This window comes from Desarmillaria tabescens, assembly GCF_030435595.1.
Source record: "Desarmillaria tabescens strain CCBAS 213 chromosome Unknown EV420scaffold_50, whole genome shotgun sequence".
Classification (NCBI taxonomy): Eukaryota; Fungi; Basidiomycota; class Agaricomycetes; order Agaricales; family Physalacriaceae; genus Desarmillaria; species Desarmillaria tabescens.
The window spans coordinates 159,647-288,719 of NW_026848349.1; the positions used below are offsets into that span (position 1 = coordinate 159,647).

Below are 129,073 nucleotides of genomic sequence, written 5' to 3' on the forward strand. Positions count from 1 at the left end.
CCATCAAATGACTACAACGGGAACTCTTGCGGCTAATCGAACCCTTAATGAAGGTAAACCTGGTGCCAGCGGGGAACGGAGATTGGTCAGGGCATCCTGCTTGGGAAGATAGGCGAGCAGGCTCCGGTAGGTCGTGTAGATGGAAGTAGTGAAGAGGAAGCTCATGTACTTTCTTGGCTGACGTAGCGTAGTTGTCGACCTCTGCAGCATTGATTCCAACTGGAGGCTGATGTCACGGCCTGTAAGTAGCGAGTGTTGAGCCGGGCTGGCGGTGCGTGTGGGATAAGTGACAAAATGCACGTGATAAAAACGCGACCAGAAATTTGAAATCAATAAATTCCTTCTCGATTCTTCTTGGACACAGTACTTGTCCTACTCGAGAATGATAAAAGCGAGCCAAACGATCGGTCCGTCGCTTCTAAAAAATGAAGATTCAATACTGAACCAGGTACAACAGCTCAGGTGAGAATTCCGCTTGTCTATCATTCCAACTTTAGACGCGTCGTTCGCGGAATCTTCCGGCTGTGGCGTCAGTAATTACACTGGCGGAACTGGATCTCTGAACCATCCACGTCACTAAGGAAAGCACGCCCGTTTCCTTTCCCAGCCACACGACCCGGTCCACCTTGGAGCCAGCCGAACAAAACGACATCGCAAATCTCCGTTCTATGCTTGATACTCAGTGATCAAAGATGGCTCACGCACGGTATCGAGTGGTGATGGAGGTGCGTGCATTATTCTTTCGACGCGGGGGTGACTAATGATTTCTCTCTAGTTTCGACCCTTACCCCCTTCTGTGACCAGTAAACCCACCATATCTTTGCGTCGAGTAGGGAATATCTGTATAACACTTCACGAGTTCCATCAGAAGGTACAGGTCTCATTTCTTTTGCCTTGACGTCGTGCCGATTTCGCATCCATAGGTCTTCCGTTGTTATCCTCATGTATAGGCTGGTCCCATTGTTTCGCGTCACTCGGAGTGCATTCGCGTCGTAAAGATGAATCGCTAAGGTGGGTCTATAGTGCTGAATCATGGGAACGTCATTGTAGCATTATTGTGCAAGGAGAGGCTCAGGACGCTTTCTGGTTCGATCCCTAGACTGAAAATTTTGCTCTTCCATCATGTCCCCTTTTTTCAGTGATCTCCTCGCCAGCTGATCCTAGAAATGCACAGGTGTTTGATCCCGTTCGATTCGGGTTACTGCTCGGTGCCGGCACCCGATTCTTGTCTTCTGCTCCTTGTTACAGCGATACTCCATGATGCTCAAGGGATACCTGTCTTTCAGCGAGGGTAATCTTGCGACACGGATTACGGATTCCTGTACTATACGCCAAAACTCGGACAATACTAGCCCATCTGGTAAGCAAATTTTTTTCTGGAGAATCACAAAGCGTTTCAACCCACCGATATCGTGACCTCCCGCGATGAAAACGGGGAATTATCAGCTCAACCACTCCACAGCGAGATGCCTAACCGATATATAAGCCCCCCCGCCTTCTCACCACCTCCACATCGTCCCTTCTGTACATGATGAACAATAAATTTGACTAACGCTTTCACCAAATTGTCCGTAATCGCTAACTTTGCCACCACCGTCAATGGCGATATCACCTGCGGTACCGCGGAGGATGCGACGTGCGTACCCTCTGTCTCCCGTCCGAGTTCCGAGTTACTGCTAGTAACGAACCCGCACCCGCCACAGTCTTTCATCCTGCCACGACCTCCATGCCAACGATTGGTCCGGCCTCAACTATAGCCGCACTTGCCATTATGGTCCTCGCTTCCTCGTGTACAACCCCATTTGCTCAGCCAACAACTGTGCGCTGCTCGCTCCTGACACTCTTGACTGTTACTTTAGCCGTTCCCTTGCTTGTAGGCTGCATCTACGTGACCTCTCAGATGACGAAGTCCACGATAAGGTTCTATAATAAAACAAGTGTAGCAGTTTCTTTCAAGGTAGGTCCCCGATTAGAACGAGGAGACGATCCAGATGAGAGCTTTACCGCTCCTTGACCAGTAGACTGAGCATTATAGGCTTGAACTAATAGGAGACAAGACGTGCAGCTTGAGAAATGGTGACTGAAAAAGTGAAAATAAAAGCATGGTAGTTTGCCCTTCCTGGCCTTTGCTACCCTGCAGAGAAGTAATATGGCATAGCGTCGCATTTACGTGAAAGAGGGCGTACTCCCGAGGTGTTGAACGGCTGGAATGACATTCGTGCTACCTGTGAGATCTCAACTGTCAAGATAGTTAATGAAGGAAACCACCCGTAATTCTATACAGAATGCAGATCTATCGATAGAGGGAGGCGAGGATAGAATGTGCGATGACAGACCATTCATAGCAGATTCATGATGGTTTGAAGGCAAACCGGGACCTCGATGCGTTTGTGACAATCTGTGACAGTAACACTCTCCTTTCGACACCGATCAGCTTTGTCGGATAACCAAAGGATCAATGGTGCGTGATATCTTCTTCCTTATTATTGTGACCCTAACAATATGATAGCCATGGTCCACAAACCAGCAGTACGTCCGCTTGAGGACTAGACACCTAGCCTGCGTTCCGAAATCCTTACAATTCAAACAGACCAAGGACTAGCTGTAAGAACCGTTTGTACGAGTGTTACACAGTGCAATCATAGCGGATGCGTAGCTATCTGAAGTGTTTTATGCATTTTTAATATGGAAACTAGGTGGAACTGCGGAAAATCTCGTTAATAACCACAAGACCACACGATCCCGAGAAATCAGCACGGATGTGGACACGTCGTGGTCGCAGATATTTTAGGATCATAAGGACGCCGTCTCGCAAAGAAGAAGACACAGCTAGGGCTCCTCGGAAAGGAGCAGCACACGACAGAGCTAGTACAAGATAAAGCAACAAGTCGATTCGAAGGAAAAGCGGCTGAGAAGATAGCATGAGGGCTATCGAGGAGGAGCTGCAGACGCACCGAAGAAAAGTGACGCTGAACTTTTGGCATGAAGACGGGCTTGCGTGAGCTGAGAAACTTGCTGAGACGAGTGTTCAAGCGGGGATCTAGTAGGTATGGGGCACGGTGAATTCTGCGTTCGCGTTCGCGTGCGTGCGTTTGCGTTTAAACGCATGCGTTTGTCACGCTTGCGTTTGCGTGTGCGAACTCGACAAAGATGCGTTCGTGCGTAATAATGCTTTTATGTACTTTAGCTATCAAATAGGCGGAATGTAACAGTATAACGTACTCGTAAAAGATCTCAGCACCGTAATTTGATGGGAACAAGGTCTCAGCCCGTAGAAGGACACTCTCCCCGGCTAAGTGTGAACCCACCTGATCACTCATGTGGATATTTCCCTCCAGAAGACACGCCTCGAGGGTTTCCATGGATATTGGACTATGTTAGAGGTATGAAATTAGTATGAGCAATATAAACAGATCGGAGGAAAGAGAACCAGTTCAAGGGGTCTCAGCTAAATCTTGGTAGGTTTCCGCAAATTATATTGAGATATATACAGCAGGAATCCATTGGAGAATCTCTCTTAAGCTTGGAGAATGTAGCCGAGCACATATGAAGTGCAACGGGAGAAGCCACCACAGTTCAACTCGAGTTCAACACAGCCTAACGCAAACGTGACACGCCGTCACAACCATCGTCACATTTGCGTTCTCGTTTGCCTTTTGTCTCGAACGCATGCGTTAGTTTGGGCAACGCGTGCGTTTATTACAATGACGCTCGCGTTCGATTTATTAACGCATGCGTGACTTATTGTTGAGTTGCGTAAGTGAGTTGCGTCGATTCGAGAGGTGCACACAAGTTTTTTGGTTTACCAAAAGTCCAAAAAATGCAAGGGTTCACAACTATTTCAACACGAAATGATACTGAAGTAGGAGGATTATGTTCTAAGACATATTACAACAAAATCAACGCCTTTATGACTTTCCAAGATAGTCTCACACTGTTTCTAAGTCATAGAAAGCTGCCAATACATGTCCAGGAAATACATCAAAAGTAGGTAAGTGCGCCATGTAAATACACATGATAGTATTATTCTTGAAGGTAGAGTAACTATTATGGGGTCACGCATGTGAACGCATCGAAGGAACGCAAACGCATCCGAGTTGAACGCATTCAAACGCAGTTGAACGCACGCACGCAAGGGTCGAACGCAGAATTCTCCTCGCCCGTAGGTATGTGCTTCGGTTTGTTGCGATGAGCCATGCTTAAGGTTACCAGCTCGCAGACCGTGCTGGGATAATATCAACACGGCACCTTCGAGGACCTGCTTAAAGCTTAAAGAGTCAGCAAAACGTTACTGCCGAAATCAAGCTCTTATCGTCGCCTACAACCAAACTACCTTCGTTTGCGTTTGATGCACACGTCTGCCTTTTTTGCCCGCATTTCGGAAGCGCTATCCAAGGATACAAATGGAAAACAGGAGGAGCAGAGTCAGGCTACCAATGCCGGAGAACGGCCACTAAATTGGGCGCTATGAGGTTACTTGTGACGATCCGTAGCGAACTCGAAGTACGGGATGATAATGGTCTTCTCGGCATGCCGAGCTTCCAGGAACGATGCTGAAGGGTCGTACCAGCTCTCAGTGACATGGTTCCTATCGTAGGCCATCTTGCGATGAACTCATCATCGCCACGGGAATAGGCGCCCTCACCGAGTTCATGATGATGTCGCTCCAAAATGTTCCTCTTGTTATCCATCACCCCAACCGGCTGATTAAAGTGAGCTTCCTTGGTCCGACTCTTATCTCTCATTCGTCGATTCATTTTTGTTCAACGTAGGATGATGCCATTGACAAATTGAACACTGGCTACGACTTTCGAGAATAAAGATGACTTTTGCGACCTAGGTCTCTGGAGTGGTGATCATATGTCGTGTCTGCTTACCATGTTCTGTCCAAGTCGCCTAACACGACCTCTAGCAGCTCTTCAATGTTTTCTTGAAAGCTTCGAGCAGTGATCGAAATGCAAACCCCCAGTATGCAGCCCCCTCGATTACGCCCATCTTCATATCGCAGGAGAGGAGAAACACCGAAAGGACCTGCGTTACCTCCTCAAGATTCAGCAGCCTTCGGTCGCACAGTTTCTACTGCAGAACACCGTATCCATAAGCGACCTGGTCTCGTCAATGTGTGTAACCATAACTTACGGCGTATGAAATAGCGAACCTTCCCAAAAGAGATGATCGCAAGTCGGTTTATTCTACAGGGACTCGTACCGAAATTGGAATCACTGAACGATCCATGTACCAGGGCAGTCCGGTGAGTCACTAGTCTTTCATTTCATTCCCTCTGCTCATCTTTACTCCTGGATATCAAGAACAATGTCCCAGGCGCCGCGCAACCTCAAAATATTGTCCATCGAAGGACGTTTCGGGCCAACCAAGGGTTACGCATTATGTTTGCGATGAGGAAGAGTCAACAGTAAATTTGGCAGGAAAATGGTGCAGAATATTCGGCTACCTCCTGAACTCAAACCAGCGTTAACATCAGGGTGTGTTCACATTGCGGGCACTAGAATTTTCGGTAAGACTCAGTTCTACAAAAATCGCTCATGGCCTACATGCTGACTAGAATCTCCCTCAAGATTTCGTTGTTTTCTGCAGCGAAAGGGGAAAAGATTGGGAGAGTCGGGAACATTAGTGTTAGTCTACCGTCACGCACATGAACTGGACTCGTGAAGATGAAAATAACAACCCATGATGCATAAAGATTTGCTTGCTTATTAATATGTATGCGTTATCTTTCGGCGTCTATCTTTCAGCAGTGCAGGTGACTCGTTTCAGTGATCTGAGCGCTAGTCTGTACTCTTTGCTTCTTACCATACAGCACGACGAAAACTGCTCGGTGTGACAATGGCTTGGCAGCAATTCATATCGTCTATGGACCTGGGTATGTGCACTTGTCTTGATTTGATGCTACACATCCTCATTCTTCTATCACTAGTGGGAAAATTTGATGATATTCCGGAGTATCAGTGGGAGAAATACGAAGAAGAGATAATGGATGAGGTAAGAACAGTGTCCTAGAGGGGCAAGGAATAATTCATTGCATGCAGATGCGCAAGTATGACCCTCCTGAGGTCACTCTCTCCGCCCTCGCTGAGGCTAGTCAAGACGAATCGACGATTCCTGTGTTGAAGCAGCAGTCATACACTGGTAAAAAGGTCATACCGTCTGCTCTGGCCGACACTCCCTGTGCCGATCTTGGTGTTAATGGAGTTTTCGAGAAGCTAAACACGATACTCGGCACTTCATACATTCTATCCCCCATGATGTCCTCAGTTCTCGATTCGTACATCAGAGAAAAATGGGATTTTGGCAGGGTCTACGCTTATTTGCGCTTCTACTGGTTTGGCTTTGCCAGCATTGAAAAGTCGTTGCGCAGGGATGAAGAGGGTGACAGGAGAATGCGGAGAAGGATGATCACCGATGACAGGATTACCAGGCGGGAAGTATCTCCTCGGCGCCTCTGGGATCTGCATGCTAATCGGGTGGTGCCATACTGGATTGCGCTCGCGGTTGACTGGGTGGGGATATCACACGCGTGGGTCTCTGATGAGGAGCGCATGAATGTGATGACACCCATCAACGGATACGAGTGGCCCGTGCCCATGCCGAAGGATGCCAACCTTAATCTCATTCGTGTCGAGATGTTGAATTTTGGAGCAGAGTATGCATGGTTGGATGTCCTGTGTTTACGGCAGGAGTATGCGATTAGGGAGGATCACCGTGAGGAGGATCAGCGCAAGGAGGATCAGCGCAAGGAGGAATGGAAATTGGACGTCCCCACGATCGGATATGTGTATCGTGGTCGCACCTTCCGATATGAGAACCTCGAGATTGGTGACAGCGAGCATAAAGTGATATGCTACTTAAGTGGACTGGGTCGGCCGCTGAATCTCAAACTGGGTTATTTCGAGAGTGACCGATGTTGGTTCAATCGAGCATGGACGCTACAGGAGGTCCCATTTGCCCAGGAACCGCTCATTGCTGGGGATACTGGTGATGACAGATTCGTGGAAGAGGAAATACAAACGAGGGTCCATCAGCAACTGAATACTTTGGCCATGATGCAATCATGGAACATATCCTACAGCATCCTGTCGCAGATGCGGAATCGGGTGTCAACAAAACCTTTGGATAAGGTTGCAGGCTTGGTATACCTTTTCAGGACAAATTTTATCCCAACATATGATGCGGCGCAATCAGAAGAGGACGTCTGGGCAGCCCTTGTGAATGCCATGCAATCTACGGTTCGGGCAGGATTGTTCTTTCACTACCCTGAGCCTGGGAACAGAAGCAAATCTTGGCGGCCATCATGGGAGCAGGTGATGGCGCCCACACTTCCGCAGACTCTCGGGTGGTTCGATATCGGGGATGTTCATTCAACAGAGATGATAGATTGGTATGCGGGACCACGCATTGACTCGGTCTATGTGTGTGGATTGGCCGACCCATCAAACAATCCTCGACAAGGGAAGTTGTCCATCAAGGATAACGCGGGGGAATCCTGTGCATGCAAAATCGTCGCTAAACACACATACCCGATACCCGATGGCGGGTATATAATCATAGGCACCAAACGGCCCTGGGTTGCATCAGGTAATATCTGGGTAGTCGGGCGGCTAAGACAGGATGGGAAGTTTGAGAAAGTGTCAGTGATCCATTTGGCAGACAGTGAAGTGGAGAAGCTTCAGGAACTCAGAGTTGAAAAAAAAGTTACGACCATTCTTTGTTGATTTAATCAGGATTACAATGTGTTTCGCATAAATCTAATTGCGGCGAGATAGGATGGTGAACAGCGGTAGGACGTTATTTGGACTACCTACAAGACCCAATAGCCCGGAGTTTCTTTTCGATCTCTCTTCCAATGTGGCATCGAGGGCCCTACGAACCAAGCCACTTTGTTGAAGGTCTCGAAAACTAAGTACAGAAAGCAACGAACCTCTTGGAAGTTGGAAGTTTCCTCTAGCCGACTTGAGTGACCAATCGAAGCTTTCAATACTAGTGACGCCATTGGAGCCAAAGGGATCGAAGCAATAGGTTCTGGCATAACAGCAGAAAAAAACAAAAAAACCAAAGATGTTCTCATCGCACAAGTTAGAATAGAACGAGCTCTTTGCGCGATCATGCTATGGAGTGATATGCATAACGGAAGGAAACAGCCGATCAGCCTGAGGGTGCTATAGCAAGGAAGGACGGAACAACAGCTGTTTTGATAGAGACGAAGAGGGCATAATATGAGCGTTCATCAAGGGGTCGATGCACACATATGGGCGTAATAGTATGGGCGTAATACTGTCCGGAAAATCGAGTACATCCTTCTCTATTTCGAACACATGTTTGCAGAATGAATAGTCTACACAAGTTACCCATGTACTGCCAATTCATGCAAGTTTGAGATGGGGAATGAATGCACACAAGTCATGATCCTCGGAAGTAGCACAAGTGCAGGTGAAATAATTTATCCCATCACACAAGTAAAAACAGCTGTGTAGGGCACGCACAAGTAAGGCAAGGGGTAGCCGATGTCGCACAAGTTGGGTGCTAATTCTCGGCCATATTCTCGGCAAATCGGCAACACCCGGCAGATCACTCGTGGTCGCGTTCACTTCAGCGTTCACCAACACCTAAACGGATCGAAGGAGGATGAATACAGGTATTTATAAATGATATTCTATGTATCCTTTTAGATATAAGCATCCCAGCTTGGAGCCTTCTCAATGAATAAAGACTTATATTATCCATACAAGACATAGCTTAAAAACAGGTTTATCATTGCATATTTTGAGCCAGTCTAAATCATTCGGAGCCTGAGTGATCTGAACAATCATTTGCTGATGCCAGGATGGCTGTAAGAATAGATACCACCTCACAGTACACCTCTATTCCCCAATTCAAATCATCTCTTTCGAAATCAAAATCTCCCATCAACTTCCTTGCCATATCAATGTCTTCGTCATGATTAACTTCTGTGTCAGCTGGATCCTGCTCCTGAACGGCTTCGGGCGGTGCATATGGGTAGTCATTTTCAATATCACCATCGACTCCATAGTGGGGATCACCACGGACTTGGTCTGCATGATCACCGGGATCACCAGTCCAGTATCCTCGTCGAATAGCCTTCTCTCGGCTTAGTTCATATATCGCAATAGGTGTCTTGTAATGCTCGGTGCGCAGCTGGTGATGGTTCCAAGCATCTCGAGTACGATTGAGTGATGCCTGAATACGCGGATGGAAGACTAAAAACAGGCATATACGATGCACCGAGTTTTCCATGTCCAGTAGGTTTTGCTCCTCTAGATAGGTGAATATTTTGCGAAAGGTTTCCAGGCTGTCCTTGCGAACATCTACCCATAACCGTTCAATTCGAACATTGTGCGTTGAGCTACAATTTTCACACAATCAGATACAAAGAAAAAACAGGTAATTGAAGTACTTACCGCCCACGCAAATAGGCTCTATGTTCCTCGCCCCAATGCAGGATTAACTCTCGTTCAATTCCATTATTCTCCTTGCCATAATCACCTCGTCCACGACTGGGCCATCCAAAAATTCGGACTGCACGCAGGAACAATGTGCGAACTGTATCAGAGCGTTTGTTTGAACAGCATTCCAAGTATATAATCAGTCGGGAGTGGCCATCTACACAACCATGGACCCAGAAACCCCAAGGGCGAAGCTTCTCATTGCCATCGTTATGCCAAAGTGCATTTGCCCCACGGACTTTATACACACGACGCTTGATTATTCCAGACCAGCTAAGGAAATGGTTTCAGCTGAAGAATTAGATGACTGAATCAAAAACCATACCGCACAAGTACACCTATGGTATCAACTCGACGCAGGCTATCCTGCACTCGTTTTCGAGGAAGATGAATGCCCCTTGACTCTAGAAGACCCATGAGAGGTGACGATCCACTGAAGGGATGAGCGATGGATATCTCAGCGACGATCTCATCTAGCTCTTCATCTGATATAGATGTATGCTCTCGTCTCGCAGTGGACAATCCTGCACGGTTCATATGCTCATATAAAACACTGCGGGCAACACTTGCGCATCAGCAATGGCCTCCCAGCTATTTCCGAGATCATGTAAGAGGACACATCGATCAAGATCCAGAATATATCGAGGACGTCCTCTCTTTCCGGTATAAAGTCGTGGAATGCTACTGGATGGCGGTGGCAGTGGATTATCAAGAAAATCCTGCAAAGGTGTAAGGACCTGATAGATATAATCCACAGATGTATTAATATCTTCAGATTGAAGATGAGGATCATCGAGGGAAAGGAATACAGTGCGGACAGCATAGAGCTGATGAACTGCACGTTCCACTGCAGCCAGCTCTACATTCGGCAGTGAGTTAATAATGAAGAGAGCCTCTGTGCATATTGAATAGCTTTCGGTGAGGAAATGGTGGACAGGATCACGGTTAAGGCCATGCGACGCCATAATGGTGGTGGTAACAAGGCGAAAACGCTCAATTTAAGCTGTGGCCAATCACGTATATTTGATTACATCTATTCGAATGCTACAGCCTTGCCGACTCAATAGCTACATTTATCGCTGTCACAAGAGCAGCTGAAATCTTTTTCCATTCCTCAGTCTCATTCACATTCTTATCCGAGTGATACACCTAGGATGGAATCAAACCCAGTTATTATAAGCCATATTCTCTCTGTAGAGTAGTACGAGATGATACTTACAAGCTGCAACCTCTGTGCCTTTTTCTTAAGAGAGAGCACACTCCAATTATCCATTTTCGGACGCTTTTCAGGCTTCGGGTGGGGCCAATCACAAAGTAGCCGATTCATCAGAGCCTCGAGCGGAAGGTTTTCATCAACAAGCTTTCGTGCTGCGCGGACTCGGGCACTTTCCACTGGAATTGGACGGGGCCGTGGTTTAGGCTTGGGCTTTGACGAAGGCGGTGGATCTGGATGGCGCTTGGAAGATTCAGAAGAGGAGGCTTTTGTGTTAGTACGACTGGAATCTGATGTTGATTAAGTATCTGCAGTTAAACTTGTAGAATAATACCATACCGGTTTTATCTGGCTCTGAGTCTGAATCATGTACGGATACTGGATGTCTACGTGAGCGACGGGTCTTAATATCATCAGTAGTCTCTTTGACATCATCATACCAGTCTGATGCTAGAGAGTCTGAGTTCGTCATGTCTATATATTTATAGATCAGTCTTTCGCATAGAAATGAAAAGTCAGATTACCATCAGCGGTATCAGTATCAGCTCTTGCGTCTTTTGGGACTCTCCATTCTCCGGTTCTATAGGCGAAGCAAAAGATTATATTATTATTTGAAAGCTGCATACAAGGATCACGCAGTATACTTTGGATTGTGAGCTTGGCCTGGAGCTGGGGTGCCTGACGATCGTGTTTTGCGTGGTTCCTGATCCGGAGTGATGTTGGCGAACACAAAGCGAACGCAGAAAAGACAAAGTGACCTACCTGATTACCTTAATTACCATCTTCATTTCGCCGACTGCTTGGCTGCACAATTTCATCAGCCATTGAGACGTAACAGAGATTGAAGGAGTACAAACCTTCTTGAGATAGTTTGCTACCTTTCGACCTAACGCTTTGCTGGTCGCCAGGAGAAGGTCATGCATGCTATTGAAGCGAGGATCCGAGGTTGGCATCACATCCAGTACATACTGGACATAGCTAGAATAAAACCCATCAAGCCCAAATGGCCCGCCACGCACGACGTCTTCAAACATGTCCGTCGGGTCGGTAGCAGAGTGAAAAGCATCACGTAGGTGGAACTTAACGTGGTCGACAGTCATCGTACTCATATTTATCTTTTGAAGCTCTCGATACATCCTGTCATTCGGGTCACCGACCTATTGAATCAGCTACTATAAGAACAGCGTATGATGCATCAAAAGACAAAAGAAACATACCGGCAACTGATGTGAATTTTTGTGCAGCAGCACAGCCAGCTCACGGAAGCCACTGGCAGGGTCCCATAAAGAACGATGATATTTGCTTCTGACTTTTCGCACAAGAGTCAGAAGGACGGTTGCACTTTCGTAATACTTCTTTCGGACTGCGATCACAGATGGCTCTTGACAATCGCTGGCCAGGAAAGATATACATGAGTATTAAATAGATGTAAATGTGTGGAATGACATACAGAAGCTCCTTACAAAAGATATCATATACACTTGCCAGAAACTCGGTGAGAATTAGAAGACCGCCTGGGCCAAGTGCGAAGATGGCATCAAATTCTTCTTCATCCACCACAGTCCACATCGTTAGATTGGCAAGACGAGGGAAAACAGCGCTCAATGCACTCTTTTCCCATGCCTGGTCAAGAAATGTCGCAACGCTAGATGGAGGGAAGACATGCGGACCAGCCGCTCGGATTGCCCTGAGGAATGCGGTGAGGCCAGTGGCTTCAGGGGTGAAGTTCTGAAACGTCGGATGAACCTTCTTCGCTGACGGTGCCCACTACAAGGTCGGAGTGAGCTATTATCCACTCACAAGGCCAAATCACTCACCCAGTTTTGGTCAGGCGTTGGTCGTGCCATAAACGTGACAAGACGAGTCACAACCAAGTAATCACCCGGTGGAAGACAACTAAAGAGTTCCTCTGACGGTGAGAATGGAGGCTCATCGTCCGAGGTCTCCTTTCCTGGGGGGGGGGGGAATCTTGAAAATACATGAGTTTAAATGTCAGAGAATATGGCGTTGGACAAACATTTGTGAACGTGTTAAAGATATACTCATCAGTAGATTGTTCTTCATGCATGGTATGGTCCTGGGTGGTACCTGACCCGTCATTGCTCATACGGCTGGAAGACGGCTGTCATCATGACGCAAAAATTTAGATAAATAGCATTATCAGGTTCTAAAAGACATACCTGAGAAGGATCAGGCTCACAGACGTTGCCACTGTCATCGGTATATCTCTGGAAGGTGTCGCTGTTCTATCATGAATGTTCGCTAGGTCAGAAAAGCATCGCTAGGACACTACCAGTAGCACCTACCTGAGCTGCACCATTGTTCACGTTCTCAGAAGCCACTGACTGACTTTGGATCAGCCACAAATGCTACACCGATACAAAAGAACTTACTGGGCTATCGTCCCCATGGACGGTTTGACCTTCATCCTCGCCTTCGTAATCTTCTTGAGAATCCATATCGACATCGCTGCTCTGTTTTCTCTTCCTGCTCATAACCTTTAAACGCAGGTTTGGTGCTCCGCATGGCAATGCGATATAGAAGAGCTTCTTCAGCGTGTCCGATAACATATTACGTGGTTTTGCATTGTTCTTAGCCCTAAAACAATGTCAGCAATAATACATAGGTGAAAAAGCGGCATATTTACATATCCAAGTCGCCTATAGTGAGCATATTCTCGTGTAGCAGCCTCAGTGGAACGAGGTAGCTCTTACTTCCTTGTCCGGCACCTATGGCGATGAGAACAGTGAACTCCCCATAGGAATCGAGTGATTGAGGTTGCAGATCAGCAAACACAGCGTTGATTGATTGCCGAATATCGAAGTCGCTCGCAGATCTGGACAGCATCACATTGCGTATGTATCGCTGTTGGTATAAGGCCATAACTCTATCCATATCTATGTAAAAAGCTCACGACGAATATGATGGAAATTACGCACTTGTCCCGGTCAGGCTTAGGATACTTTTCCTGGTAGACCGCATCTGTATCCTCAACAAGTCCAACATTCCACTCCTCCTTTACATCGGCCGGTTTCGAACTTGCAGTCGCAGATGTAGCCGACGCGCCAGAGTCTGTCTTCGTGCCTATCTTCTTCTTCTTTGTCGGATGTCCAAGCGTCTCGGCAAACTTCTTTTTCGATGCCTAAGAGTAGAGAATGATATCAACAATGATTGGCATGGACAAGGAGCCCCACCTACCTCCATCGCGGGATCAAAACCTGCTGATATATTTTGCTCGCGCCGTGCATTCCTCCTATCTGCCATATCACGGAAGGGCGGCTTTCCGATGTTACCCGACGGTGCTCTAGTCGTTGGCGGTGGTCGCGAAGCATTCATCGTTGACTCAGTGGCAGACCGTGGGCGCTTACTGGATGCTGAACTGCCGAATGGGCCACCAGTGCTTTGAGGACCCGATGGCTAGGGAGGTGCCGTTCATAAGCAGGAGCAATCAAGAGCGATGAAAAAACACATCTGGGGCCGCTCTGTGCTCTTTGTATCCTTCTCAAAAGTCGTCGACGTAGGCTGATCCCATACTTGAGCACAATATACGGAAAGTCGCGAGGTCACAGTACCTTGTCTTCTCCTGGCGGTGCCGTCTCCCTGTTGGTTTGATTCGATGCATCGGAGGCGCCATGTGTCTAGTAGATGAGAATGAAGATCAATATTTTATGAGAGAAGATGGGAGATACCATATGTGTCCCCGCTTTGCAACCACAAATGGCGCACTGAATATTCGGTGCAACGGAATCGCCAGTGACCTGGGCAGTCTCCTCTTGAGGAAAGAACTGTCCACACAGTACACCGCATTTATTGCAGCCACCCAGACGCTCGGCAGGTATCTTGAACATCGTAGAGACACAAAGAAAATGAGATCAGGGAGGAAGGCGGGAAGAAAGAGGAAGTTCCGAAACGGGCTCTCGTTTACCCATTCCCCTGAACCAAATAATGAGAAATAGGGTTTTTCAAAGGCAACAGGACGTACTCAACTTGTTTGCATCACGACGAGAGGATAAAAGTTGCGCGAGATCGACCAGACCGTAACTTGTGATGAAATTCAGCGGGAGATCAATCTTGTGTCGATCATAATCAAAATCATGACTTGAGAGAGGTAAGTTTGAAGTTGGAGCAACTTGAGTTCGTCGGAGGACAGAGAGTTAACTTGTGCATGAGAAGTAGCAACTTGTGAGCATGGTACGTGTCAAGATGCGCGTTATTGACACTTGTGTATTTCAGAGGATCATGACGTACTTGAACTTGTGCGCGAATCCTTCCTATGATGGACTTGTGTGTGCACTTACTCCCTCTCGATTTTCCGGACACTATTATGCCCATATAATAGCGTGCAAAAATTCACATTGGCGCAAGTCGCGTTTTTCCGCTCGCAAGTTGGTTATAAACCCCCAGGTTCGCTTATATCCTTCCACAAGTTAGTAATTTCGCAAGTTTGCTATTGGATATAGCTTCAGAATAAGCAAGGCCTAGGCTGTAATATACAAATCTCCATCCAGCCGTCCGGATACCCGACAATTGGTCACGAAAGATATGAACACTAACATTCTGGGAAGGAATACGGTACCTATGCTGTTCAGCAGGCCATGTCGTGAACCCTTGAACCCTCTGAAATGACGTTCTCAGTGCGCCCCACTGAGTTCGATCTATCGCTGTCTTGCCGAATTCCGAGCATTCAAATCTATAAGGGAGTACTGTCTAGACTGAGTCTGAGCGGCTTTGAATCCAAAGATCAAACACCCAAAGGAAATGTATCTGAATTCATCACTGAATAAGTAATGGAGAAGTAGGTAAAGATGAATAGAACGCTGGAGGAATTCGGGCCATTATGGCAATGGCGGAATGACGGGTGTCAAGCACCAAAATAGAATAATGTCGGCCGGTTCAGTGGCCACCTCGTCCCGATCCGATCACGCGCCCCCAGATCTTATTCAGAGATCTATGGTAACAAATAATGCCGGTGTGTACATCACTATAGGAAAACACTTACTTGCGGGAGGGACGCGAACTTGTGCACTTAAAAGTAACTTGCGACTGGAAAAAATTTAACTTGCATTCGTCGGATTTTTTGCACGCTATTACGCCCATACACACAGTAAAGACACGAAATCAACAGGCAAGCTGGCATGGAAGGCGAAGTAAACGACATGCGGGCGAGACTGTCCCAAACATGGTCGCCACGAAGGGAATCCATATTTGGTCCTAGAAGCGTGCTTAACGAAAGACGGGCAAATAGGAGAACTCTCAAGTAGCCGAGATCGACACTGAGGTCGACTCTCACTAGCAGGCCCAAGAGTGAATAACTATCTCATTAAGAGGCCAAAATATATGAACGTCACACATTAACGTCAACAGTTGTACAAGACAAGAAGGAACCTACCCACTGTAGACTACAAAATTAAAACGGGAATAGAAGGCCCTCGCAGCCCTTTTCTTGTGTATCGATGTAGACAAGACACAAGGTCGATCCGGAAAGCCAAAGAGGTCGCGGACAAATACGCGTACCAGACAGTAAGTAGACAGTGGTATCTCCTACAGCAGCACTGAGCCGAGTGGTCCATGGCTGCTCTCTCAGAACATCCCTCGTGAAAGAGAATGGGTGGGAATCGCAGCTACGGCTGGCAGGTACAGTGGGATGTGAGCCTGCGTAAATGCCAGTGCTTTGGTCTTCCAGTTGTCCGATATGAAGCAGGTGAGCTGCAAAGTCCAAGTAAGAAAAAGATAACATAAAGAACATGTACGTACGCACCTGTCTGCAACCCCGTCTACACCTAATATTTACGTTCCTCTATGGCTTAGAAATTAGAATCGTAGGCCGTGACGTGCAGAAGCCATCGTGTCGTGTCTGTTATGGATATGCCATACCTACGAGTCTTACTAAGTCTTCGGACGCCTAAACAAGGACTAATTGTTTCTCTTAACTTCTCGCACATTCCGTACATACCTTTCCTATCCTGAAAGTACCAGAAAACCGCAGAACATTCTCAATAAAGCTGTACTACTAGAATATTCTTCGCAGTTTCCTCAGTATATAAGTATTCTTCTAGCTACGAAATAAGAACTACTCTCTGATTTATCATTCTACTTTGTGTGAATTTGAGAATGGGAGACAGCTACGCTTAGCGCTTTCTGGGCTGATCAGTCATTCCTTCGACTACGCTTAGCGCTCGTCGACTTACTTCCCTTCTCGGATCCTTTCCTTGGTAAAGGAGCTCAACTGTATTACGAATACTACCTAGCTACGTACACAACTTACTACGCTATCTCACGTATTCATAACAGTGTCGTTATTACGACCTAGAGATTGGATCGAGCCTCGGGATGTAGAGGTTCTCCGGTGGATTGGAAAGAAGAAGAGAAAGATGTATCTTCCTCGCTAAGCTGGCACCGCGTCGAGACAAAATTCAGAAAGGATCTCTCCCGTCGGACTGCAAAGCCAAAATTAGCGAAACTCCAACGTTGAAAGAACGTGCACGCACATGCACGCCTATGTCCCTCCACTGCTTAGAATATCATCTCAATTCCTTCAAGTTCACGTCGCACTGGTATGGAGGCCTGTAATTGGAGCGTGGATGGCCATGTGTACAAAGCTTAGTGGTGGATCGGAATGGGAAGGGAGGCGGGTATTTTCCCACGGAAAAATACACGGCCCATGTGATTCATTCTTTTCCGCTCCTCCAGCTCTGTATCGCACTGTGGTCTTCTTTCGAAATATCAAGCTTCTGCTGGGACAATTTGTGATTCGTGATTGCAACCCACTAGCAGACTCGGAAATGGAAGGGACGCTGTCTCTTTCACTAGTAATAGAAATGAAAGACTCCCGAGTCCCGACGGCGAATGGCCCGGACAAATATCTTCTTATACAGATGGTCTTGAAGCCCTAGTAGTAACTCATCTGTGTGACATGCTCCTAGAGCTCCACATCACGACAAGGCTGAGATAATTAGGAACGGCGACCTTACTTGTTACTGTTACGCCGTTTCATCTAATACTAGCTGGAGTGCTGTCCATGGCACTGCTAATGATTACAAGTTGAGAAGTCGAAACTTGAAAGAATCTGTAGACCAAAAACAAAATTATCGTGCTACTGTCATAGTTCCCTCTAGCGGACTTGAACCTCATAGACCCCCTTAGTAAAGCAGACACATTCTACCGACTGAGTCAAGGGTGCTTGTTCATGTCTTGTAGTGCGTTATTATTAGAGGGAAGCCTCCAACACATCCTGTAGTACGGAAATCTTGTTTGGAGGAGATAATATGATACCCACGAAACCGAACGGACAATCGGAGCAGAAAAGGCTACCTTTCTTTCCTCAGTGAGGTCATGTCTGTTAAAGGGGAATGTAGTCAAGGCAAGCTAAACGACAAGAAATATGCACCGTCGATCCGGAAAACCAAAGGAGTCGCGGATAAATACGCGTATTGAATAGTAAGTAGACAACCCGAGTATCTCCTACAGCAGCACTGAGCCGAGCGGTCCATGGCTTCTCTCTCAGAACATTCCTCGTGAAAGAGAACGGGAGGGAATCTCAGTCACAGCCGGCAGGTACAGTAGGATGTGAACCGGCATAAATGCCAGCGCTTTGGTCTTCCAATTGTCCGATCCGAAGCAGGCGAGCTGTAACATGTAAAGCTCGAGTAAGAAAAAGCCAACATAAATAACGTGTATGTACACACCTGTCTGCAACACCGTCCACACCCAATATCTATGTTCCTCTACGGCTTAGAAATTAAAATCGTAGGCCGTGACGCGCAGAAGCCATCGTGTCGTGTCGTTATTTCGACCTGGAAATTGGATCGAGCATCGAGCTTGAGTCTAGAATAACGCAGAGGTTCGCCGGTGGATTGGGAAGAAGAAGAGAAACATGTATCTTCCTCGCGAAGGCGGCTCCGTATAGAGACGAAATACTGGAAGGATCTCCCAGTCGATTCCAGTCTACCTGAAAAGCCAAATTTAGCGAAATTCCAACGTTGAAAGAACGCGCACGCACATGCGTGCCTATGTCCCTCCGAGGCTTAGAATCGTTTCCATCCTTCAGGTTCATGTGGCGCTGGTATCGTGCTCTCTGAAAAATGGTGCGTGCATGGCCATGTGTACAAACCCCGTGTCTTGGCTCAAGGCTACGAGGATGGGGTTAGTCGCAGAGTGAGAGGAAGAGGTGATTATTTTCCCACGGTGGCTTGCTTCCTTCCTTCCCGCCATCTCCGTACCTTATTATGATTTTCTGAGAAAAAACTAATTGCTATCATACGAGCAGGATTAGAAACGGAACGCAGAAGGTATGGAGACAATCTTTTCTTTTATTACAGAATTGTTGGAAAATGGGGTATCGGTTCGTTCCCAGTGTCACATGCACAGTAGCAAGCCAATAGTATTGCGCTTGGCTGAGCTCTGCAAACGCATGAGGATCTATGCTACAGTACCTACTTTTATACTAAATGTACTTTTACTAGAACTTTCCACGCTTTTCCTACGACTTCTACCTTAATAAGCAACTTCGGCATGATGCCGGATTGCCAAATCCCAACAAGAATGACTTCCTAGTACTCCGGGGTCACGCTGAGACGTCCTAAATCTACGCATCACGACAAGGCCGAAATAATCGGGAACAACGATTTACCAGAGTTACGCCATTTCATCTACCAGACAGGGATGCAGGTCCCCGTAGCCGACACGACCACTAAGGAAGTTGACTCGGAATTTAGAAAGAATCTGTAGACAAAAAAATCAACATTTGTATCAACAACTGGAATTCCCTCAAGCGGACTTGAACCACATGAGCAACAGAGGTGCGCTGTACCAATTGAGCTGAGAGATCTTGCTCATCTCTTGTAGTGCGGTATCATTAGAGGGAAGCCAACACATCCTGTAGGCACGCAGAGAAAAGTGATCCTGCTTGGGGGAGATAATACAATACGAGCTCTTCACGGTAAAGACAGAAGGACTCACCCACGACGAGAGAAGAAGGAGCCGGTCCTGGAAATGAAGGAAGGCCGACGAGCTCGGAGCAGAAAAAGCTGTCTTCCTTTCCTTGCCATGTCTAATTGCCTTGGAATTACATGGTGGGCATGAGCATGATGAACATTCATGCACGAGTAAGGATGAGGAATCCGAACTGCATGGTAGTCTGTGCATGTGAAGCCTCGGAGACTTGACATGCTATGATTCAGAGAAAAGACACCCGGCTTCCATTTCTCAAGCCGCCACCCCAAGGAAAGACAGGATCGCCTCCACGAGACAAGCTGGCAAGCAGCGAATAATAGCCATACATTTCCCCGTGGCCTCTGCAACAATCCAGCATATCTGACTGCAGGAAATAGTAGAGCCCCCTTGGAACGACGAATATAAATGGCATTAGCTGGAATCGAACCAGACTCGTTCCTCTTGAACCATTAAGCCATAATGTGGATTGCAGATAAAAATTTAGGACGACATCGAGCGGAAGAAAAGACCATCGTTCTCGTGCACCCCTTCTGCAAATACATCCGAGCGGCGAGTCTTTCCCCACAACCAGTGTCCGAGCTCTCTGCCACATGCAGGAAAAAAGATGCAGTTGATATACTAAAGGCATTAGCTGGAATCGAACCAGAAAGAGTCGTTCCTCTTAAACCACTACACCATAATGTGGATACTGGTGGGCCCAAGTAGATACTAGAAAAGCAGAGCACGGGAGCACTGGGAATTTGCAAGATGCAAGTTGAATCCCGGAACCACAAGGCAGAGCCACAACAAATCGAGTCTCTCCGCAGAACGGAGAAGAAAGAAGACTGCTAGAAGTGTGTTCATTGAAGGGAGGAAACTAACCGACGAGCAGAGAGAAAAGGGGACTAGTCAGGAGAATAGATAGTGTGGGTTGAGATCTCTATACGTGGTTGAGCAAGACGAGAGGGGAAAAAAAGTTGAACCGCATCAAGCGGAGGAAAGGCCATTCTCATGTACCCTCCATTCATTCGGGTGCAGCATCCCGACTCCGTCCGCGGCCTTGATCTCTTTTTTCCATGATTGTGTCCCAGTATGAGGAGCAAAGATGAAGAGCGGCAGATTGAACAGTCAACGTGCACGTCATCATCTCGTGTCTCAACACAGGTGTGGTGAATCCAGAAAGCCAAAGGGTCAGTCGCACCGAGATGTTGAAGAGAGAGGAATGTATTTTCCTGCATCCCATCCATGTAGACACATATTATCAAGTTGTCTTTTCTATTTCACCAACCTGATTCCTCACTGCTCAGCACCGGCTGTTGACAACAAGTACTAGGCAGCCACCGAAATTCGAGTCCGATGTTATTGAAAACCTTTAGCCAATTCTAATACCAAATCGCATGCAATGGACCAAAAATTCTTAATATAGCATTCAAGCATTCCCTCTAGCCGACTTGAACGACTGACCTCGTCATAGACCACTGCCGGGCGCATACTAGTGACGCGCTCTACCAACTGAGCTAAGAGGGAATATATGTGTTTAGTCTATGTCTCATCATGGCTGTCAAGAAACCTTAGCATACTCAGCCATCGCTCAACTCCACCGAATACAACGCAATAATGGCGCGACAAAACAACCGAGAACGGACGTTGATTGACAGCAACGACAGGCGATAAGTACGGGTCGGGTTGACGGTACGTAAAGAGTACAATACGTAGACAGTCCATCAAAAGAACGTTTTGGAGAGAGGTATATATAATAAGTATGAGTGTGCGTAATCGTTCGTAAAAAAGCCCCAAAAAAGTCTTGTCCAAAAGGAAAAAAAGTGTCTGCTTAGAGAGCGATGACCCATGCCAAGACAGCAGCGAGGACACCGGCACCTCCGATCTGCACGCGCGAGGCAGCGTTGAACGCAGAGGAAGAAGCGGTAGCAGCGGCTGATGAGGCGGAGGGAGAGGTGGAGGACGCGCGGGTGGAGGAGCCTGATACCGAGGCAGAGGCTGAGCTCGCGCGGGAGGTGGACCCGGATGCGGTGGCGGAAACAGAGCCAGATGCGGAGCTAGAGGTGTGCTTAGTGAAGGGAAGGGTAGGTGGAAGGATTAGGGAGACTCACGCAGACCCGGAAACTGAAGCTGATCCACTGGCACTGGCACTACCGCTGGCACTACTGCTCTCACTGGCAGACCCCGTCGACGACGCGGAGGCTGACGAGCTGACTGGCTCTGAGACGGAGAAAGTGCTGGTCTGAGCGTAGACGTCGTTGATGTTGGAGATATTCACGAGCTCAATCGTGTATCCATCCCTGCAGAACAGGCAATCCGTTAGCGTGGGAAACCAACAAAGAACCGAAAGAGCAAAACATACTCAGCAGGGATCTGAGGGAGGGTGAGGCTGAGAGATCCGAGGCTGGAGTCGACATTGTTGGCGATGGCGTACTGGCTGTTGAAAGACTGGTTGATGAGCTCAATAGAGAACGTCGACGGGTCACCGGATTGGGTGGTCCACGAGATGGTTATGGGCCCGGTAGAGGTGACGGTCTCTGTGGGGTTGCTGATGGTGAGACCGTGTACGAGCGTCAGAGGGAGGGCGGCAAGGGCGACGAGGATGGAGAACATCGTGAAAGGAAGGAAGGCTTGGAGAAAGGAGGGGAAAAATTTTGTGGGAGTGACAAGGGTTTTATTTGAAGGGTCGGCTGGCCACGTGGGAAAAGAAGTTCCGTGAAAAAGTTTTGATCAATCATTATGACAAGGGGCTCCGTTCATCTGACCGGGTTGTGCTTCCTTCTTAATGGCCTTCCGTCGCACATTCATCATCATTGACACCCGCTCTCGTCTCCCATCTCGCGCGAGCACTACCCTCTGCCTCTGTTCGTCGGTACATCAAGCCAAGGTACGACACGGACACTCCTCGCCGTGTCTCATCGCGGATGTCAAATTTCCATAACACCACATTACCTACGCACATTCAAAGCCACGTCCGGCTATCGTTCCACCCTTGCTGCGTACACTGCCCTTATGATCTATCCCGAGACCTCGTTCAGTATTCGCGAAGATTCTGGCTCAGCAGTATGGCGCCACCGATCTGGCGAGCTCGTTCGACTCTATACTCAAGACGGGGACGTCTCATCCTGTGTTCGCTTGTCGCATCTGGTTCCGACGTGTATGCCCTTGACCCTTTGATCCCTCTCGTTCACTTCACAGCCAGATCCCCTTTAGCTCAGTCGTCAATGACGGGTGTTAGTCGTTCAACTCGGCTAGGGAACATATAGATACCTGGAAATAATTTTTATCTTGCGGCGTTCTCTCTTCCAGCGATGGCATTCACATTCGCTCGACGCCTTTAACGAGATACTGTCATTATGTTGAACGCACCCTTATCTTCTCTCCTCTCAGCATGATAATAGATGGTACTTACCAGACGCATGAGTAGTCCCTCTTAGCTCAGTTGGTAGAGCGCGTCACTAGTATGAAGATCGCCCTTTACATCTATGACGAGGTCAGTCGTTCAAGTCGGCTAGAGGGAATACAGTTTTCGGCATAGAGTACCTTTTTTTCTTTACTGAACGGTCCAAGTTTTTTTTTTTTTCCCAGTGCCCACCGGCAACCCTTTACTCCGTTACGATAAAAGAGATCGAGGTGAGGGGCCTCATTCCCAGATGCCTCTCTATCCTATTTCGGTAGCCTTTGCCCCTCTTTCTCTATTATCTTACTCTCAATTGAATTGCTTACCGCACAAATCAAGAACAATACGGCAGACCTTCTCCTTCCTGGCACGTCAAAAATCCTTTCTTGTTCACCGGATCTGTAAAGAGCTGCATTTCTTACAAAAGCCTTTGCTCCGCACTCGCACTGCTGATTGATCTTTTTAAGTTTTTCCGATTTCGGAAGGGAAACAGAAATCCGGAAGTCTCGATGAAAAGATTTTACGTCCTGTTCACTCGCCTGGAGTAAGATTCTTGTCTTAAATTCTATTACTACCGATATTCATCCCTTTGCAGCCCCTCTTCAAGTTGGCTCGGTTGGTAGAGCGCGTGAAGTCGGCCAGAGGGTATAGCCTATTACTTTGGAGTATGTTTTTTGCCTGTTCGTTAACTAGTGCGATGGTTTAGCATGGGAAAATATGCATCGCTGCTCTTCTTTTTTACTTCCATCACTCACTCGGCTAAAGAAATGTTTGAGCTGCGTAGTACTTGTGCCAAGGTCTGCAGTTCTGCTTGGAAGTTGTTCTCGCTCGTCCTGCCGCTTATGGAGAGTTTCCCCGTTGTGCCTGAATGAATAGGGTGGTGCGTGAGGGCAAAAGTTCGTGTGATGTCATTCTATCTTCAGAATGATTTCCTGCCCAACTGCTCGTGGATCTCGGCCTACGCTAAACTGTTTTCGGGTGATGATAGTTCTCGGTCCGCGCGAGTCTCCCCATTCCATCCACCCTACAAGCTCAACTGCGTATTGTCGACTTGGCCTTCTTGCCTCTTTTCTCGTATTATCCCTTCCCCGTCGAGTTCTGTACCCATCGTGGTCTTGTTATCCTTCACATCAATCCCTCTAAGCTCAACTGGTAGAGCGCGTCGTGGGGTTCGAGTCCGCTAGAGGGAATTGAGGAGGGGTTTTATGTTTTTGATCTGCGGATGATTCGTACCTGACCGTCACCCTGAGTTGGAAGTCAATGAGTGCTTCTGCTCCGAGTCTTTGTGTTGCTCTTTTTGCGATATCGGCCTCTTTTACTACTAGTAGTATTTCCATCATAACCTAGAAGTGCTGCGGTCAGATTATTACCATCGAGTGCTTTGGTATTTAAATGCGACTCTGTCTAGGATCTCCTACATCGAAACATGTATCTGAAGCTATTCGTAGTGGTTTTTGCCGGTGAGCACCCTTCTTGTCCTCTGTCAAACTTTGGATCCTGACTATCAGGATTCGGATTCGCAGTAGTAATGGCGGTCGTATCAGGGACGCCATACGATGGACATGCACCGAGATCTCCAGACGATGGTAAGCTGCATCCGAGTCGGCTGTTCAATCTGATACGGGGATTTAGACTGTCTCGGGTGGTAATCCACGACCCTGGTTGAATTACTGTTGACCTACGCATCAGAATATTTTTTGTTTTGTTGGGAGATATATGAAATTGTCCTGTTTTATTAGTCAGAAGGGAAGATTGGAGAAAGAGTACGCGCATCCTTCCAATTCTTACTCTTTGGAGGCTTGAGAGTTGTATTTTTTTAATTGTGAGACGTTTACCCCACGCGTTACAACGCTGGGGATCATAGAATCGGGTACGTGCTTCTGAGTAATTCCTGACCTCGCTGGCCAAGGAAAGAAAGACGGAATGGATCACATGTACCGCGTAAATTACCGTGGGAAAATTCCGTAGTATATGCGCTTCTCTTCCTGAACCTCTTGCTACTCCCATCCGCTCAAACAAGACGCTGAGCTTTGTGCACATGGCCTTCCGCACTCTGGTTTCAAGGCCACTGTCCACAATACCAGTACAGGCATGCCGGATTGGAGCGAGGTGCATGGAAATTTTTCAACGCTGGGGGTTTCGCTAAATTTGGCTTTGCAGTTCGACGTCGTGCATCCTTCTTGAATTTAGTCTACATGCGGCGCCTCCCTCCGTCTCGGATTAGAAGATGTGTCTGGAGGCGGGGAAGATACATGATTCTCTTCTTCTTCCTAATCTACCGCCGGCGAACCTCTCTGTCAATCTCTCAAGCAAGACAAATTTCATATGCTCGACGCTCGATCCAGCTTCCGGGTCGCAATCACGATGGTTTCTGTGCATCGCTGTCTAAGCCGTGGAAGAACGGGTGCGGATGGGGTAGCAGGGAGGTGCGTGCAATTCTTTTAGCCTTAACTTTTTCTAACTTTCGCTTTGCAGCTCGCTTGCCTCGAATAGGGAGACACCTCCAGACGAGCGCCATCCATGTTCTCATCCAGTACTCGCTGTATCGCGTTTCCGAGATGGCTGTGACCACGATTTCTTCCTTGTGCATTGCATGAGGGATGTTACGAGGGAGCTGATTGGTGCAGACTCATCTGCTTTGAAGGCGACTGTTCTGTAACAGATACCGGTGGCTATGCATAGGTTTTCACAACTGCTGCCTTGTTCGCCATGGAACGTTGGATACCCTGAATGGACTTGGCAATCGTCTACGGCATCCTTTTCCTCCGTATGACATTGTTCTAATTTCGTGTCTGTAATGCCAGTTCCTTCTCAACCTGACAAACTGCTTGTTGATCTCCGCCTATGCTCAACTGTTCTCGGTGATGATAGTCCCGGTGCAGTGCGAGTACCTTCTCCGTTTCAGAACCAATCAGCTCTTCAGCATCTGCGTCGTCGACGGGGTCTACTAGCGAGAGTGGTAGTGCCGGTGCGAGTGGTTCTGCTGTCTGCGTGAGTCTCCTTAATCCATCCTTCCACCTTTCCCTTCATTAAGCACGCTTCTAGGTCAGCCTCCACCACCAAATCCGGGTCCATCTCCAGCGCGAGCTCAGCCACCTTTAGATTGATATTATTTTATGTACTGGGGACGTCGACCTTTGCGAACGCTCATATTGTTCCTTGTATTATTCCTTCCTTTCCAAACAGGACGGTCTACGCCTCGGTTCTCATTCCGTACTCTATCGTTGCTATCAATTAGCACGCTACTCTGTCTACTAGCTGTGTCGTCACCTTAGCGGCACCGAGTGCATTATGAGGTGACAATAACCCTTTATCTCGTTGTATGATACCGTGCGAGTTTGCTTGATTCACATGATACCAAAGAGATGCGAGACATGTACATGTGTTTTTCGCTTCATTCCAGCATATGATGAGCAATTCTTCTCAACTCGGCTGGTAGAGCGCGTCTGCCCTTTGGGAAGGACATATGGACACGAGGGACTGAAAGGAGGTGCGCAATACGTGATCTTTCAATGTTGACGTTGGGTTTTCGCTAACTTTTAATTTGCAGATGCAGTCTTTTTTGCCTACCTCGACCGAGTGCTGACGGCTCTTTCCGTCTCTGTCTGTTTGTCTGCCTCTTTCCCCGCTCCCGTGCATCGTCCATTTAACCTAGATCCTTATTACCGTCTTTGTTGGATCATTGCTGTCCAATTCAATGAGTTAGTCCTTGTTTCTTTAGTGGGAAAACTCGTACTTATTGTATCTCCTCCCATCTAGTATGTACCGCTTCTCTGCCTGCCGTCATTCCGTACTTCCAGTGTTATAGCAGGATGTGTTGGCTTCCGTTTAATGATACCGTAATACAGGACATGAACAAGCCCTCTCGTCCCAGTTGGTGGAGCGTGCCTCTGCCTTATTAAAGGGGTCCATGAGGTTCAAGTCCGCTAGAGGGAACTAATGGGATAGTATTATGGTTTTGGATCGCAGATTCTTTCAACCTCCCTACTCGTACTAGTAATAGTCTTGTCGGCCAGATGAAGGACTTGCACCGTGCCTGGTAGATTATGTACCACGACATGCTCTCTGACTTTGTGTATTTACTGGACGCATCGACTAACTTACGAATGCTCCCTCGTACCCATCAAAACAGCTGTCACTTCGTACTTTGTCAGTTATATAATGCCCTTTTGTTTGGCTGTTTTATTACGTTATGTATTCTATCTCATGATGGCGCAATCGGGATCGCACAAAGAGCTTGGTCGATTCCAGCTTGCGCTATAGGTGGGGTGATGCCTTGTAGACCTTTTTCGCTTTCCCTTGCTGCTATGCTGGAACCTATGACTTAAAATCGGGCATATTGGAGCAATTCACTCCGAGTCGGAAACCTGAGGGTCGGATTGAAAATTTTATAGCGAGACATTTACGCTACACGGTAAAATACTGGGGATGCTAGAAGTACATGCTTCCGGATGCTTGATCTCGCTCACCGAAGAAAGAAGGAAAGAAGAAAGAGTTCATTAAAATACGCATTATAAGACATACAAGCAATAGTATAAGCAAGAATAGATAGATGGTAGGCATGTCCTGGCAGTCAACCGAGCTAGTTATCTTGATAGGACAGCGTTATTGAGTAATTGCTCAAGTGAATGTCATATCCTCGGGGCAGGTATTTGAATGTCCTCTTTCCATTACGGAAAGGGCTATGTCGATGCTCTGGAGAAAGGAAGACTCTGTAGCACCTTCAATGAATGCAGCAAGGATGCTACTACATACCCTCTCTGCTGAATCACTTGGCCCGCTGCTACCAGAGGTATGAGGAGCAAACCTGAGTATCGTCTGATGGACAGGATGTTCTTTGGTTCCCGTCCTCATTTGCACGTTGCGTGCGTTCAGCCTATTTGAAGTTAGAACATTATTCAAATACAAGGGGGAGAGGAACTTGCATTGAGAGCAAGGAGGTTATGTAGACTATTAGTAAACAGTTAGAGACGAACAAGAAACCGGTTGAGCAGACTTTGATACGCACGCTTCGGTAGAATGGAATCGACTGCGATGCAAATGAAACTATTTGGCCAAACAATGTCCTGTATGAAAGATGAAGTCAGGAGCGAGAGGAACGAAGATCCATGAGTCAATACCGCCACAAGAGCAAACAGCGAACTTGCGCTAGACCCAGCATTTATGATTAACTGCCATCATATCAGACAAGTCAGAATTATACCTCGTAGCCAGACCTGACATCACAACCAGCCGCATCAATCCCATAATAATCTTCGTCGTACTACAAGCAGTGCTTGACGTGAACACCATATTTTTGACGGAGTAGGCAACACACCTGGAGAAGCTGGTCGCTGACCTGCCCTTGTGCAAGTAGTAGCACATTGTAGTGGCGATGAAGAAATCCGCCCCTACGAATGTAGAGAAGACTGCATAAACGGATGTCTAGGAAACAGTTACGTGTTAGAGTGCCCATATGCCGATTACAGAACTACAAAAGCCTACTCTCATGGTCGGCCTGTCAAAAAGGCTTGGGAGGGTGTATCTGGTGACAAGGTTAGTTCAGGAGACGGTCATCGTAAAAAGGCATAGTCCATACGTATCATAAATAACATCTAGTAACAATTTCCATATGTCAGTGCTGTATATATATATAATCGATGCTCACAGATTCCAGCGGCTTCGAAATAGCATTCAGAACTTCACTCATTATGACAAATTTAAGTGGTCTCACTGAGAGAAGCAGCGACAGCAAGAAACTGCGAGTGTGATTCCAAAGATGTCTGTGCGAGTACTGTGAAAAGGAGAAGAAGAGCACGTACAATGAACCACGGAAGGACCACATGGAAGTTACGGCCAACTATTTGGGGACTGACAGTCAGGATCTGTTTAAGCTAATGCCAACAGAAACTAACATTTCCATATCCTAACGGCATATAAGCTGTAACACCGGTGAATGAGGATTTCCGATAGTGTTTCAAAAATCAACCAAAGGAGACACACGCTTGGACGCCGACGATGATTAACGTCTAGTCAATAATCAGAGAGCGGTGCAATATCATACCAAATTCACGTACATTGAGTAGAATTTGCAACTAAAGGCCGAAGGAACTTGGGAATTTCACATAATGGATGAAGTGGGGAGTTAGGCGCACCAGAAAACTCCTACCAGCACAGTGTAAACTCAGTTGTATCCATGACAGGTGCGAGACGGACGTACCATACAGTCCTGAACAGAGAAAGCCAATTCCCGAACGATTCAACCAGATAAAAATACAAGACATGAGTGCTTGTCACAACGTGAAGTGTATCGAGAATGCTAGAGTTATAGCAAACATCAGGATACAGCTGGGTATATAATTACGCGGCATTCTGTAAGCGCACCACAATAACGCGATCTGCTTGGATATCAGGGCTTGAAGAATCTTATGAAAGTGTATTTTTTTTAAACGTACAGCATATCGAAAGAGCCTTGGATCATTAGGGTACTGCTTGTAGTAGATGACGGTCTGCACAATGGTTATTCCATAGAAACTAGAACACACGATGAGCATAGGTAGTAGATCACAAGGAAAAGAATGCATACATGGCTCCTATGGTAGCACCGATATAAACCGCACCGAATGTCATTCCCAGCGGGGGGATATCAGAGTCAGCTACCGGTACTGGGGGAGGCGACAACATTTGTTATGCTAGCGTTAATGGAAGAACGCGTTATTTATATCCACCCTGTGGCTTGCAGCGCTTTGAGATTACATTCGAAGGGAGTTTTCCTTGGCGAAAGTTATATTTGGTTTCATCAAATACGGTTGAAAACTTCCGTCTGGGCAATTCAAGCGTGAGACGCGCAAGTAGCTGTGGTATGTGAGTCAGCATCAGGGACACTGCCGTTGATGGACTTCAAAGAAGACTGGCATTTCCGGAGTTGATGATGATTGACGCTCTCCATGGGATATGCATTGCTGAAAGCCGCTTTTTCGGTTGCGGAAGTTACCCAACCACGAAAGGCTGAACTACCCGCATTCATCCAACTTACACCTCATTGTCTGACTGAGGATCGAATGAGCACCCGTCTTTGTAGACATAAATGAAACGGACCTACGTCTCAGTGCTGTTCGGATCAAAGGAGATTTGGGCTTTCTTTTTCACCGAGAGTGCAGCGAATAATTTCTGATGTGTGACTCGTAGTGATGTCCAGGTCGGGTCGGGTCGGGTCGGGTTTTTAGGGCTTAGGCCGGGCTTTGGAGGGTCAGGCCTTGACAAAGTGTGAGCCCGAGCCCTGAGCCCGCCCAAGCCCGCCTCAGGGTCAGGCTTGGGCTGGGCTGGGCTTGGGCTTTTAGCCGGGCTTTTGACATCCTCATGCTAATTTCTGCTGTAAGTCATCATATTGAAGCTTTAACGTGAGAAAGAAATCAGACTCACCCTTTACAAAGCCTATATTACGATGCTACCAGAACCGACCAGGGCTCGGGCTTTCCATAGCTTGAGGCCGAGCCTTGAGTCCGCCAAAGCCTTCCACCAGGGCTGGGCTTTTCAGGGTCGAGTCGGGCTGGGTCAGGCCGGGTCGCGGGCTTTAAGCCTGACCCGGACATCACTATGCGTGAGCTTTTGCTCTCCTTGGTTTGATTAAGATATTGATAACCCAGGGCACGCTTCTTCCTGAAGATCAATACGAGTGTTCATTGGGGATAGTTTTTCAGGCGCTGAAGAGGGATCCATGTGTTATATGAAACTAAAGATATCACCTCGTTATATCTAAATAACACAGTCATTCATTACGACACAATCACAGTAATAAGCAATGACAAGAATAAAAACGGAACTGGGGGATCTCACCAGGTTTCGTATACGATGAAACATATGTCGATGATATCATCCATTTCCTGAGAAAAAAGAAACAATCATCCTTAATAGTCTTCGCACAGTAAAAGTATTCTGACCTCAGGACGAAGAAAGGCTGAGGGTGGGAATCAGGATTACTAGTGTCTCCGATGGCAGATAGAGAAAGTACGTACCTTGTAGCGATGGTGGTCAATTTATGGCAGCACTGCTCAATTGAATTGGTAAGCTGGGGGACTCAAAGTTACGAGAACTTGCAGGAATAAACCAATCCGTGGTGCAAGGGAAGTTGATGTCTATGTTCCATCCGACATCTGTAGATTGATCAGTTGATGAATACTTTATAACAGGTGAAACATGGAACTTACAATTCTTGTTCGAAGCTCGCTTCCGTTCATTCCTCAGGTTCAAAGTAAGAATTAGTTTTCTGTTTTGAATCGCATAGAAAATTATCTGTGTACAAGGTCTTTCCCTTCGACCATGCCATTTTTTCATGTTATTGGTTCTAGTAGATGTGTGATAAGCCTCGCGAGACTGTCCGACATTGACGGAACACTTCCCTTGGTGTAGTCTTACGGCCAGACTCCGAGTAAGCCACTTCTCGAAAGGAAACCTTGATGTGGCCAACGAGATCAGATTTTAAGCGCTCAATACAAGCTTAAGCTTACAGCTTGACGGTGATTGGTTCCAGGGGCGTCTTCTTGAAAGGGGAATCGGACGGCGCATAAGCATTTAGCAGAGTTCACCAAAAGCCATCGGCATGCCACGCGTTCAATTGGCCGCTGAAGTCAAGATCATTCACTCCAAGTCTTTAGAACGGGTCGGAGTCCATGCTGATAAGAACCGTGAGCCAGAGAGTCACGTGGTCGTCAGCGGCTAGGTGGACCGTGGGAAAGATACGCTCTCCCGGTCCGCGCTTTTATCTCCGTTGCTTTGAAACTCGTCTCATGGATTCAATTTGCTAAGATATGTTGTTCCTTCGACGTTGTCTTGTCACCAACTCGGAACCCCGCTCTTTAGGAATCGCCGATGTTGGAGACGAACATGGAAAGAAGGATCAAGCGGGTCGACTCACCGAATCGAAAGTACACTCGACCACGGCCTTCCGCTGAAGTAATCTCGAAACCGCTGGCATTAACTTGATACGCGACTACCTGGGAAGGACGATGGAGAAGAGGAGGAGAGGGAGAATAAGGCCGGCGTACAGACATTTCCCTCAGCGCACGTGGAGGAGCCGGCCGCTTGGAGAATGGAGGTGCGGGCGTTTCTTTCTTTGCTTGACATTGTCCTAATTTTTGCTTTCAAGGTCGGCCCCGCATTTCTGAGTCATCTGATTCAGGACAGCATGTAGCTGTTCTGCAGTTGTCTGTTTTATCAACTCTTATGAGTGTTCGTCAATAATATCCACCACGATGCGGATGGAGAAGGCCAGCGTGGGAACAGCTTTTCTTCCTCGCACTTGGCGCGGTTCTAAGTTTGTGTCTACAGATCGACCTCTCCCTCTCGCCCTGCTCACCTGATAACGACGACGTTCCTGGACCTCAGCGCATGCTAAACTGGTATACGAATGGGACAAGAAACGATTGAAGGTATGCGCCTTTTTTTTGCCTTGATGTCATTCTAGCCGCCAGTCTGACGCATATATAGTCTTCTCGGTCTACGATAAAGACGTCTGCCTCGAGTGGTATTGTGATCGTATGCATCCACGCTTCAGTTTCGCTTCCACTGGGTCCACCGAGCTCGGTATCTCCTACACGTCTACCACCATCTCCCCTTGTAAACCGGCATCCTCTCGGCTTGGACAAGAAAGAGTCCTAGTTTCGGATGTCAGAGAAGGATTGGCCTTTGTGTGAGTATCTTTACTTTCACTTGGTATCATTCTAATTTTACATTTACAGGTCTTCGAATCGGAACATGTCCTCTCCCTGCTTCCCCAGGGACGGGTGTCTCTCAAACGAGCCCGACACTCGATCTGGCTTCAACCAGGTCGCGATAACGACACGACACGATGGATTCTGCGACTCCGCCTGTGCCACGGCCTATAACTCTAAGCCGGAGAGGAACGGGACGTGCGTAGGCTTCCAACTTTGGATTTGCAGCCCGCCTTCCTCAAGTTTGAAGACCCTCTTCAGACGGGCGCTGTTTATGTTCTCATCCAATAGCCCAGGAACATGTGTTACCAGCATCCTTCCACTGTACTCCGTTTCCTCGACGGCCATGACTCGATACCTTCCTTGTGCATTGTCATTCTCGGTTGTGGAGGATGTCATGAGGGAGTGGTTCTAGCCTCCCTCGTCCACTTTGAAGGCAGCTCCTGCTGTAGGAGATACCGGTGCCTATATACAGGTTTTCACGGCTGTCATTGAGTGTTGGATACCCTGAATTGTCCACGTTCTCTTTGATACGAGGTTCAAACAGGCCTCTGTAGGTCGTTCAAGATGCATACCTTTCGCCTTTAACGAAGATAGCGTTCTTTGGGCTGATCTCTGGGTACTTGTTAGCCTGTGCCCTAGCTCTCCCTACAAGCACTATGCAGTTCAAATCCCTCCTCGCGGTAATCTTCACTCGTGAGTTTCTGTTTTTTTTGCTTCGACTTCCTTTCCTGGATTGGATTTTTAATAGTGACTGTCGTTTTGTTCGCTGTACTTGATGATGAAGGCACTGGTGTAACTGATCCTCGGCCTACGGGAAACGCAGAGCTGCAGGTGGGTTTCGTATCTTTTGAGGATGTGATAAGGCCCAAGGGAACTAACTTGTAGTAGGCTCGAGCGTCAGACATGTGATATCCCCTCGGATTTGCTATCTGGTTCAATATAAATATATGTCGTTCGACGCCCTACAGCTGAATACCAAAGTCTATCCGTTTTTTGAGATTCATGCCAACGCGGCGTCCTTTGAATGACACGCGATGGTTAAATCGATTCCTCGCCCAAACAGCTTCCTTGTTCGATCCCAGGTGCCGCTATGATACTGCAGCCGGCCTGTGCCTCCGCTTTTATGCAAAGTGCCAAATAGGACGTTATAAGAATCAAGAATGGTTTCATTGCCGGGAAGGAAGACAAAAAATAAAGATTATTTTTTCGGCCTTGTTATTGTTCCGACACGAAAACTCTGATTGCGACTGGTAGTTGTGCATCGCGGTCTTTCACGGGGATGGATTTCTACCTTCGCTAGGATCCTGAATTATCGAATTATAGAATGAGGACTTTTGGACTAGCCTGTAATGGCGCACACCACTAGTTCGAGTCCTCACCCAAGCAGGTGGCTCCTCGTTCGATCCGAGGTCCTGCTGTACAGGAGGTGCATTTCTTTTTTCTGGTTTTGGCTTCCGACTTGCTATGTATTTGGTCCTGACAGAAGGAGAGTAACCGGGGGTATGCCCAGGGCTAGGAAAGATATTCGCATCACTGCACTTGTCTAAAAATTTGCCCTGAGAGGAGCCGTAGGTGACTCGTGAGCGCCTTGCCCTGGTTCAAACCAAGGTCCTCCAGGCTACACTAATGGCGTAGTTCTTTGTTATGATACTAATATTAATTGCCCCTAGTAGGATCATATACGGTGGACTAACACGGACGAAATAAAGTTTGAATTCAGAGGAAATTTTGGAGGATCGCTGACCGTGTTTAGATCACATGGTCGTTTCGTGGGCCGTGGGAAGCCTCTACCCGGTGCTTCCTAAACAAGACGATATTGGTCGATCTTCTTTTTGCGCTCACTTGGGTTGTATCAGTCTCACGATATATTCAACGATTAGCGGAAAGCCATGGAAGACTCCGAATGAAGTGAACACTGCTAGAATTGTTGGGAAAGGACGCATGTAGTACAAGTAGATAATAGAGGTGCGTGCAATGTGCTTTTGACACCGAGTGGAGGTACGGGCTTCATTTTCTTTGCCTTTGTGCCTGGTTGAGTTCGTGCCTGCAGGTCGGGATGCCAACCGCCGTGTGTCACCAGAGAGACTGCGCACGTTTCTACAATTGGGCTTGACCGTTTTATATTATCATATCACACTCTTCGTTGAATCCTAATCTAGCAAAGTCGCCTTTCCCTCTAAGCAGACGTTGGTCAGCTTTTCGTATGCGTGAGTTGTGTGCTACTGTTTCTACTCTCCTTTCAGTGCTAATAACCTTTCCTACAAATATTCGTCTATCTGCGCGTATGTAAGGCCAGACACGACGCGCAGAGGGACGTGGTGTACTGGCGTATGCGTCTAGTAGGATCCGTCTCCTTGGAACCCGGCCGCGGCGATCTCCTAATGACTTTCCCTTAGATTTGACATGCTTGTCCACCGCATGCAATCCGTAAATATAGGTTGACCGGTATCTCCAACGCAAACTGTGAGGGCGTTATCGCAGCATTATGGTGTAACGGGCAGGCAAGTTATGGAATATTTCTGGTTCGATCCCGGCTAATGTCTTGCAATGGGTGTGATTGTCTTTTCTTAGGATATTCAGATTTGTTCGGCAATAAAATACGTGGTAATAGACCTATGGTTTCTCGGGTTCAAATCTGCCTTCATGGATTCAGTCGTTATCCTGACCTCTGTTTTTCTATGCTCACTCCGTTTTACAGCCTCATAAAGGATTCCACGTTCGGAGCGGGGCGAGTGTCATTCAGGAGGAACGTCGAAGTTTACTACGGTACGAATAGGTCGTGAAGTACATTTGTTGCTCTTTTAGCACTGGGGTTTCACTCACTTTAGCTCTCTAGATCGACCAATACTCAGGCAGCTTTGTCCTTGTGCTCATGATAAACCATAACCGTATTTTTGTGCTCAGAAAACTAAACCGGAAAGGGGAGGATCTCTCAAGAGACATCATTGATTCCAGGTGCCACACTGGAACTCGCTGCCGACGGAAGGCTTGTTGCCGATTCTGTTCCTGCAGGCCTACTAAATCATCGCCCTCCTCTAAACACTTAGCATTGATCTCACCGCGTCCGGGACCCCTTTTTGGTCAGCCTCGCTGATGCGTCATTGGCTTTGTTTTCCGCCTTTTTGTCCTCGTTCAATGCTATGGCATTGGCATGTTTTGGCTCGGGTCGTCGCTCTCCTAGTCTCTGACCCTCTCTTGGTCGCATCGACTTCGTTTATATCATACCTCCCTTGTCTCCTTCGAAACAGGATCATCTGCGTACCATCTTTCCGACGTATATCAATTACACCATACCCTGCTCAGCTATTTTACCGCATTATGTATGTCACTTCATGGCATGATGACGCATCAGGACTGCGCAAAGAGCTTGTTCGATTCTAGCTCGTGCCATGGTTAGGGTAATCCCATCTAGACCTTTTTCGCTTTCCTTGCTGCTGTGCTGGATCCTGTTGCTTGAATTCTAGTATACCAGCAGTCGCTCTTGGCTCGGTTAATAGAGCGCATCACGAGTATTCAAAGCTTTGATTGGTCATTTAAGTCCGCTAGAGGAAATTTTGAAGATTCTTCGCTTTTGAGTACTCGATGCAATTACTGATCTTTGTTTTGCTCTGCTCCAGATTACAGGCTACTTTGAAGTTCGCATCAACCTCGCAAAGGATTTAGGATTCGGTTAACCACCGCCTCGCTCCCAGTATCTCAGGCACTTCCAGGGAGGGATGCTCAATTTGGACGGTATGGATGGGTCGTGGGGGTGTGATCAGGATCCTCTCAGTGTTGCGGCGTTGCTAATTTTATCTGTCCGGCCGGTGATTGTCCAGGTCGACCCATACACCCTCCTCCGAATGATTCTTGTGATCCTGAGTCAGACTGCCGATACCAATAAGAATAAGGAAGAGATATAGAAAAGAAACTCCAAACTGTTGGGCACTGAAGTTAGTCTAAATAATGTCCTACGGCTGTTCACATCTAATCTCACCATAATTAAGTATATTTGTGTGAAGCATACATTACATCAACACAGAACTGTTTTAACGCATTTATAAAATCCGAATCGCTGCTGGGGCCTTCCAGGTCGTTCAAAACGGATGACTGACACTTTCCCAAACTTACCATCATCTCTTAGCCTCCCGACTACCCAAAAATCAGCGATTGGTGGAACGTACCCTCCACCGGTGGCTATGAGTGTATACCAGCCATCACGTATTGGGTAAGTGTGGTCAGCGACGATTTTGTATTCACCGTCCCACCACAAAAAGTCAGCCTTGACAAACAACTTCCCGTGTCGAGGGCTGTCCGAGGTTTCAGCCAACCCACTGATATAGACTGAGTCAACACGTGGTCCCTCGTACCAGTCGGAATCTATCTCCTCTGTCCGAAAAACACACCCGATATTGCGTCCATGTCCCCCATTACCCCACGGAAGTGTATGCGCCATTACCTGCTCCCACGATGGATGCCAACATTTCTTTTTATTCCCAGGTCTGGGGAAGCAGAAGAACAACTCGGCCCGTAGCGAGGGCGACGTGGTATCTACGAGGGCTTCCCAGGCATCCTCATCCGACTGAGCTCCATCGTATATTGGGATAGACTTTGCATCAAGAAGGTATATCAAGCCTGCGACTTTATCCAAAGGCTTTGTTGACACCCGATTCCGCATCTCCGACAGGATCGTAAACGGTGTCCCTGATCTTCGCATGTCGCGCAATAATTCCAGTTGCTCATGGACCCTCGTTAGCATTTCCTCTTCCGCATCACCAGTATCCCCACCAACAGTAAGGGGATCACAGACATCTGGGACCTCCTGTAGCGTCCACGCCCGCTTGAACCAACATCGGTTACTCTCGAGATCACCCAGCTTGAAATTCAGCGGCCGACCGAGTCCGTTTAAGAAGCATACCACTTTACGCCACAAGCCATCATACACATGCCCGATCGTGGGGACGTCCAATTTCCACTCCTCCTTGCGCTGATCCTCCTCATGGTGATCCTCCCTAATGTTCTGTTCCTGTCGCAAACATAGAACGTCCAACCATGCACACTCTGCTCCGCAGTTCAACATCTCGATGCGGACGAGATTAAGGTTCGCATCCTTCGGCATAGGCACGGGCCACTCGTATCCGTTAATGGGTGTCATCATATTGACGCGCTCGTCGTCAGACATCCACGCATGCGACATCGCACGCCAGTCTGTGAGTGCAACCCAGTATGGTACCACCTGATTAGCGTAAAGATCCCAGAGGCGTCGAGGGGGCAGGTTCCGGTTGCTGATCTTGTTATCAACGATCGCCTTTCTCCGCAATTCTTGGTCATTCTCCTCATGCCTGCGCAACTTTTCGATGGTGTCAGGGTGATACCAGCAGAAACGCAAATGAGCATAGACCGTGCCAAAATCATATCCTTGTTCGATGTAGGAATCGAGGACTGTGGTCATCATGGGGGATAGAATGTGTGAAGTGCCGAGTATTGTGTTAAGTTTCTCGAATATTCCATGAACACCAAGGTCGGCACAAGGAGTGTCGGCCAGAGCAGATGGTATGACCTTTTTACCAGTGTATGACCGTTGCTTCAACACAGGAATTGTCGATTCGTCTTGACCGGCCTCAGTGAGGGCGGAGAGTGTGATCTCAGGAGGGTTGTACTTGTGTATGCAAAGCATTATTTCTTGCTCACCTAGAACACTGTTTTTACCTTTTTATACCGTATGAATCCACGTGAGCGGATGCGATGTTTCCAATATGCCTCCAAAAGGACATTAGATTCATCGGATTTTCCCTCTAGTGATAGCAGAATGAGGATGTGCAGCATCAAACCAAGATAGGCACACATACCCATGTCCATAGTCTACGTGGTTTGCTGGAATCCGTCGTCACATCAAGCAGTTTTAGTCGGGCTATATGGCTGTAAGAGGCAAAGAATGAAGATTAGCGCTTAGATCACAGCGACGTGTCATGATTATCTTGCCGAAAAATAGACGCCGAAAGATAACGTATACATATCAACAAAGGAACTAATCCTTATGCATCATGAGTCGCGATCTTCATCTTCACGAGCCCTAGTGACCCGTTGGTGTTCTTTATCGAGCTCATCAACCTGTCTTTCAAGTTCAATGGCCACAACGCCATCGCCAACAACGTCGACTCTATCCTCGGTTATTTCAGCTTTACCCTCTCCTAGATCCTCGCTCAGTGCGTTTTGCTTCTTCGGTTGTTTGATTGGTTTCCCACACTGATGGATTCTTGCAGGGATGGGTACTCGTGAATATATCCAACATCAATGATATCTATGCTCGAGCGAGTACCTTCCCTGTCTCAGAGCCAGTCAGCTCGTTGGTCTCTGCATCTTCATCAGCGTTAGTCTCTCTCACAGACAGACGCAACAGACATGAATACGGCGCCGGGGAAATTGTAGCGCCTTTGTTCCTTCCGAGCGTTTGTTCCTTGTTGAAAATCAATACGAGTGTTCATTGGGGATACTTTCACGTGCGTTTAAAGCAGGGGTATACGTACGGGACGATGGAAGGATGAGGGTGATATCAGCATCTCGGACGGTGATACAGAAGGTACGGACTTCGTAGGTGAGGGTCAAGTCATGAAAGCGATACATTCGTAAGCTGGGGGACTTAAATTAGCAGGGAGGTCAAGTCATGAGAACTCATGGAAATCAGTCCGGCAGGCAGGCTTGAGGTCAAGGGGAATATCAGAATCAGCTCCGCATCATTGAATAATCCTTGACGTTTGCATTTCGTCTAACATCGAGAGCTTTGTCAGTGGATGAATAATAACAGGTGAAACACAGGACTTACAATTATTGTTCAAAGCTCGAGCCCGTCCATACCCCGAGTTTGAATCGAATGAGTTGTGTTTCTCCTTCGAATCGCGCAAGGTTCTTTGAGATAGAAGACCGATGCAGGAGTGGGCCTACATGAGGACATGCGAAGGAAGATCATGCAATCCTGAGAGACTCTGGTGAAAGAAACGGAAACGTTTCGTGAGTCGTAACCCATGTCGTAAAATTGCCTGCAGGGGCGGGCCTACGTGAGGACATGCGAAGGAAGATCGTACAATCCTGAGAGACTTGAGTGAAAGAAATGTTTCCGTGCGCCGGAACCTGTGCCATAAGATTATCTCGGCAGAAAGACGTGCATTGCTCAAATATCATCGTAGAGAATAGCTGTAACAAGGAACATAAGACAAGAATCAGGCATTGGCGCCGAGTAGTAACTTGAATCAGGCGCGACCAAAAATCTGTATTTCTTGGATCAGCTGGCGAGAAGATCACTGACAAGCGGGAAAATTGTGAACGAACAAAAATTTGACGTATTCCCAAAATAAATTCTTCCGTATATCCTGAGCTTCCCGTTACACACTAATGCTACGATGATGTTTTCATGTTTCAGCACCATAGACACACCTCAGCGGTCCACCTTTACAGGAGACTCGGACATAAAGGAAAACACGGTGGCATGAACTCTAAGGACATTTTATTACGAAGCTGACACGTTTCAAAGAAGATGTCTCACAACATGCCGGTTCATGTAGTTCTTCGTCTGTCGGAAATTCGTAAATCGTATATTACGAACCATTCCACGCTGAGGGAAGGGTAATAAGGGTCGTACCTAGAGGGCTAGTGTTAGTAACTCCCGTGTTCGAAAGAATAAATGTACACACCTCCATCGTCGATCGACACCGTGGTCTGGGCTACTTCTGATATTGAGTATCAAGCATAAAACGGAGATTCACGTCGCTTTGTCAAGCTAGCTCCGAGGTGGGCCATGTAATAAGGGAATGGGAACTTGCATGGTTTGATTCAGCTAGCGTGACGCAACGTCTAGATGAAAATTTGTATGAATCTTCCTTTGTGACACAAGGACTTGGTGTGTCGGTGCTCCTAGAGCTGGTCGTTCTGACAAAGAAATATGAGCCAGCCTCACTGAGATTAATAGACCGCAGTGGACATACGAGGACGACGATGGAACACTGGTATTAATTCCGGAACTGGAACTATTAGTAGAAATTGACCGGCTCAGCAGAACATTGCTGTCCTGGTTACCATTGACTTCAAAGATAAGTGTTCTGGAGTAGAGAGCGAGAGATTGAAAGATGAGACTCGATATTTCAAAACTAGTAGACGGACTATGAACGCACCGGTAGAGGCATGCCAATTGGTCTATTTCTATCTCCCGAGAACAGAGCCGGTCGAAGTGTCAAAACGGAAACGAAACCTGTCCGGTGAATTGAGTGTCTATCTCGTACATCGTGCAATGGAAAGAGTGACTTACGATATAAGCTGGATCGACATCTAGCGAGACGCGGCATGAAAAGGGAGGGTACTGCGGACAATCTGAGCGCAGTTGTGAGAAGGAAAACACAAATTATCGGTAGTCTGGGATATAGATGAACCATCGTATACTGTCATTGGGTTACGAATGCGGGATGAAGATCATGATGTAGAAGCCGTGCAGCATAGCCTTCGAATATGAGTCGAGACAAGGCTGATCGGCATACTAATAGTACTCACATATCAGAACGGATAGCGAAGAAGCATTCAGTGGGTAAGGTGTGGTGCCAGGATCAGATGCAGTACAGATAGCGATCTGGATTCTTTGGCGAGTCATCTTGTGTTTCTTCAGTCTGTTCTCGAATATGGGAATCGGATGATGCACGCGTTTAGTAGTAAGGTGCGCCAAAAGCTATAGACGTATCACGCGTTTAACCGGCTGGTGAAGTCAGGGTCATTCACTATTTGCGTCCTAAGAAAATGGGATTCTCGTAACATTGTTCGAGTCGGGATTCAGTAATGCTGGTACCCTTCGTTTTATTATTTCTACGCAGATGTTTGACAAGACCAGAATGGCACGCGTGAAGGTTTGAGTGAAAAGGAGAAAAGGAGAAGCCAGATCACATGGTCGTCGGTGGTAAGTGGTGCGTGGGAAAAGATATGCTCTCATTCGCGCCGTCATCTTCCTCGCTGCTTTTAAGCTTGTTCTCATGGACTCGATTTGCCACAATACATTGTTCTTTCGAATCTTTGTTGTCACCAACACTAGCCCTCCAGAATCCGCCGCTGTTGGCGACAAACATGGAAGGAGGGATCCAGCGGGCCGATACTCTGAGTCAGCAGAAACACTCGGCCACGACCGTCTGCTGAAGTACTCTCTAAACCGCCGGAGCTAAGCTGATACGTGACCACCTGGGAGGGACGATGGTTCCACGCCGAGAAGAGGAGAGGGAGAATGGGTGCTGTGCATAGACACTTCCCTTTGGAGCTTGAAGCTTGAAGCTTGAGCTTGGAGAATGGAGGTGCGGGCATTTCTTCTTTTGCTTGATGTTGCTCTGACTTTGGCTTTCAAGGTCGACCTCACATTTCCGAGTTTTCTGATTCGGGACACTGTGCGGTTGCTCACTCAGCCATGTATACCCTGCAATCGTCTGGCTCGTCGATAATATCATTCACAACATGAATGGATGGTGGGTTCGTTTGACAAAGGGGACAGATGGTGCGCAAGAAAGAGTTCTAGAGCTCGCTTGACGTTGTTCTAAGTTTGTGTCTGCAGGTCAACCCAGAGCTTTAGATCTGCAGCTCCCTCTCGCCCTGCTCACCTGATAACGTTCATGATCCTCGGCCTACGTTAAACTGGTATATGACGAGCGGGATGGAGGACTGAGGTACGCGTCTTTTCTTTGCTCCAACTTCCAGTCTGACGCATATACAGAGCTTCTTGACCTACGATCAAGATGTCTGCATCAAGTAGTACCATAACTACCACTTCCATCAATTGTCCACCTCCCGTGCGTGCTCAGTATCTCCTCTTATTTCGCTTGGTGTTATTCTCATTCTACATCTACAGGTCGAGGTTCACTTTTCGGAGTGTTGAATGACTGGTCCTCAACTGTCTGCGCATCGGCCACCTCGCAGATTTTTGGCGTCTACCGTTGCAAGTCGCCGCCACTTGCGGGAAAAGACATGCTCCACGCCTAAACCCCATCTCCCTTCTACGGTCAGCTTCACTTTCGCTTTTTCTATAAGGTTCATACTTGTTTGAGGCCAACTCCACCGTCGGGATCATCCCGTCGTCATTTCTGGTTAGCCACTTACTTTAGGATAACAGTCCATTCCGCGTTACTCATTCTTTCACACCCAGCATATCGGGATGTTATCAAAGTCAGACTCATTGCTGCTGTCACGCCTCTAGTGGTAGCATTCTTCATGTCGAATTGGGATCCGCGGTCCACAGAACGCTGGCCCGGAAGTAAAATGATTTTTTTTGGTCTTTTTCTATCCGTAGCTTTACCGTCAACCGATTATTGAGCGAACAGTAAAGCATAGTTTACGGAAAATACAATAAACGCCTAGTACATCTAACGCCATCTCTACACCGAGATCAGGACCCTGACTGGCATGTCATCTCCTCTTGTACATCTCCAGCCCCCGTCAATCTCGTCTTGAGCCTGTTCTCCACTTCGCTGAAGCGTCGTGTAGTTCCATCTAGTGGTCTGTATGTCTGGGGGCAGGCAGCGAATATTCCGAACTCACTGCAGGGTCTGCTTTGTCCATAGAACCATACGAAGCGCCTTTTCCCGCATTCGTGCAAGTACCTGAATCGTTTACCGGATTTGAGCGCTTCCGCCGGACCATCATATCGCGGTGAAATATGGCAGGATGTTTCCTCCGGTGTTGTCGTCGGTGGAGGGTGTATATGAGGGCACCTAGGAGGAGCAGTATGAATACGAAGGAGCCAACTGTGGCGCCGATGATTGGGAGCGACCTAGATAAGCCGGTAAAAGTTGCTTTAGAAAAGAACGGAGAACAATATACCTGGATTGGGAAGTAGCAGCGGTTGTTTTGAAGTGAGTCAGGTTTACAGTTCAATACTGAGTCTTTGGGGATGCGTACGATGAAGCGTTACCAGTGGTGATCGAACTAGTACTTCCCGTAGTTTGGGAGGAACTGTTGAGATATGGGCGATGAGCGATGGAAGGAGTGGGAAATAAACGAACCTTTGAGTCGTTGGTCCTGCAGAGCCGGAACTTGAAGCAAGATTGGAGGGTGTTGTCCCGAAAGGATTGGTGAAGATCGATGCGTCGGTGCTCCCAGAGCTGGTCATTCTGACAAAGAAATCATGAGCCAGTCTCGTTAGGAGTAATAGAGGGTAATGGAATTACGTAGACGATGTTGAGACAGTGGTTGGAGTTCCGGAATCAGGATTACTAGTAGGAATTGATACTGGGCCCGGAAGCGTGAGAGCAATGATTTCTGGGTTACTATTGGCGCCAGTAGGAAGCGAAGATGAGACTCGGACTTGATTGTTCGGTACCAGCGGACAGACTACGAACGCCAAACGAACGCACCCAGGAAGCACCGGGCCAGGCGGAGGCTTTCCAAATGCAAATGGTGTATCTCCTTCAAGACCATCGAGAAAAAAGCCGTTCGAGGTAACAAACCAGAAAGAAAACCTGTCCTGTGAATTTGAGTACTTCACGCAATGAAAAACATGACTTACGAGATAAGCTGGAGGGACATCTGGCGAGACGTGGTAATTGTGTGCGTGAAATGGTAGGTGCTGTGGTGAAGCAGACAGGCGAGATAGACTCGGTTGCATGGCATCTGAATGTGGCTGTGAGGAGGAAAGTGGAATCTATCAGTGAACCATCGCATAGATACGAACACGGGATGAAGATCATGATGTAAACGCCGATCAGCATGGCATTCGAATACGAGATCGCGCAACACGGAAGCGGTTCTTGGCCCTTGTGTACAAAGAGGGGCGGTAAATAAGTAGATGGTATAGTACATAGTTGCAATGCAGTTTTGGGAGGAAAACATCCAAATCTGGGATACACATGATACATGGTCATCCTCATTGAGATATAAATATGAGTTGAGACGAAACTGATCAGCATAGCACTTACATATCAGAACACCGTATAGCAAAGAAACATTTCGTGGGTAGGGTGCGATGCCAGGATCAGAGGCGGTACGGATAACGATCCAGCTTTTTGGGGGGGTCATCTCGCGTTGCCGTTTATTTAGCCTGTTCTTGTTCTTGAAAAAGGGAATCGGGTGGCTTACGCGTTTAGTAGGGTCTGACAAAAACCTCGATGCATCACGCGTTCAATGGGCTAGTGAGGTCAGGATCATTCACTCTTTATATTTGCGTCCTGAGAAATTTGGATTCTCGTCACGTCGGTTGTGGGTCCCACGGTGTCGGTACCGTTCGTTTATTATTCTCAGGAAGATGATTGACAGAGCCAGAATCATGCGCGTAGGGATCTGGTTGAAAGAGAGAAGCGAGATCACATGGTCGTCGCTAAGTGGAGGTGACCGTGGGAAAAGACATGCTCTCTTTCGCGCTTTCATGTTCTCCGCTGCTTCGAAGCCTATCTCGCGCACTCGATTGGCCACAGGGCACAGGACTCGTAGTTTTTTGAGGCCAGTCTAACCAGGCGGAAGTGTGTACATTGTTCTCTTGACGTTAGAGTACCACCAACTCCGAGTCCAGCTCTCTAAGACCCGCCGCTGTTGGAGACGAACGTGGGAGAAAGGATCAAGCGGGTCGATACACCAAGTCAACAAGAACACTTGGCCATGGCCGTTCGCCAAAGTACTCTCCAGGCCTCGGGCCTCCGGGGCTAACCTGATATGTGACCACCTTGGAAGGACAATGGCTCCATGTGGAGAACAGGAGGAATAGTGGTGGTGGTGTTACTGGTGCCAGGTCCCAATAAAGGACGGCCGGGTCCACAGCCCAATGGAGGGGTAGACGCTTTCCTCAGCGGGTGTATTAGGGGTTGGAGAAACTCGACTGGAAGCCTGGATAATCGAGGTGCGGGCGTTTCTTATTTTGCTTGACATTGGCCTAATTTTGGCTTTCAGGATCGACCTCAGATTTCCGAGTTCTCCGATTTGAATCAGTGTAGCTGTTCTGTCTGCCGTCGTCCGGCTCGTCGATAAAATCAACTGCGATGCGTCTATTGGAGGGAGGGTTCGTCTTAGTTGAGGATGGAGAAGGCTGAGGTGCGAGCGTCTTTTCTGCATTGGTCAGCTTTTCGCATGCATGAGTCGTGCCTACTGTTTCTGCTTTCCTTTCAGTGCTAATGACATTTCCTACAGATATTCATCTGTCTGTGCGTATGCAAGGCCAGACACGACGCGCAGTGAACAGGCGTATACATCTTGCAGGGTCCATATCCTTTGAACCACATCGGCCTCCTGATGATATTCCCTTAGATTTGATGTACTTGTTCACTGGGTTTATCCTAGCATCATTACGATCTCCAACACAAGCTGTGGGAGCATCGTGGCATTATGGTGTTACGGGCGGGCAAATTATTTCTGGTTCGATCCCAGCTAATGTCATGCCGTAGGCGATTCTGTCTTTTCTTCGGAATAATCATGGATCTCGCTGGGTGCTGTAATGAAGTGTGTGGTACCCTCAAAGGATTGTATCTTTTGGTCTGGTAGCTTCTTTTGTATTGAACAGCCACACCACAATCTCATTCGTTGATCATTTTTTCCGCCCTTCGCAGGCCAGCCAATTCAAGGAATAACATGTTTCATCGCGTTCGATTTGTGCTGTGCTCTTCGAGCTCTTGTTATCGCCTCGTGTTCATTGTTATGCCTATCCTCCATGATGCTTGAGCCGTATACATCTTGGCTGGGATAACTTTATGGCAGATAACGAAGCGTCCATTTCGTCAGGGTTTCTCAGTTCACATCTCTCTTTCGGGATTCGGTCACTATCCTGACATCTGCTTTTCTATCCTCACTCTGTATTACAGGCCGTTTTGCAGCCTGTATCACCCTCACGAAGGATATGCTTCGAGCGAGGCGAATATCGTTACGGGAGGAACATTCAAGTCTGATAAGGTATGGATAAGACATGAAGTGCGTTTATTGCCCTTCGGTACTCAGGTGTTACTGACTCTGGCTCTCTAGGTCGACCAATACTTAGGTTCCTTTGCCCCTGCGCTCATGATGAATCATAACCGTATTTTGGTGCACAGCCAATTGAACCTGGCAATGGAGGATCTCTCAGTTGATGTGCACTGATTCCCGGTGCCGCGCTGGAACTGGCTGCCGACGGAAGGCTGGTTATGGTCTTGTTAACTCAATTCCTGCAAGCCTACTACTTCATGTTGCTCCTGTAATCGCTTAACACTCAAGATCTCGCCTTGTTCAGGACTACCTCTTGGTCAGCCTCGCTCACGTGTCAGTCACTTCGGTTTCCACCCGTTTCGTCCTCATTCAACGCTGTAGTATTGGCATGTCTTGGCTTGGGTCGCCGCTCTCCTGGTCTGTGACTCTCTGGAGGGCATCGACCTCGCTTATATTATACCTCCCTCGTCTTTATCGAAACAGGACCGTCTGCATATCATCTTTTCGTACTTTGATTACATCATGCCCTACTCAGCCATGGATTTGCCGCATTATGTATGTTACTTCACGGCATGATGGCACATCGAGATTCGGGACTGCGCAAAGAGCTTGTTCAATTCTAGCTCGTGCCATGGGTAGGGCGATTCCATCTAGACCTTTTTCGCTTTCCTTCCTGCTATGCTGGACCCCGTTGCTTGAATTCTAGCATACCAGCAGTCCCTCTTGGCGCTGTTGGTAGAGTGCATCACGAGCATTCAAAGCTTTGATTGTTTATTCAAGTCGGCTAGAGGGAATTTGAAGGATTTTTCGCTTTGAATACTCAGTGCCATCGCTGAACTGTTTTGTTCCGTTCCGGAATACACACCACTTTGAAGTCCGCATCAACCTCGCGAAGGACCTTGGATTCGGTAGGCCCGCCACTTGTCTTCGAGTAACTGAGGCACTTCTAGGGAAGTATGCTCAAGTTGGACAGCGTGGATGCATCATGATAGTGTGATCAATGTCCTCTTGGTGTTGTGACATTGCTAACTTTAGCTGTCCAGCCCGGGGACTACGTGGATCCATACCTCCCTCCGATGAATTCTGTGATCTTGAGTCAGACCACCGATGCTAATTTGAATAAGGAAGAGAGGTAGAAAAGAAATCGCAGGCTATCGGATCCTGTGTTTACCCTGAATGACGTCCTACTGCTATATACTATCCTATCTCACCGCAATTAGATCTGTGTGAAGCACACTATAAATTTTATTACATCAACATAGAACTGTGTGAACACGTCTTTTAACTCTGAGTCCCCAATGTTTCAACTTTTCTTCTTTGTCTGCCAAACTGATCACCGACACTTTCTCAAACTTTCCATCACGTCTTAGCTGCCCGACTACCCAGATACGATCTGATAGAGTGAAACCTTCACTGATGCTTATGATTGTATACCAGCCATTGGGTATTGGGTATGTATGGTCAGCAACAATTTTGCACGCACAAGATCCTCTCGTGTTCTCCTCAAAGAGTAGCTTCCCCTGTCGAGGGCTGTCGGATGGGTTGGCCAATCCATACACATAGATTGTGTCAATACGTGGTCCGTTGTACCAGTCGGAATCTGTCTCCTTTATCCAACGAACATACCCGGTATTGTGTTCCATATTACACCATGGAAGTGTGTATGACATTGCCTGCTCCCATGATGGCCGCCAAGATCTGTTTCCGTTCCCAGGCCCTGGGTAGTAGAAGAACAACTCTGCTCGCTTTGAAGACTGCATGACATCCACGAGGGCCATCCAGGCATCCTCTTCTGACTGAGCCCCATCGTATATTGGGATAGACTCTGCATTGAAAAGGTATGTCAAACCTGCAACTTTATCCAAAGGCTTTGTAGACACCCGATTCCGCATCAATAACATGATGTCAAATGTTGTGGCAAATGATCGCACCCTGCGCAGTGATTTCAACTTTTCATGGATCCTCGTTTGCATTTTCTCTTCCATGAACCTGTCATCACTGGTATCACCACCAATGAGCAGATCAGAGCCATTTGGAATCTCCTGTAGTGTCCATGCCCGATTGAACCAACATCGATCACTCTCAAAATCACCCTCTTTGAAGCTCAGTGGCCGACCCAATCCGCTTAAGTAGCATACCACTTTACGCTTCTTGTCGTACACATATCCGATGGTGGGAACGTCCAACTTCCACTCCTCCTTGCGCAGATCCTCCTTACGCAGATCCTCCTCACGGTGAGCTTCCCTAATCGCGTACTCCTGCCGCAAACACAGAACGTCCAGCCACACATACTCTGCTCCAAGGTTCAACATCTCGGTGCGGATGAGTTTAAGATTGGTATCCTCCGGCACGGGCACGGGCCACTCGTATCCGTTGATCGGCGTCCACACATCCACACGCTCCTTCACATCGACCCATGCATGTGATATCGCATGCCAGTCTTTAGGCGCAACCCAGTATGGCACCACCCGATTAGCATAAAGATCCCAGATGCGTCGAGGGGGCATGTCCCGCTTGGTGATCTTGTTATCGACGATCACTTTTCTCCGCCTTTTCCGGTCATCCTCCTCATACATATGCCACCAATCTTCAATGGTGTTGGAGTGGTTCCAGTAGCAGCGCAAATAAGCGTAGGCCATGCCAAAATCGTATCCTCGTTCGATGTAGGATTCGAGAAGTGAGGACATCTTGGGGGAGAGAATGTTAGTGCCGCATAGTATCCTTTGGAGCTCCTCGAACACTCCATGAACCCCAAGAGTGGCACAGGATTTGTCGGCCAGTGCGGATGGTATGACCTTTGTGTCACTGGTAGTATATGACCGTTGCTTCAACACAGGAATCGTGGATTCGTCCTGACCAATCTCAGCGAGGGCAGAGAGAATGACGGACCATCGTGCCTGCTTCCACGCCTGCAGCCGCGCCTCCTTCAGCACCTCCTTCAGCACCTCCAGCCGCACCTCCAGCACCTCCAGCCGTGACTGTTGCCGCGCCTGCTGCACCTTCAGCACCTCCTGCTTCCGCGCCTGCTTCCGCAGCTTCCGCACCTGCTTCCGCAGCTTCCGCACCTCCAGCTGCGCCTCCAGCGGCTCCAGCGGGGGCGGCAGGTACGGGAGCATCTGCATGCAAAGAATTATCCCTTGACACTCTAGAACACTGTTCTCTCTTCTTACCCATTTAGAATCATTGGGCCAAGCCCCGGGCGTGTATTCCTCCTCTAGTGATAGCAGGATGAGAATGTGCAGCATTAAAGCAAGACAAGCACAGATACTCATGACCATAGTCGACGTGGGTTGCTGCCAATCCGTGGTTTTAGTCGTGCTGTTTAGTAGTAAGAAGCAAAGAATGAAGACTAGCGATGTGTCATGATCACCTGCACCGCCGAAAGATAACATATACATATCAACAAAGGAACTAATCCTTATGCATCATGTGTTGTGATCTTCATCTTCACGAGTCCTAGCGATCCGCCAGTGTACTCCATCGAGCTCATCAACCCGTCCTTCGACGGCCGGTACGTCATCGCTAACAACGTCAATTCTATCCTCGGTTCTTTCAGCTTTACCCTCTCCTAGATCCTCGCTCAGTGCGTTTCGCTTCTTCGGTTGTTTGATTGGTTTCCCACACTGATAGATTCTTGCATCGATGAGTACATGATTGAGCTCGCGAATATCTCCAACATCAATAATGTCTACGCTCGAACAAGTACCCTTTCCGTCTCGGAGCCAGTCAGCTCGCCAGTCTCTGTATCCTCATCAGCGTCAGTCTCTCTCATAGACAGACACAACATACATGAGTACGGTGCGGGTGAGTTTGCAGTGTCTCCGGTCTGAGTGGCTGCTCCTTGCTGACGGTCAATACGAGTGTTCATTGGTGGATATAGAAGGTACGTACTTTGTAGATGATGCGTCATATTATGAAGGCGATACATTCGTAAGCTGGGGGACTTAAATTAGCAGGTAGGTCATAAGAGCTCACGGGAATCAGTCCGGCAGACAGGCTTGAGGACTCGTGGAATATCAAAATCAGTATCCATATCGTTAAATAATCCTTGACGTTTGCGTTTCGTCTAACATCGAGAGCTTTGTCAGTTGATGAATGGTAACACGTGAAATACAGGACTTACAATTATTGTTCAAAGCTTGAGCCCTTCCATACCCAGGGTTTAAATCGAATAAATTGTTTTTCTTCCTCAAATCGTGCAAGGTTCTTTGAGATAGAAGACGGGCGGGCCTGCATGAGGACATGTGAAGGAAGATCGTACAATCCTGAGAAACTCGGGTGAAAAAAACATTTCGTGAGTCGTAGCCCATGTCGTAAGATTATCCTGGCCGAAAGAGGTGCATCGCTCGAGAAATCACCATGAAGAATAGCTGTAACAAAGAACAGAAGACAAGAATCAGGCATCGGCGCCCAGCAGTAACTCGAATCAAACGCGACCAAAAATCTGCGCATTTCTTGAATCAGCTGGCAAGAAGATCACTGACAAACGAGAAAATGGTGGACGAACGAAAATTAGAGGTATTCCGAAAAGACATTCTTCCGCATGTCCTGAGCCTCTCATTACGCAATAATGCTACGATGATGTTTCCACATTTCAGCACCATAGACACACCTCAGCGATCCATCTTTACAGGAGACTCGGACATGAAGGAAAATGCGGCGACATCAATTCTAGGGGCAATTTATTAAGAGGCTGAGGCGTTTCAAAGAAGACGACTCACAAAAACGCTGGTCAATAGAGTTCTTCGTCTGTCGGAAAGTCGTATATCATATATTACGAACCATTCCATGCCAAGGGAAGGGTAAGGGTCGTACTTAGAGGGCTAGTGTTAGTAACTCCCGTGTTCGAAAGAATAATGTACACGCCTCCATCGTCGATCGACACCGTGGTCTGGGCTACCTCTGATATTGAGTATCAAGCATGAAACGGAGGTTCACGACGTCGTTTTCTTGGCTAGTTCGAAGGTAGGCCGTGTAGTAAGGTTGCACGTTTTGATTCAGGCCAGCGTAAGTCTGACACAACGTCCAGATAAAAATTTGTATGAATCAGCCTTTTTGACGTGAGGACTTGGCGTGTCGTTGCTCCTAGAGCTGATCGTTCTGACAAAGAAATACGAGCCAGCCTCGTTAAGATTAATGTAGACTGCAATGAACTTACAGAGACGACGCTGTAACGCTAGTATTAATTCCGGGACGGGGACTACTAGTAGAAACAGTCTGGCCCATCAGAAAATTGCTGTCAAGGTTACCGTTGACTTCAAAGGTAAATGTTCTGAAGTAGAGAACGAGGAATTGAAAGATGAGACTTGATAGTTCAATAGATGGACTACAAACGTACATAGGAGGTTCCCAGGGCACTGGCAGAAGCACAGCTGGGGGCATCTCCTTCAAGGCCATCGAGAATAAAGCCGATTGAAGTAGTCAAATGGAAACAAAACCTATCCGGTGAATTCGAAGTACTTCACGCAATGTAAAAACACAGCTTACGAATACGAATAAGCATGGAGCGACATATAGTGAGACATGATAGTTGTACATGCACTAGACGTGAAAAGGGTGGGCGGCGTGGTGAAGTTGATAGCTAGTCGGTTGCGTGGCATCTGAACGTGGCTATGAGGAGAAAAGCCGGAACTGCCAATAGTCTGGAATACAGATGAACCGTCACCGAGATACGAGCATGGGGTGAAGATCATGATATAGAAGCCGATCAGCATAGCACTCATATATCAGAACACCATGTAGCAGAGAAGCCATTCGTGAGTAGGATACGATGCCAGGATCAACGGTAGTACGGATAGCGATTCAGTTTTTTTTGGATGAATCATCTGGCGTTACTGTTTCTTCAGCTATGTTCTTGAAGATGGAATTCGGAGGACCCACGCATTTAGTAGTAGGGTCCGCCAAAAGTCATCGACGCTTCATGCGTACAGAAGTCAAGAATCAAAATCATTAACTCTGAGTCTTGAGAACCGGATCCCCCTTGAGTTGTTCGAGTCTGGGTCCCGTGCTGGTACCCTCCATTTTATTATTTCTAGGCAGACGTTTAACAGGTCCAGAATCGTGCGCATGAAGACCTGAAGTGAAAAGGAAAGCTGGATCGTCACATGGTCGGCGCTAAGTGGGGCGTGGGAAAGAAGATGCTCTTATTCGCGCTTTCATCTTCGCTGCTTTCGAGCTCGTCTCACGGATTCGATTCTCGCCGCGATGGCTTTTTCTTTCGACGTTGTGTTGTCACCAACTCAAGCTCTCTAGGACACGCCACTATTAGAGATGAACGTGGAAGGATCAAGATGCACCGAGTCGACAATAACGCTCGACCACGGCTGTCGGCCTTGTGCTCTCCAGACTACCGGCAGTAATTTGATATGCGACCACCTGAGACGGACGATGGTTCCATGCCGAGAAGAGGAGGAGAGGGAGAATGGGTGTTGTGCACACAGAGACTTCCCTCAGCGCGCGGGTGGGCTCAGCTGGCAGCTTGGAGAATGGAGGTGCAGGCGTTTATTCTTTTTGCACTTGACATTGCTCTAATTTTGGCTTCCAGGATCGACCTCACATTTCTGAGCTGTCTGATTCGGGACAGTGTCGCTCACCTGGGATGAGAGCATCTTTTCTTCTCGGCCCGCTTGGTGCTGTTCTAAGCTTGTGTCTGCAGGGTCGATCAAGCTCGGACGCACTTTTAGATCTGCGGCTGCCTGTCGCCCTGCTAACGTTAATGGACCTCTGCCTACGTTACTCTAGGTACGGCGTCTTTTCTTTTGCACTGACGTCGTTCTCTCACAATGCACGTTAAACTGGTATATGAAGGGTGGGATGGGTGATTGAGGTACGTGTCTTTTCTTGGCTCCAACTTCCAGTCTGACGCATGTATAGAAGTCTTCTCGGTCTATGATAAAGGTGTCTGCGTCGAACGGTACCATAATCTATCCCTTCCATCCATCTGCATCCACGCTTCACCGGTTCCACCTCCCATGCGAGCTCGTCCTCCCACCACCATCTCCTCGTACCGGACCAGCGTCTTCTCGGCTTAGACAAGAAAGAATCCTAGTCGCGGATTCTGGACGAGGATTGACTTTCGTGCGAGCATCTTTTCTTTCGCTTGGTGTTATTCTCATTTTATATCTACAGGTCCAGCTTTGCTTCTCGGCCTGTGAATAACCGGTGCACATCGGCTACCTCACTGATTTTTGGTGTCTACTGTTGCTTCGGTGGTCTCTCCAAGAGTCTTCTTGGGTCAAGGCTTTGTCTTAGCCGTGAGCGCTCGTATTATACTTCTTTCATCTCTATCAAAGCTGTCGATTATACTTATACCACTTTTCCATGTTCTATATCGGCTCTCGGCTCTATAGCATGATGGCACATCGGGATCGCACGGCTCAAAGACCGTATTCGATTCTCGTGCCATGATGATTATCACAATGTGCCAGAATACGTGTTTTTACTACTCGTAGTGCTGCTATATTGCTTGGATTCTTGTATACTTACCAGCAATCAATCAATCACCTCTTAGCTCCGTTGGTAGAGCGCTCCATGCTGAGATCAGTCATTCAAGTCGACTAGAGGAAATCGGTAAACAGTGATGTAATTTTCGGCCTGCAAAAGTCCTGATGTGGTCGAAGCGACTCGACTCCGGACGCCTCAAGGAGAAATGATGTTCTTTCAAGTTTCACTAGCACTAGTCACTACTCATGCATAGTTACATATTTTGTGTTCTTTTGTTTTTTTGCGTTATATTTAGCACGGTGCCCTCCTAATACCCCGCTATCGCGCGTCACAACCCCACAAAGAGCTTATTCAATTCGAGCTCGAACTATGATGCTAAAGAAATGCGGGATATGTGTATTTTTGCATCCCGACATATATGCAATCCTTCTCAGCTCAGTTGGTTGAGCGCGCCGCTGAGGTTCAACTCCTCTAGAGGGAATTGAAATTGTGCATTCATCCCTGCTCATTGTTTTGCTAAGACTGAGAGTTGTATTTGAAGATTTGTTTACGCAGTACTGTACAGGACTGTAGTGCATGCTTCTGGATTCCTGGTCTCGCTCGCTGAGGGAAGGAAGGAAGAATTGATTCCTCAGAATCACGTGTACCGTGTAAATTGCCGTGAGAAAATACCAGGCTTTTCTTCCTCTCTTTCTCCTCCCACTGCGCGACCAGCGAACTCTGCCCCATTCTCAAAACAACTTGACAGGTTGCCATCCGCCGCTTGAAACTCGTCACAATTCCCAGGCCATACATGATGGCTCGCGACACACTGACAGCGTGAAATGCCATTGTATGCACACAGAGGGATATGGGCACGCAGGATTGGAGGGAGGTATGTACACTTTCTTTCAACGCTTGGGTTTCGCTATATTTGGTTTTGCATATAGACCCGCATATCCTCTCTGTGTTCCGTCTTCGAATGCCGCGCCTCGAATGGGAACACGACGCACGTCCTCTTCCAACTCCCCTTGGGACCAGTGTCTCTCAGACGAACCCGACGCTCGATCCGGCTTCCATGTCACAATAACGACACGACACGATGGATTCTGTGACTTAGGATGGGTCACGGCCTATAACTATAAGCCATGGAGGAACGGGAGGTGCATAGACGTCCTTTTAATCCTGACTTTTTCTAAATTTGATTGAGCTGCCTGCCTGCCTCATATTGGAAGATCGGGCACCATTTACGCTGGCTCATGCGTCATGTCCCGCTGTACCCCGTTTACTAGCTGGCCATGACTACGATACCCTCCTATTCTCTTTTGTGAGGGAGTAGTTTAGCTATGGAATCTGGATGGACAGCTCGGCGGCTTTGTTGTTGTAATCGCTGGCGCATACCCACATTTTCACAATTACTACTACGTCCGCTATTGAATGTTGGGTACCCTGAATGGACTCCGCAATCGTCCACGGCCTCTTGTCTCCGCCCGCGTCTGGACACTGCTGCGATCAGATTGATTTCTCTTTGCTCTAACCAGATGCAGGGTTGTTCAGGATGTGTATTTGTCGCCCCTCGTGAAGATAACGTTCTTTTGACTGATTCTGGTTACTTAGTCTTTGTCCTATCTCTCCGCCACACCACGATGCAGTTCAAATCCCTCCTCACGGTAATCCTCGCTTGTGAGTTTCTGTTTTTTACTTCGACTTTCCTTCCGCTAGATTGAAAATTTCATATAGTGACGGTTGCTGTGCTCGCTGTACCATACGATGATGGGACTGGTGGGACTAATCCTCGGCCTACGGGAAGCGTGGAGCTCGAGGTAGGTTTCATATCTTTTGAGGATGCAATAAGGGAACTGACTTGTAGTAGGCTCGAGCGTCAAATATGGGATATCCCCTTAGAGTTGCTATTTGGTCTAGTACAGATATCAACCTGTTCGATATGCTGCAGCCGCATAATACAGAATATCCTTGTTGTTGAGATTCGTTCCAACGCGGAGTCCTTTGAATGACAAGCGATGCTAAGATCGGTTCATCGCCCAAGCAGCATCCTCGTTCGATTCCAGGTGCTGCTATCCAGTCTGTTCTCCGAGGCCGCTTTTTTGAGTGCCAAATCGGACGTTGCAAAAATGGTTTTAGAAGATCTGTTCTTCACACATAAATACTGCACTAAATTGGTTCTGTGCAAGATTTGTCAGGCGGTACTAATTATTGCTCGATTCATGTATTCGACCAGCGAGCAGTTGTCCATCGCGGTCTCTATACAGGACTCCCTGGCCTAGTCTATAATAGCGCACATCACTTGTTCGAGTCTTCGCCCAAGCAGGGGTTCTCGTTCGATCCGAGGCCTGCTGTAGGGATAAAAATGTCACACTATCTTTCTCATTTTGGCTTGGGACTTGCTATGGATTTTGCTCCTGGCAAAAGAAGAGAAACCGGGGGTACACAAGGCTAGGAAAGACATTCGCATCACTGCACTTGTCTAATAACTTTCCCTCAGGAGAGAGGAACGGGATTCCCGCCTTGTCCTCGTTCGAGTCGAGTCCTCCACTAATGGGCTATAGTTCTTTGTTGTCATACTTATATTCATTTCTCCTAGGGGATATAGTGGAAGAAGACGACGAACGAAAATTTAAATCGAGGGGAAATTTTGGGAGGTTGCTGACCGTGTATAGATCACATGGTCGTTTCATGAGCCGTGGGAAGCCTCTACCCGCCGCTTCCTAAACAAGACAACATTGATCGATCTTCGTTTTGCGCTAACACTTGACTTGAATCAGTCTCATGATATATTCAACGATTAGCGGATAGCCGTGGAAGACTCTGAATGAAGCGAATGCTGCGAGGATTGTTGGAGAGTGGCGCTCGCAGTACGGGTAGATAATAGAGGTGTGTGCATTGTGCTTAGCCTTTTGACGCCAAGGTGTCACTAACCCGGGCTGTCTAGGTCGAAGTCTTCGCCTCTGTTCCTGAATTGTGGCCATCACATCCGAACGACTCGAATCTGGGGGAACCCCCGAAGAGCTGCTCATCGATCCTCTGTGCTGTGCCAGAATCGTAGCTAAAGGCGTAGGGTTGATAAGCAGTGGAGGTATGGGCATCGTTTCCTTCACATTTCTGTCTGTTTTATGTCATGTCTGCAGGTCTGGATGCGACCGGCTTATACTATGATAGATTGGGATTGTTTAAACCCAATCTATCAAAGTCGCCTTTCCGTCTGAGCAGACGTTGGCCGCTGTCGGTTTTTCGTATGTGTGGTGCTACTGTTTCTGATTTCCTTTCAGTGCTAATGACCTTTCCTACAGATATTCGTCTGTCTGCGGGTGTGCAAGGGCAGACACGACGCGCCAAGGGACGTGATGTACTGGCGTATGCGTCTAGTAGGATCCGTCTCCTTGGAACCACGACGGAAGGCTGGTAGTGGTTTTGTCAATGAGGTTACTGAAGGTCTACTACATTATCGCGCTCCTCTAATTAGTTAGCATTGATCTCACCGTGTCTAGGTCTCCCTTCCACTCAGCCTTGTTCACACGGTCTTCCTCCTTTCGTTCTCATTCACTGCCGTGGTACCGGCATGCATAGGCTCGGGTCGTCTCTCTCCAAGTCTCTGACTCTTTCTTGGGTGCATCGACTTCGCTTATATCATACCTCCCTCGTCCCCATCGAAACAGGACCATCTGCACACCATCGTTTCGTACTTCAATTACATCATATCCTGCTCAGCCATTTTGCCGCATTATGTATGTCACTTCACGGCATGATGGCGCATCGGGATTCGCGACTACGCGAAGAGCTTGTTTGATTCTAGCTCGTGCCATGGGTAGGGTACTCCCATCTAGACCTTTTTCACTTTCCTTGCTGCTGTACTGGATCCCGTTACTTAATTCTAGGATACCAGAAGTCCCTCTTGGCACTGTTGTTAGAGCGCATTACGAGTATTCAAAGCTTCGATTGTTCACTCGAATCGGGTAGAGGGGGTTTGGAGGATTCTTTGCTCTTGTTACTTATGCCGTTACCGATCTCCGTGTTTCTCTCTTCCAGAATACAGGCTGCTTTGAAGTTCGCATCAGCTTCGCGAAAGATTTGGGATTCGATCAACCACCACTTTGCTCCCAGTAACTCAGGCGCTGCCGGGGAGGGATGCTCAGGTCGGATGGCCTGAATGGGTCATGGAGGTATGACCAGTTTCCTCTCATTGTTGCGGCGTCGCTAACGTTAGCTGTCCAGTCCGGTAACTGTCCACGTCGACCCATATACCTCCCTCCGAGGATTCTTGCCATCCTGAATCAGACGACTGATACCAATAAGAAGGAAGAGAGATGGAAAAGAAACTACAGACTATCGGGTCCTTATGGGTTGTGTAAATAATGTGCTACCATTGTTTACCATCCTATCTCACCGCAATTAAGTGGACTAGTGTGCAGCACACTGTCAACCCAATTAAATCAACAAATATCTGTGTGAAGACATCTTTCAACTCCGAGTTCCCGCAACTTTCCTACTTCTTCATCATCTGCCAAACTGATCACTGACACTTTCTCAAACTTCTTGCCATATCTTTGCCGCCCGACTACCCAGGTACGACCTGATCGAATGCGACGTCCACCGGTGCCTATGAGTGTATACCAGCCATCGGGTATTGGGTATGTGTGGTTAGCAATAATTTTGCATTCACAAAATCCCCCCGTATTATCCTTGATGGACAACTTCCCCCATCGAGGTTCGCCCGATGTTTCCGCCAAGCCATTAACATAGATCGAGTCAATCCGTGGTCCCTCATACCAGTCAGAATCTATCTTCTCTGTCCGATCAACACCCCCGACATTGGGCTGCCCCTCATCCCTCGGAAGTATGGATGTCATCACTTGATCCCACGATGGTCGCCAAAATACTTTTCCGTTCCCAGGCCCAGGATAGTAGAAGAAGAAATCTGCCCGAGACGAACGCGACATGGCATCCATAACGGCTGCCCAGAAATGCTCTGCCGAGCCTTCGATATCGAAAATTGGGATATACTTCATGTTGAACAGGCATACCAAGCTTGCAAATTTGTCCAAATGACTCATTGACACCCGCTCCTGCATCTGTGACAGGATGTTAAATGGCATGCCAATTAGTCGCATCTGGGACAAGGATCGCAGACGTTCATAGACCGTCGTTTGCATATCCTTGTCCATGATTCTGTCATCGCCAGTATCCCCGCCGATGAGCGGATCAGAGCCGTTTGGGACCTCCTGTAGTGACCATGCTCGTCTGAACCAACACCGGTCACTCTCAAGGTCGCCCGGTTTGATATTCAGCGGCAGACCGAGTCCGCTTAAGTAACATACCACTCCATCCAACTTGTCCTTGTAGCGGACACCATACACCCCTCCAATCGTGGGGATATCCAACTTCCACTCCTCCTTGCGTAGATCCTCCCTAATCCCATCCCTCTGCCGCACACACAGAACATCCAACCATGCATACTCTGCTCCGAAGTTCAACATCTCGACACGAATGAGATTAAGATCAGCATCCTTTGGCAGTGGCACGGGCCACTCGTACCCGTTGATGGGTGTCATCACATCCACACGCTCTTCCACATCAAGCCACGCATGGGATATCCCCTGCCAGGATATGATCCCAACCCAGTATGGCACCACCCGATTAGCATACAGATCCCAGACGCGTCGAGGGGGCATGTTCCGCTCGGTGATCATGTCATCGGCGATTACCTGGCTGCGCATTTTCTCGTCCCTCTGTTTCTCGCACAACAGCTTATCAGTGATGGCGGAGTGAAACCAGTAGAAGCGCAAATAAGCGTAGGCCATGCCAAAATCGTAATTATTTTCGATGTAAGATTCGAGAAGTGAGGACATTGTAGAGGATAGATTGTATGAGGTGCCGAGTATCACGTTAAGTTTCTCAAACACTCCATGGACACCAAGATCGGCACAGGGAGTGTCGGCAAGAGCAGAGGAAATCACCTTTCTACCAGTGTATGACCGTTGTTTCAACACAGGAATTGTTGATTCGTCTCGACCGGTCTCAGTGAGGGCGGAGAGAGTAACCTCAGGAGGGTTATACTTGCGCATCTGCGTGCAAAGCATTATTTCTTGCCTCTATATAACATTGTTCTTACCTCATCCATTACCAACTTAAACTGGTCTTCATAATAGGCCCACTCTTCGTCGAAAATATCAGGAGATTCTCCCTCTAATGGTAGCAGAATGAGGATGTATAGCATCAAACCAAGACAAGTACACATACCCAGTTCCATTGCCAACATGCGTCGCTGCCAATCCATCACCACGCCAAGCAGGTTTCGCCGTGCTGTCTGGTAAGAAGCAAGGAATACAGATTAGCGCTTAGACCACCGAAACGTGTCACCTGCACTGCCGAAAAACAGACGCTGAAAGATAACCTATAGATATATACAAAGGAATTAATCTTCATGTATCACGGGTTCGCGTTGCCTTCATCTTCGCGATGTGCAATTTTGCAGCTCCTGATATGATAAGTTGCGTCTTTGTTATCTGTCGAACAAACACCTGAAGGACGACAGGTGGGCTACTTGTCGGTATTCTCTATCGAGATCATCGGTCAGACCAGTGTGTTTCGCTCTTTCGGTCGTTTATTGGCTTGGTTTCCCATACTACGGCTTCTAAGAGGGATGAGTACATGTTACAGCTCTTGAATATTTGCAACGTCAACGATGTCTACGCTCGGACGAGTGCCTTCTCCGTGCCGGCGCTTGTCGGTCTCTGTCGTCGATCGCGCGGGAATCAAGCCTGTTTGGACGCAGAGAATATCAGATCAGGATCGCATTCAGTAATTCTTGACGTTTGCATTCTGTCGAACATCGAGAGCCTTGTCAGTCGATGAATAATAACAGGTGAAGCACGGGATTTACAATTCTTGCTCAAAGCTCGAACCATGCCACGGGTTTAAATCGATTAAAGTGTTTCGTGTTCGAATCACGCCAGGTTCTTAACTTCTTTGAGATAGAAGACCTATGCAGGGGCGGACCTGCATGAGGACATGCGAACTTGAAGAAAGATGCAAACCTGAGAAATGTAAGTCAAAGAGACATTTCGCGAGCTGCACTCCATGTCGTAAGATTACCCTGGCAGAAAAACGTGCATTGCTCGAGCGTCATCATGGAGAACAGCCGTAACAAGGAATAGAAGACAAGAATCAAACAGCGGCACCGAGCAGTAACCCGAATCGAACGGGACCAAAAATCTGCACATCTCTTGGATCAGCTGGCTAGAAGATCACTGAAAAATGGGAAAATGGTGGTTATACAATAATGCCACAATGATTTTCCCATGTTTCAGCGCTATAGACACACATCAGCGATCCATCGTTACGACACAGGTGCATTACGAGTGACGCGAAACAATGGGTGCAACTTATGCATGGGAATAACAGCAGTAGACTTATGGATACAAAATCGGCACGACGTCCAGGCAAAAGAGATAAGACCTGTACCTTCGGATGTGACTCGTGGAACGTTACACAGATACTTCCTACTCGATGTAGACGTATGCTAGATTTACCAGTCACAGAAGCTGCTAAGGGTCGAAACTAGAGAGAAATCGTTAGTCACACCCCGTCAAAAGAATAATGTACGCACCTCCATCACCATTCGATACCGTATTTGGGCTACCTCTGATCACTGGGTGTCAAGCATAGGATGGACATTCGCAATATCGCTTTGCCCCAAGGTGCGCCGTGTTACGTGTAGTGGGGGAAAAGAAAGTAGCGTGTTTTTTTAGTGACGTAAACTGTTGAGAGACTTGCAGATACTTATTCTGCCAATATGGATGCTACAGCCGGAAGGTTATTTGTATACATCTTCCTTGTTTGAAACGACGGCAGGAGAAGTACTTGCCGAGAAGCAGAGATAAGGGAATATGAAATCTTTGATCGCGTCAAAATCACGTGCATCTCGTGTTTCTTTCCGTCTTCTCCGGTGACCTCGAATTGGCACCCTCCAGTGCTCACTAGCGACTACAAGCATTGATTGGACGATACGTGGAAAAACCACGATAATGGCTTCGCATCGCCAAAGAAATACACAACTTTCCTTCTCGAAAGTTCCCACTCCACGACCGACCGGAGAATACTTGAAGCTTCGTCATCTTCTCAAGAAGGGTGATATTACACTCGGTTCCAGGCTCAGCTCACGAAGGATCCAATTGTCAGCAAACCTCGAAGTCGTGGCCTTTTCAAGCGAATGCTTCCAGGATTTCTTATATCTGCGAGTTGGACCGAGTACAGGTTGTGGTTGATGGTTGTGCGTGCATTGTCCTTTCGATCTGGATCTCGTTAACGCCAGTTGTCCGGGTCAGCCCTTACCGACACTCCGTTTGTGCTAAGCGAATCGAAACTGGAAAATCCCTTGTCAGGACTGATTCACATCCCATGACTGGCGGTAGTGGCGTCAGTTCATTTGGCCTTGCTAATTTTGTGCCATAGGTAAACCAAGCGGCTGAGGGTTCTCACCACCATGGTCGAGCTTGTTCCCTCTTACCTCTCAGATCTCATATCTGTTACGATGTAGGACGGAGATTGACTTGGCAGGTGCGTCTACTGTAAAATCTTCCCATTTATGTTCTAATGGCATATAGCCTGCGCGCGCAGCACATCGACAAGAACACGCATCTCCCCATATGAACATCTCTTTCATTCGTCAAAAACATATCAGACGGAACATGCCAGTGGTAGTAGAGAACGGGAGGAGACGACGGATGGAAGATGTGCGCGTACGGATCTACGAGACTAGTCTCGTGGATAACGTTAGCCTGGGTTGGCGTCGCTGCTCTAATTTCGTGTCTTGGATGCACGCTCGGGGTTGTAGGTGCGTATTTGTGCTGTCGATGAGTAGAGATGTTGCAAATTGGATTTCTAGATGCCAATGTCTGATGAACGCGCTTTCTGCGAACTGAACATGACGGTCCCTTAGGCGTGTTTGGATCCTGGCCTCGAGCACTGAAATTTGAAGGTGCGTACTTGTTCCTTGGATGAAGTGTCGCTAATTGTGGATCTCCAGACCTCACATTCCTGCGTCAGGCTTCGACGCGTCAGAAACGTGCAGTCGTTCGCTCCTCTCGACCACGTTGGCTATTATGTCTGTATACCCTGCTCGTCATATCGGCCTGCGAGGGCGACGGAAAGATCAAGACAGGTCTTCACAGCGATGGAAGATGGAACGTTCTCTGGCATTCAATCGGGGAAGTTCATCATTATTACATGTTTTTATCTTCTCGGCATCTTTTACTTGCATAGATACAAGCAAGATATCTGTCACAGTCTGGACGTAGTCCGGTCAGATTGATACCACCGAGGGCCTGGACATGATGATCATTCAAACACGTTCAATTATGAATATCCTCTTCATCCCAACCCCATGTATTGGAAGCTGCTCGTAGTAAATCTCGCTCTTGCTTGTGAGATCCGCTTCATCTTCATCCCAGCCGTGGACTCTGACCATCAGGACTTGGAGTAGTTGTCTCGGCTGCGCCAGCCGGCAGGCCTGGAGGTGCACCTCCAATCCCAGTGATAGACGATGTAAGCTCTTCAAAATTATACCGGCTATCCAAGTGTTTTGATCCAGAGGTTTAGACTGTTTCAGGTAGTGACCCTCGCCGAACGCGCACTGGTGTTTAGCAGTCATTGAACTGAGAGCAAGTTCACGCGATAGCCAAAGTTGGAACCGTTTCGTCGGACTCGTCCATCCCCAAGTTGTAGTTGCCCTCGAAAACAAAGACTTGGCTGTTTTTCCTCCTCATGGATCCGATTTCTTTAAGCTTAGCTTGATTACCGCATGGTGTTCATAGCACACAAAAGACGGTTGTGAATACTTCCTTTCCCTCCCACTCCCGTTTTCTTAGAATGGCGCTCGCTCCAACCTCCAATAGCTACTCAAGTGAGACGCGTACCGGGTTGGGAGGAGTACGTGCTCATGTCAGGTCTGGCTTTACAGAACGCCTCCTGCATTTCCAAGTCGCGCCTCTCTGCGTCTTTATTCTTTAGGTGCTTGAAGCGTTTTAGCATGGCTCCCTCCTTTGCACGTACCACCACGTAATTCAAACTCATCCTCACTATGATCCTTACTCGTGTGTTCTCCTTCCTATCGTTCCTTCTATACTCACTGTTTTCGTTAGTGACACTCGTCATGTTTGCCGGCGATGGTCCTGGCGGGACTGATCCTCGACCTGCGGGAGATAAGGAACTTGAGGTGGGCGTTTTCTCGTGGTTATCTTGCTGACCGTGCTGATATGTGAAGTCATTTAGTCTCGAGATATAAAGGCGTGATATTTTGCAGGCCTTTAGACAAGAACTCTGCCGTTTATTTCAATGCATCCGAGTTTCGCTCCGTAGAGCTCAAAATGACTAGCGGATTCATTGTGTTTCAAAGTCCACCAAGTATCGCTCGATTCGTTGACATTAGATATTTTCAAACTCGGCGTCTTTTAACTAGAACACGAGGTCCACGGTCGATATCCACCGACGTCTAGACCCTGCTGTCGTCAGATTACTATCCCGTTTTCCCATGTCGACTCTTGCTCTAATAACCATTCAGCACCGGGTTTACTTTCCAATCTCTCACAGTGCCTCGTTCCAACTTTTTCCAACGGGAAGTCAATGCTGATCTCCATTTTACAGCTACACGCTACTTTGAAGCCTGCATCGAGTCTCACAAGACATTTGAGTTGTCACGATACTCGTAGCTGTTTGCAGTCGGTGCTACGTGGCTCTTGAGAATCACCCAAGCAGGACTTTGCGGTTACGGTACAGACGGCGACCCGACGTCGGGATGTCACCAACTTCCTCCTCTTCGACTCCTACCCTCCTCTATACTGCACCAGTGGAATATCTTAAGGGACAGGTAAGTCGTTGTTTAGTCAGTAATATTGGTCCTTCATTTTGTTGTTTCGCCGAATCTGCCGTGTCTGGACTCCGCAGGTTCATTGATAACCTCGTGCTTCAAGATCGCGCACGCCCCTCTAAGCTGAGACTCGCCTTGCTAATATCAACGGTCTTGGCATACACTTTTCGTTCAGAGTCAGATAAACATATTCACGTCAAGCAGCGTTCTCCTTGAGTCACCTCAGTCTACCCGCGCTACTTTCTCTTCTTTCCTTTCATTTTGTTCTTGCGTTAAAGGCATTCCTACAGGTACAAAGGGCTTTAGTTCGTTGGCATGGGCCATCTCGTAGGGTATGCACACATCTCATCTGTTTTGTATCCTCACTCAATGGCATTCCCTTAAAATTGATGCGCCTTGGCTTGTCTGTCGCTTGGAGACTCGTTCTGAAGACTCGTGCTGTCTCGAGCCCAAGATGGCATCTTTATAATGCCGAACCTTAGGAGATTTCACAAAACTGCCCTGAAGCATATGGACGTCTCTTGGGACCTCTGCTAGGTTTCTCAGACTGAGTACCATAAAAATATTCTCAGCTACGCTAATGATCGGATAGTTAACATATCAGTCGGTATCGTCTGGTATATAGGGTGGTGCTGGTGGATGTGGTATGGCAGAATTATCTAAACTGAACATACTAACTCGAGACGCATTTATGTCCAGCAATGGGTCCTCGGAGTCGGAACCGCTCTAAAAGTGAATAAGTCCACGACTTGTGATAAAAATTGGAAGGCTCGACTAACCGTGGGATGGCAAGTTGATATCTCCGTCGTGTTAGAATGTTGTACAAAATATGGTTTTAAAGTGGCGACAGATTCCTCAAGGCGCACCATAATAAGCCGCACTTCGTGATCATTATACGGTTCCCATCGCGTCTCTTTTGCATCGTCTTTGATCGTCAAGAACAGTTGTTCCCTTAGGAACGGCTCATCTCGCGAAAATTTGTCCAAAAGTTCGAGGCATGCAGGCCATACAGGATCAAGCGGACGAAGGCTAGCGAGTTTTAACAATGTCATCTGCGTGCTCGCATCCTCCATCTTGTCAGGAGATCTCGCAAGCCTTCCGCCCAGTATGATGCAGATAGCCGCAAGATTTCCAGGGTAATGGATATAGTTAAGATGCGTATTGATGTGATAAGGCTGGGAGTCGGTATCAGAACACACTGTTACGGCATTGCTTGATTCAAGCGTGCGAGAGACAGCTGAGATATAAGCCTGTAGGATGCCGCGCCAGGGAAACATGAACATCGTCCGCCCTATAAATCCGAGGACATCGAGATCTATAAACGTATGCAACGCAGTGGTGTCCCCACTATTCATGTCATCTTTCAGAAGACCGCCCATCTCCACAACACACTTTGCTAGTGCATAAAAGCCTTGCGGCAAGTCATCAAGTGTCTCCCGATTAAAAGACACTCGGCAGATCATGTCTCTACATTTTCGCCGTTGCGAAGCTGAGATCGGCCAGAACAGATTATGCGCCAGTGATTGGGGATTGTGCGACCGGGTAATAGTCATGTGTCCTAGGATACGAATCACATCGTAACGTATCATCCATAATACATGAGACCAAGGCTTATACTCGCTCGCGAAAAGCGGCGACATTATGACCTCGTCTATGGTAGAAGAAATCGCAGCACTTTCGCGAAAAGACAAGGATGCATGTTCTTTGATGCATATCCGGAGATCTTGCATTGCAAATAGGAACATACCCAGGCAATGTACACAAAAGAGCTTCTCTGATGGGGTAGGGTCACTCCAATGCACTGCGGGAAATGAACGAGTGGAGAGGACGTAGTTGATGATAGCAAGTAATAAGCGTATATGCCGCGATACCTTGGCATCGTTTGAATACATATCAAATTTGGCCAGCGCGTTCAGCAGCTGCTCCTCGATGATATCGTAAAGCCCAAAAGATAATGCGTTCTGCAAATTCATCGTGTAGGTACCATCATCCTGTGGCTGTGCCCCATTCCATAGTGTTCCCGGAGGTGCAATTATTCGCCTGAATAAATTGCAGAATTCCTCGAGCGCGTGACGATGACTAGATCGACCCAGGCGGTGGAAAAAGCGGGTGGAAATCAAGTCGGAGAATAATGATTTCCACACGAAGGGATGGAGGGCTACACTGCCAGGTTGTCGCTCTTTTGCAAGACGCAGAAAAAGGTCGGCGCCGGATGGGTAATTGGTGGGACGAACATCATTGTGGCAAGCGATAACAGCAGTCAGCGCCGTTACTTCGGAAAGGGGTGGATCGTAGGGAGTTGGAGTCAAAAGTAAACGTGGAATGCAAGAATGATGGCTCTGTCGTATATCCGCTGAAAGACGGAGACGGCTACGAAGTAGACGTTCTATACATGCATCCTTTCCCTTTATCAGAGCAGAATATCTGGGATCAATGCATGGTTGCAAACATTCCTGTAAGAGCTCTTGTTGTTTCTCCTCGATTCCGCTTCCTTTGAATGCAGTATCCAACTCTTCAGACTTGATGCTGACCGGGAGGCCACCAATGCTCTGTATGACACAGCTATGAACCGTAGGGTTGGAAGACATAGTGTACAACGAAGAAAGAGACTGAACATCTAAGAAGTCTGCCTGAGATTCGATGGTTTGGAGTTCCAGTTCTCGAATGGAAGGAGGATACTGCACATCTTGTTCTTTGGATGTCCATCGTAGCAATTCTCTGTAGGTCATGAGGAGGAGATCCGTCAATGGCGTGCGATAAGGACACTGCGGGGAGAAAACGGGGAGGAACATAGCGATGATATACAAAGCAAATGATCCGCCGGTTATTGTAAGTATTACACATGCAATCGGACGGTCCAAGGCTATCAGGAAGACGACCAGTCCCACGAGAAAGATAGTGAGGGATATATGCAGCAGAGACGGAAGGATCCCAATAATAGCTGGGACATTCCATGCCTCGAAACCCATATAACGAAATTGACGAATCCTGGCTCGATCTCGGGGAGTAGTACCAGATGATGCCAGCATGTGTTGTCGTATCCACTGCTTCGCCAGAACTGCGACAAGAGCTGTTACCAAACTCAAGGAGAGACTTGTGAACCACAAGCCATTGACCCAACGATCAGACGTGGATGCAACGAAAGTGGTTGTGGGGTTCAATGGAGACATCGGAATAGAGCTAACCGCAACACCAGTGGCCATAGCGCGCTGGATGCTGACTGCTTCATACAGCAAATAGGAAGATATCTTTGTGTAGTCTGCCTGCAAGCTTTGGGACGTCTGTACCACAAAAGTTGTTACAACAGCAGAGAACAAACCAGCCTGAGGGCCAGGAGGTCAACCTCCTGTGTCATGACACATAAACAAGGGTAAACTCACAAACACTAGTAGAACATCTACGCTGTCTTGGAGAGTCTCTAATCTCCCGGCATCAAATTCCTGACACTCGTCAAGGAATATCCCCCAGACTCTAGCCATTGGACCGCATTCCGATCCTAGAGGGTCTTCGGGATATCGCTGCTCGTAATCATCAGCATGGACTAGAGTGACTATTTGAGCATCTTACAAGCATCATATGATAATGAGAAGCATACCTATCTTAACTCCCGGAGAATTGGGATGGGAGTATGTTTGCTGTTTTGCTGGACTTGGATGATTACTGCGTGGAGGAGCACCCAGCTGGTGACTACCTAGATGTGTATGGATCTGAGGCTGATACAACTGTGTAGGTGTGAAAAAGTAGGGGTTGTGAGGAGGCTGAGGAGGCTTCGGTTGTGGTTCATTGTCCGAGTCACCCGGAATGTAGCTTTCCTGACCACCTCCCTGGTGTGATAAGATGTTCTGAGGTTGTCCTACAGCAGGCATATCTGGTCGTGAGGGTATGAAGTAATGCTGTGGAAGTGACCAGTAATGGATAGGTGGAGGGAAAGGATCCAAAGGTGTTTCCATAAAATGTGGACTATGACTCGGATATACATTGTACTGCTGCACTGATGGCGTGAAGGAGAGTGATGATGCCGACGACATGGGAGCTATAAATGGTGTAGGAGGAGTAGATGGCTCTGACGTATTGCTCGTAAAACCTGTCTGGTTGTTCCGAGTTAGGACATGGTTTCTTTGTAGGGTATTGGCAGCAGTACTTGGGGGCCCTTCAACATCTTTCTCGCCTGTGCCTGTAGGTTGGCTTTCTGACATCCTTGTTATGCCTAGGGAGAGTCGTGCACTTTCAGTCAGGACAGAAGATAGGGACAGGTGGTAGTGGAAGGGGTACAAGGAGTCGCAGTCATCGAATTTGTGTCGTTTTGAGCGCCCAGATCTACAAGTTTACCGAGGTCCGAACAAATCCCACGCATCTTTGATTTTTAGTTTCCAGGGCCAGCCAGAGTGCATTGCCTTCAAGACTGAGCGTCGTCACTGATTCCAGGTTTGATACACTGGTGTAATATCGTATAGTGAGCACGCACCGAATTACCATCCGTCGACTGGTCACTGAGATTCCGCTCTTCACAGGTGTGAATGGAAAATACCATTACTGCGGCTCATTTACAATCAGATGATTGCTAGCATATCAATCATGATGGGGCGCCCATCAGCAAGGGACCCGGGAACATTTTGAATGTCAATCCTGCTCCTGGTGCCGTAAACTTTATACTAGTCTGGCCGAGAACGATGCAAAACTGGAATACTTCCCTTAGCTAATAGCGCCTGCTCCATGACATTTAAATGCGGGCGCCGTTCAAGTGGCACAAAAAAATCGAACGACAGGGACCACCATACCATTGGAAGGAATGACATGTACATATCGATGATCTACTTGGCAGTGAGGGCCTAGTAGGCATAAGATCTTGAGTAAACAAAGACGATAGAGAGTGTGTACCTCTAATCATCCCGAGTCTGTAACGCCCTTGAGACGCCAATCCTCCGTTGGCAGTTACAATTCTTGTATGGAACCGTGATCCGATCAACAGAAAAAATCCCTATCCAACTTGTTCGATGTAACGGTTCGGTCGCGATTTGCTTGACATAGATAGACGCGCGGTATGGTGGAGACCAAGTTGGGGTGCATAAGAGGGCCTATAGAGCCAAAGAGAGTGACACTCCGCCTTCCAAAGGCACTATATACATTGCCAATCAGTCTTGTGTACTTCCGCATCCTTGAGGATTAGCTGGCAAATTTCATGAGTGCCTGGTACTAATATGATCAATCCTTCATGAGCCGAAGAAGTCAACTGATGTGAGTTTCAAAGCAGCCAGAGGGGTAACGGGGACGCACATGATGTCGTATTTTTGAGAAGATGGGCAAAGCTCCAGATATTAGTACCCCAGCCATGTAGTGGGACGTGACGAAGAGGAAAGCCGCGTGATTTTCCCATTGCCAAAATTCACCGTGCATGTGGCCACTGACAACACGCGTGGTACACCGCTGTTCAACGGGCTGGTGAAGTCAAGATCATTCACTCTGTCTTTAGAACGAGATTGCCGCCAAGTAGATAAGAGCCGCGACACTGACTCGGAAAGGGAAAAGCCAAAGTGTCACATGGTCGTCGCTAAATAGGCCGTGGGAAAAGATATGCTCTCATTCGCGCTCTAACTCATCTTCTCTGCTGCTTCGAAACTTGTCTCACAGATTCGTTCGCCACAATAGATTGTTCTTTCGACATTCGATTATCACCAACTCCAGCTTTTTAGGAACTGCTGCTGTTGAACACGATCGTGGAAGGATCAAGCGGGTCGATACACCGAATCGACAAGAACACTTGACCATGTCCATTCATTGAAATACCCTCCAGGCGGCCTGCGCTAACTTGACATATGACCACCAGGGAACGGAAGAGAACAGGAGAAAAGGGATTGAAGATATACCGGGAGGGAGAATGGGTGCTGCGCACAGACACTTCCCTTGGCATGCGGTTAAGGGGCTGGAGGCGGACACACCGTAAACAGAAAGTTTTCAGCTATACTGAAATTATCGCGTGACTCCAGAAACTTGACCATAAACTAGTCCCGAAATTGGAGAAATGGCAGGCAAGGTCAGTTTCGGGACGAGTTTCCGGTCAAGTTTCGTGACTTCCCGGTACACCCGAAATACTTCTATTTGCGGTGTGAGAGAACGGAGGTGCGAACATTTTTTCTTTTGCTTGACGTTGTTCTAATTTTGGTTTTCAAGACTGATGTGCAGTTGTTCGTTCAGCTACGTCTACCTGCTGTCGTCCTGGAAGGCTACACCGAGTCGACAAGAACCCTCGACCACGGCCGTCCGCTGAAGTACTCTCTAAACCGGCGGCATTAACTTAATACATGACCACGATGGAAAGATGATAGGAAGCGAAGATGGATGGAAGAGATACTGTGAGGGAGAACAGTTGTACGCGAGTAAGGGGTTGGATGTTGTTGCTGGAGCTCGGAGAATGGAGGTACAGGTATTTCGGCTTTTGTTTAACGTTTCTCTAATTCTGGCTTTCAAGATTGACCTCATATTTTCGAGCTGTGATTTGGGACACACTGTGTGGTTACTCAGTTATGTATACCCTGCAGTTGTCTGACTCGTCGATAATATCAACCGCAATCCGTCTATTGGAGGGATAGCTGGTTCTCTCAATGTGGGGAATGTCGCATCTGGATCAATAGCAAGGAGGCGTCGCGGATGGAGAAGGCTGGTGTGCGAGCATCTTCTTTTCCGAATCCGTTTGGCGTCATTCTAAGTTTTTGTCCGCAGGTCGACCGAGTGTGGGCATGCCTTGAGATCTGTGGCTCCTCATTCGCACTTCCATCTTCTCCGCTGCTTCGAAGCTCGTCTCATGGGTTTGATTGCCACAAGCTTGTAGTTATCTGACGCCAGTCGACGCGATGGAGGTGTGTACATTGTTATTTAAACCCTAGAGTGTTACCAACTCCAGCTCTCTAGGACCCGCCGCCGTTGGAGATGAACATGGAAGGATCCGCTAATTTGATATGTGACTGCCTGAGAAGGATGATGGTGGGGGAGCTTCCCTCAGCGTGCGAGTAAGGAGTTGAAGGAGCCAGCAACTTGGGGAATGGAGGTGTGGGCATTTCTTCTTTTCCTTGACGTTGCTCTAATTTTGGCTTTCAAGCTCCTCACATCTCCGAGTTGTCCGATCCGGGTCAATGTAGCTATTCGGTCGCTATGTATATCCTGCAGTCGTCTGGCTCGTCAATAAAATCAACTGTGATGTGTCTATTGGAGGAGAGTGGTTCCCTCAACGCGGGAACAACGTATCTGGATCAATGAGGTGGCGTGCAAGAAACAATCTTAGTTGGGGATAGAGAAGGCTGAGGTGTGAGTGTCTTTTCTGCAGACTCTGAGACCGTTCTTGCCCTGCCTGCCTACGTTGAATTGGTATATGAACAGTGGCATGGAGGATTGAGGTACACATCTTTTCTTGGTTCCAGCTTCTAGTCTGACGCATATACATAGCCTTCTTGGTCTACGATAAAGATGCTTGCGTCGAGGGGTATCGTGATCTGCCCCTTCCATCAATGCTTCAGTTTCGCTTCCACCAGGTCCCCCTTCCATGCGAGCTTAGCATCTCATGCAGACCAGCATCATCTCGACGTGGACACGAAAGAAAGAGGCCTAGTCGCGGATGTCGGAGGAGGATTGGCTTTTGTGCGCATCTCTTCTTTCGCTTGGTATTATTCTCATTCTACATCTACAGGTCCAGGTTCACTTTTCGGAGTGTTGAATGACTGGTCCTCAATCCTCTGCACATCGGCCACCTCACGGATTTTTGGTGTCTACCGCTGCAAGTCACCACCGCTTGTGGGAAGGGGCATGCTCTAACCCTAAACCCTATCTCCCATCTATGGTCGGTTCACTTTCGCCTTTGCTGCAAGGTTCATACTTGTTTGAGCCCAATCCCACCGCTGGGATGATCCCATCGTCATTTCTGGTTAGCCATTTACTTTAGGATAACAGTCCATTCCGCGTTACTCATTCTTTCACATCCAGTACATCGGGACGTTATCAAAGTCAGACTCATTGCTGCTGTCACGCCTCTAGTGGTAGCATTCTTCATGCCGAATTGGGATCCGCGGTACATAGAACGCTGGCCTGGAAGTAAAATGACTTTTTTAGTTTTTCTGTCCGTAGCTTTACCTTCAACCGATTATTGAGTGAACAGTAAAGTATAGTTTACAGAAAATATTGAATGTCTAGAGATAGAAATTACATATAACGCCATCTCTACACCGAAATCAGGATCCTCGAAACCTCGACTGACAAGTCATCTTGCACATCTCCACCCAGCGTCGATCCTGTCTTGAGCTCAGTTTTCTGTTTCGCCAAGACATCATGTAGCTGTATCTGCTGATCTGTATGTGTTGCCTGACGGAGCAGGGTCTTCTTTGTCTGTAGAACCGTACAAAGCGTGTTTTTCCGCATCCCCAGTGTTCTCTGAATCTTTTACTGCCGGCGTAAGAGGCAGATTCGATTCAGAGTGCTCTTGCCGAACCATCATATCACGGTGAAATACGAAAGGATGTTTCCTCCGGTGCTGCCGTCGGTGGAGGGTGTATATGAGGGCACATAGAAGGAGCAGTATGAATACGAAGGACCCAACCGTGGCGCCAATGATTGGGAGGGACCTAGATAAGTCGATAAAGGTTCCATTAGAAAGGAACGGGAGAACAACATACGTGGATTGGGAGGTTGGGGAGGTGGTTGTTCTGAAGTGAGTCAGGTTTATACAAGTTCAATACAGATTCTTTGGGGATGCCTACGGTAGAGCACCACCAGTGGTGATCGCACTCCCCGTGGTTTGGGAGGTGCTAATGAAACGTGGGCAATAAGTGATGGAAAGGAAGGGATATAGACATAGACGAACGTCTGAGATGTTGTGTCTGCAGACCAGGAACTCGAAGGAGGGAAGGAGGATGTTGATTCCGAGGTAAATGTAGAATTAGTGGACACTGATGTGTTGTTTCCAATGATGCTGGTTAATCTGATAAAGAAATCATGAACTGAACTTGTTAGGAGTATTAGAGCGCAATAGACGTACGATAAAGTGAGGTTAGTTCCAGAAGAGGTACTACCAGCAGAAGGCAGCGTCGGAGTAGGGCTGTTTGTATTACTGGTGAATTCAGTGCGGTGTTTGTAGCAGGAAGGGAGTAGTTGAAAGATGAGACCGAGGCTTGATAGTTCAATAAATAGACCAAGGACGCACCCAAGAGGTACCGGCAGAGGCAGATCTAGAGATATTCCAGCTGATATATCTCCTCCTTGAAGACCATCAGGAAGGAAGCCGCCGCCAGTTGAAGTAGCGAAGTAGAAACAAAATCTGTCCAGTGACTTTGAGTGCTGATCACGGAATGAAAAACACAACTCACGAAATAGTAAGCCGGAGCAACATATAGCGAGACGTGAAAGGGTGGGTACTGTTTGAAGTAGACAGATAGTACAGAGTCGATCTGAACGCGGTTGTGAGGAGAAAATCTGAAACTATCAGTGGTCTTGGATATAGATAAACCATCGTATACCGCCACTGAGATGCGAACGCGGGATGAAGATCATGGTGTAAACGCTGATCAACATAGGATTCGAATATGACATCACGCAACATGAAAGCAGTTCCTGGGTATGAAGACTGGGTGCCGCAGTCAAATAACCAGATGGTATGATGCACTGCGCTGAATGTAGCTATGGGAAGATGTCCAAACTATCATTGGTCTGGGACACGCCAGGGCCCAGTGATACATCATCCTTATGAAGATGAAAGCTGATCAGCATAGCACTCACATATCAGAATGCCGTGTAGCAAAGAACCTTTCGTAAGTAGATACGATGCCAAGATCAACGGCAGTATCATGATGGATAGAAATCTGGCTTTTTTGGCGAATCATCTCGCGTTACTGTTTCTAGCCTATTCTTGAAAGAGGTAATCGGATGACCCCCGCATTTAGTAGTAAGGTCCGACAAAAGTCATCGTCCATCGGAAGTCAAGATCATTGACTCCGAGTCTTTAGAACCGGATCCCTGTCGAGTTGTTCGAGTTGGGTCTCGCGTCGGTACCTTTAGTTTAGTATTTTCAAGTAGATGATTGACAGGGCCAGAATCGTGCGCGTAGGGATCTGGTTGAAAGAGAGAAGCCAGATCACATGGTCGTCGCTAAGTGGACCGTGGGAAAATATATCTTCTCCTTGGCGCTTTCATCTTCTGTAACTTTGTAGCTCGTCCCATGGATTCGATTTCCTACAATGCGTTGTTCTTTCGATGTTGGAGTGTCGCTGACTCCAGCTCTCGGGGATCTGCCGCTGTTGGAGACGAACGTGAAAGGATCAAGCGCGTCGCTACACCCACTGGGCCTGGCCATCCGTTGAAGCACTCTCCAGGTTACCGACGCTAACTCACCTGGGAAGGATGATGGTTCTACGCAGAGAACGGGAGGGGGGGAGAGAGGGGAGAGCTTTACTCGACGCGCGGGTAAGGGGTTAGAGGAGCTGGCAGCTTGGAGAATGGGAGGTATGGGCGGTTCTTCTTTTGCTTGACGTTACTCTAATTTTGGTTTGCAAGATCGATTTCAGATTTCCGAGTTGTCCGATTCGGGCCATGCATTGTAGCTGTTCGGTCGCCATGCATACCCTGCAGTCGTCTGGCTTGTCAATAAAATCAATTGCGATGCGTCTATTGAAGGGAGGGCGGGTTCGTCTCAGTCGGGGATGGAGAAAGCTGAGGTGTGAGCATCTTTTCTGCCGACTCGGAGTCCGCTGGTCCTCGTTCTAAGATTGTGTCTGCAGGTCGACCGAGTCTGGGTGTGCCGCTTCTCGGCCTGTTCGCCTCCGTTGAACTGGTATATGCATATTAATGGTGGGATGGACGATTGAAGTACGCGTCTTTTCATGGTTCCAATTTCCAGTCTGATGCATATATACAGCCTTCTCGGTCTATAATAAAGATTTTTGTGTCGAATGGTACCATCCTCGTGCAGATCGGCATCCTCTCGGCGAGAAAGAGTCCTACTCGCGGATGATAGAGGAGGATTAGCTTTTGTACGAACACCTTTTCTTTCGCTTGGTGTCATTCTCAGTTTACTTCTACAGCTTCAGCTTCACTTCTCGAAGCGTTGAATGACTGGTCCCCATTCGTCTATGCATCGGCCACCTCGCAGATTTTTTGGCGTCTACCACTACTTTGGTATTCCGCGAGCGTTTTGTCTCTATCAAAGCTATTCGCTGCTGTCAATTTATACTTATGCTACCTTGCTTGCTGTGTCGTTCCATGGTGTATATCTGCCCTTCTTACTCCATGGCACGATGGCACATCGGGATCATGCGGCTCAAAGGCCTTGTTCGATCCTAGCTCGTGCCATGATGGCCGTTACGACATACCTGAAATTTGTTCTTTTTCTAGTTGTCCTGCTTATCGTACTGGGACTTGTCGCTTGGATTCTAGTATCCCCGCAATCCCTCTTAGCTCCGTTGGTAGAGTGCTCCATGCTGAGATCAGTCTTTCAAGTCGACTAGGGAGAATCGGTAATAAAGGATGCCACTTTGGGCCCACAAAAGTCCTGATGTGGTCCAAGCGACTTGACTCCGAGAAGGCGCATTTCTGGTTCGATCCCAGCTAATGTCATGGACATAACACGTAGACGTTTTCTTCTTGGGAATGGTCATAGATTTGGCTGGGTGTTGCAATTATGTGAACACATAGCAACGACCGATATCCTCATAAAATCATCTCCTTCGTAGTGGCAGTTTTTTTTTGCTACTTTGTCGACCACTTTTGCTACCCTTCGCAGTAGTCTTTTCGCCGTTGGTCTCGCATTCTATTCCTCTCTACGAATGTCCGCATAATTACATTCTGTTATCCAGGTACTTATTGCGAAGCCTTGCGCATCGTTCTTTCCATCAACATGAAGGATAAATCTCTTTCTTTCAAGTTGTCCGCGACTTCCTGGCTGCCATTAATTCTGGACCTCCGATGATTTTTTTCTTAGTGGCCAGACTCTTGCTGTGCCTGGCCCGGTTCTTCTCTTTTTGTACTGACCCGTAAGTCCAGTGCAATATGAAGGATAGCCATCCTTCGGCGATAGGCTCCCCATTTGCAAAAACGAAGATGACCTTTCACCGCACAATGACCCTTGTCTGCTGATTCTTCTGGTCGGGTCCCCCTGACCGTGTTTAGATCACATGGTCGTTTCGTGGGCCGTGGGAAGCGTACACTCAGCGCTTCATAAACAAGACGATCTTTGTTTTGCGCTCGCTTGAGTTTCCAGGGCGACTTCAACACTTGCGGTTGCTGTATTAGTTCACGATGTATCCAATGACTCCGAACGAAGTGAACACTGCTATGATTGTTGGGGAGGGGTGCTAAAGTTGACGCAGAACGGGTAGATGATAGAGATGCGTGCATTGCGCTTTTTACGCCGAGGTGTCACTATAACTAGGCTGAAGTCTTTGCTTCTGTTCCTGGATTATGGCCATCACATCCAAACGAAACGAATCTGGAGGAACCCCCGAAGAAATGCTCACCGCCGACCGGTTCTCGGTGCTGTGCCAGGATCATGGCTAACGGATAAGTGACGGAGGTACGGGATTCGTTTCCTTTGCCTTGTTCTTTAGTTTCTTTCGTTTCTACAGGTTGGGATGCCGATCGCCGTGTGTCACCAGAGAGAGTGCATGCACGTTGCTACAATCGGGCTGGAGTCTCGACTCTCGACCGGCTTACTATCGTATTACACTCTTGTTCAATCCTAATCTATCGAAGTCGGCTTTCCGTCGTTGGTCGGCTTTTCGTATACGTGAGTCGGACGCTACTGTTTCTGCTTTCCTTCCAGTGCTAATGCCCTTTCCTACAGATATTCGTCTGTTTGCGTGTATGCAAGGCCAGACACGACGCACAAATGCACGCGGTGTACCAATGGCGCATACTTCTAGTGAGATCCGTCTCCTTGGAACCTTGGCAACCTCTCAATGATTTTCCCTTAGATTTGACATGCTTGTCTACCACGTGCCGTCCGTAAATATATGCTGGCCAGTATCTCCAACGCAAACTGTGAGGCGGCATTATGGTGTAACGGGCGGAGAAGTTACGGAAAAAGAATTATTTCTGGCTCGATCCCAGCTAATGTCATGCAATAAGTGTGGTTGCCTTTTCTTGAAATACTCACGGATCTGTTCGGCAATGAAATACGTGGTAATGAACCTAAGGTTTCTCAAGTTCAAATCTGCTTTCATGGATTCTGCCGTTGTCCTGACCTTTGTTTTTCTATGCTCACGCCATTTTGCAGCCTCATCAAGGATTCCACATTCCGAGTGGGGCGAATATCATCAAGGAGGAACATTCAAGTCAGATACGGTATGGATAGGTCATGATATGCGTTTATTGCTCTTTTAGCACTGGGGTGTTGCTGACTTTGGCTCTCTTGGTCGACCAATACTCAGCCATCTTATCTCACCGTAATTAGGTAGATTTATGTGAAGCATACCTTACATCAACACAGAACCGTTTTAACACATATTTCATCCCTGAATCGCCTCTCGGGCCTTGTAGGGTATTCAAAACGGATGACCGACACTTTCTCAAACTTCCCATCAGGTCTTAGCCTCCCAACTACCCAAAAATCAGAGATTGATGGAACGTACCCTCCACCAGTGCCTATGAGTGTATACCAGCCATCACGTATCGGGTAAGTGTGGTCAGCGACGATTTTGCATTCACTGTACGACCACGAAAAGTCAGCTTTGACGAACAAGTTCCCGTGTCGAGGGTTGTCCGATGTTTCAGCCAACCCATTGATATAGACTGAGTCAACACGTGGTCCCTCGTACCAGTCGGAATCTATCTCCTCTGTCCAAAAAACATATCCGACATTGAATCCCTTATCACCCCACGGAAGTGTGTGCGCCATTACCTGCTCCCATGATGGATGCCAAGATTTGTTTTTATTCCCAGGTCTGGGGAAGCAGAAGAACAACTCTGCCCGTAACGAAGGCGACGTGGTATCCACAAGGGCTGCCCAGGCATCTTCTTCCGACTGAGCCCCATCATATATTGGAATAGACTTTGCATCAAGAAGGTATATCAAGCCTGCAACTTTATCCAAAGGCTTTCTTGACACCCGATTCCGCATCTGTGACAGGATCGTAAACGGCGTCCCCCATCTTCGCATGTCGCGCAATAATTTCAGTTGATCATGGACCCTCGTTAGCATTTCCTCTTCCGCGTCACCAGTATCCCCACCAACAGCGAACGGCTCAGAGTCATCTGGGATCTCCTGTAGCGTCCACGCCCGATTGAACCAACACTGGTTGCTCTCGAGATCACCCAGTATGAAATTCAACGGCCGACCCAGTCCGCTTAAATAGACCACTGTATGCGACATGTTTCTAAGGCTGCCATCATACACTCCTCCGATCGTGGGGACGTCCAATTTCCACTCCTTCTTGCGCTGACCTTCCTTGTGCTGATCCTCCTCATAGTGATCCTCTCTAATCGCATACTCCTGCCGCAAACACAGAACGTCCAACCACACATACTCTGCTCCGCGGTTCAACATCTCGATGCGGATGAGATTAAGGTCAACATCTTTCGGTATGGGCACGGGCCACTCGTATCCGTTGATGGGTGTCATAGCATTCTTGCGCTCTTCTTCGGCCACCCATGCATGTGAGATCCCCGTCCAGTCTGTGAGCGCAACCCAGTATGGGACCACCCGATTAGCATACAAATCCCAGACACGTCGCGGGGGCATGTCCCGCTTGGTGATCTTGGCACCGACGATCGCCTTCCTCCGCATTATCCTGTCCCTCTCTTCGTCTCTGCGCAACGACTCTTCGATGACAGCGGGGTGAAACCAGTAGAAACGCAAATGAGCATAGACCATGCCAAAATTGCATTCTTGTTTGATATAGGATTCGAGAACTGAGAACAACAGGGGAGATGGAGTGTATGAAGTGCCGAGCATTGTGTTAAATTTCTCGAATACTCCATGAACACCAAGATTGGCACAGGGAGTGTCGGCCAGAGCAGAGGGAATGACCTTTCTACCAGTGTATGACCGTTGCTTCAACACGGGAATCGTCGATTCGTCTCGACCGGTCTCATCGAAGGCGGAGAGAGTGACCTCAGGAGGGTCGTACTTGCGCATCTGCACACAAAACATTATTCCTTGCCTCTCTAGGTCACTGTTCTTACCTCATTCATTATGACGCCCCATCGGCCGTCGTTATACCCCCAGTCTTCCTCCGAAAGATTGTCAGATTCATCGCATTCTCCCTCTAGTGATAACAGGATGAGGATGTGCAACATTAAACCAAGACAAGCGCACTACTTATGTCCATGGTCTACGTGGGTTGCTGGCATCCGTCGTCACACCAAGCAGTTTTTGTCGTGCTGTATGACAGCAAGAAGCAAAGAATGAAGACTAGCGCATAGATCACAGCGATGTGTCATGATCATCTGCACTGCCGAAAAATAGACACCGAAAGTAACATAGAGACTAATCCTTATACATCATGAGTTGCGATCTTCATCTTCATGAGTCCTAGTTACCCGTTGGTGTTCTCCATCGAGCTCATCAGCCAGTCCTTCGGCAGCCAGTACGCCATCACCAACAACGTCGACTCTATCCTCGAATCTCTTATCCTTAAGCGTTTGTTCCTTGCTGATGGTCAATACGAGTGTTCATTGGGGATACATTGGCGTACATTTAAGAGAGGACTACCCATGTGGGACGGTGAAAGACTGAGGGTAGGATCAGCATCCCGGACGGTGGATATAGATGGTTCGTACTTTGTAGATGATAGTCAAGTTATGGAAGCGATAAACTGGTAAGCTGGGGGACTCAAATTAGCAGGCAGGTCAAGTCTTGAGGACTCACGGGAATCAATCCGGTCTGCAGGCTTTAGGACTCAGGGAATGTCAGGATCAGCATCCATATCGTTAAATAATCCTTGACATTTGCGTTTTGTCTAACATCGAGAGTTTTGTCAGTCGATGAATGGTAACAGGTGAAACACCGGACTTACGATTCTTGTTCAAAGCTCGAGCTCTTCCATGCACCAGGTTCAAGTCAAATAAATTGTTTTTCTTCTTCGAATCGCGCGAGGTTCTTTGAGATAGAAGACCTATGCGGGGATGAGCCTGTGTGAGAACACGCACCGAAGAAGGAAGCAAACCTGAGAAACGCAAGTGAAAGAAATGTTTCGCAAGCTGTAATCCATATCGTAGAATTGCCCCAGCATCATCTTGAGAACAGCCGTAACAAGGATCAGAAGACAAGAATCAAAAATCGGCACCGAGCAGTACCCGAATCGAACAGGACCAAAAATCTGCGCACTTCTTGGATCAGGGGACGGGATCACCGAAAAGGGGGAATAATGGCGGACAAACGAAATTTTGAGGTATTCCCCCCCCAAAAATAATCTTTACCATGTTTCAGCACTATAAACATGCCTTAGCGATCTATCTTTACGACGCGGGTGCATTCCGAGTGACACAAAGGAATGAGACCAACTTATGCGTGAGGATAACAGCAGTAGACATCTGAATACGAGATTGGCACGACATCAAGACAAAAGAAATGAGACCTGTACCTCCAGAAGCGACTCGTGGAACATTACACAGATACTTCCTACTCGATGTAGAAGTATGGCAGAGTTACCGGTCATGGAAGCTGTTAAGGGTCGAAACTAGAGGGAAATCGTTAGCACCCCCCCTCGCAAGAATAATGCACGCACTTCCATCACCATTCGATACTGTGTCTGGGCTACCTCTGGTCTTGATTTTCTAGCATAGAACGAAGATTCACCATCTCGCTTTGTTTGGCTGACTCCAAGGTGGGCCGTGTAGCAGGGAAGGGAAATTGCCATGCTTTCCTCAAGCCTTCCTTAGTGACATAAATTATTGAGAGATTTGAAGATATCGTTTCGCCAGTGTAATTACTGACGCCACATCCGGAAGATTTTTCGTACGAGACTGTTTTTTTAACGTGAGGACAAGAAGAGAGACTGGGAGGCAGGGGTGTAGCGGCCGGAGGCAGCCGGGGATTTCGAATTTTTGCATCATGTCCAGATCACGTGCATCTCGTGTTTCTACTTTCTGTTATTTTCCCTCCTTCGCTCGCTACAAGTATCGGTCGGAGTCGGTGCCTGCAGGACCCAGGATAACAACATCGTATCAATAGAAATATATGGCTTTCCTCGAAAGGTCCCACTACACGACCGACCAGAAAATACTTGAAGCTTTGCCATCTTTATCTCCGTGCTGCACTCTGTTCCAGGGTCAGCGCTCCTTACAAAGGATTCGATTGTCAGCAGACCTGCAATTTGTGGTCATTTGAGGCGAACAATTCCAGGATTTCTTACGCCTGCGAGTTTGGACCGAGTACAGATTGTGGTTGATGGTTGTGCGTGTATTGTCCTTTCGATCTGGGTGTCGCTAACACCAGTTGTCCAGGTCTGCCCTTACCGACCCTACGTTTGTGTCAAGCGAATTGAACCTGGAAGATCCCGTGTCAGTACTGATTCACGAATCGTGACAGGTGGTAGGGGCGTCAGTTCTTTTGGCCTTGCTAATTTTGTGCCTTAGGTAAACTAAGCGGTTGAGCACTGAGGGTTCACGACCACCATGGTGGAGCTTGTTCCCTCTTACCTCTCAGATCTTATTTCTGTTACGACGTGGGACGGAGATTGACTAGACTTGGCAGGTGCGTCCACTGTAAAAATCTTTCCATTTATGTTCTAATGGTATATAGCCTGCGCGCGCAGCATATCGACAAGAACACGTATCTCCTCATGTTAACGTCTCTCTCATTCGTCAAAGCGTACCAGACCGAACATGTCAGTGGTAGTAGAGAACGGGAGGAGACGACAGATTGGAGATGGGCACGTACGAACCTACAAGACTAGTCTCATGAATAACGTTAGCCTGGGTTGACGTCACTGCTCTAATTTTGTGTCTTGGATGCACGCTCGGGGCTGGAGGTGCGTCCTTGTTCTGTCGATGAGTAGAGATGTTGCTAACTGGATTTCTAGATTGCTAATGTCTGATGAACGCGTTCTCTGTGAACTGAACATGACGGTCCCTTAAGTATGTTTGTATCTTGGCCTCGAACACTGAAATTTGAAGATCTAATTGTGGATTCTCAGATCGAGCTCACATTCCTGCGTCGTACTTGGACGCGACAGAAAACGGGCAGTCGTTCGCTCCTCTCGACCACATTGGCTGGTGTTACGTCTGTATACCCTGCTACTCATATCGGCCTGCGGGGGCGACGGAAAGATCAAGACAGACCTTCAAGCGACGGAGGATGGAAGGTTCTCTGGAATTCAATCCAGGAACTTCATCCTTACTGCACGCTTTTATCTTCTCGGCGTCTTTTACTTGCATAGGTACAAACAAGATATCTATCACAGTCTGGACGTACTCCGGTCAGATTGATACCACCGAGGGTCTGGACATGATGACTATCTAAACACGTTCAATTTTGAACATCCTCTTCATCCAAACCCCATGTATTGGAAGCTGCTCGTAGTAACCCTCACTCTTGCTTGTGAGATCCGCTTCATTTTCATCCCAGCCGTGGACTCTGACCATCAGGACTTGTAGTAGTCATCTCTGTCGCGCCGGTCGGCGGGCCTGGAGGTGCACCTCCACCCCCAGTGACAGACGATGTAAGTCGTTCGAAGTTATACCGGCTATCCAAGTGTTTTGATCCGGAGGTTTAGACTGTCTCAGGTAGTGACCCTCGCCCAACGCGCACTGGTGTTTAGCAGTCGTTGAACTGAGGGCAAGTTCATGCGATAACCAAAGTTGAAACCGTTCCGTCCATCCCAAGTTGTAGTTGCCCTCCTGAACAGTGACTTGACTATTTTTCCTCAGCATGGATCCGACTTCTTTAAGCTTAGCTTGATTACCACATGGTGTTCATAGCACACAAAATGCAGTTATGAATGCTTCCTTTCCCTCCCACTCCTGTTACCTCAGAACGATGCTCGCACCAACCTCCAACAGCTATTTAAGTGAGACGCGTACGGGCTTGGGAGGAGTACGTGCTCGTGTCTGGTGTTGCTAACTCTGGCTTTACGGAACAATCTCCTGCATTTCCGATTCGCACCTCTCTGCGTCTTTATTTTTTAGGCTCTTGAAGCTTTTTGGCCTGGCTCCCTCTGCACGTAAAATCGTGTAATTCAAAATCATCCTCGCTACGGTCCTCATTCGTGTGTGTCTTCTTCCCATCGTCCCCTCTATACTCACTGTTTTCGTTAGTGACACGAGCCGTGTTTGCCGACGATGGACTAATCCTTAACCGGCGGGGGATAAGGAACTTGATGTGGGTGTTTCCTCACGGTTATTTTGGGAGCTGTGCAGATTTGTGCAATCATTTGCAGGCCTTTAGACGAAAACTCTGTCGTTCATTCCAATCCATCCGAGTTTCACTCAGTAGAGCTCAAAATGACCAGCAGATTCATTGCGTTTCAAAGTCTACCAAGTATCGCTCGATTTACTGACGTTGGATATTTTCGAACTTTCCGTATTCAAGAACCGCCCAAGTCTTCTCGGTATCTTTTAACTAGAACACGAGGTTCAAGCTCGATCTCCGCCGATATCTAGACGCTGCTCCTGTCAGATGACGATCGCGTGCTTTCCCATGTCAAATCTTGTTCTAAAAACCATTCAGTACCGTGGTTACTTTCCAATCTCTCGCAGTGCCTCGTTCCAGTTTTCTCCAACGGGATGTCAATAATAGTCTCCATTTTACAGTTACACAGGCTGATCTGAAGCTTGCGTTGGTTTTGTAGGGCACTCGATTTTCCATAGCTTTTTGCAGCCAGCCCAGCCATCTGACTCTTCTTGAGAAGGACCCAAATCGAAGTCTGCCGTTGGCTATGCACAGGCGATACAATCAAATGTAAGCGCTTCTCCTGGGAATTATTGAGTGGGTGGATTTCCCAATAGAGCAGCACTGAACCCGCTTTACATCCTTTATGTAAAATCCTTTTGAATCCACGTAGATATCAGCCCAGCCCTTTTCTCACTACATATAATGCCTGAACAACACGCTCATGTCCTTTACACAAAGCTACTTCTCTCTCGAGGTCACGGTTACCCCCTATGGATTCCAGAGCCAGATTATAGCCTCTGCTCAGCCTATGTCGATAGAGGTATCTGCGTCGGTGATGTTGGGATTATCAGAGATGACGGAGGATTTGACTTCATTTTCAACGCCTTCCTCGAAGCGGACAATCCTGTTCATGAAGGCGGCGTCCCTCCCAATTTCGCTCCCCTACGCATGGAGTCTCGCAATCCTGTCCGCACTATATATTGTCAACATCCAAGAGGCTCATCTGTGAGAAGTTCTCATGTCTCTGTCACCTCAGCGGTTCTGGAGGCGTCAGCCGAAGTAGCGTGTGTTCATAAGGCTCTATTTTCCAGATAGAAAACTTATCTTAGGTTTAGTTCAGTTGCAGGTGGGGGGGCAGGATTCGAATTCACGACGTCTAAGGACCAAGCGGCGGTCCTGATGCTCCCATAAGGTGGTACACGATTTGATGGTAAAAATTTATCGTTGATGAGGAACTATGCCCTTGCACATGCACACGAGTGGTATGAATACGTCAATAGCCCAGACTATCTCGGTCGGGAGGCGCCAAACGGTTCTCTTTACTTTGTCACCGGATGCGACAAGGCAACAGCGTGGGGATCTGCTGCGATGTCCCGGCCTTCAGATACTCGCCAATTTTCAATAAATTTCCTTGTGGGAGGTCTTGCAGAAGGTCGGATAGCATTGCGGTCGTCTTGGAGTACCCAGGAATGGGCCGACACTCGGATTTACCCCGATCAAGATATCGACATGGATGCGTCTCTCTCGGTCAGAGAGAATCAAGGTGTATTCATTCGCGGATTCACCATTTCTGTGAGAGAGAAGAGTCGGATCACAAGGATCTTCCCTGGGTTTGGGCGGCGAGGTGTGCAGCTTGTGGGGGTGTTGGACAAGTCTGGAAATCTGCCGGTCATGGGGTCCAAGGCGCCTTACTCTGATCAAAGACATGATTATCCATCAATATCGGCACCTGTCTGGTCGGCCAAAGGCAATACGATTTGCGGTTCTATTGTTGGAAACGAATTGGTAAGAATAATTCCATCAATGACACCTGCCAAAATACGATTTTGGTTGTCTTCAGATGCACTTGCTGATTAGTATCATTAACAATCACATGGTAACTATCTAATTCTGGTATATCTCCATTGCTCATTTTGGTCTCAGAAGAGTTTCGGTGAATCACACTGGCCAGAATCTAACTCTGTGAGTTTGACGATCCCACAGGCTAAGTTGTGGGTCATTGACCATGCCTGTAGGACTATCCTTCGATGCATTCCATTTCCTATTGAAAGGAAGATATTACACTAGCAAGACAATCCAGCCGCGATGTCCAAGATGGTGTAGTTTTGCAACACTTCCCAGAGAGATCCACTGAGGTGGGCGCGGCCTTATAAATACATAATGCATCTATACCGACAAGTGACATTATAGTTACTCAATCCGTCGGTCAAATTCAATGAATACATACTTTCTATGGTTTAACTCTCTCCCATACTTCTTTACAGCTTGCTCATACTTCTTCAAAGGTTCCAGAGAGCGATGTTGTAATCACACACGATAGCGTCTGGATGTTACCATTGCTAGTAGCAGATATATTCAGATCCGGATTACTATCTGCTCCAAAGTTATTAACAGCTGTCAAGAAAACACGATCTTATGTTCGATCCACGCGGGGAGGAATAAAAATGACCCTAGATTCTAAAGATCTTGTGCAAAGGTCTATGCCTAATCTCAACGTAGCATTATCAATTACTCAAATCCTCGCAGCCTATATTAATGACACCTTTTACAGAAAATCAAAGCGAGCGCCTTATTTCCACTCATCGAATACACCTGGATTTTTCCTTGTCTGTTCATGTCTGTCACTCCTTCTGTGGACGTCGAAGTCCCCAATTATATTGATCGGTTCGCAATGTTCGACGCCTCAGAACTAGTACGTATTTCTATCCATATTCTTCACACACCAGGCTCCAGCGAACAATATTCAGGTCCTTGAATTTGCAAAAGGCGCCTCCTACATCTTCCGCGAAATACCTTTCAACGAGGAACCCCTGCGGGAACAAGTAGCTCGACATGCTCAGGCGCCCCGGAGGCCTCAAACCATCCATCAGGTACAATATTCTTTCTTCCTGTTTTCTACTCACTGAGCGCGTTTCAGGATAATCTTGTGATGAGATATGATGGAATTGATTGGTTCGGGTGCATTATAGAAGCTAGCCCAGTTCTTCACTCACCGACATCATCTACCACTGCGTATGAAATCCTAGAGAGTATTGTGGTAAAAACAAATGTATGCAACCATTTCGTAGTGAATTTGCTCATGCTCATATCCTCCAGCTGTTAGCAAGCCTACCTGTTCGGGAAAACATAATTTTTAATAGCGTCTCGCTTGAAGCACGAGCGATGGTCGGCTTCGCGACGAAGAAGCCTGATCAGCGACTGAGGGCAATCCAGGCTGGCATTCAGGTCGGATTTCTGTTCTATCAGATGCTATTTTCTCATTCTCTTCCCTTTAGGTCCTCGCATATGGCCAATCCCGATACGTCCCGGATTTCGGACTAGACATCAAGACAGGTTCTCTGCCCATGGAGATTCCTGCACGAATGTTCAATGTGCCAGAGCTCAGATACGGAACAGGATCGAAGCAACTGACTGTTGTGAGTACTTGATTTGTTAGGGATACAGATGTCTTTTCTCTAAATCACCACTTATCAGCGACCGAGGGATGGAGCTTGGAACATGTAAGTATTGATTTCGTGGTCGTAATTTACATGACCTGACGTCTCCTAGGGTCGGCAAGAAATTCTTTAAGCCTATGCCTCTGGGGACTTGGATCGTTGTGATATTCGTTCCACAGCACCGCTTCCGTCAAGATGAAGTGAACAGAACTATATCTGATCTGATTCGAGGATGCGAAGCTGTCGGTGAGTCATTTATCTAGCCATCACGGTGTCTTCGGATCCAATCAATCCTTCCAGGCATGACGGTGCAAGACAAGCGACCGATATGTGTCTACAAGAATGCCCAAAGCGTAATTAATCAGGTTTGCTTGCGAATATTGCATTTCGACGCAAGGCTGGCTTACAATGGCTTGTATAGTCTATATCTGATGCCCTATCGGAAGCTAGAACTAAGCACAATACGGTGCCTACATTCATTCTTTGTATTCTTCCTGACGGGAGCAACGCGGACTTGTATACGGCAGTCAAATTGTGAGTGCCCTTATTATTGTAAGAAGTGTTTGTAACCAGTGTCCTCCTCTCAGCTCCGGCGATATAAAGGTTTGTGGACTGTAACGTACGCTTAATAAAGTCCTCACCATTCGTGTTTACAGAGAGGCATTGCCAATCAGTGCCTGCGGGTCGGCAAATGTAGAAATGCCCAACCACAATATTGGGAAAATGTTGCCCTGAAGTAAGTTTTTCTTTGTTCGATAGTTGAATGAGGAAAATAAGCGAATTTACTCTAGGATTAACGTCAAGTTGGGCGGTATAAATGTAATCCCAGATCCGAGGTCTGCGTCTATCATTTCCGACCCTAGACAGCCAACAATTATCATGGGTAAGTCAACCTTGGGATGCTTGAGAGCGTAGCTGACGGTGGAAACAGGCGCAGTCGTTATGCACCCAGCACCAGGCAGTCAATCACCCTCCTACGCGGCGGTGGTGGCAAATATTGACTCTGATGGCGCACGATACGTATCGAGGACCACACTCCAGTTAGGGAGGCAGGAAATGATCGAAGATCTGCAGACGATGGCAAAGGTTTGGCTACTTCTTTTATGTGTGCACGTGGTTGTGGCTCATTCGATGCTATGTGGTAGGATCTGCTCAAGTCGCACATAAACAATCCAACTAAAGTAGGGGGGGCCAAGACACTGCCAAAACGATTGATATTCTTTAGGGGTAGGTTGTTGAATACCTGTTTTCCCTGTTGATAATGCTGGCCCTCGCCTGTAGATGGTGTGTCCAAAGGCGAATTCAAGCGTGTTTTGGACCTGGGTAAGTCATCGTTTTTGTGGTAGCATATGTATCCACGAAATCGCGCTAACGTCCTTCGGCAGAACTGCCTTTGCTTCGAGGTACCTACTTTCTTGTCCTCACCATGTCTCCCCGCGCTGATGACTCTAGCTGCATGCGTTGACGCTGAAATCTCTCCACCTCCCAAAATTACGTTCATCATTGTCGGGAAGCGTCACCATATGAGGTCTGCTCGCTGTTCTTTCCTGCTTATTAACGGTTGTTGATGCACCTTTCTATCAGGTCCTTCCCAAAGAACGACAGGGACAAAGATGCGAAGAGCGGTGACCTCCTCCCAGGTACTGTCATCGATCAAGCAATTACCAGCCGGGTGGAATTCGACTTCTACCTGCAAAGCCATGGAGGACTTCTTGGTACCAGCAAGAGTTCGCATTATACTGTACGTCAGCTAATTAATTATATTCGCCATTTGGCTAAGTGTATCGTCATATCTAGGTTGTGCATGATGTGAGTCGCTCGCTCGTTCTGATCTGCGTTGATACTGATCGTCTTTTGCGCCATTAGGAATCTGGGTTCGAGTATGTATTGCGCTTCTTATATCCATACTTAGAGAACTCACGCTCTCTACAGCCCAGATGCGATACAAGCTCTGGCTTATACTCTCTGTTTTACCTACGCCAGGTCGACGCGTTCAGTGTCCATTCCCACGCCAGTCTACTGTGCGTCTTTTCTGTTCACTGTAGTCCACTTTAGTTATGAATTTTGAAATTTTAGATGCCCATATTGTTTGTAGTAGGGCAAAGACACACTACGACCCCCAGGGCACTTCGTCGTCGATCGTGTCAGGAGGGTCGCAAACCAGAGAAGAGACACTTGCCCAGCACAGAGGACAGTATCAGGAGGTACATAATGCTCAGGCAAAGCGCATGTATTTCATGGTGAATAATGCTTTGTTGTAGAAAGATTGTCGATGAGACTAACAGTATCTTTCGTAGTGACCTTCGGCTACTACTATTATATTATCTTCATCGTCAAAACGTCATTATCGTCAATGCTTCTTACTGATCTAATTTCTTGCAACTCGCACAATACTTTTGTCATTCTTTGGCTAGTTGTCCTTCCTTTTTACTATAAAATAAACCCTACTCTATAACATTGTATCCAAAGGCAAAATAAGGATCCTATACTAACACAGATTTTTCAAAAGATTTCACCTACGTACGCATACCAACATCGTTTCCTCCCCGTCCGCTTGGCGTTGTTCTAAGTTTGTGTCTACAGATCTACCGCTCCCTCGAGCCCTGCTCACCTGCTAACGACGATGTTCCTGGACCTCGGCGCACGCTAAACTGGTATATGGATGGGACAAGACAGGATTGAGGTGCGCGTCTTTTCTTTTGCCTTGACGTTGTTCTAACTTCCAGTCTGACGCATATATAGTCTTCTCGGTCTGCGATAAAGACGTCTGTGTTGAGTGGTATTGCTATCTATCCCTTCCACCCATCTGCATCCACGCCTCACCGGGTCCACCTCCCGTGCAAGCTCGGTATCTCCTTCGCATCTACCACCATCTGCTCATACAAACCAGAATCCTCTCGGCTGAGACAAAGAAAGAGTTCTAGTCGCGGATGATGGAGGAGGATTGGCTTTCGTGCGAGCACCTTTTCTTTCGCTTGTTGTCATTCTCATTCCACATCTACAGGTCCAGCTTGACTTCTCGGAGCGTTGAATGACTGGTACTCACTCCTCTGCGCATCAGCCACCTCACAGATTTTTGGCGACTACCGTTGCTTCGGTGGTCCGCGAGCGTTTTGTCTCTATCAACCATACTTCGCTGCTGTCAGTTTATACTTATACCTACCACCTTGCTCGCCTGCTGTGTCGTTGCATGATGTATATATGCTCTTCTTACTCCATGGCACGATGGTACATCGGGATCGCACGGCTCAAAGGCCTTGTTCGATCCTAGCTCGTGCCATGATGGCGAGTTATGAAATGCGGTTTTCCTATTCGTCCTGATTGCCATACTGGAACTTGTTGCTTGGATTCCAGTGCCTCATCAATCCCTCTTAGCTCCGTTGGTAGAGCGCTCCATGCTGAGATCAGTCGTTCAAGTCGACTAGAGGGAATCAGTGAAAAGTTATACAACTTTTGGCCTGGATATGATCCAAGTGACTTGACTCCGGCCGCCTCATGGAGAAATACTCTTCTTTCACGTTTCACCATGCCCGGGTATGGGCAGTTACATATTTCTATGTTTCTCTGTTTGATTGCATCATATTCAGCGGTACCTTCCTAATATCGTGCATCGACCACTCAAAGAACTTGCTCGATTGGCTGAACAAATGCAAGTTTTTGCTTCATTGCTTGCATCCGGACATATATGCCTCTTGGCTCAGTTACTGGAGCACGTCGCTGGGGCTCAACTCCTCTAGATGGAAGTGGAAGAGAGCCTGCCTTTTGGTCTGCAGTGCATGTCCCTCCGATGTTTTATTCGGGCTTCGTTTAGACATTACATCCATCCATCCTCATTTTTACAAGCTAGAGGTGCATGATTCTGAATTCCTGGTCTCGTTCGCTGAGGAAGGGAAGGAGGAAGGGGAAGGAAGGAATAGTTGATCATAAATTGCCGTGGGAAAATACAAGCTTCTCCTCCTCGCTTCCTCCTCCCACTCCGTGACCAGCGAACTTGGCCCCATCCTCAAAACAACTTGATAGGTTGTCATCCGCTTGAAACTCATCACAATTCTGAAGCCATATGTGATGGCTCGCGAAACACTGACCGCATGAAATGCGTGCAGAGGGATATGGGCGCGCAGGCCCAGGGTCGGAGGGAGGTATGTACGCGTTCTTTCAATGTTTGGGTTTTGCTATATTTGGTTTTTCAGGCAGACCGGCACATCTTCTCTGTGTTTCGTCTTCAAATGCCGTGCCTCGAATCGGAATACATCCTCTCCCTACTCCCCTGGGACCAGCATCTCTCAAACGATCCCGAAGCTCGATCTGGCTTCCAGGTCGCAACAGCGACATGACACTATGGATTCTGCGACTCAGTGGAGGAACGGTGGTGCGTATACGTCCTTTCAACGTTGGCTTTGTCTAAATTTGGTTTTCCAGCCCGCGTGCCTCAGATTGGAACATCCCCTTCAGACGAGCACCATCCGCATTCTCATCCAGTGTAACACGTATAACATCTTCCCGCTCTACCCCATTTCCTAGCTGGCCATGGCTCGATACCTTCCTTGTGCATTGTCGTTCTCATTTGTGGAGGATGTCATGAGGGAGTGGTTTTAGCCTCGCTCGTCCACTTTGAAGGTGGCTCCTGCTGTAGGAGATATCGGTGCCTATATGCAGGTCTACACGTTTGCCATTGAGTGTTGGATACCCTGAATCACCCACGTTCTCTTTTGATACGAGGTACAAGCAGGTCTTTGCAGGTCGTTCAAGGTGTTTACTTTTTCTTTCGTCTTTGACGAAGATAGCGTTCTTTTGACTGATCTCCGGGTACTTACTAGCCCGTGTCCTAGCTCTCCGCCACATGGTGATGCAGCTCAAATTCCTCATGGTAATCCTCACTCGTGAGTTTCTGCGTTATGCTTCGACTTCTCTTCCTGGATAGGATTTTTAATATAATGACTGGTGCTGTGTTCGCTGTACCATATGATGATGGCGCTGGTGGAGCTAATCCTCAACCTACGGGACACACAAAGCTCGAGGTGGGTTTCGTATCTTTTGAGGATGTAATAATAGAACTGACTTGTCATAGCCTCGAGCGTCAAATCTGGGATATTCCCTCGGAGTCATTATTTGGTCCAGTACAGTCTGTACAGACACCAACCTGTTCGATATGCTGCAGCCGCATAATATACAGAGTATTCTTGTTGTCGAGATTTGTTCCAACGCGGAGTTCTTCGAGTTTCTCATCATGACGAGCGATGGTCGGATCGGTTCATCGCCCAAGCAGCATCTTCGTTCGATTCCAGGTGCTGCTATTCAGGAGTCAGTTCTTGTGAGGCCACTTTTTTGAGTGATGTCGTAAGAATGGTTTCACTGTTCGGAGGGAGAAGAAGGGGAAAATGATGGTATTTTTCCGCTCTTGTTAGCATCCCAAGATGATTGCGACTAGTAGTTGTGTATGCGGTCTTTCACTGGGATGTATTTCTGCCTTCGCTAAGAACCTGAATAATCAATCGAATTATAGAATGAGGACTTTTGGACTAGCCTGTAATAGCGCACACCACTAGTTCGAGTCCCCACTCAAGCAGGTGGCTCCTCGTTCGATACGAGGTCCTGCTGTACAGGAGATGCATTTCTTTTTTCTGGTTTTGGCTTTCGACTTGCTATGGATTTTGCTCCTGACAAAAGGAGAGTAACCGGGGGCATGCCCAGGGCCAAGAAAGGTATTCGCATCACTACACTTGTCTAAAAATTTGCCCTTGAGAGGAATGGGATTCCCGCCTTGTCCTCACTCGAGTCGGGGTCTTCCACTAATGGAGCATAATTCAGTGTTTTGATACGTATGTTTATTGCTCCAAGGATTATATGGTGGACGAAGACGACGAGCGAAATCTAAATCGAGGGTAAAAATTTGGGAGGTTGCTGACCGTGTTTAGGTCACATGGTCGTTTCGTGAGCCGTGGGAAGCCTCTACCCGGCGATTCGTAAACAAGACGATCCTCATTTTGTGCTAGCTTGAGTTTACAGGTCACTTCGACACTTGAACTGTATCAGTCTCATGGTATATCCAACGACTCCGAATGAAGCGAACGCTGCTAGGATTGTTGGTGAGGGACGCTCGCAGTATGGGTAGATGATAGAGGTGCGTGCATTGTGCTTTTTACGTTGAGGTGTCACTAACCAGGTCGAAGTCTTTGCCTCTGTTCCTGGATTATGGTTATCACATCCAAACGAATCAAATCTGGAGGAACCCCTGAAGAAATTCTCATCGGGTCTTGGTGCTGTGCCAGAATCGTAGCTAACGGATAGTGGTGGAGGTACGGGATTCGTTTCCTTTGCCTCTATGTCTAGTTGATTTCGTGTCTTCAGACTTAGAATATCCATACAGTGTGATACCTGCCCTGCCACCAGAGACTGCATGCGCACAGTCCTAAAGTCGGACTCGACTAGTTTATATCCTACTATGCTCTCAGGCTCCATTTAATCCAAGTCTATCGAAGCCGCTTTTCTCCGAGCAGATGTTAGTCACCGTCAGCGTTTTCGTACGTGTAAATTCTCTTGCTTCATGCATGTTACTTTTTCACCGCTAATATCATTTCCTACAGATATTCGTCCGTCTGCACGTCTGAAAGGCCAGACATGATACGCAAAGGGACGTGGTATATTGGCATATGCATCTAGTAGGATCCATCTGCTTGGTACCGCGGCGACCTCCTAATGACTTTCCCTTAGATTTGACATGCTTATCCACCGTGTGCCGTCCGTAAATATAGGTTGGCCGGTATCTCCAATGCAAACTGTGAGGCGACATTATGGTCTAACGGGCGGGCAAGTTACGGAAAAGGAACTATTTCTGGTTCGATCCCAGCTAATGTCATGCAATGGGTGTGGTTGTCTTCTCTTAGGGTATTCACAGATTTGTTCGGCAATGAAATACGTGGTAATAGACCTATGGTTTCTCAGGTTCAAACCTGCCTTCGTGGATTCGGTCGTTACCTGACCTCTGTTTTTCTATGTTCACTCGGTTTTTCAGCCTCGTAAAGGATTACATGTTCTGAGCAGGACGAATATCATTCAGGAGGAACATTCAAGTCTGATACGGTATGGATAGGTCACGGTGTGGGTTTATTGCTCTTTCAGCACCAGGGTGTTGCTGAATTTTAGCTTTCTAGGTCGATGTGACTTGTGCTCCTTTGCCCTTGTGCTCACGACGAGTCATAACCGTATTTTTGTGCTCAGCAATCGAATCGGACGGCGGAGGATCTTTCAAGAGACGTGCACTGATTCCCTGTGCTGTGCTTGAACTGGCTCCCGATGGAAGGCCACCTATGGTCTTGTCGATTCCATTCCTGCAGGCCTACTACTTCATGTTGCTCCCATAATCGCTTAACATTCACAATCTCACCGTGTCCAGGACTACCTCTAGGTCATCCTCGCTCACGCGTCATTCACTTCGTCTTCCGCCTTGTCGTCCTCATTTAATGCCGTGATACTTGCATGCCTTGACTCGAGTCGTCGCTCTCCTAATCTCTGACTCTCTCTCGGGCGCATCGACCTCGCTTATATTATACCTCTCTCATCCCCATCGAATACTACCTTTTCGTATTTCAATTACCTCATACTCTGCTCAACCATTTTGCCGCATTATGTATGTCACTTCACGGCATGATGGCGCATCAGGATTTGGGACTGCGCAAAGAGCTTGTTCGATTCTAGCTCGTGCCATGGGTAGGCAATGCCGTGTTCACCTTTTTCATTTTTCGCTTTCCTTGGGGCTGTGCTGGATCCCGTTGCTTAATTCTAGAATACCAGCAGTCCCTCTTGGCTTATTGTTAGAGTGCATCACAAGTATTCAAAGCTCCGATTGACGATTCAAGTCGGCTACAGGGAATTTGGATTCTGCGCTTTGAGTACTCGGTGCAATTACTGATCTCTGTTTTTCTGTTCCTCCTCCAGGTTACAGGCCGCTCTGACGTTCGCATCAGCCTCGCGAAGTATTTAGGATTCAATTAACCACTGCTTTGCTCCTATTAACTCAGGTGCTTCCAGGGGGGATGCTCAAGATGGACAGCATGGATGGATCATGGAGGTGTGATCAGTTTCCTCTCAGTGTTGCGGCGTCGCTAACGTTAGCTGTCCAGTCTGGCCACTGTCCAGGTCGACCCATTCACCTCCCTCCGAGGAATCTTGCGATCCTGAGTCGGACCGCCAATACCAATAAGAATGAGGAAGAAAGATAAGAAAGAAACCCCAAGCTATTGGTCCTGTAGTTACTAAACGGTCTTCCGCTGTTCACTGTCCTATCTCGCCGAAATTAAGTGGATTCGCGTGGAGCACACTGTAAACCAAAGTAAATCAACAAAGAACTGTTTTGACCCATGTTTCAGTTCTGAACCTCCAATGATCCCGCGTTTCTTCATCGTTCAGTGCCAACCTGATTACGGACACTTTCTCAAACTTCCCGTCGTGTCTTAGCCGCCCAACTACCCAGTCACGACTTGATCCAAGGGAATAACTTTCACATTGGGCTATGAGTGTATACCAGTCATCGCGTATCGGGTAGGCGTGGTCAGCAACGATTGTGCATGGACAGAATTTTCCCATTCTATCCTTGATGAACAACTTTCCCTGTCGAGTTTTGTTCGATGTTTCAGCCAATCCGTTGATATAGACTGAGTCAACACGTGGTCCCTCGTACCAGTCGGAATCTATCTCCTCTATCCGAAAAACACACCCGATATTGCGTCCATGTCTCCCATTACCCCACGGAAGTGTGTGTGCCATTACCTGCTCCCATGATGGATGCCAATATTTCTTTTTATTCCCAGGTCCAGGGAAGCAGAGGAACAACTCTGTCCGTAGCGAAAGCGATGTGGTATCCACGAGGGCTGCCCAGGCATCTTCTTCCGACTGAGCCCCATTATATATTGGGATAGACTCTGCATCAAGAAGGTATATCAAGCCTGCAATTTTATCCAAAGGCTTTGTTGACACCCGTCTCCGCATCTCTGACAGGATCTCAAATGGTTCCACCCATATTCGCATGTCGCGCAAAAATTCCAGTGCATTATAGGCCTTCATTCGCATTTCCTCTTCCGCATCACCGGTATCCCCACCAACAGCGAGTGGCCCAGAGTCATCTGGGATCTCTTGTAGCGTCCACGCCCGATTGAACCAACACAGGTTACTCTCGAGATCACCCAGCTTGAAATTCAACGGCCGACCCAGTCCGCTTAAGTAGACCACTGTATGCGACTTTCTAGGAAAACTAACTGTCTTCCTAAGGCTGCCATCATACACTGCTCCGATCATGGGGACGTCCAACTTCCACTCTTCCTTGCGCTGATCTTCCTTGCGCTGATCCTCCTCATAGCGATCCTCCCTAATCACATACTCCTGCCGCAAACACAGAACGTCCAACCACACATACTCTGCTCCGAAGTTCAACATCTCGATGCGAATGAGATTAAGGTCGGCATCTTTCGGCATGGGCACGGGCCACTCGTAGCCATTGATGGGTGTCATCAGATTCATGCGCTCCTCCTCAGACACCCATGCATGCGATATCGCATGCCAGTATGAGACTGCAATCCAGAATGGGACCACCCGATTGGCATATAGATCCCAGATGCGCCGAGGGGGCATGTCCCGCTTGGTGATCCTGTCACCGACGATTGCTTTTCTCCGCATTTTCTTGTCCTCTTCTTCATCTCTGTGCAACGATTCTTCGATAATGGCCGGGTTAAACCAGTAGAAACGCAAATGAGCATAGACCGTGCCAAAATCGTATCCTTGTTTGATGTAGGATTCAAGAAGTGAGAACAACAGGGGGGATGGAGTGTATGAAGTGCCGAGTGTCGTGTTAAGCTTCTCGAAAACTCCACGAACACCAAGATCGGCACAAGGAGTGTCGGCCAGAGTAGATGGTATGACATTTGTACCAGTATATGACCGCTGTTTCAACACAGGGATTGTTGATTCGTCTCGACCAGTCTCAGTGAGGGCGGAGAGAGTGACCTGAGGAGGGTTATACTTGTACATTTGCGTGTAATGAGTTATTTCTGGCCTCTCTATAGCACTGTTCTTACCTTATCCATCATAAAGAAAGTCTCGTCTTCGTAATGGTTCCACTCTTCCTTGTAATTATCAGGAGATTCTTCCTCTAGTGGTAGCAGAATGAAGATGTGTAGCATCAAACCAAGGCAAGTACACATACCCAGTTCCATAGTCAGCATGAATCGCTGCCAATCCATCGTCACACCAAGCAGCTTTCGCCCTACCGTCTGGTAAGAAGTAAAAAATGCCGAGCAGCGCCCAGGGTCAGAACGCAGCAATGTGTCACCTGCACTGCCTAAAAATAGACGCTGAAAGATAAACTATATATATATACAAAGGAACTCATCTTCATGTATCATGAGTTCACGTTGCCTTCATCTTTGCAAGTCCTAGCTACTCGTGGGTGTTCCCTGTCGAGATCATCAACCAGTGCAGTGTGTTGAGCTCTTTCGGCCGTTTGTTGGCTTGGCTTCCTATACTAACAGCTTTCTTACAGGGATGGGTACACGATTGCGCTCGTGAATATTTCCGACATCAATGATGTCTACGCTCGGACGAGCGCCTTCTCTGTCTCGGAGCATGTCAGTCTCGGCATCGTCGATCGCGCAGGAATCAATCCTGCAAGCAGGCTTGAGGACGCAGAGAATATTGGGATCGACTCCAGCCAGGGACGTAGAAGTCATCCATATCGTTCAATAGAAGATCTATGCAGTGATGGGATTGCATGAGGACGTGGGAGGAAGACGCAAACCTGAGAAACGCAAGTGAAACAATTGTTTCGCAAGCTGTAATACATTTTGTAAGATTACCCCGGCAGAAAAACGTGCATTGCTCGGATATCGACGTGGAGAATAGCTGTAACAAGGAATAGAAGATAAGAATCAGGCATCAGTGCCCAGCAGTGACTCGAATCAAACGCCACCAGAAATCTGCGCATTTCTTGGATCAGTTGGCAAGAAGATCACTGACAAGCGGGAAAGTGGCGGACAAACGAGGCATTCCCAAAATAAATCCTTTCCCATGTTTCAGCACTATAAACACGCCTTAGCGATCCATCGTTACGGCACAGGTGAATTACGAGGGACACAAAACAACGGGTCCAACTTATGCATGAGGATAACAGCGGTAGATCTATGAATACGAAATTGACCTGACGTCAAGGAAAGAGAAATGAGGCCTGTACCTTCGGATGCGAGTCGTGGAACATTACACTGATATTCCCTACTCGACGCAAAGGTATGGTAGGTTTACTGGTCGCAGAAAAGGTTAAGGGTCGAAACTAGAGTGCTAGCCTCAGTTACGCCCACGTCGAAAGAATAATGCATGCACCTCCATCGTCAATTGATACTGCTTCTGGGCCAGCTCCGATCAGGATGAGCAAACGGAGAACAGATATTCAAAACGTCGCTTCGTCCTAGGGGAAAGGAAACTAGCGTGGTTTCCTTAGTGACGTAAATTGTTCAAGACTTACAGGTATCGGTTCCGCTAGGGTAGTACTAGCACCACAAACGGAAGAATATTTGTGTAAATATGCCTTGTTTGAAACGACGGCAAGGAGAGGTACTTGCTAAGAAGCAGAGATACAACCAGGGAATCAGAGATTGTGAATTTTTGATCGCGTCAGAATCACGTGCACCTCGTGTTCCTTTCCGTCCTCTCCGGTGACCTCGAATTGGCACCCTCCAGTGCTTACTAGCGGCTACAAGCATTGATTGGACGACACCTGCAAAATCCACGATAATGGCTTCACATCACCAGAGAAAATACACGACCGAGCGGAGGATACTTGAAGCTTTGCCATCTTCGGTCATCTTCTCAAGTAGGGTGATATTACCTCCACTCGGTAGCTCACGAAGGATTCGATTAGCAGAAAATCTTCAAGTCGTGGCCTTTTGAAATGAATACTTCCAGGATCTCTTGTGTCTACAAGTTAGACAGAGTACAAGTGGTTGATGGTTGTGCGTGCATTGTCCTTTCGATCTGGGTGTCGCTAACGCCATTTGTCCAGGTCAGCCCTTACCGACCCTCCGTTTGTGCCAAGCGAGTTGAACCTGGAAGATCCCTTGTCAGTACTGATTCACAACTCATGACTGGCGGTAAAGGCGTCAGTTCATTTGGCCTTGCTAATTTTGTGCCGTAGGTAAACTAATCGGCTGAGGATTCACGATCACCATGGCCAAGCTTGTTCTCTCAGGCCTCTCAGACCTCATTTCTGTTACAATGTGGAACGGAGATGAACTTGGCAAGTGCGCTTGCTGTAAAACCTTTCCGTGTATCTTCTAATGGTATATAGCTTGCGCGTGCAGCTCATCAACAAGAACACGCGTCTCCCCATTCTCTCATTCGTCAAAGCATGCCACACCGAACATGCCAGTGAGAGCTGATGAGACGATGGATGGGAACTAATTTTGTGTCTTGGATGCACGCTCGGAGTTAAACGATTGAGGTGTGTACTTGTGCTGTCGATGAGTAGAGGTGTCGCTAATTATATTTTCAGACTGCAAACGTCTAATGAACGCGTTCTCTGCGAAGTGCACCTGACGATCCCTTCAAGCATGTTTGAATTCCGGCCTCGAACGCTGAAGCACTGAAGTTTGAAGGTGCGTGCTTGTTCCCTGGATATAGTGTCACTAACTGTGGACCTCCAGATCGACCCCCCCAACGAGTAGTTAATAGGGAGCTAGCTTGTTCCTGGGCGTTTGTTTTGCCTATATCTTTTCTTGGTGTTGAAAATTCCGGTGCCGTCTGGCTCGAATTCATCTAGCCATCGACGGATCGGTACACTTAGCGCCTTAAATCCGACGCCCGTTTCCTTCTGATGTACTTGAGGTTTGCTCGAGGGCAGGGTTTGTATTAGCGTTTACATACTTGATGAATATCACAGACGTTTTCCTATGCGGACCTACTGAGATGCCTTGAATGTTTCCGTCATGATGGCTATGCGCAGGCGATACAATCAAATGTAGGCGCTTCTCCTGGGAATCATTTGAGTGAGTGATACTGTACCCGCTTCCGCTTTACGTCCTTTATATAGAAATCCTATTGAATCCATGCGGATATCAGCCCGCCCTTTCTCACTATATACAATGCCTGAACAACACGCCCATGTCCTTTATACAAAGCTGCTTCTCTCTCGAGGTCACGGTTACCCCCTACGGATCCCAGAGCCAGATTATAGTCTCTGCTCAGCATACGTCGAGAGAGGTATCTGCGTTGGTGACGTTGGGATTATCAGAGATGATGGAGGATTCGACTTTATTTTCAACGCCTTCCTCGAAGCCGACGATCCTGTTCATGAAGGCGGCGTCCCTCCCAATTTTGCTCCCCTACGCATGGAGTCTCGTAATCCTGTCCGCACTATATATTGTCAACATCCAAGAGGCTCATCTGTGAGAAGTTCTCATGTCTCTGTCACCTCAGTGGTTCTGGAAGCGTCAGCCGAAGTACCGTGCGTCCATAAGCCTCGTTATCCAGATGGAAAACTTATCTTAGCTTTAGTTCAGTCGCAGGTGGGGGGGTCGGATTCGAATTCACGACGTCCAAGGATCAAGCAGCAGTCCTGATGCTCCCACAAGGCGGTACACGATTTGATGGTAAAAATTTATCGTTGATGAGGAACTACGCCCTTGCACATGCACACGAGTGGTATGAATACGTCAATAGCCCGGACTATCTTGGTCGGGAGGCGCCAAACGGTTCTCTTTACTTTGTCACCGGATGCGACAAGGCAACAGCATGGGGATCTGCCGCGATGTCCCGGCCTTCAGATACTCGCCAATTTTCCATAAAGTTCCTTGTGGGAGGTCTTGCAGAAGGTCGGGTAGCATTGCGGTCGTCTTGGAGTACCCAGGAATGGGCCGACACTCGGATTTACCCCGATCAAGATATCGACATGAATGCACCTCTTCCCGTCAGGGAGAATCAAGGCATATTCATTCGTGGATTCACCATCTCTGTGAGAGAGAAGAGTAGGATAGCCAAGATCTTACCAGGATTTGGGCGGCGCGATGTGCAGCTTGTAGGGACGTCGGATATGTCTGGAAGCCTACCTGTTGCTGGGTCCAAGGCACCCTACTCCGATCACAGACATGATTCGCCGCCAGTATCGGTGCCGGTATGGGCAGCTAACGGGGATACGATTCGCGGGTCTATTGTAGGAAACGAACTAGTGAGAATGATTCCATCAACCGTGTTTGCTAATAATTCGGATTCAATTATCTTCAGAAGCGATTACTGATGAGTATCATTGATGCCCACATGGTAGATATTTTATTCCACTATATCCTTTACCTTCGTTGCTCATTTTGGCTGCAGAGAAGTGTTGGTGAACCATGTTGGCGGCAATCTGTCTTTGTGAGTTTGACGATCTCATCCAATACTAAATTATGAGTCATTAATTATGGTACCTATCTTGAAAGATGAATATTCCACTAGCGAGACAATCGAGCGACGATGAACTAGACTATGTCGTTTTACAATACTTCCCTGAAAGATCCACTGAGGTGCGAGCGACCTTGCCGATACATAATGCATGCCTACTGACTCTGATGGAACAGTTACTCAATCCATCGGTCAAATTCAACGAATACATCCTTTCTAAGGTTTGATTCTTTCTTATACTTCTTTACAGGTCGCTTATATGCTACAAAGGTTCCCGAAAGCGATGTTATTGTCACGCATGACAGTATCTGGATGCTACCAATGCTGGTAGCGGATGTCATCAGATCCGGATTATCTATTCCTCGGTTACTAACAGCTGTTAGTAGGGAATCCCCGTCTTATTTTCGATCTACGAGGAGAAGAACGAAAAGGGCGCGCTATTTTAAAGTGCGTTTACGAAAGCCTACATTTAATCCCCAGGTGGTGTTATCATTTACTCGAATCCTTGCATAGTTTCTGACGCCATTTAAAGGAATTTAAAACCAGCGCCTTGTTTCCATCCCTTGAATATGCTTGGATTTTCTCTTGCCTGTTTGTGCCTATCGCTCCCACTGTCGACACCGAAGTTCACAACTATATTGATCGGTTTCCAATGTTCAACACCTCAGAACTGGTGGGTGTTTCGATTCGTCTTCTTCATACATTTTAGTCAATGGTGATCAGGTCCTCGAATTTGCGAAAGGCGCCTCTTACATTTTCCGTCAAATACCTTTCAGCGAGGAACTCCTGCAGAATACCTTTACAGGGGAAACCCGTAATGCACAGCTGCGGGTTAAAGGCGCTCGCAGCTCTCAGTCGCCTCGGAGGCCCCAATCTGTTCATCAGGTAGGATCTATATTCTTCCGATTTTCTGTCCATTACATCGATTTCAGGATAATCTTGTGATGAGATACGATGGCAATCGTTGGTTTGGATGCGTTACGGAGGCTGCCACAGTCCTTCACTCACTGGCATCATCTACTACTGTGTATAAAACATTACAGAGAATCGAGGCAGAAATCAATGTAAGCTCCCAGTTCACGTTCAACTTGTTTACGCTCATGTCCTGTAGCTGTTAGCGAGCCCGCCGATTCTAGAGAACAAGAGATTTGATATCGTCGCTACGAATGATGTCTTTTATGGTAAAGGGAGTAAAACGTCCGCTCTGCCAGGGAAGAGGCATCGTACCGGACGCTCGTTTATCTCGGCCGGGATCAATTCGCGTCGGTTTCCTTCTGCTGCACGTTAGCAGGAAGGCATGTAACGGATAGACACTTCCGCAGAATAGCGAACGGGCAACTGCACGTCTTATCTCTTATTAGTTCGAGCCTGTAATTCTCAGTCTACTGGTCAAGGAGTTACAGGATGAGCGGTAAAGCTCTCATCTCTGGTTCGTCACCTCGTTCGAATTGGAATCCTACCTTGAATAAGGATCGCAGGATTTAGTTTTTATTTTTGAACCTTTGTGAGAGGCGAAAGTCTTATTAGGGCAGTGTTGCACGGTGAATCATGATCTATCATTGGCCGACTGTTGGACAAATCCAATTTAGTAACCGTGCTTGATAATATCACATTTCTCGAAACGCAGACATCCAAACGGCATTCAAATATCAATATTGAACGATACTAAATCATACATAGTTGCGAACAAAGAACTAGAGCAATTAAGGAATTTATTGAAAGAATTCAATGCTCGTCATTCGTTGGAGAAGCTAATCCCCGCTGTAATGAACAGTGTTAGACCTCAGAATGCTAGCATACCACGTAGGCACGTACAAGCAATCACCGCACCCGGACCCATCAGAGACGCAAACAGCCGTAGAAGTATCAAAACTGTTCCTCCCATTGACTTTGTCGACATTCGGGGCACCACAAGCGTTGAGGATATCGTTCGCCCTATCGTGGACTTCGTCATCCGAGAGGTTGTCGACGGTTACGTAGATGCAACCTACACGGGATCAGTCAAAATCGAGATCAAGAACAGTTAGAGGAATCACAGTTGTTGGATGAGCAGATGGGGTTGTACGCGAGTTCATAGAGGCCATAGTGGCAGGTGCGGCTATAGTCGAGGCCAGACCAGCCGTTAGCGAGGAGGTCGCGGCAGGAGGAAAGTCTGTGGGAAGGGGAGGGTCTCTTATTAGCAGTAACTCGCACGGAAGATGGTGGGTACGCACGTCGCATCCCCCGCGGTACCGCAGGTGATATCGCCTTTAGCGGCGGTGGCAAAGGCAGCGATTATGGACAATTTGGTGAAAGCGCTAGTCAGCTTCATGGTGTGTATAGAAGAGATGATGGAGAGGCAGAAAGAAATCCGGGAGGGTTAAATATCGTTTGGAAGTCTGGCTGTGGAGTGGTTTAGTTGCTAATTCCCCATTTTCATCGCGGGAAAGATTATGAAGGGCCGCTGAAGGTTTTGGAGCGGAAGGTCACGATGTCGGTGGGTTGGTGTTTGAAACGCTTTGTGGTTCGCTAGAAATTTTTTTGCTGTTAGCTTCTTCTAACCAGACGGGCTAGGAATATCTGGAACTTCATGTGTAGTACCGAATCGGACTCTGAGATGAACGCAAGGAGAGGACGCCTAGAAATTGCGTCTGACACATGCCATAGAATCCGGCGATTCTCCAACTCGAAGCATAGTCACAGGATATTCGAGAAACTCGGAGTCCTAGCAAAGCCAGACTAAAGGAATATAAGTTTTTGCGAGCGAATATAATCCAAAGTGACAAGTCTCCAGTTCCGCATTCGTTGTCACTCCACGCATCACGACAGAAGCGCTTCGTTAAAATTTCTCATCAATCCGTGGTGCAAGGTAGCGGCAGAAAATCAGGATGAACTCCAGCCAAGAAGAAATCGTTCGATTTGTTAAATAATCCTTGACGTATCAATTGACGTCTGCAGTTCACAAGACCCATAAATTTATGAATAATAACGGTCGTAACAGGGTACTTACAAGTCTAGTTCAATGCTTGAGCTCCACTTGAATTAACGCTAGAATTGAGCTGCCAGAGTTAATTCTTTTAATTCGAATCGCACAAGAGAGACTCCATGCCAGCGGCCAAGTACATCCTCCAAAGAAAATCTCGGAATAGCGCGGCCAACGAGGTGGGAACTCGAGCGCTCAAGCTGATTGCTGACAGGTCATCCCTGTGATTCTGCGAGCGACGTGCCTGACATTTACTCCGGAGTTGGAGTATCTGGCCATAGGCAAGCAGAATTCGGACCTGAAATTCTGCGCCTGGTCCAGTATTGAATCCTCCTTTCAAATGAGTGACTGTTTTGCTCGCTTTTGTCGTTCTTGAGTATGATACCGTGCGCCCAAGAAAGAAGAATCAAGAAGGGATTTATTAATTATTTAAATAAGACATTTTGACCGCGATTCGATCACGTGCATTTCGTCACTTATCTCGCATGGACCCTGGGGCGGATGCATCTCAACGTTCGCTACAGGCCATGACATCAGCATTGTCCGGTTGGAATCGGTGCTTGCAGAGGTTCGCGACCACACTACGTTACCAAAGAAATGCTAGAGCTTCCTCTTTGATACTTCCGCCCGGCGCCTACATGACCTACCGGAGTGTGCTCGTCCGTCTTCTCAAGTAGGGCACCATCATCAATATCTTCTCCCAATCTCTGTTCTACGCTCGCTCCAAGATCAAGGATTTCATTAACAACAAGACTCGGAGTTGTAACCATTCCAAGCAAATACTACCAGTATTTTCTCTCCGAGCCAGGACTCTTGGGAGATCGGTCAAATCGGTCACAGGATGGTCAGGCAGCGGAGGTGCGTGCGTTTTTCTTTGACGTGGGTGTACTACTCACTCTAGCTTCTAGGTCGACCTTTGCCCATTTCTGTACTGCTATACACACCTTTGTGGCCGAGCGACGACGACCGTCTACGTAGGGTATGCGCTGACTCACGGTGTTCGTCTAGAACTATATCTTTCCATGAAGGGTTCCGGTTGGTAGTGCAGGTACGCGTGTCTTTTCTTTGCCTTGACATCCTGTCAATTCCGTATGTGCAGATCTATCAGTTCCCATTGCGCCATCGGTTTCGCATCGCCCGAAATGCACGCCCTTCTGTTTCAGTGATAATCGATAATCGTACGGCTCCTTGATTCTCTCTACGTCAGTGGTATTATCATTCATCCAAGCCTGTCGCCGGCGCGTTCCTTAACATGAAGTGACGCAAATCCACTCTGGCTTTTTTTCGGAGTCACCTCTATCTATTCGATGCTTACCCTATAGCTAAATGCTCGCTTACGTAAGCCATAGGACTGGCGTGCTCGCGATAAGGTCCGTCTTCTCATATCCTTTGAAATGCATCGGTCTCTGATGATATACCCTTAGAATTGACGGTGTCCGGCTTGCCTACTTCCTGTACCCACATGTCCTCCTCGGGCTGAGGGTGAATGGGAACGTTTCCGACGTTCAAGTTAGCCAGGATCTTACGGTATTTATTCTGAATTGCAACGCCAGCATAGCATTTTCCGTGACAAAAGGCTTGTCCATTTGAAGCTGAATTGTGGTCTCCGTTGTGTAACGGTGTAATCGACGAGGCCTTTGGTTTGGTTATGCCTTTGTTGGTTTGAATCCAGCTAATGCCATCCCTTCTTAATCAATCTTTTTTGTTGTAAACGATCTTTAGGTCCACACTCAGCGCCGTATATCTGGCTGACATCGTGTTGCGATGAAACGCATGGGAACGACTGACATCCTTATTACTCTTTCCGTTTCGTACTGTAAGCTCCGAAAGTACTTTCAGAAATTGAGTGCTACAATCTCAAATATTTTGCCTATCGAGTATTCATTTGATGGCTACCTTTCCGCTGGGTATCCCTTTCGTTAGGGTATCTTTCTTCTTGGGTTCGTCGTTATCCTCAACGGTCTTCTATCTCAAAGAAACGAGTGATTGCTCCACCATTCGCATATCAAAATAGAACAGCTAAACCTATTTTGGGCGTTCGCTTGTTTTCGATGGTAGGCCTGTGCCGTCATTTGCTTCCGATATGTATGCTCTTTTCCCACTGGCCTGTGCATTCCACCGAAACGAAGATTCGTAGAAAACGTCGCACCAACAATGTCATTATCGATAGCTTCATGCTTGCTTTGACGACAGATTCCGAAAGCCAACACATGTCTTAAACCCTCGAAGCTGTCAGCACCCTACGATTTGCCCTTGCAGGATCGTTACCATCAATGATCGATCTCGTACCTTTCCAAAATGGCAGAACGCTTGTTTCCCCGCATCCTATTCCTCCCCACAAACATCTGTCCGATTATGGTCTGCTATTCAAGCAGGTGGTACTTATTGCAAAGGTTCGCTATCTGAACCATTATTTCGATCACCATGCAATGCAAATCCCTCATAGCTGCGCTCCTTGCTTGTGAGTGTCTTTCCGGTTTGTGTTGGTTCAAGGTCATTGATCTTTCGTTTCTCTCTTAGTGACTATTGCGTTTGCATCCGCGGCACCTATACCTGACGTCCCTGGTGGAGTCGATGAGGATGTAGAGGTATATGATATGCCCTTGTTGTCTTTGAAGTAGTTTTCTGATTCGGGGTTTCTACTAGGTGCGAGCCGGATGTGGGACAAACGTTACTACATGTTATTGACTTGTCGATGCGCCCCACTCACGGTACGTTCTTCTAGTTAATATTCCGGGAGACGCTGATACTAACGGAAACTCCTAGACACATCGAACTCCTCACTTCCCCCCAAAATGTCCTGCCCGATAAGGAATACTGTGTTCCCTTTGAACATGATTATCCCTGCCTCGCTCATTCGATTAGCGCCCGCTGCTCCCGTTCGTCTGTCTGTAACCTGATTACTGTATCGCTAGTTTTGTACTTCGTAAATATATGTTGATCAAAGAGGGATGACAATGGACCCTAACCTCAACTTAGCAGTGTACTACGCAGGTCTGATGCGACCGGATTTATCATCGCCGCGGCGCCGATTTCCCACCCAACGGTCAGCGGGTTGTCTTTGTATACTATTTTTCGTGCTTCGAGAACTGGAGATACTTTCCTGTGTTATATTTTAATACACTGCTCGGCACGCCGTACATGCTTACTGTCAACTGATAAATATCAACACTTTCCAACCAAGTCACGAAAGTCACGACCTGGGTCGCGCAAGGGTCGCGTTGGGATCCGACATCGATTGAACTTTGAAGTAGCTCTGCGACTAAACTGGACCGGTCACCTTTGGCAGGCCCCCAGAAGCTCCCGCCCATTTCTGTCCTGCTTTTAGATTATCTTATGCCTTAGAAATTCAAAAACTTTGTCCAGAGGTAGCATATTTTAGTTCCCCAAGTTCCAACTAGTACAACTTTTGTCTTTTGTTAGCATATTTTGGGCGGTGGGCGTGGGTGACCAACCATTGAAGGGTCCATAGATCCTTCCGTGAAGTACGATAAAAAGACAAATTTGAAAGCTGAACCGGTTTTTTTTGGGCTAGGTAAATTTGTCCGAGATACTTAGCGTATTTTGCGAACGTTGCATATTTGAGGGGTAACTTCCTAGGATTTGCCGGACAACATTTGGAGGGAGCTTCTGGAGGCTTTCTGTGACAATGTTTTGTCTGTGACACTGATTTAGCACACTGATTCAGCGACGCGACAGAATCACGTGCAGAGCTTAGGGCAAGTCGCACTTTAGGGCAAATTGTTCGACTTGAACACTAACCCTATTGACCTCCCTACGTGTTGGAATCCTCGGTGTTGCGCAGGGTAGACTCCTGGCTGGTAAGGCCAGTTGATATGAACTTATTATTCCTAGGCTCCTACAGAGCCTGTATTTATACTACTTCGCAATGTAATCTAGAATGTACTACAACTTTCTACTAGTCTCGTGCTTACTCAGCAACTCTCAGCATGATGCCGGATTGCCCCTTCTAGAACTTTCCGGCAAAATCCCAACACTACGGCAACTCCGGGTAGAGATTCCAACTTCAAGCATCAAGTGACGAGCTCAATTCGGCGATGATATACCCTTAAAAAGCTAATGCATATTTCCCTGATGGCAGTAGCTGGCGCTAATATGAATTCGGAGGTGCATACCTGTAACTGTTTTGCTCCTTGTCCCTGAGCGCTCAAAAAGCTGATGTTGGCGCTTTTCTTCCTCTCTCATCGCCCCATCTTTTCTCTTTTTCTGGACTGAGCAGTCAGAGTCGCATTCAGGCTCCAATAGCATGGCAGTTGACAACAAGATGAGGAACAACCTTCGTCCGCGTATGTATACTCTTATCTGCGGATGACCTTAACTTCTCATGCGTATCACAGTCCTGTGGGTGCATTGCTATCTAATGCTCGTGGCCGGCCTTCCCTACTGCAGGCTGGCAGTCAAGATGACACAATGACATCTTACGTTGTCATGTCTCATCCTCTTGATCACGCACATGGCGCTACTGAGAGCGAACCCTTACGGGCTAGCATGCCGCCATCCTGGGGGCTATCAAGTCCTTTGGACTCTCCCACTGACCCTCCGGACTCTGCATTAAATTCGGATTCGGGGACATCTCCTGTCCCTCCACATGGTTCTATTCCCTTCTCCGGCCCATTTCAGAGCGCCCGAAATCCATCTGTCGCTAACCTACCGTCGCCGCCTCCCCCTCAGCTGAGTCAGATACTCCACGGCAGCCCATTCTATTTTCACGGGCTGCCTCAGAATACTTCAAACATTTCTGGAGCGCCGGTCTCGCCGACATTCGATGCTTATCTCACGCCGGAGCCTTCTCACAGTTTTCCCCAGGATACATCGAAACAGAAAGTCTCGGATACACCTATTGGGTCAATGCTTTATGGACACGCACCTTCGCTTGATACTCCCCAAGCTATTCCATCAGCAGCACCAAACCATGTTGAGCTTTTGAAAATAAAGTCTGGAGTAAGGACAGGTATGCTTCTCCATTATCAGATAGGACATATGGCAAAACTCAACGAGAGTTTAGTCCAGGACGATTACGAACAAAAATACCCAGAAGATTCTCCTGGATCGGAATGTGATCCCACAGCCAGGATCTGGCGGATATTCGCTGATGAATGCCAAGCCTACGATAAGGGGAAAATTGAGGTTCTTCGGGACAACGTCGACGTCCTTTTGGTGTTTGTGAGTTCAATTTCCGCGATGTTTCTATCATGCAAATGGCTGAACTCGGTAAGTAGGCTGGTTTATTTTCTGCGGTAGTGACCACCTTCGTGGCGCAGACATCCCAAAGCTTGCAGGTCGATTACTCAGAGATGTCTGCCTTCTTGCTTTATGAAATGGTTAATATCCAACGTGCCATCGCTAGCGGCGTCGCGGTCGACTCCGTCTCTGCTTCACCATTGAACCCCACAACTATCTTCATTCCGTCCGCTTCTGACCGTTATGTCAATGGCTTATGGTTCACGAGCCTTTCCTTGAGTTTAGTCACAGCTCTCGTCGCGGTTCTCGCCAAGCAATGGATACGACAGTATATGTTAGCATCATCAGAGACTCCACGAGATCGGTGCAGGATTCGGCAATTTCGTTATACCGGTTTTCAAGATTGGCACGTCCCGATCATTATCGGAATCCTTCCATTCCTGTTGCACATTGCGCTTGCCATCTTCCTCGCAGGGTTGGTCGTCTTCCTCCTGGATTTGGAACAGTCGACCGCGTATGTTCTTTTGGTGATCACGGGAGGCTCATACGCTCTGTATCTTGCAGCCCTACTGATGCCTCTTTTCTTCCCGGGATGTCCTTATCAAACTTCATTGACGGATCTCTTCTTTGTCGCCCACAAGAAAATTCTCGGATGGACATCTATGGCTCGCTATAAGCTGCGTCCACCCTCCATTCAAGAATGGGAGCTCCAGACTATCAAAAACCAATGCGACGACTTGGATGTTCACTCCCTTCGTTGGTTATACGATATGTCTTCCAATCCCGTGATTCATAGATGTATCATACAATGCATTGGCGGGCTTCAGCCCAGCATTAAACCTGACGTGTTGCATACTGCGTTCGAAGGTACCGGAATCGAGGAGAGAAACTGGGAGATTTTGCAAGAATGCTTAGAACCTCACAGCTACCCAGGGTATTCTGCTGTAATAAATGGCATGGAAACACAATTAGAGCGCCTTCTTCGTAGCCGTCTCCGCTTTTCAGCGGAGGTACCACGCAGTCATCCTTCCACTATCCCACGCCTACTCTTGACGCTTACTCCGGATAGTCAGTTATCCTTCGAAATAACAACAATGACTGCCACCATCGCATGTCAAGACGATGAGCTCCGTCCCAGAAATCATCCAACCGGTGCCGACGTCTTTCTCTACCTCACCCGACAGGCCGATACTGAAAATATTCTTCTTCATCCATCCTTGTGGAGATCTCTGTTTTCAAATGTGATTTCCCGTCGCTCCCTCGCTCTAGATTCATTCCACAATTCCGAATTTGAACCATTCTGTTACAAGTTCATGGAAACACTTACACGACAGAAATTATCATGGAATCCTGCTCAACCACAGGATGACGGTACTCGCAGAATGTCCCTTCAAGACGCTTTACGGTTCGGACTTTATGACGACATCGAAACCCACTTGTTGGACGTGCTTGCCAAATTTGATGGATTGAGCGAGCCAGGGAGTTTCGACGACCACCCCCATGAATCTGAGATTTCACGGCGTATTCGCCTACTTTTGGCTATTACCAACTACGCCCTTTCCACACAATCATTCCGTGCAGTTCGATGGGATGATCCGTCCCTCATACAGCATCACTGTTTTGGCATGGTTTTTTTCGCATTGAGAGAGCTCCGGATACATCTCACAGACTATGCAATGCTGTCGTTCCGCGAAAGCGCTGCAATTTATTCCATCATCTGTCCACTTGTAACATCTCAATCATTCGCAAGTAAAGAGAAATGTCCGTCTCCTATACTGTGGATGATTCGTTCCGATGTAATACGAATACTGGTACGCATTATAATCCCCGAAAGTTCAAATCTGGAGCCTAGCATGTCTTGGGGGATCTTACCTCCGGAGTGGAGCAATGTCAGAGACGTGATTTGTGGACTGACATTGAATCCAAACACCCGTGGTAACTGGTTGATGGACAACTATGTGCCAGCGAACTGTGTCATCGATGCAGGAACTCTCTTGGAACATAACATGGATAATGATGATGCCACTGCGGTAGAAACATTCACAACTCTTGACGTGCTCCAATTCGCCGAGCAGACTATGTTCATCTATCCCTGGTGCCGTGTCATCCAGGCCTACATCTCAGCAATCTGTCGTATGCTTGACCGGAGAAGATCAAAGACTTCCCACCCAGCTCGAATTCCCACTCCCGTCGATGCATATATTGATTATATTCATTGTCCTCAAAATCTTTATACTATCTGTGCCATACTTGGCGGGCGACTTTCGAAATGTACCGAAAAGGGCGGCACTGGAGGTGCTCAAAAAACCTTAAATGCGCTTGCAGGTCTTCGTCCTCAGGATCCAGCTTGGTCTCTGTGCATAGTCAAGTTGGAACGCCTTTTCAAAAATCAGCAGTACATATCGGAACAGCAATTCTTCTCGCTACACGACGCGCAGTGGAGGCCATATGACATGCGCGAGGTGCAGCACATTATGATTCGGCTCGAAATTTCCGTCGCAAAGTTGAAACAAGTCGTTGAATATTCTGTCCCGGCGCCGGTGAGTAAAGTCTCTAGTCTGCTACCTGATCTCAACGATATCATTTTAGGACGACGCGGTGTTTGCTGAGGATCTCCAACCTAGCACAATCACCGATGATTCTCCCATGGCATACATTCCCGATGATTCCGACGAATATGCAAGTCAGCCGAGTGCTCTTGACACACCTGACTCGGAGTTGTTGTCCGTGTAAAAAATTGTTTGACGTATGGCACTGATTCACGGTGAGAAGACGCTCAAATATTCCAGTAATTATGGCCTTGCGAACAATCCACGAAAATTTAGCCCCTCGTTTTCGACGTCTTGAGGATCAGAGGTTTGAAATTTTCAGGGAATGAGGTTGCTGGGAAATACAAGTGACGTGCGCAGCGTAACATGAGAGACAGCTGACTGACATACCCAAAATTTTGGTTTCTACGCTTCTTTTTTCAGTAATCCCTATGCAGGGAATACTTAACTCGGGCTGTGATAGGTTCGTGGGAGCGGGGTCCTTGCCCTTGGTAAGTCTGCATCTCTTGATACTCGACACTTGAATGTGTGGCGTGGAGACTTCGTCGTGTTTATGTTCAATCTTCTTTTCTTGGAATTCGTGGAAGCAATCTTTCAATTGAGTCGCGTCACCACGTTTTCAGATTGCCGTCCCACGTGTAGCGACCCCGAATACAAGTCCTAGTCTGAGATATAAGGACGACTTCAGACATATCCTCTTTTCCTTCACTTGCAACCTTTCATCATGTCCCAGCCCAAAGACTTTCCCAACGGCCGCCCAGATCCCGTACCTACAATCACCATCGGCGGTACCCACAAATTCTCAATTGTCAACAAACGCCTCGTCAACATCCTTCCTTCCCTCTTCCCGCCCAACCAAACTGCCATCATCGACCTCCTCGCCGACTTTATCAAAGAGATCGAAATTAACGGCTCCGACCCAACCTACATGCACACCATCGGCATGCTCGAGCCCGACGAAGTCGACACAGACGGAAACAAGAAGCTTCACCTGCTCGACGGGTGTTCGTGGCAGATGGCGCAGTTCATGCGATACTGCGAACCTACGCGGATTGACGAGGCGGAGCCTTTCATCCAGACGTCACTGGCCCAGTACCGGAGGTTCCATTCTCCAGAGGAAAAGGACGTCACCCCGATGTTGTACCTTGCTGCGTGCTATTCGAAGCAGCCTGGAAAAGAGGCAGAGGCGGAGCGTGTGTTCAAGGAGGTGGAAGATTCCACGGAGGCCTGGAGAACGAAGTTGTGGGCCATGGCGCATATGAGCAGGATGTATAGACGTATGGGGAAGGCGGCCAAGGCGGAAGAACTGGAAGAGGAGGTCGCGTGAGTTTTGCTATCAGGTTTGTTTGCAGGCAGTGCTGACTGGTGACAGTTGCTGGTTTGTGGGCCACCCGTATGGAATGTCACCTTCCGATTTTAAGGCGACAGTCAACGATTCTACGTATTCGGGGGAGAACCATATCTTGAACCATCCCGCCGTCAGGAATATATTGGATAATACCACGGAGATTGGTCCGGGGATGGCTATACATTTTGGATGAGATGCGGATTGAGGACGTTGAAGAAACGGACGGAGAGTCGTAGGATATTGATTTACTCTCCGGTAATTAAATTCGCGGTTAGCGTTGGAGCTGACTCTTGACGCCGATCGTGCAACCCATTCCATGACTTCGGTAGTGGTTATATGTGCGACTACCGGGACTCTTCATTCGTAAGCCATAGGTGCAGCTGCGCAGAAGCAAACACGACTAAGTTTAAATTGAGGGACAACAGTGACGAGAAGATGATAGCGAAGCGACTCACGGAGAAAGATGCCGAATGGAAATAGAGGCAGAAAATCTACAGAGTATCTCCCAGGGCCGCCACAGTATATTCCGCTAGTGGTTACGAATTGTAGGAGAGAGGTATAAACTGAACAGGCTTCAGGCTTCAACGTCACGTAGTCGACTCTTAAATACTTATCTGTTGGTGTGTATCCAAAGTGGAACTAGCTGAGTGTGGTGTTGCTTGATCGTTTATTCCAAAGGTGTTCAGACTCTGCTACCATACGTCGTCGCAGTCGATACTTTGAGGCCTAGTAAATAGATTATGTTCTGTGACGTTAGTAATTAGGATTGCACGTACCAATCATAGGTGTACATATTGTCTATCTGTTGAGGATAGAAGTGTCTTTAGCACCATCGACACTGGTGAGGGATTTATAAAGGGGAAGGCCATCATCTTGAGTCGCAATAGTACACATGTGGACGCGACGAAACTAGGAATGGCAAATGGCACGTCGAAGACAGGTGTTGGAAATTGAGGCAATGGCGCGTTGAGATCACATGCACCGTGAATTTGTCCGTGGGAAAATGCATGCCACTGGCCAAGGCCGGTATCCCGTAGCTTTGTTCCCTTAACTCTTTCTCTCCGTTCTGTTCTCCCCAGGTTTTGACGCTCAGCTTACCCTCATGAAGGATTTTATCATGCAAGACTCAGAGTCGTAGTCATTTGAAGCGAGCATCACCGGATTTTTCTACCTGTATGAGGATTGTTGGAGACTTGGAAAAGTCAGATTCGGAGACAGTACGGATTATGGGCAATGGAGGCGTGTACACTGCTTTTTTAATGCTGGGGTGTCACTTACCTTGGCTATCTAGCTTGACCTTCTCGTCTCTGTGCCCCATGATTGTAACCGTAAAAGCCGGAATCTCCGAGACTCCTCTCAAGGGATGCGTACCGACTTATGGCGCTGCGCTGGGACTATAGCTACCAATGGAAGGCTGGTAGTGGAGACACTTGGATCACTCTTTTCCTTGGCGTCTTGACCGTGACCGGCATCTTTATGACTCGCTCCAGTTACAGTCGGTTTGGCAGCTCGCATCAGACTCATGCAGATTTCGATTGGCCCCAAGGCTCGTAGTCAGTCCTCGTACCAGAACTGTTGAGGAGAAATACATGAATCGGATATGGCGTGGATAGGCGATGCAGGTGCGTGCAATGTTCCTTCGATGTTGGAGTATTACTAATATCTTCTGTCCAGGTAGACCCCAGCTCACCTCCGTGCCCGGCAAATTGTGTCCATATCTATTCGCCAAGCAATACGAACCTGGAAGATTCCATCAAGAAACGGGTGCCAATTCACGAATCGTGGCTGAGGTTGGTAGTGAAGGTACGAGCACCGACCAGTTCTTTCACCTTGCTGATTTGCTGGTTTCACGTCTGCAGGTATAGCGCTGGTAGCTTCATGCATACATTGTGCTGTTCGTGACGTGTGACCCTCGATGCTGGCGCATTATGTTCCAGTAGTAATTGTGTGGCCTACTAGTTCCGTGGAATCAACCAACTTATATCAGTGATCTCGCTATACGCTCTCCGTTCTCGGCAAGCTTTGCCCTCCCCAGGCCTGACTTGTAATAGACATCTTTCCTCTGACTGGTGGAGATCCACGCTGACCTGTGTTGGTTGCACAGTGCGCTAACGTTCTGCTTGCCTTCAAGTCTTAAGCTCAGGCCGTGGAAGACGAAGGTGAATCCGATTTCTTTCACTTGACGTTTCTGCAATTTAGTATTTGTGCAGGTCCACTGGCTCCTTCGGACATACATCTCGCGGAGCTCTTCGTATCACCAGTGGCTTCTGTTACATTCATCAAGGGTCTCGATATAACCAGTGGCGTTATAATCCGGCAGAGAATGGACCTTTGCGTTTGGAGGTACGCATTTATTCACGTTTCATTTTGTACCAAGACTGATAAACATTTCACCAGGCTCTTGTTTTCAAGTAGAATGACGATGTGTATATCGCTATCTTGCAATGCCATGCTGCCCTTCGTTTTATATAGTCCGCATCAATGACGAAGGCAATCGAAGGTCTCAGGGATTCTGCGATGATACCGGCTTTCCAGTCATCGTCAAGGGCCTCGAAGCGCAAATTATATTCTCGCTACTCCCGTGGCGCCCCTTCTGCTTTTGCGTGTATTCCTTCACATCGTGCCCGCTTTGATCTATTGTTTGCAGTGTCCCAAGTGCGAGAACCGCCATCTCGGCAGTACTCGGGCCTACGCTCTTGACTTATCACTCGTCAAATTCAACACCGTCTATTACCTACCATGGCAGGATCTCTCTATAAGCTTTCCCCCGAGTCGTACTTTGTATTAGCGTGTTACAGGCCCTTCTCTGTGACATATCCCCTTTGGTGCTGCATCGTTAACCAACTTTATTTTGGGGAGATCCAGCGTTTATTTAACTGTCACAAGTGAGCTATCTACTAAGACGCCGTATGTTGTGGAGTATAGTGACGGACATATGTTATATTTTGCGCCCTTCCTTAGGCTAATTGAAGAAGGCGACCTTGTTTTGACCGCACAAAAAATTACTATCTGCACGGAATGGATAATTCTCAAATCGAGGTCCTGTGGAGGTGCCTTTACTGGATACTTTTCATGCCAAGGTTCTCAGGTGTATATTTTTGCATAGATCGATGTACCTGCATGGAGCTACGAATGCCTAGAGGTGCTGATTGATGGTTGTATTTAGATGAAGCGTGCGATAGAATAAGCGCTTACAACTTCTCTCGTCCCAAAATCTATTGGTCGATGTCGACACAACGAGTATGTTTAGCGCCTTTGTTATCCTTTCATTCGTAGTCGACTAGGAGTTAACTTGGCTCAGGGAACGTTCTTCTACTTCGCAGTTCTTGTTCTTTATTCTGTGCGCAATACTTCTTACCCGGCTGCAAGATTCCTCCCACGCAAAGGCTGTATTGCTACAAATTCCGAGGCGTTTGACACACGGCTAGTATAGCCCGTTCCCGGGCGTCTGCGTTGCCCTGCACTTGCACTTCGGCTGTTTTCTTCTTTTTGCCGTCTCTCTCCCTAATGGCATATTGCAGAATTCCTATCAATACACCAACGAATGTCGTGTACGATGCCTCATTTTCACGTTTTCTTCTTGTATAACCTTGCCGGGGCGAGCGAAAATCTGTGTAGGAATCTATCGCGACCCGAGTCAATCAATGTGCATATAATTTACTTACTTGAATCGATCAGCTGTCATCGCCTTGCTCAGTGCTGTGAATTACACCATTCCAAATTTTCATGACTGTATGCGAATTCTATGACTATCAGGATTCTACTTTTGGTATTGTATCTCCCGTGCCTAAAGCCAGTGCCATGAGCGCTTCGGATGTAGGTACAGGCCGAAAATACACCTGATCTCCGGCATTTAAATTGGCTGTTTGGAATTAGGATTCTGTTATCTTTGCAGTCGCCTTTTTACCCCACAACCACATCACGTAGAATTGTTGGCAATACTCACAACCCTCACGCCACTGAACACGAGATGTCAAATTCTCCTAATGATACAAACCTCAAGGATGATGAGGGACGTTCACCAATGTACTACTCGTTTCAATTGTCGATGTCTCGCAATTACTGAATGTATCATAGTCAACCACAATTGTCGAGTTCATCCATCCCTGGCTCTGGTTCTCAGCACTTCACGTCGCTTACAGGCAGTCATGATGATCCTGCTTCATCCAATGAGGCTGAATCATTCCATTCTTTTCCTTCCCAAGACGAGGCCCCCGACACTTCTCCAAGCCCAGAGGGAAACCCCCTGGAAGTTCATGGTGGCGATACCAATCCTTCAGACAGTGGACCGTCAGGTGTAAATCCGCTACCGCCGGATGATATTTCTGCCGACCCTGGCTTTCCGCCCGGTTTTGTACCTCAGTTCTTTCTCCCTCAGCAGTATCTAGACGGCCACAACAATACAGCGCCTTGGATGCCGGCTCAACGGTGGCCTGATGGGCGTCCCGTCCTCCATACATATCCACGGTTTATTCCCTGGCCGTCAACGACTCCAGTCATTTCACACCCCCTCCCATCATACCTGCCGGCGCATCAGGCCCGGGGATCCCCGATTTTTGCTTCTGTAACGCAAAATACAATGACTCCTCTTCACGCACCATTGGGTCACAGCGGATCTGAAATGCCGACAAAACAGGCAGAACCTACGAAATCAGATGCGAGAATCTCGACAGGTAAGCTTCTGAACTTCTTATGAACAAGGTATATTGAATGAATGAAGAAGACCACGCCGATGATTATGAAAAGCGATATCCTGAAGACCCTCCAGGATCAGAGTGCAGCCCTACAGCCAGAGTATGGCGTATGTTCATTGACGAATGTCAATCATTTGATGCAGAGAGGATAGGCGGGTTGAAGGAAAATGTAGAAGTTCTTCTGGTTTTTGTTAGTGTTTTTCATACATATTTTGTTGCACATGTCTTAACTCAACTCAAATCAGGCCGGACTGTTCTCTGCAGTAGTCGCAACTTTCGTGGCACAGACGTCGCAAAATCTGCAGGCAGACTATTCAGAAATATCTGCTTTGTTGTTATTTGAAATGGTCAACATTCAACGTGCCATCATCAACGGTGTTGCTATCAGCACTGTTCCTGCTTCACCACTGAATCCTAACAGCCTCTTTATCCCTACTACGTCTGACATTTGGGTAAATGGTTTGTGGTTTGTAAGCCTTTCCCTCAGTTTAATCACCGCTCTTGTCGCGGTTCTGGCAAAGCAGTGGATACGGCAGCACATGCTACCGTCCTCAGGAACTCCACGAGATCGATGTAGGATTCGCCAATTTCGCTACGTAGGTTTTGAGGCATGGCATGTCCCATTGATTGTTGGAATTCTTCCATTCTTGTTACACATTTCACTCGCAGTCTTCCTTGCCGGATTGGTCGTCTTCCTCATGGCTCTGAATCATCCCATTGCCTATATGATATTAGCAATGACAGGAAGTTCTTATGCCTTGTATCTCATTACCTTGATCGCGCCCCTCTTCTTCCCACAATGCCCTTACCAAACATCATTGACCGCTGTTTTCTATGCTATCTATCGGGAAATTCTCCGATGGATGTTAAAATCTAGGTCTATCTTGCGACCACCTTCCGTGTGGCAACGGGAACTCCAGACAATTCAAAAGCAATCTGGTTTCTTGGATATCCAATCTCTTCAATGGTTATACACCATGTCTTCCAATCCCACAGTTCATAATTGGATCATACAGTGCATCGGCGGATTACAGACTAGCATCGACTCTGAAGAGCTCATTTCATCATTTGAAAATAGCGACCTCAGGGAGAAGGAATGGGAGCTCCTACAAGGATGCTTAGCACGTCACTCTCTTACTACATATAACATCATTACCCAGCCCACACAGCTGGAACGACTGCTGTGTAGCCATCTCCGCCTCTGTCAGGGTGGGGGATGGGACAATACTAGACGCACTTTGTCTATTCTGAACCCACCTCCCACAGACATCACTTCCTGCACAGATGAAACAGTGGCACTGACTGCCATTGTTGCGTGTCAGGATGACAGCATCCGTTCCCCTACTTATGCAAGCGGGGCTGATGTCTTTATGCATCTCTTGCAAAGCTGGACTCGTCGATCAGTCCTACTTCACCCTTCCATATGGATCTTGCTATTTGAAGATGTTGTTGCTAAACACATGTGCGACATTGGAAACACACCTATTCATGACTCTGTGTATGAACCATTCTGTCGTGATTTCCTGCGGTTGATTGCACATCCAGGAGTATTGTGGAACATTGGACAGCCACAGGATGATGGAACCCGAAGGATGGGTCTGCAAGACGCATTACGCTTTGGGCTCTATGATCACATCGAATTTCATCTCCTAGGAATACTAGTGGATTTTGATGTCTGTAGAAGCGATCCCGAAGTGTCGGGACATGTTCGCCTGCTTATCTCCATCATCAACTATGTCTTTTCCACTGGTTCATTTCGCACGGTTCATTCAAGTTATGGGGAGCAACCAGATCATCTACCAGAAGAATTCTACTGTGGGAATTGCCTGGACATTGTTTTTTTTGCTGTGCGAGATCTCCGAATATGCACTGGAGACTCCAACACATCACTGTCTGTTCCTGAATGTGCCGCCATTTCCTCCATCATCAGCCAACTCATAGCATCGCCCTTTTTTGCAAGCAAGCATAAAAACTACTCTGAACAGCTGTGGGGGATCCGATCCGACGTCATTCACATATTATTACAGATGAATGCTGTTCCCCACATTTCGACCTCAAGGTCGCATATTCACCAGTTGTCATGGCCGGATCTACCAGCGGAATGGCGAGACATTATTTACCCATTGGTTCTTGATATAAACGTACATGGGCGAAGCGATCCCATGCATATGTCCGCACGATGTATCATCAACACAGGCATCCTACTGGAGAACGACATGAATAGCGGAGACATCACAGCATTGGCTATGTTCAAGGATTTGGACCTCCTTCACTTGGTTCAACATACCATGTACATCTATCCCTGGTCAAGGCTCTTGCAGGCTTACATATCAGCAGTGTGGAAGTCGCTTGGAAGGGGGAAAAGGAAGACTTCCAACGTAGATTCCCCGGGCCTGCTTGACGACCTGGATGCCCATATCAATTATATCCATCGTCCTTATAATATGTTCTCAATCTGTGCCATTGTTGGTGGACAGCTCGTTGATTATCCAGGACAAGGGAAGGGTGAACTTGAAAGTGCAGAAATGACGCTGAAGAAACTCGCCGGCCTTCATTCGCATGATCTAGCTTGGCCTACATGCTTGCAGCGTGTGGACCACCTTTCCAGGAATGAAGGGTACCTGAGGAAACAAAGCCACCTGTTCCTTGACAGACCAAATAGGGAAGCACAACAAAGGCAGTATACCGATCATGAAGTCAAGGGTATCATGGAACGACTTCAGAGTTCAGTCACAATTCTTGAAAAATATCTCGCCAAACATTCCAATGCTGGCACAGAGTTAATAGTAAGAAAGCCGCGTGTATTATTGTCCTATCCAGGCTAATCTTCTTTTTTTTCAGAACGACTTTGGTAGAGCAAATTTGCTTGCTAAACGCCCAGATACAGATAATCTTTCTGGACTGTATACACCAGATGACTCTGATGACTCGGATAGCAGTGACTCTGACCGAGATTCAAGTGACTCCTGAGCTCTCCTGAGTCTTGACGAACATTCGGGTGGCTCTAACAGATAGCCGGCGCCGCATCAGCTTGTACTACATAGTCACATTGATCGTCTGTGATCCTTGTAATAGATAAACTCGCACCTATTCCTTTGCCACCTACAAATTTTACATACATCAATGTTATTGTCATGCGCTAGACGTATCTCCTTTTCTCTGCAACCCTTCATCATGACCCAGCCAACAGCCTCCCCAAAACGAGGGCTCAAGTCCTGTACCCACAGTCATTGTCAGCGGTACTCACTTCTTAATCATCGAAAGCACCTCGTCGACACACCTGACCAAACCACCACCAACCTCCACCAGCCTCCTCGCCAACGATATCGAGAAATCGAAACCAGTGGTTCAGACCCAACGTATACGGCATGCTCGGGCCCGACGAGGTCGACACAGATGGGAAAAAAAGCTTCATCTGCTCAAAGAGCGTTCATGGCAGATGGTGCAGTTCATGTGGTACTGCGAACCTACGCGGATCGACGAGGTGGGGCCTTTCATCCAAAAGTCGCTGACCCAGGTTCCACTCCCTGGAGGAGAAAGACGACATTCTGGCTAAAATGCTACCGTAAGCAATATGGCTGAATATTGACACCAATCATAGGTACCTACCTCGACGCTCCATGCCCCGTGCAGTGGTTATATGCACGACTGAGGTAGACCTGCAGGAAAAACAGGAATCCAATTGTGCGTAGAAGAAAAAGATAAAAGGGAAGGACAAAAGCAGCGAGAACGAAGAAGGTATGAAGGCGACTTATACCGCAAGACAGAATAGACGACTGAATGAACTAGGTTGTCATTATAGGATCTACGTTTAATGACAAGTCGACATCCAGAGGGATTACGGTTACCAAGAGTGTTGAATCTCCTGAGCGATAATCGTAGATCCGAGTTTCGAGCTATTATTTGATCAATGCCACTGGACTTGTACTTGCGAAGAGCAGAAAGTCGAGGTAGAGGGCACAAGAGTTTGTGCAGAACGATAATATAAGTTGCGGTGCAAGACCTCGATGCGTCATCGGAAAGTCCGTTCGGTTGTCTTCACTATTGACGTGAACTGTATAAGACGAAGGATAGCATAGCATTGCGAGAAAGGGATATGCATATGTCATTAATCTACCCGGAATCAAGAGCTTGGTAACTATTTATCAGTCCTGGTATAACCAGGGGCGAGCATAACTGCGTACCTTAACCCAAAAGTCTGTTCTTCGACACATTACAATGCCACATATCTTACAAAGACGATCTATGAACGGGAACCCGAAGCACCCGAAGCGAGAATCAACAGACCTACAGATGCCAAGTTAGAGAAACGTTAAGTGATAAGAAACTAGCCGCACCGTCATTATCAGCACTCCATCTTTGGCGCGTCAGCGACGATTCTATCTCGTCGCAGCGATTCAATAAGGACTTCCAGATGCAGGCACGGTCATGTTTCGCTTGTCTAGGAACGCCTAGTTAGAAACGGATTTAATATCAGGATTACGTGTACGGCAAAGATCGACCTGCAAAGTCAAATCAGTGAGCTCAACGTCGGAAGAAGAGTCGACACAAACCTTATCGAACCCATCATCTGCGTGAAGCGCTTTTACACCCAATCTCATATTATCACTCCTTCAGTGACCGCGAATCCTATAGGCAGTTGCAAAGCTTGCGCAAGGTGCGAACGACGCACGAACTGAAGCTAAATTCATGTAGAGATGGCGAATTCTCGTATGTATAAGGCCTTCTTGTGAAGATGATGGCACAGTTCAAGGCGTAACGGTGGGCCGGAGGACAGACAGAGATTTTCCCACGGGTGGCAATCACGGTGCCATGTGATCTCGACGCGGTTGTTTCCTCCATGTTTCTAAGTCCTTCACTCTCCATTTCTTTCATGTTGATGTCTAGTAACGTGCATTCTTCTTTACCCCACAGGAACAATAAATTGATGCCTTACCGATATCTCTTACGACGCAGTGTAGAGCTAGTTGACCGTCAGCTACCAGATATATGGGAATATTAACCCCTCCGACCCATTGACATAACCCAGAAGTCATTTATTGTTCTACAAAAAGTAGCCTTGAAATTGCAGTATCACCAGATCCTCGTACCGATCGAGGAGGCAGATACACACCCCTGCTAGAATGGCGACTCGAACCACTGGTGCGCTTTATCACAGACTGAGCCAAGTTTTGAAGTTGGCACTACCCAGACTAGGATTATTGAACGTTCGGAAATATTTGATTTTCTTATCCGTTATATAGACACCTGCCTGAGTTTGTATCCTTGTTGTAGTTAACGATGAAGAAAATGAAGTCCAAGCATGACGCAGCTCGCTACATATCGGAAATAGCCGGCGAATAGGGACTCCGTCCCGACATGTTGGTTTTCTTTGCGATCCGACTTCATCTTCAAAGTCCTACTTCGCCTGGAACTTGCTATAAATCAGGTTGGCGGTAGCTTCTCCAGTATATTCTAAGCTTATTCTCCCCGCGATAGCATTTGGCACCACCTCCGTTCAAGTTACCTTCTCCAAGCTATCCGCTAGGGAACTTCTCATTCGCGGCTGGATCCGCCAACACGTCCTGGTTCTCAAATATACTGTCGCTACTTTCGACCAGATCTCATCGAGGATGGTGTCTTCTCTCTACCCTTCAATCTCGTTCTCAAATTTAGCTCGCGCGCACGCGAAGCAGAGGGGGTAGCTATGTCCCTGGCCCGCTCCATGGGTGTGCCTGCACCCCGTTTTATCTCATACGGCGAACATTCTCCCAACACAAGATCTAGGGAAGGATCTATCCTCATGACACGCATACCTGGAAAAACGCTGCGGAATGTTATCGAATCGTTATCCCCCAAGGAACTCCATACCATCATGCAGGAGCACTCTGAGATTCTGGATCGTATGCGATCGTACTCTAACCCTTGGGGTGCTCGCGTATGTGACGTCGATGGAAAGGATATCTATGGCGCGCGCGTCCCAGGTCGTCATGTCAGCGCTTGCGATGACGAGCGTTGATTTTACGCAACCCTTCTTTTGGCTGAAGGTGCTTGAGACAATGATGAAGAGGGCCTTGCCAAGCTTGATAAGGCGAGAAGAATGCCGACATTGTTTCTCTATGATATCGTATTCACTCATTGTGACCTTTGGGAATCGTAATATCCTGATGGATCAGGGTCATTAGCAGGATCGTGGATTGGGAATTGAGTATTGGGAATACACATCGATCCTCCGGTGGAGTGGATTACAGGTGCCTTGGGCTATGCAACTAGCTTCTCTTCCTGGATGCAAATGTTCCGAAGAATTGGAATATGACTTGGCCTTGATAGCACTTTCGGACAGCTCGTTTGCCGTGTGATGATGGTTAGCACTAACTTTATCTGAGACTTGGAGTCATTTACTGGGGAAGCGACTTCCAGATCACACATAGACCTTCAACCTTGCCTTACCTTGTTTACTTGTCATCGACTCATGAGCGATCGGGATGCGGATGTTCCTTGGGAAGAGCTTTTCTGAAGAACGAACGTCACAAATGGTCTATATAGCCTTCTTATTAGTTGGTACATGCCAACCTGTCCGTCTCTATGCCACCGCAGTCTTGTTCGCTTCATGACACGTCACAAAAGCTAAGATCTGTGTTTCGCCTTGAGCCGGACGACTCCAAAATGCTTGCGTGACAAATGGTATTCAGCCTGTACATATGTGCGTGGGATGAATCAATAGCGCGGATGGCGACCCTCATCAACCTGATATCATATCGCATTATTACAATGGTTTGATGTCCAGGCGGAAACTGGACTACGATGCCGCCGGTGTCGGGATTACTTACTGTGTATCAGTCGCAGAAGCTAAGTAATTAATGGCTTCTCCCGCTAAATGATCATCTTCTGATAATAATTATCCCCGCGCTGACTCGTGAAACCACACGCTGGATAGCAAGGAGCGACACTAGAACCTCAAGCACGAGATATTTTTCTCAAATGGTGCTCCACCGGGACGCTAAACAGTGACGTATACGAATGTTCCTCGTAGCTTGGCATGGATACAAGCGCGCCACCCATGAGTACTCTCCGGTCCCGAAGAATTTCCCGCTAAGTTTGTATAGAACTTGCAGTCCGTTGTTATGGGTAGCATTCGAAGCGTTGATCCGAAGCCGCGCCTAAACTGTGCGCGAGGGCTCTAGCTCCCTGTTCCCATCAAAGATGCTTGGAGGACACCATATGGGCGAAGATGCCTACCACCGTTTGGTAAATATACCCTTCAGGTGATTTTGCGACGAGGGTATAAGAGGAGGGCGGAAACCGTTGTTGGAACTCCAACTTGAGCCCGCCTCTTGTATTGCATCTAATATGTCGTTCGCTCGCCTCTCTGCTTTCCTTTTCGTCTGCGCCGCGACAGCTCTCACCGTGGCCTTCCCTGCTGTACGTCATTGCTTCTATACGTTTCAACCGAGCTTGATGTTGACTTTTCACAGGATAGCACTATCGTCGCTCGTGATGTACTACTGACTCACGTTCTCCGTATATTCCTTGGGTGCTAATCACTTTGAATTTCCATTCAGGATGCTAGCTGGACCAACGACGCCACCTTCCGATCGGCTATCCTCGATACCACCAACTCGTACCGAAGCGCACATGGCGCGTCCGCGCTTACTTGGGACGATACCCTCGCTTCGTATGCATTACAGCATACCCAGCCCTGCGTGTTTCAACATAGCGTGGGTTGTTTCCTTTCATGCTTGCTGTAGCCTATGCTCAGCTCACTTTTAGGGCGGACCGTACGGAGAGAACCTAGCTGCTGGATATGCCTCGCCATCGGCTTCGGTTGCTGCATGGGGCGACGAAGGCAAGCAGTATAGCTGCAGCAACCCCGGATTCTCGAGCGCGACCGGTCACTTCACGCAGTTGGTGTGGAAGAGCACTACCAAGGTTGGGTGTGGAAGGGTCAACTGTAACGGTTCCAATGGGACGCCGGGATGGTTAGTTTTCTCTCTCTCTCTCATCAGGTGTGAAATCAGAAGCTTATTCTCCCTTGTTTCATAGGTACCTCACTTGCGAATACAGCCCCGCCGGTAATATTGTCGGAAACAACAACCAGTACTTCAAAGACAACGTTCAGTGTTAATTTAAGTAAAGGAGGCGAAGGCGATGGTCTTTGTTGTAGTTCGCTGATGTGAATACTTCTAAACTGCAGAATTTATATCATCCTTTGCACCCAAAAGCTTCGATTCTCAAACACGATGCAATCTTGTACAAAGAAACGATCAAATGCGCCATATAAAATATGATAGGAATCGAGTCTCTCTCATCCCAAAACAGAGACGCGCAACGGAAGCTAAGAACCCCGATTAGCTTTACCCTCCATTGCGGGGACAATCATGAGTGCAACGGGAAACTCCTGCATATTCAGACCCTCCGATAAACTGATCTCGAAATGCTTCAGAAGATCGACGACGACGACTTGCATTTCCATGATCCTACATGATGGTTCAAGGTTAGATACCGGGCATAGACTCTGGCTTGGAGATGACCTACACAAACCGTCAATTTGAAAATTTCACTTAGAATTGAGTGCTGGAAAAGAGAAACAAGGGAGGACCCACCCGATGCATGAACGCGTTTTGGAGCCCTATTCAGTGAGCGAGCGACTCGCGAGTGAGTCACTAGAATGTAGGATTAAGCAAATGTCATCCTAACTCAGATTTCGTTTCAATACAAGTACGTTGACTCATACTCACAAATTGGCATACATCCCGAGCGGGGCGCGAGGCTCAGATCGGTCGTAGGGTTGCCGAGCTGTCTCAGGCAGGTTTTCGTTTTGCGTAACAGTGCATAACGCAAATCGGTTTGAGCGGCTTTAAGGCACGGCTCCGTGTCCGGATTACAGACCTATTTTTAGCGCCGTCTCCGGTCTGGCGTACTTTAATAACCGTATATATCACACTGAAGGTAGATAATACTGTATGTTTTAGACGTTATATCGTGTAAAAACTGTTGGACCGGTCATTGCTTACCTCCGGACCACCGTACGTATAGCGCGGAGCTCGTGAGCATTTGATCCTTAAGTTCACTCGCAGCACGTAGTACCACTTTCGTCAAGGGGGTTGCGGCCCGGCAAGCCGGCACATCGGGTTGGTCGGTCGGTCGGTCCAAAAGGTCCTTAAAAATTTTTTGCCCCCCTCTTGTAAATTAGCATCCAGAGACCCTAGACGCTGCTGGAGGTGTTTATTTCAGCTGATATATGATATTCATGACCTAACATGGCCCAAAGAATGCCGGAAAAGCGGTCAAAACGATGTCGAAGGCTCAAAACGCCAATGGCATGCTGCCGGATATCGGCTGGATTAGTGAGAATTGAGTTACCGGCTGTAAAAATATTTCGTCGAGTTCGATGGATCCAAAATTGGAAGTGTCTGTCATGTACAGTAGGACAGCGTTGTCGCTAGCAGACAAAAATCGTATACTATCAGCGTTTAGATCGAGGACGAGAGGACTAAGTAGGCGGAAAGCTCGCACTGGCGGATGACTCCGACCCGGAGTAATTACATGATGTTTCCTTTGTGGGTATGTTTTTCCCACGGCGGTCGGTCGGTCGGTCCATCGAGGCCTTAAAAATTTTTTCGACCCGATATGATTTTTTCGGTTTTTGCGACCCCCTTGACTTTCGTGCTTACTACAACTCTCGTAGACAGACGCGAAATGAAGATTAACTGAGGGCAAAATGGAACGAAGTTAGAATGTGTGTATTCTCCCCAATATAGAGCGCATTGTAACAGTAGCCCAAGCCGGACCTATGGCAAGAAATACTGTTGCCTTTCAAGTGGCTCCAGTATTATTTAATAGATAAAAATTGACGCAGTATCTGGCTTCATGATAATTCAGAAATTGCCATCACTCAAATTTGATGTTCCCCGTAAATTCTATCGTTCAATTCCATCATTACATCGGAAGTAGTACACCTGACGAAAGCTGCAACTTGAAGCATACCTGCTCAATATTACCTTGCATATATTGACCCGTGTCTTCTTTCCGGAATAATGGTACCAGTACCTCCTCTGTATATTACCAGCTTAGATTTCAAGCCGGCCGTATATGGGCCATACTCTCATGGCGCGAGGTCATTGCTCTTCGGACGCAAAAAGTCGTAACGTGGTTTGTTCACTCTGATATCCCTTGGTTATACCCTCAAGATACCGGTTGAATACTCCATTGGCCCAGCAACGGGCACAAGGAACCTGTATTGATTTTTATGCATTATTTTTACATTTTTGTTGTTGCTTTCGACCTTTT

At 47.6% G+C, this 129,073-nt stretch overlaps 37 protein-coding genes and 2 non-coding genes across 39 annotated transcripts; 20 read left to right on the plus strand and 19 right to left on the minus strand.

Moving 5' to 3' along the window:
* The first annotated feature begins 1,515 nt into the window (after positions 1-1,515).
* On the plus strand, positions 1,516-2,366 carry EV420DRAFT_1572264 (uncharacterized protein). The gene has a single exon (XM_060474350.1). It carries the CDS (start codon positions 1,727-1,729, stop codon positions 2,012-2,014), a length of 288 nt encoding a protein of 95 aa, XP_060325435.1. The 5' UTR covers positions 1,516-1,726; the 3' UTR covers positions 2,015-2,366.
* A 25-nt stretch (positions 2,367-2,391) lies between these two features.
* On the minus strand, positions 2,392-3,280 carry EV420DRAFT_1572267 (uncharacterized protein). Its single transcript, XM_060474351.1, has 3 exons — positions 2,697-3,280; positions 2,510-2,604; positions 2,392-2,461 (listed from the first exon to the last, which is right to left on the minus strand). Exons 1-2 carry the CDS (start codon positions 2,921-2,923, stop codon positions 2,583-2,585), a joined length of 249 nt encoding a protein of 82 aa, XP_060325436.1. The 5' UTR covers positions 2,924-3,280; the 3' UTR covers positions 2,392-2,461; positions 2,510-2,582.
* Positions 3,281-5,780: 2,500 nt separating this feature from the next.
* Positions 5,781-7,773, plus strand: EV420DRAFT_970845 (uncharacterized protein). The gene is made up of 2 exons (XM_060484207.1): positions 5,781-5,881; positions 5,936-7,773. Exon 2 carries the CDS (start codon positions 6,042-6,044, stop codon positions 7,728-7,730), a length of 1,689 nt encoding a protein of 562 aa, XP_060325437.1. The 5' UTR covers positions 5,781-5,881; positions 5,936-6,041; the 3' UTR covers positions 7,731-7,773.
* Positions 7,774-8,483: 710 nt separating this feature from the next.
* Positions 8,484-10,444, minus strand: EV420DRAFT_1314236 (uncharacterized protein; the record flags this gene model as incomplete). Its single annotated transcript, XM_060468626.1, has 2 exons — positions 8,484-9,330; positions 10,235-10,444. The coding sequence occupies 2 exons, from the start codon at positions 10,442-10,444 to the stop codon at positions 8,794-8,796; spliced, it is 747 nt and encodes a 248-aa protein (XP_060325438.1). The 3' UTR covers positions 8,484-8,793.
* Positions 10,445-10,486: 42 nt separating this feature from the next.
* Positions 10,487-14,028, minus strand: EV420DRAFT_1720560 (uncharacterized protein; the record flags this gene model as incomplete). Its single annotated transcript, XM_060479753.1, has 15 exons — positions 10,487-10,628; positions 10,699-10,982; positions 11,032-11,166; positions 11,472-11,496; positions 11,550-11,849; positions 11,910-12,084; positions 12,143-12,459; positions 12,510-12,638; positions 12,710-12,814; positions 12,873-12,938; positions 12,999-13,037; positions 13,086-13,290; positions 13,340-13,579; positions 13,632-13,834; positions 13,891-14,028. 15 exons carry the CDS (start codon positions 14,026-14,028, stop codon positions 10,524-10,526), a joined length of 2,466 nt encoding a protein of 821 aa, XP_060325439.1. The 3' UTR covers positions 10,487-10,523.
* Positions 14,029-21,059: 7,031 nt separating this feature from the next.
* On the minus strand, positions 21,060-21,150 carry EV420DRAFT_t241. The gene has a single exon. It is a non-coding gene; the product is annotated as a tRNA-Thr (tRNA).
* A 2-nt stretch (positions 21,151-21,152) lies between these two features.
* EV420DRAFT_1768036 (uncharacterized protein) lies at positions 21,153-22,319 on the minus strand. The gene is made up of 3 exons (XM_060480951.1): positions 21,986-22,319; positions 21,735-21,923; positions 21,153-21,680 (listed from the first exon to the last, which is right to left on the minus strand). The coding sequence occupies exons 1-3, from the start codon at positions 22,234-22,236 to the stop codon at positions 21,455-21,457; spliced, it is 666 nt and encodes a 221-aa protein (XP_060325440.1). The 5' UTR covers positions 22,237-22,319; the 3' UTR covers positions 21,153-21,454.
* A 731-nt stretch (positions 22,320-23,050) lies between these two features.
* EV420DRAFT_t237 lies at positions 23,051-23,144 on the plus strand. The gene has a single exon. It is a non-coding gene; the product is annotated as a tRNA-Thr (tRNA).
* Positions 23,145-24,449: 1,305 nt separating this feature from the next.
* Positions 24,450-26,125, plus strand: EV420DRAFT_1484353 (uncharacterized protein; the record flags this gene model as incomplete). Its single annotated transcript, XM_060470068.1, has 9 exons — positions 24,450-24,483; positions 24,532-24,609; positions 24,763-24,786; positions 24,851-24,893; positions 24,992-25,132; positions 25,369-25,449; positions 25,499-25,678; positions 25,906-26,014; positions 26,069-26,125. The coding sequence occupies 9 exons, from the start codon at positions 24,450-24,452 to the stop codon at positions 26,123-26,125; spliced, it is 747 nt and encodes a 248-aa protein (XP_060325441.1).
* A 1,459-nt stretch (positions 26,126-27,584) lies between these two features.
* On the minus strand, positions 27,585-30,010 carry EV420DRAFT_971016 (uncharacterized protein). Its single transcript, XM_060484208.1, has 20 exons — positions 29,589-30,010; positions 29,458-29,536; positions 29,387-29,400; positions 29,223-29,321; positions 29,158-29,167; positions 29,080-29,097; positions 29,006-29,031; positions 28,918-28,943; positions 28,825-28,862; positions 28,737-28,761; positions 28,671-28,682; positions 28,602-28,617; positions 28,508-28,547; positions 28,341-28,447; positions 28,227-28,286; positions 28,144-28,171; positions 28,032-28,089; positions 27,949-27,973; positions 27,779-27,899; positions 27,585-27,718 (listed from the first exon to the last, which is right to left on the minus strand). Exons 1-20 carry the CDS (start codon positions 29,684-29,686, stop codon positions 27,644-27,646), a joined length of 975 nt encoding a protein of 324 aa, XP_060325442.1. The 5' UTR covers positions 29,687-30,010; the 3' UTR covers positions 27,585-27,643.
* EV420DRAFT_1484355 (uncharacterized protein) lies at positions 29,835-30,594 on the minus strand (the record flags this gene model as incomplete). Its single annotated transcript, XM_060470069.1, has 4 exons — positions 29,835-30,010; positions 30,039-30,052; positions 30,105-30,364; positions 30,454-30,594. The coding sequence occupies 4 exons, from the start codon at positions 30,592-30,594 to the stop codon at positions 29,835-29,837; spliced, it is 591 nt and encodes a 196-aa protein (XP_060325443.1).
* A 6,080-nt stretch (positions 30,595-36,674) lies between these two features.
* Positions 36,675-38,664, minus strand: EV420DRAFT_1339948 (uncharacterized protein). The gene is made up of 3 exons (XM_060468918.1): positions 38,544-38,664; positions 38,404-38,489; positions 36,675-38,353 (listed from the first exon to the last, which is right to left on the minus strand). The coding sequence occupies exons 1-3, from the start codon at positions 38,551-38,553 to the stop codon at positions 36,728-36,730; spliced, it is 1,722 nt and encodes a 573-aa protein (XP_060325444.1). The 5' UTR covers positions 38,554-38,664; the 3' UTR covers positions 36,675-36,727.
* A 795-nt stretch (positions 38,665-39,459) lies between these two features.
* EV420DRAFT_971312 (uncharacterized protein) lies at positions 39,460-40,552 on the minus strand. Its single transcript, XM_060484209.1, has 6 exons — positions 40,383-40,552; positions 40,238-40,330; positions 40,126-40,184; positions 40,021-40,061; positions 39,518-39,959; position 39,460 (listed from the first exon to the last, which is right to left on the minus strand). Exons 1-5 carry the CDS (start codon positions 40,386-40,388, stop codon positions 39,658-39,660), a joined length of 501 nt encoding a protein of 166 aa, XP_060325445.1. The 5' UTR covers positions 40,389-40,552; the 3' UTR covers position 39,460; positions 39,518-39,657.
* Positions 40,553-43,757: 3,205 nt separating this feature from the next.
* Positions 43,758-45,022, minus strand: EV420DRAFT_1572336 (uncharacterized protein). Its single transcript, XM_060474352.1, has 4 exons — positions 44,785-45,022; positions 44,625-44,724; positions 44,216-44,571; positions 43,758-44,168 (listed from the first exon to the last, which is right to left on the minus strand). Exons 3-4 carry the CDS (start codon positions 44,536-44,538, stop codon positions 43,874-43,876), a joined length of 618 nt encoding a protein of 205 aa, XP_060325446.1. The 5' UTR covers positions 44,539-44,571; positions 44,625-44,724; positions 44,785-45,022; the 3' UTR covers positions 43,758-43,873.
* Positions 45,023-47,823: 2,801 nt separating this feature from the next.
* On the minus strand, positions 47,824-49,277 carry EV420DRAFT_1314246 (uncharacterized protein; the record flags this gene model as incomplete). The annotated part of the gene is made up of 1 exon (XM_060468627.1): positions 47,824-49,277. The coding sequence occupies one exon, from the start codon at positions 49,275-49,277 to the stop codon at positions 47,844-47,846; it is 1,434 nt and encodes a 477-aa protein (XP_060325447.1). The 3' UTR covers positions 47,824-47,843.
* A 73-nt stretch (positions 49,278-49,350) lies between these two features.
* On the minus strand, positions 49,351-49,945 carry EV420DRAFT_1314247 (uncharacterized protein; the record flags this gene model as incomplete). The annotated part of the gene is made up of 2 exons (XM_060468628.1): positions 49,761-49,945; positions 49,351-49,706 (listed from the first exon to the last, which is right to left on the minus strand). Coding segments are annotated over exons 1-2 (462 nt in total), but the record flags the coding sequence as incomplete, so codon positions are not given.
* A 1,541-nt stretch (positions 49,946-51,486) lies between these two features.
* Positions 51,487-52,709, minus strand: EV420DRAFT_1751597 (uncharacterized protein; the record flags this gene model as incomplete). Its single annotated transcript, XM_060480375.1, has 5 exons — positions 52,471-52,709; positions 52,078-52,404; positions 51,929-52,028; positions 51,749-51,766; positions 51,487-51,603 (listed from the first exon to the last, which is right to left on the minus strand). Exons 2-5 carry the CDS (start codon positions 52,311-52,313, stop codon positions 51,487-51,489), a joined length of 471 nt encoding a protein of 156 aa, XP_060325449.1. The 5' UTR covers positions 52,314-52,404; positions 52,471-52,709.
* Positions 52,710-52,722: 13 nt separating this feature from the next.
* Positions 52,723-53,786, plus strand: EV420DRAFT_971594 (uncharacterized protein). Its single transcript, XM_060484210.1, has 5 exons — positions 52,723-53,081; positions 53,135-53,331; positions 53,398-53,416; positions 53,464-53,667; positions 53,719-53,786. The coding sequence occupies exons 1-5, from the start codon at positions 52,956-52,958 to the stop codon at positions 53,746-53,748; spliced, it is 576 nt and encodes a 191-aa protein (XP_060325450.1). The 5' UTR covers positions 52,723-52,955; the 3' UTR covers positions 53,749-53,786.
* A 1,872-nt stretch (positions 53,787-55,658) lies between these two features.
* On the plus strand, positions 55,659-55,996 carry EV420DRAFT_1648441 (uncharacterized protein; the record flags this gene model as incomplete). The annotated part of the gene is made up of 3 exons (XM_060478166.1): positions 55,659-55,695; positions 55,753-55,835; positions 55,886-55,996. The coding sequence occupies 3 exons, from the start codon at positions 55,659-55,661 to the stop codon at positions 55,994-55,996; spliced, it is 231 nt and encodes a 76-aa protein (XP_060325451.1).
* Positions 55,997-58,250: 2,254 nt separating this feature from the next.
* On the minus strand, positions 58,251-60,286 carry EV420DRAFT_1720606 (uncharacterized protein; the record flags this gene model as incomplete). The annotated part of the gene is made up of 3 exons (XM_060479754.1): positions 58,251-60,092; positions 60,140-60,213; positions 60,268-60,286. The coding sequence occupies 3 exons, from the start codon at positions 60,284-60,286 to the stop codon at positions 58,461-58,463; spliced, it is 1,725 nt and encodes a 574-aa protein (XP_060325452.1). The 3' UTR covers positions 58,251-58,460.
* A 5,208-nt stretch (positions 60,287-65,494) lies between these two features.
* On the minus strand, positions 65,495-69,152 carry EV420DRAFT_1768045 (uncharacterized protein; the record flags this gene model as incomplete). The annotated part of the gene is made up of 5 exons (XM_060480952.1): positions 69,036-69,152; positions 68,490-68,982; positions 68,275-68,435; positions 65,674-68,217; positions 65,495-65,620 (listed from the first exon to the last, which is right to left on the minus strand). The coding sequence occupies exons 1-5, from the start codon at positions 69,051-69,053 to the stop codon at positions 65,495-65,497; spliced, it is 3,342 nt and encodes a 1,113-aa protein (XP_060325453.1). The 5' UTR covers positions 69,054-69,152.
* A 3,660-nt stretch (positions 69,153-72,812) lies between these two features.
* Positions 72,813-74,774, minus strand: EV420DRAFT_971793 (uncharacterized protein). The gene is made up of 8 exons (XM_060484212.1): positions 74,651-74,774; positions 74,242-74,581; positions 74,079-74,192; positions 73,914-73,985; positions 73,740-73,856; positions 73,636-73,683; positions 73,552-73,581; positions 72,813-73,500 (listed from the first exon to the last, which is right to left on the minus strand). The coding sequence occupies exons 2-8, from the start codon at positions 74,472-74,474 to the stop codon at positions 73,206-73,208; spliced, it is 909 nt and encodes a 302-aa protein (XP_060325454.1). The 5' UTR covers positions 74,475-74,581; positions 74,651-74,774; the 3' UTR covers positions 72,813-73,205.
* A 1,072-nt stretch (positions 74,775-75,846) lies between these two features.
* Positions 75,847-76,525, plus strand: EV420DRAFT_971758 (uncharacterized protein). The gene is made up of 2 exons (XM_060484211.1): positions 75,847-75,900; positions 75,952-76,525. The coding sequence occupies exon 2, from the start codon at positions 75,979-75,981 to the stop codon at positions 76,372-76,374; it is 396 nt and encodes a 131-aa protein (XP_060325455.1). The 5' UTR covers positions 75,847-75,900; positions 75,952-75,978; the 3' UTR covers positions 76,375-76,525.
* Positions 76,526-78,344: 1,819 nt separating this feature from the next.
* EV420DRAFT_1484366 (uncharacterized protein) lies at positions 78,345-80,193 on the minus strand (the record flags this gene model as incomplete). The annotated part of the gene is made up of 3 exons (XM_060470070.1): positions 78,345-80,000; positions 80,048-80,130; positions 80,181-80,193. 3 exons carry the CDS (start codon positions 80,191-80,193, stop codon positions 78,345-78,347), a joined length of 1,752 nt encoding a protein of 583 aa, XP_060325456.1.
* Positions 80,194-83,365: 3,172 nt separating this feature from the next.
* Positions 83,366-83,625, plus strand: EV420DRAFT_1648448 (uncharacterized protein; the record flags this gene model as incomplete). Its single annotated transcript, XM_060478167.1, has 3 exons — positions 83,366-83,405; positions 83,462-83,526; positions 83,581-83,625. 3 exons carry the CDS (start codon positions 83,366-83,368, stop codon positions 83,623-83,625), a joined length of 150 nt encoding a protein of 49 aa, XP_060325457.1.
* Positions 83,626-84,899: 1,274 nt separating this feature from the next.
* EV420DRAFT_1648449 (uncharacterized protein) lies at positions 84,900-86,245 on the plus strand (the record flags this gene model as incomplete). The annotated part of the gene is made up of 6 exons (XM_060478168.1): positions 84,900-85,261; positions 85,313-85,323; positions 85,390-85,982; positions 86,038-86,073; positions 86,121-86,159; positions 86,213-86,245. The coding sequence occupies 6 exons, from the start codon at positions 84,900-84,902 to the stop codon at positions 86,243-86,245; spliced, it is 1,074 nt and encodes a 357-aa protein (XP_060325458.1).
* On the plus strand, positions 86,236-87,543 carry EV420DRAFT_971984 (uncharacterized protein). The gene is made up of 8 exons (XM_060484213.1): positions 86,236-86,332; positions 86,388-86,432; positions 86,483-86,692; positions 86,749-86,889; positions 86,945-87,067; positions 87,115-87,246; positions 87,301-87,422; positions 87,473-87,543. The coding sequence occupies exons 2-7, from the start codon at positions 86,430-86,432 to the stop codon at positions 87,325-87,327; spliced, it is 636 nt and encodes a 211-aa protein (XP_060325459.1). The 5' UTR covers positions 86,236-86,332; positions 86,388-86,429; the 3' UTR covers positions 87,328-87,422; positions 87,473-87,543.
* EV420DRAFT_1277107 (Piwi domain-containing protein) lies at positions 87,360-89,895 on the plus strand (the record flags this gene model as incomplete). The annotated part of the gene is made up of 16 exons (XM_060468002.1): positions 87,360-87,422; positions 87,473-87,613; positions 87,672-87,697; positions 87,747-87,880; positions 87,935-87,999; positions 88,056-88,168; positions 88,269-88,370; positions 88,426-88,517; positions 88,566-88,720; positions 88,780-88,861; positions 88,916-88,957; positions 89,020-89,037; positions 89,087-89,162; positions 89,219-89,375; positions 89,547-89,655; positions 89,711-89,895. The coding sequence occupies 16 exons, from the start codon at positions 87,360-87,362 to the stop codon at positions 89,893-89,895; spliced, it is 1,560 nt and encodes a 519-aa protein (XP_060325460.1).
* A 2,673-nt stretch (positions 89,896-92,568) lies between these two features.
* On the plus strand, positions 92,569-92,963 carry EV420DRAFT_1648452 (uncharacterized protein; the record flags this gene model as incomplete). Its single annotated transcript, XM_060478169.1, has 2 exons — positions 92,569-92,652; positions 92,703-92,963. The coding sequence occupies 2 exons, from the start codon at positions 92,569-92,571 to the stop codon at positions 92,961-92,963; spliced, it is 345 nt and encodes a 114-aa protein (XP_060325461.1).
* A 2,947-nt stretch (positions 92,964-95,910) lies between these two features.
* EV420DRAFT_972260 (uncharacterized protein) lies at positions 95,911-97,895 on the minus strand. The gene is made up of 3 exons (XM_060484215.1): positions 97,830-97,895; positions 97,702-97,773; positions 95,911-97,645 (listed from the first exon to the last, which is right to left on the minus strand). The coding sequence occupies exons 2-3, from the start codon at positions 97,711-97,713 to the stop codon at positions 95,969-95,971; spliced, it is 1,689 nt and encodes a 562-aa protein (XP_060325462.1). The 5' UTR covers positions 97,714-97,773; positions 97,830-97,895; the 3' UTR covers positions 95,911-95,968.
* Positions 97,896-100,577: 2,682 nt separating this feature from the next.
* Positions 100,578-102,347, plus strand: EV420DRAFT_972287 (uncharacterized protein). Its single transcript, XM_060484216.1, has 6 exons — positions 100,578-101,117; positions 101,168-101,929; positions 101,984-102,022; positions 102,088-102,171; positions 102,226-102,270; positions 102,320-102,347. Exons 1-2 carry the CDS (start codon positions 100,720-100,722, stop codon positions 101,904-101,906), a joined length of 1,137 nt encoding a protein of 378 aa, XP_060325463.1. The 5' UTR covers positions 100,578-100,719; the 3' UTR covers positions 101,907-101,929; positions 101,984-102,022; positions 102,088-102,171; positions 102,226-102,270; positions 102,320-102,347.
* EV420DRAFT_1572446 (uncharacterized protein) lies at positions 101,929-103,000 on the plus strand. The gene is made up of 6 exons (XM_060474353.1): positions 101,929-102,022; positions 102,088-102,171; positions 102,226-102,270; positions 102,320-102,529; positions 102,582-102,722; positions 102,773-103,000. The coding sequence occupies exons 2-6, from the start codon at positions 102,088-102,090 to the stop codon at positions 102,992-102,994; spliced, it is 702 nt and encodes a 233-aa protein (XP_060325464.1). The 5' UTR covers positions 101,929-102,022; the 3' UTR covers positions 102,995-103,000.
* An 863-nt stretch (positions 103,001-103,863) lies between these two features.
* Positions 103,864-104,288, minus strand: EV420DRAFT_1229924 (uncharacterized protein; the record flags this gene model as incomplete). Its single annotated transcript, XM_060466535.1, has 3 exons — positions 103,864-104,036; positions 104,086-104,201; positions 104,263-104,288. Coding segments are annotated over 3 exons (315 nt in total), but the record flags the coding sequence as incomplete, so codon positions are not given.
* Positions 104,289-107,435: 3,147 nt separating this feature from the next.
* On the plus strand, positions 107,436-107,911 carry EV420DRAFT_1648457 (uncharacterized protein; the record flags this gene model as incomplete). Its single annotated transcript, XM_060478170.1, has 4 exons — positions 107,436-107,472; positions 107,532-107,599; positions 107,665-107,722; positions 107,778-107,911. 4 exons carry the CDS (start codon positions 107,436-107,438, stop codon positions 107,909-107,911), a joined length of 297 nt encoding a protein of 98 aa, XP_060325466.1.
* A 1,201-nt stretch (positions 107,912-109,112) lies between these two features.
* On the plus strand, positions 109,113-113,216 carry EV420DRAFT_972512 (uncharacterized protein). Its single transcript, XM_060484217.1, has 5 exons — positions 109,113-109,318; positions 109,370-109,983; positions 110,038-110,195; positions 110,252-112,753; positions 112,803-113,216. The coding sequence occupies exons 2-5, from the start codon at positions 109,443-109,445 to the stop codon at positions 112,944-112,946; spliced, it is 3,345 nt and encodes a 1,114-aa protein (XP_060325467.1). The 5' UTR covers positions 109,113-109,318; positions 109,370-109,442; the 3' UTR covers positions 112,947-113,216.
* Positions 113,038-114,342, plus strand: EV420DRAFT_1572462 (uncharacterized protein). The gene is made up of 2 exons (XM_060474354.1): positions 113,038-113,253; positions 113,350-114,342. Exon 2 carries the CDS (start codon positions 113,487-113,489, stop codon positions 114,087-114,089), a length of 603 nt encoding a protein of 200 aa, XP_060325468.1. The 5' UTR covers positions 113,038-113,253; positions 113,350-113,486; the 3' UTR covers positions 114,090-114,342.
* A 4,478-nt stretch (positions 114,343-118,820) lies between these two features.
* Positions 118,821-119,511, plus strand: EV420DRAFT_1277072 (uncharacterized protein; the record flags this gene model as incomplete). The annotated part of the gene is made up of 2 exons (XM_060468000.1): positions 118,821-118,994; positions 119,050-119,511. Coding segments are annotated over 2 exons (636 nt in total), but the record flags the coding sequence as incomplete, so codon positions are not given.
* Positions 119,512-123,927: 4,416 nt separating this feature from the next.
* On the plus strand, positions 123,928-125,142 carry EV420DRAFT_1622643 (uncharacterized protein; the record flags this gene model as incomplete). The annotated part of the gene is made up of 5 exons (XM_060475835.1): positions 123,928-123,946; positions 124,405-124,721; positions 124,743-124,797; positions 124,840-124,910; positions 124,972-125,142. 5 exons carry the CDS (start codon positions 123,928-123,930, stop codon positions 125,140-125,142), a joined length of 633 nt encoding a protein of 210 aa, XP_060325470.1.
* Positions 125,143-126,050: 908 nt separating this feature from the next.
* On the plus strand, positions 126,051-127,006 carry EV420DRAFT_972706 (CAP domain-containing protein). The gene is made up of 5 exons (XM_060484218.1): positions 126,051-126,205; positions 126,259-126,282; positions 126,346-126,501; positions 126,554-126,762; positions 126,827-127,006. The coding sequence occupies exons 1-5, from the start codon at positions 126,134-126,136 to the stop codon at positions 126,906-126,908; spliced, it is 543 nt and encodes a 180-aa protein (XP_060325471.1). The 5' UTR covers positions 126,051-126,133; the 3' UTR covers positions 126,909-127,006.
* The last annotated feature ends 2,067 nt before the right edge of the window (positions 127,007-129,073 follow it).

Excerpts from the sequence above, each read along its gene's own strand:
- EV420DRAFT_1572264 (XM_060474350.1), top strand. The coding sequence starts at position 1,727 with ATGCCAACGATTGGTCCGGCCTCAACTATAGCCGCACTTGCCATTATG.
- EV420DRAFT_1572267 (XM_060474351.1), bottom strand. The coding sequence starts at position 2,923 with ATGCTATCTTCTCAGCCGCTTTTCCTTCGAATCGACTTGTTGCTTTAT. Across the intron at positions 2,605-2,696 it reads GAGATTTTCCGCAGTTCCAC|AGCTAGTCCTTGGTCTGTTT; the intron begins CTAGTTTCCATA and ends AACGGTTCTTAC.
- EV420DRAFT_970845 (XM_060484207.1), top strand. The coding sequence starts at position 6,042 with ATGCAGATGCGCAAGTATGACCCTCCTGAGGTCACTCTCTCCGCCCTC.
- EV420DRAFT_1768036 (XM_060480951.1), bottom strand. The coding sequence starts at position 22,236 with ATGTTCTCCATCCTCGTCGCCCTTGCCGCCCTCCCTCTGACGCTCGTA. Across the intron at positions 21,924-21,985 it reads CTCCCTCAGATCCCTGCTGA|GGATGGATACACGATTGAGC; the intron begins GTATGTTTTGCT and ends CCTGTTCTGCAG. Across the intron at positions 21,681-21,734 it reads GCTTCAGTTTCCGGGTCTGC|CTCCGCATCTGGCTCTGTTT; the intron begins GTGAGTCTCCCT and ends GCACACCTCTAG.
- EV420DRAFT_971016 (XM_060484208.1), bottom strand. The coding sequence starts at position 29,686 with ATGTTGTCGCCTCCCCCAGTACCGGTAGCTGACTCTGATATCCCCCCG. Across the intron at positions 28,944-29,005 it reads ATCATCGTCGGCGTCCAAGC|CTTATATGCCGTTAGGATAT; the intron begins GTGTGTCTCCTT and ends CCGGTGTTACAG. Across the intron at positions 28,287-28,340 it reads TCAGCGACCAGCTTCTCCAG|TACGACGAAGATTATTATGG; the intron begins GTGTGTTGCCTA and ends CACTGCTTGTAG.
- EV420DRAFT_1339948 (XM_060468918.1), bottom strand. Across the intron at positions 38,354-38,403 it reads GATTCATACGGTATAAAAAG|TACAACCCTCCTGAGATCAC; the intron begins GTAAAAACAGTG and ends TGCATACACAAG.
- EV420DRAFT_971312 (XM_060484209.1), bottom strand. Across the intron at positions 40,185-40,237 it reads AGAACTACATGAACCGGCAT|AGTTCATGCCACCGTGTTTT; the intron begins GTTGTGAGACAT and ends AAATGTCCTTAG. Across the intron at positions 40,062-40,125 it reads TGTAAAGGTGGACCGCTGAG|GATATACGGAAGAATTTATT; the intron begins GTGTGTCTATGG and ends CGGGAAGCTCAG.
- EV420DRAFT_1572336 (XM_060474352.1), bottom strand. The coding sequence starts at position 44,538 with ATGTTTTCCTCCCAAAACTGCATTGCAACTATGTACTATACCATCTAC. Across the intron at positions 44,169-44,215 it reads ATGTCCCTCCAGCTTATCTC|GTTTTCTTTCTGGTTTGTTA; the intron begins GTAAGTCATGTT and ends TTCACAGGACAG.
- EV420DRAFT_971594 (XM_060484210.1), top strand. The coding sequence starts at position 52,956 with ATGCGACCACCTGAGACGGACGATGGTTCCATGCCGAGAAGAGGAGGA. Across the intron at positions 53,082-53,134 it reads TGGCAGCTTGGAGAATGGAG|GATCGACCTCACATTTCTGA; the intron begins GTGCAGGCGTTT and ends TTTGGCTTCCAG. Across the intron at positions 53,668-53,718 it reads CTGGACGAGGATTGACTTTC|GTCCAGCTTTGCTTCTCGGC; the intron begins GTGCGAGCATCT and ends TTATATCTACAG.
- EV420DRAFT_971793 (XM_060484212.1), bottom strand. The coding sequence starts at position 74,474 with ATGTTGCGTGATGTCATATTCGAATCCTATGTTGATCAGCGTTTACAC. Across the intron at positions 73,986-74,078 it reads CCTCTGCCGGTACCTCTTGG|TAATACAAACAGCCCTACTC; the intron begins GTGCGTCCTTGG and ends TGAATTCACCAG. Across the intron at positions 73,582-73,635 it reads ACCACTGGTGGTGCTCTACC|AACAACCACCTCCCCAACCT; the intron begins GTAGGCATCCCC and ends GACTCACTTCAG.
- EV420DRAFT_971758 (XM_060484211.1), top strand. The coding sequence starts at position 75,979 with ATGACTGGTCCCCATTCGTCTATGCATCGGCCACCTCGCAGATTTTTT.
- EV420DRAFT_971984 (XM_060484213.1), top strand. Across the intron at positions 86,693-86,748 it reads GGTCTATGCCTAATCTCAAC|AAAATCAAAGCGAGCGCCTT; the intron begins GTAGCATTATCA and ends CACCTTTTACAG. Across the intron at positions 87,068-87,114 it reads GGCCTCAAACCATCCATCAG|GATAATCTTGTGATGAGATA; the intron begins GTACAATATTCT and ends AGCGCGTTTCAG.
- EV420DRAFT_972287 (XM_060484216.1), top strand. The coding sequence starts at position 100,720 with ATGCGGATATCAGCCCGCCCTTTCTCACTATATACAATGCCTGAACAA. Across the intron at positions 101,118-101,167 it reads GAAGCGTCAGCCGAAGTACC|TTCAGTCGCAGGTGGGGGGG; the intron begins GTGCGTCCATAA and ends TCTTAGCTTTAG.
- EV420DRAFT_1572446 (XM_060474353.1), top strand. The coding sequence starts at position 102,088 with ATGAATATTCCACTAGCGAGACAATCGAGCGACGATGAACTAGACTAT. Across the intron at positions 102,530-102,581 it reads AGCCTACATTTAATCCCCAG|GAATTTAAAACCAGCGCCTT; the intron begins GTGGTGTTATCA and ends CGCCATTTAAAG. Across the intron at positions 102,723-102,772 it reads TGTTCAACACCTCAGAACTG|GTCCTCGAATTTGCGAAAGG; the intron begins GTGGGTGTTTCG and ends AATGGTGATCAG.
- EV420DRAFT_972512 (XM_060484217.1), top strand. The coding sequence starts at position 109,443 with ATGACATCTTACGTTGTCATGTCTCATCCTCTTGATCACGCACATGGC. Across the intron at positions 109,984-110,037 it reads AAAGTCTGGAGTAAGGACAG|TCCAGGACGATTACGAACAA; the intron begins GTATGCTTCTCC and ends ACGAGAGTTTAG. Across the intron at positions 110,196-110,251 it reads TCGACGTCCTTTTGGTGTTT|GCTGGTTTATTTTCTGCGGT; the intron begins GTGAGTTCAATT and ends CTCGGTAAGTAG.
- EV420DRAFT_1572462 (XM_060474354.1), top strand. The coding sequence starts at position 113,487 with ATGTCCCAGCCCAAAGACTTTCCCAACGGCCGCCCAGATCCCGTACCT.
- EV420DRAFT_972706 (XM_060484218.1), top strand. The coding sequence starts at position 126,134 with ATGTCGTTCGCTCGCCTCTCTGCTTTCCTTTTCGTCTGCGCCGCGACA. Across the intron at positions 126,502-126,553 it reads CCTGCGTGTTTCAACATAGC|GGCGGACCGTACGGAGAGAA; the intron begins GTGGGTTGTTTC and ends GCTCACTTTTAG. Across the intron at positions 126,763-126,826 it reads TCCAATGGGACGCCGGGATG|GTACCTCACTTGCGAATACA; the intron begins GTTAGTTTTCTC and ends CTTGTTTCATAG.